Source organism: Drosophila obscura, unplaced genomic scaffold (genome assembly GCF_018151105.1).
Source record: "Drosophila obscura isolate BZ-5 IFL unplaced genomic scaffold, ASM1815110v1 contig_25, whole genome shotgun sequence".
NCBI classification, from domain to species: domain Eukaryota; kingdom Metazoa; phylum Arthropoda; class Insecta; order Diptera; family Drosophilidae; genus Drosophila; species Drosophila obscura.
In genome coordinates this window covers 2286981-2429613 of record NW_024542812.1, presented here as the reverse complement: position 1 = coordinate 2429613, position 142633 = coordinate 2286981, and the positions used below count along the sequence as shown (strand labels likewise).

The window sequence follows — 142633 nt, the reverse complement described above, 5'->3', positions numbered from 1 at the left end:
TTTTAAAATTAATCTTTCATAACAGGTTTGCTACTACAAATATTATGTGCACAATGAACATATATATTTTCTTTCCATAATCCCCTGTAACGCATCCACAGGCGACAGCAAACCCTCCGCTGATCTCAAGATACCCTAAGAATGCCCTACTGCCAGCACAGGTTGGAAAGGCGACCCTTGGGTCTCTTCTCCTTGGGTATCCCTGCAGTTCCAGACAATACTTTGTAGGGCAACTGCCGTGGAGCGGCTCGCAGTTCGCTGCTCGATCGGGTCTCGCTCATCTAATCTGTTTGGTGTTAAGTCCAGGGGAGCATGTGTAATTCGATTTTTTACATGCGAGTGGCTTCAAAACGCTTGGCAAAACGTCAGCAGAAGGAGGAATGGAGGATCTGCGTCAGTGGAATCGGCAGGGGAATCGAATATACATACATATTAAATGGAAGCCAAAGTGGCATGTTGGCGGTTTATTGAAGCGAGTTGCAGCAGGCTCCGCCTCGAAGTGCAAAGAGTGGAGTGCGTCCAAGTGGAGGGGGAATTGGGGGAGTTTCTTGTGCAGCGTCGGGGGCAGCGCCGACCTGTCTCGCTCCCCTGTCAATCTATTATTTCATTAAACACTGCCCACTCTTCTCCCTGCCGCTCCCCGCCCTGTGGCTTTCCTCTCGTTTGTCCATCTCCGTCGCCGTCGCCGTCTCGGAGAGACGTTGGAACGGTTCGCGGTCATGGGGATGGATGATGAAGGCGTCGTCTTGGTTGTCCTGGAAGATGCGTTTCACTCATATCCGGTTAAATATTCACACCTCAACTCAACTCAGCTCAGCCCGAAAACCCGATCACGATGGGAATCAAAATAATGTGGATGGAGATGGAGATGGAGAAGAGGACCCGGACCAGTCGTATGCTAAATTGCAATCCTCTCGCCCCACCAAACCCTTCCACTCCATTTTGTTGTTGGTGTCGTATTAAGTTTCAAGCCGCACAGCGTCGGGGGAGCAGACACAACCAAATGCCAGAAATCATGCAGATTTGCGGCGTAAAATTATGAAAATTATGTCTGACACATCCTGCTGTCTGCTTAAGGTCTTTGTTTATCCTGGCTGAGCGGCAAAAAAGGAAGCGCCTCCAACACTCCAAACATGCCACAGACAGGTAATGGCGACAACAACAGCTACAACAACAACAACAACACCGAAACCGGTGTTATTTGCATAAGTTGCTCGTGTCCGATTCCTTTGTGCGACAAAGTTCGCTGCTTGAAAAAGTTCCTGCGCACTTTATGGATTTGTTGTGGGGTTCATCCATCCACGGGTTCCTTCGGAGATATTTATCGTCGGTTATTCAAAGGGAAAAGCAGAACTAGCTGCCAGGGGCCTATTTAGTTGCACTAGACTGTATATATTTAGCGTAAAAGCGAATTCAAAATTCTGATTCATATAAAGGATATCTATTGATATTGCTTGTTCTTTTATAATATATACGTTGGAAAAAGTCTTTGGTGATCAGTGATTTGTTTTCGAAATCTTTGCAGTCTAAATAAATACGTACATATGTATATATATACAGATGTAATAGGATTATCCGATAGCTATATGCCCCTATGTTTCAAGCATTCTCTGAGCTTAAAAACTATCCCAAGGAACTGTTGAGATTTCATTTTGTGACTTGCATCTATCCATATGTATAAACAAAGTGTTATAAATGTTTTTTAATATAATCACCCTATTTATCTACCTATTTAGCTTGGCCAGTACGATTACCAGCTGGCAATTGAAGAAATCATTTTTTGCGCATCACAAATTCAAATCATCTTCATCTCAACGAGGTCCATGGAGCCTCCCTGTTCATTTCAGGGCCATCATCGACTGCGCCCAGTTTTTTGTTGGCCTTGGCTGGATCGCCACAGCTAATTGAGTCATAGACTTCGAGCCGAGTCTGACTTCGAATCCAAATCCGCGCCAGAGCCAGAGTCAGCGGGAGGAACAGCAAACACAAATTAACCATAATAAAAGATTCGCATTAGCGAGGGACAGGGACCGGGACCGGGACAGTCCACCCAACCACTCAGACGGAACGAAGAGCTATACCCGGCCCCAACGAGCAGTAAAAGAGCAGGGCACAAATAAAAGCCATTAGGTGGCAGGTACCACAACAGAGAGTAGAGTCTCCACCAAAATGCGATCTGGTGACTGCAGCGATGTCGTGAGAGCCTGATTCGACTGCCTACTTTGGGGTCTGGGACTGCGTCTGCCCCATCACGGTCTGGGAATCTGGCTGAGCCTCGGTTCAGATTTGTCATTGTTAGACGGGCTTTCGGGTATTCAAAGGTTTTGCTGCGTTCAGAGTTTGGCATCTCCCTCACCTCACTCGGGGACTCTACGCGTATCTGTGTGTGTGCGTGTGTGGGTGTCTTGTGGCCAGAGTGTCGCTAATTCCTGGAATGCGACTCAAGGTTAAGCCCATTCATAAACGACTGCCAAAGCTGGCGAATTGCTCGCACGCGGATGCGGATCACGGATCAAAGCATTGGATCTCGCATTTAAGGCAGACGTGCGGCGAAATGCTCATCAAACAGACAGACCGACCAGCCTCGGACCAGCTTCGGACCAGCCTCGGACCACCCACTGACTGGGCCTTGCTCGAACCGATCCTAAGTTGCAGTTGCAGCTGCAATCGGCATCAAAAGTGTTGCAATGAGGCATTTACAATAGCAAACGAGTTAATTACCACTGCGAGCGGCTCCAACCGCTCAAACACATGCCCCGACCTTATAGAGGAGGCACTGGCACTGGCACTGCCTGACAGCCAGACCAGGCTGACATCTCCAGCCAGTGGAGCAGGAAGCAGGGAGTGGGGAGCGCACGGACCAGAGCGGAGCGAGGTGGAGTGGAGTGCAACTTTGCCAATCTGCCGCATTGATCGAGCAACCGATCTGCGATTGCGATTGGTCTTCGACTGAGCCTGCTCCTCTGCAGCAGCTTGTGGCAGCTTTGCCTTTGCCTTCCTTGCCATGCACATCCACATCCACATTCCCCCTCTTCTTTCATGCTTTACTTTTTCGTTGTTTTCTTGCGCCTGCGCGTGTTCAAATTGTCCAAAGCGTAACAATTTAATATCGTTGCTGGTGCCATGCCAGTGCCAGTGCCAGAGCCAGTGCCTGTGCCAGAGTCAAGTCAGCCGGCAAGCAGCGTCCAGCATCTGCATCTGCATAGTTTGCCACAGACAGCCAGAAGATCATGCACTGAGAGAAATGCTCTATGTCACAAAAGCTAAATTAGAATCTTGCATCGACACAGTTTCGAAATTTAGACTTCCCAGACTTCCCAGAATAATTTCACATGGTCAGCGATCGAAATACTTCATTCGATTCCATCACAATGCAACGACAAACGAGCCTCACTGTTCATTGTAATCATTAAATTTATTACTTCATCCAGCATATTGATCCACAGACCTGACACATAATAATTAATTATTCCAGCTCTGTTCCTCCGGGTAAATATAATGAAGTGACTCAGTAAATAATATTTTATGCTACTGGCCCCATAATGCAGTCACCAAATGTTTCCACTGTGTAGTCCCACATCAAGTGGCGGCTGCAACTTGTTGCTGCCGTTGCCGGTGCTGTTGCCACTTTCCCGGCCTTGGTGCCCTCCTCCTCCTCTTCCTCTGTGGCAGCATTGCTTACGTATTCGTATTCGTATTCGATTCGTATACGTATTCCGTATTTTATTTAATTGATTTTTCTGCACCGCACATGCATCGGCCATTAATTCATTTATTTATTTAGCGCTCGCCATCGACACTGCTCCTTCCCTTCCCATGGATTAGGCGTGGGGCGCAATGGGTACTGGATGGGTATGGGGATGGGTATGGGTATGTGTGTGGTAGTGTGTGGTGGTGGGGTGGTGAGGTACGCCTGCGACTCCAAGAGGATTGCAGATGAATTAATCGTGCTTAACACCATTCTTGGCATTTTGTGGCAATGCCACAGCTCCTAGAGAAGATAACTACACAGCGACAGGGGAGCGGGAGCAGCGGAAGCACTTAGCATTTGTGTACTCGTATTGTGAGCCATGTGGCAGCCAGTGGCATGATCTTGTATGCATGCGTCATTATCTCGCCTGCATCATTAATAAAGCCACGAGAGAGGCAAAACAAAGGTCCCACCGAAACCGCAAAAATAAATGTGAATTCGGCCAGCAAAAGCAAAATGTTTCGCCACTCCTCCGCCACTCCACCATGTCCCAGCTCATTTTGGGATCGTCGCGAAATCTTTCGTCAAGGTCAAGGCTGCCTCCGATACCGATACCGATTCGCGGTCGAATCCGATGCCGCTCCGAGCGAAGGTGATAAATGAAGTGTCTCCGCGCAAAATACCCACAAATCACATGGAAGTCACAGTCCAGTCCAGTCTTCATCCCAGTTTCAGTCCCCGTTGCTCACGCCCAAGTTCAAGTTCGTCTTGAATGCAAAACACACACGAAATATTGAATATCAGGTAAAGGCATTCCAATACTCCCAGTGCCAGCTCGTACAGATTGGGTTAAGAGTGCAAATTTGGGGAAAAAAGTGAATAGGTATGAGTCTATATACAAATACGTTAACGATATAATCCCTTGGTTTGGCCAATATTTAAAGTTGGACTTTTTATTACTGGTACGAAATCTTGTATACAATTATTGGAAAAAGGAAAGCTTAGTTATACGAGCATATTTAGTCTTTGAACTCAAACTCCAAACTCCAAACTGAAAAAGTCCATTTAAGGTATTTCAAATTCCAAAAGTATCGCTTCATTTGCTAATAAGAAACCTTCCGCAGTCTATGTTTCCTTTGTCAACTTGGGCAAATAATATATATACCAATATGTATGTAGGGCTAGAGAGAGGAATACAGGGCAACGGAGAGACAGAAGGACAGGCAGCAAAAAAAACCAAGAGAGAAAGAGAGAGAGACACAGAGACGAAAAAAATTCCGACTTAAGTGCTTTTAATTATCCAAAAGAATTCCTTGGTATTCTGAGTTTGGTATCCTTGTTTGTCATCATCGTCATACTTGGGCTGTCTTGGGTTGGGGCTTGGCCTGGTCTGTGCTCCTCTGGTCGCCGATCTCTGGTCTCTGGTCTCCGGTCTACGGTCTTGGGTCTTAAAATTACAGGCGCGTTTGTATGTCGGCGATTCAGAGTTTTTGCTGTCTGTCTCTCCTCCTCCCTGTCCGGGACCCTCTGATCGGCTGAGGTTCGGGGTTCCAGGCAGCCATAAAAGGGTAATAGCAAAGCGATATCTCCGGGCAGGGGAACAGCTCACATTCGTGTATGAGGGATGGGATACACACGAGAATATTCATATTGGAACTGAAAGGGAAAGTCGGAGGTGCTTTCTGTGTCGGTTCCCCCACAAAGGCAGACGACTCCCACGCACGCAAGCCCCTCTGACGCATCGACGCATCCATCTGTTAGAGCCACGGCGATGCCTTGGGGAATTTGCTGATTCGCTGCCTCCTGCCTGCCCCAATGGCTGCTGCTCCTTCAGTTGCCAGCGACATCAGCCGGCGGCATCAGTAGCGGCAGGCACACAGTACACAGTGCGTACTTCCTGGAAACCTATCTCAGACGCACACACTCGCAGACCTGGACAATTATGATCCGCCGTTAGAGGCAAGTTCACCTCCTCTTGCCACCATCCATGTCACAGAAGCATGCAGCAGGCGGCTGCTGCTTCTGCTGTTTCTGCTGTTTCTGCTGCCTCTGCTGCCGCTTATCGGTTTTTGATTCGAGTTTGGAGCTTTCTCAAGAGAAATGCCAGTGGAAGATGTCGGTCCGCTGTTGGTGCCGCACCAGGAGATCAAGTTGATTGAAGTGCCTTTCGAAACGGAACACAAACACAGAACCCCGAAAGAGGGGCTAGGCTTCGCTCTGAGTCTCCGTCTTATGGGAAGATCAAACACAATGTGAAGGGATGCAACGAAAATATTGTCTTTGAGCCTAGACTGAGGGGCAACAGTGTCCTTGCAGCGCCCTAAAACTGTGCAAGACGCAAAACTTCATTGGCCCGCAGCCGCAGGCCACAAGGAGCAGTGCGCAGGCAGAGACACAGTCGAAGCCACAGCAAGAGCACACACTGCCAAGTGGCGATGCTCGACACGAGGATGTTGGTTGTGGTTGGATGTGGAGGATGCTAGACGGAGGACTGAGCGTCGAGGACGGAGGACTGAGGATGGATTGGATGGCCCCCAGCCAAGTTGTGCCAAGTCAGCGTGATCTGCGCAAAGTGACGAGTTTTTAATGAATTTGTTTAACTCAGGTCAGGCCCTGGCACCTAGTATGAGCCATCCATGCCACAGACAGTGTCTCAGTCTCACTGTCTCTGGCTCTGACATTTCACAGTGGTACACAGATCAATATCTCCGCTTCGCTGGAAAATTCCGTACAGAACATTTCAAAATAAGTACAAAGCAGAGATGGACATGGAATTAATTATATCCAAAGCATTATTTTACTCGATTTCTTTAGTCGGATACACCGATGACATTTATGCATAAGTACATATATTCGAACAATAAAATCCATGGTCCACAGGAGCTAAGAAAAGTGTAAAGAAATATCTTCGCAGATTTAAGTCATATGATTTTAGATTCGAAAAGCGAGTTCTTGGATCTTTTTCCTCAGCTAGGAGGACCACTGTGCGGGGCTGGCTGTCTCTTGTTATGTTTGAGTAGAAGTAGACCCCCATCCATGTTGATGGCGCGACGGCAGTTGGCAGTCGCCGCCGTCGAGGTCGCTGCTGCAGTCCCTGGTCCCGGTCCCGGTCCCTGTCCCGGCAAGTGCCAGTGCCTGGCAGTGGCGTTGATGTGGATATGGATGTGGATGTGGATTTGGATGTGGATGTGGATGATGGTGTGGTGCTCAAGTGCTGCGTGGACTAGGATCTGTGTGGAAGCGCTGACGGCCCGTGACGATGTCTCAGAGTGCACTCCTTGCTCCGTTGCTGGGTGCCCTGTGCTGGGTGCAGTCAGTGAGTTCCTGCCTCTTGAGGTCGTCCCAGTCGTAGTCATCAGCTACGACGCCAGCGTCTGGGTCTAGGATGAGTGGTCTGGAATCCAGCAGAGCAAACAAAGGCAGTGAACACTTGAGATCCCTCCAGTTTTTGACTGTCCAGCCTGAGTCGAGCTGTGAGTGGTTTTGGTGTTGTTGTTGTTTTTGGTGTTGGTGTTATAGCGGGGGAACAGTAGGAAAGGGAGAGGGTCTCATGTCCTTCACCGTTCACTTTCGTTGACCAGCGGCAACGTCCACAGATACATTTGCCGCGTTTTTGCCTTCTGCTCTCCGTGTGCTCTGCTCTGCTCTGCTCTGCTCTGCGCTGCTCCCTTATGTCCGACAAAATGTTCCAAATTGTTGCGCACTGCAGGCATGCCAGGAATTTGCGCTTAACAAACTTCGCGAAATGTTTGCAGCGTAGTGGTTTGGTTTGCTTTTCGGTGGTTGCTGCCTGTTGGTTTTTGTCTGAAATTTATACGCGGCCGGCAAATAATTAAAACGAGAGCTGAGCCGACGGAAAGTGTCTCTTTCACTTCCCACATTTGGACAACGAACTCTCCTAACATCAACGAACGGCAAATCAGCAGCAGCTCTAGCTCTGGGGTGCACCATAATAGATCATTTTTCAACGGCTCAACTTTCTGTCAGATATTTGTTTAATTCGATTAGCCTCTGGGGCTGGCGCTGTCCGAACTATAACACGTTGCGACCGCCATCAGTCTGGTCTGGCCTGGCCTGGCCTGGCTCCACCACGTTCCCACCATATAGTATATTGGCAACAGTTCGAGTATATATCTATCTACATATGTACATATCTATGTATGTGTGTATGTATGCATATGAAGTAGAGCCCCGTTCGAAGTGGAGTGGAAGACAAAGCCACAAAAACTTCCAATTTATCATCAAAGCAGACATTAGTTTTACACAAATCCAAACGAAAGCATCACAAAGACAGAGCCACCCGGCTGATTTCATGCCCGAAACGAGCCACAAAAATTAATGTTAATTAATTTGACTTAAACTGACGATTTCAACAGGCACATTACTGCTGGGCATATGGCAAAAAGCAAAAAGCAACAACGACATCGCCATCTCGACATCGACAACGGCCACAGCTCAGCAAATAAATAATACAAAATGAATGAGAGCTGGCCAACTCCGAAGAGCGAAATCCCCAAGCGATGGCGATTGGCAGGGAGGGGAGGGAGACACTCTGTACTCTGTTTCCAATCAAAACCGAATCCGACCTAAAAGCTTTTCAAACACACATCAAACTCTGTGGTTGGTTCGCATAATCAACCTGACAATTGTGCGAGTCTGGCGGAATGGACTCGAATTGATTGAAACACACAAATTGTATGTTTATTTATTGGCAGACAAAAGAGTCGTAACCCATAACCCATAACCACCAAACACCAACTTCAGGCCCCAGCGCCAATACCGATCCATTCCTTTTTGATCTCCGCGTACAGACGCTGGGTATTAATGCTGCAAATTCAATTAGGCTCGAACATGCTCTCACTTTATTAAATTTAACTGCACCCGAAAAATCGTGAGTCAAACCTGGTTACTCTCTCAGTCTCTCTCTCTCTCTCTCCTGATCGCTCTCTCACGCATACACAGAAGAATGCAGCAGCAGCCTCAAGTTGATGTGGCTCCATGCTCCAGCTACAGCTCCAGCTTCAAGTCCGACTCGAACGACTCCAGCGACGCGACGCTACCCATTCCGTTTGCAACGCACATTCGAGCGAGCCTCTGTCCTGTCCTCGAGCCCCAGTAAAAATTCTCTAAGCATGCTGTCAAGTTATGTCTACATTCCTTGATCATATTTTTTCCGACTGTTTTCGTAGCCGCTGCTCCTCACAGCAAGGGGTATATTCTTTTCAAGTGGATTCAGGCTGATCTGATGCTGCGTGGTGCAAAAGAGCAGCCTGAACCCCAAAATTAGGGATCTTTTCAATGCTTAGAATTTCTTCTCCACGATTCACCTTATTTCCACCTTTCAGCAGCTGCTGAGAAATCTGAGTAGCGGGTATTACATAGTCGATCCTTTCAACTTTCGCGTCCTGACTTGTTTTTCCTCTCCTTTCTGGCTTCATTCGTTCACTTCGTTCGCTGCTCGCTCGTTCGTTGGTTCGTTTGTTCCTGCGGGTCTCCTCTGGGCTCCACCAGGCAATGATGATGATGATGATGATAATCCTGATGAGCCATGGTTTTCTATGTCAACTCTGTCTATCTTACAGAATTAGTCAAAACATTTCAGGCCAACAGTTTCTTCACTTGAACTTAAACTGGAGAAAGAAACAAGACGAGATCCTATTTGTGTAATAGAGAAGTTCTAAAATTTTGGATCCAGCGACGGGGACTCTCCACCTACCACTACCTGGATGGATGCCCTGAAAGCGCCTTCTCGGCTTCCCCACTGCCTTATCGTTTGCCTTGCCTCCTCCCTGCCTCCCAGATACCAGATACTCGTTTCCTAATGTGGCGCAGCAAATGTGACGCGTTGAGCATAAAGACAACAACAGCTATGTGCATAGTCTCTCCACCAATTTTTCTCTTTCTCTCAGTGGCAGGCAGCTCGCTCTCGATGCGCTCTCTCTGGCAAATTGAGTGGAACGTGCTCTTAAAACTCACTCTCTTATGAGACCAGGTAATTCTACACGTCCATCCACCTGATCATGTATTTATACATGGTCGCAAGTACATACTTAAATTGTTTTACAGATTTATTTAAATATAGTGAATTTATCTGGTGGATCAGTCATGGAAAGTGGACCATTTAAGTATACTATTCCAGGGGACTCTTTTGATAGCTCGTTCCACCGTTCCAGATCGGTCTCGATTACTGTCGCGCAAATGTGTCGAAAGTATTGCCCCATCTGGGCATTGGCTCTGTATGTGGTGGATGTGGTGTGCTGCACCCATTTCCGGACAGGCTAAGAATGTTTCAAATGGTTCAAATGCTTTCCAAATGCCACTGTTTCATCCCGATTCTTTCCAATTTCTGCAAATCCTGTTCAATTCAATGAAGTGGTCCCCTAGGAGACAAGTGTTTGCGACCGTCGAGTGCCGTCGGGAGACCCGGAAGGCCCTCAGTATGATCCCACACCCACACCCACCCAACGTTGTGGCCAGCTGAAGACAGCTACACAGCTGTGCCAGCTACGGGCACAGAGAGTAAAGAGATATTCTACAAGGGCCTGCGGCGAGCCAATAACAACCTACCGGACCAGTGTCCCTTCCTCAGGGTGAGCTCTAAGTCCTACCTGGTCCATCCAAGACAGCTCTCCGAAACTCATCCTTTAGAACACCATGAAGTAGTCATGCGCCACTTGGAGTTGGACGCGTGCGAGCTGCCACCCTACCTGTACCGAGTACAACGTACAACCTTCACGGGCTGGCTCAACGCGAACAACATCCTCGCTTTTTACATCCTGATCACGGTGGGCTACTGCGAGGCCGAGCAGGATTGCACGGGGCAGAGGGAGCTCTGAAGACTCATCAAATAAAAGAAAAGAGCACACACGCCTCTGACTCAAAGAGCAAGCGCCCCTTACATACCGTTTTACTCACTCAAAACCGGCATTGGAACTGCAAGAGCGGGCGGAGAGCGGGACGCGAAAGAGAGAGAGAGGGAGAGTGACTCTCTGAGCCAGTAAGCGAATGAGCGGCTGGAAATGGTCTTTAACTAAGCCCGGCGAGAGCCCGCCAGCCGTCATTCCTAAAACTCAAAGCGAGCGGTACGCATGCGCGCAGTTCGCAGATCCGTTAGAAGCACTTGCCACCGAACACAGTTGCGATTTATAGAGGTCCCAGTGGCGACACACGGGAACGAGCGCGTCTAAAAATACTACGCGAGAAAGACACATACTGATAAACACCAAAGTGAAGTAAATGAACAGAAAACAGAGAACAGAAAAGAACGAAGCACGGACAAGGAATAAAATATAAAACAAAAAGCAAATAAAGCAGAGGCATAAAAATTCCTCACATCGTTCGGCGCGCACCAACGACAACGGCAACGACGGGGCAGGATCGAATGTGGCGGACAAAAAGCCCGCAAGAGAATACAACGAAATAAAATAAAATAAAAAAGAAAACAAAATAAAGCAAAGTCCAGCGAAGGTGCGAGACAAGAAATTAAATTGATAAAACCTAAGAGCAGACAGGGCCCAGGCCTAGGACTCCGCTCGAGGTAGCCGCAGAGGTAGACGCAGACGCAGACTTGTCGCTGCTGTTTGCTGCAATTATCGGGGCAGCGCATCGCGTCGGGAATGCGCCCTGCGAGAGCGCGCGTGTGTGAGTGAGTGTCCGCGTACGTGACAGTGACCGCCTGAGTGTGTGTGGCAAATAGCTCAAAGCCACGAAATTGCTTCTATCGGTGCGCCGAAATCGCCAATTGGAAAAATTAAACAAAAAGAGAAACTGTTAAACGAGAAGCTGAGAAGAAGGGCAAATCCATCCCACAGAAATATTGACCCCCGGGCCTACATACATACTTACAACTGCTCCCCGCAGCACACACACACACACACACACACAAAGTCAAAGCCATAGTCACAGACTCAAAGACAAACCAAGAAACAGGGAAAATGTACAATAAAAAATTACAGCAAGTGATCGTGCAGAAAATAGATCGATAAACCCGAAAAACGGGGGGAAACCAGCGAAAAATATAAAAATAAATAAGCGAAAGACGATCGCGAGCGATCAAGGAGCCAAGGAGTCACAGCCCAGCCAGATCCAGAGGAGGAGCCGAGAGGAGGAGAGAGTCAGGACAGAGAGTGCTGCTTGAGTTTGCGTTTGCGGCACGTTTTTGTGTTTTTGTTTCAATTTCAATTGTGGAAATCGTAGAGGAAAAATTCGCAATAACCGAACCGGTCCATCTACAGTCCAGAGGGACTCCACAACCAAGCCAAGCCAAGACACAGAACCAGACCCATACCCAGACCCAGAACCGAGAAGAGAAGAGAACCGATATTTATTAAACAAAGACAGAAATTAATTTCACGACTTTGTCGATTGCCACCCGCACTCAACCCATCCTCATCCTCGTCCTCGTCTTCAGAGCAGAACAAGCATCCAGCACTCCGCACCGCCTCCTGCGGACGGCTTCTTTATGCCCATCTTGAACTTTGGGCCAGCTTGTGTTTGAGCGTAGGAGAGCATAGCAGAGAAGGGAAATCGGCGGACAGCAAAATGTACGACATCAAGCACCTGGAAGCCGGACAACATCAGCCACAACCACAGCACCATCCACAGCACCACCCACAGCACCCACTGAGCGACCGCCTGAGCCCAGCACTGAGCGGCTCTGCCACAGTCGAGCAGCAGCTCACCTGCAGCGTCATCGCAGCGCCCTCGACACGCTGCCAGGGCAGGGGGACCAGCAGCCGCAGCCCCATCGAAGCCACCCACATGACGCTACTGACACTGCGGCGTCGTCGCGCCTTCCAGCGCCGTGCCTGCCTCCTGAGCATTCTCGCCGCCTTCGTCTTCGGCATGGCGCTGGGCGTGGTGGTGCCCATGTTCGGCCTTCCGGACTACTTCGCCGGTGGCAGCCACACGCCCGCTTCCCCGCCAGCAGTGCAGCAGCAGCAGCAGCAGCAGCAAGGGGAGATCGAGCGAGTGCAGCGTCCACCCTCGGATTTCCCAAGCATCTACGAGAGCGCAGCTCTGCCGCCCTACAGCGTAGCCTTCATCAAGGGGTCAGGCAAGGGGGCCAGTGCAGAGCTGAGTGCCGAGCAGGTCTTCCGGAACGTGTTCCACCTGGAGCAGGACAAGAACGCACCGGACTCGATGATCGTGAAGAAACTGGATACGAACGACGGCAGCATCAAGGAGTTCCACGTGCAGCGCACATCCAGCGGCCGCTACCGCAAGGGTCCCGAGCGGAGACTGTCAAAAAAGGAGGAGAGGACGCAGTCTGCTCCTGCAACGACGCCCAGCCCCAAGCACTCGCAGGCGGAGAGGGCGGGTCTCATCGAAGCAGACGTCTACTGGGGCTCTGAGGTGGAGCGAGCTCTGCCCAAGGGCTTCGCGGCCGAGGATCAGCGCACCTGGGAGCACTACGTGTCTGGCCAGGGCCAGGTCGTGCGACTAGAGCACGGCTGCGGGCGCATGCAAAACCGCATGGTGGTGTTCGCGGATGGGACACGGGCCTGCGCGCGCTACCGCCAGAACACAGACCAGATCCAGGGCGAGATCTTCAGCTACTATCTCGGCCAACTGCTGAACATCAGCAATCTGGCGCCGAGTGCTGCCACCGTGATCGACACGACGACTCCGGGCTGGGCCGCTGCTCTGGGGGACATCACGCAGGCGCAGTGGAAGGAACGCAGGCCGGTGGTGTTGACGCGCTGGTTAGCGGATCTCGAGCCAGCAGGAATTCCGCAACCCTTTCAGCCGCTCGAGCGGCACCTGAACAAGTACGACGTCTGGAACCTGACGCGGCATCTGCAGCAGACGCGGCCATCCAATTTGGAGCCAGAGTCGGAGTCAAAGTTGGACGCAGTGCCGGGATTACTCAAGCGGCTGGGTGCTGCCACCTCGCAGGGTCCCGCTCATCAATCAAGCATGCTTGAGGAGACGCAATGGCAGGCCCAGTCCCAGTCCCAGTCGGAGTTGCAGCTGGAGTTGGAGTCTGAATCGGAGTCAAAGTCGGCGCTGGTGCAGCGACTAATTGAATTGGCACAATGGTCCGATTTAATCGTCTTCGATTACCTGATCGCGAACCTCGATCGTGTTGTTAATAACTTGTACAACTTTCAATGGAATGCCGACATCATGGCCGCGCCGGCCCACAACCTGGCCCGCCAAGCCAGCTCGCAGCTGCTCGTGTTCCTGGACAACGAGAGCGGGCTGCTGCACGGCTATCGCCTGCTGAAGAAGTACGAGGCATATCACAGCCTCCTGCTGGACAACCTGTGCGTCTTTCGGCGTCCCACCATCGAGGCCCTGCGGCGGCTGCGAGCGGAGGGCGCGGGACGGCCGCTGCGCGAGATCTTCGAGCGCGCAACCAGCGACGGCGTGCGTGACGTGCTGCCCTCGCTGCCGGATAAATCAATCAAGATACTCATGGAGCGCATCGATCGCGTGCTGGGCCAAGTGCACAAGTGCCGGGAGGATCTTAACAAGGGCAGCTAATGAAGGCGACAATCTGGGATCGTCTGGAGTATGGATCGAGATTGAGATAGGGATTGGGATTCGGATTCGGATAGGGATAGGGTTATGTCACGACTGATAAGTTGTAAATATATCCAGCATATAGGAGTGTAGGATGCAGACTCGACCGACCAATCCCATAGTCACAGGAGGATAGAAAGTGCATCCCTGCATCACTGGACACACTGCCTGCTGCCTGAGTATTAGAAGGTGAACACTGCTTTCCACCCATGTAAATGTCCGACTCCTGCGATGAGTATTACGCATATCCATAGATACATACATATGTACATGTATATAGTATGCATGTAGCTATCTGTATAGCATATAGAGTATACATACCTAGCCTTTACAATCGTGTGATATTTGTCTAAGAACTTAGTGGAAACTAATTCAAGATTAAGTAGATTTCATTTTATGTTTACATCGAATAAACCACAAAAAATACAAAACCGAAGGAACCACAGTCTAAATGTCACTTTGAAATATGAAAATGCAATCCCACAGATTCAGATGCGGCCGATACAGCCGTTGCAAATGCAGATTCAGATGGAGATGCAGATGCAGATGCAGATACATGGATACCTGAGCACGCCTGCGCCTTGTGAGAACTTACATAGTCATGACAATAAATTGTCATTGATCTTTTTTGCAGGTGAGATGGAGCTGCCTGCTGCATGCTGCCTGCCCCCACACTTGTCCCCCCCCCTTCGTCTAAGCATTTGTCAACTTGCCGCTGCCTCGCGATGGAACTTGCCACATAATGCAAGCTCCAGCTTCAAATACACACACACACACTGCCACTGCCACTGCCACAGACAGGCAGAATCTTCTTTTGGTTTTCATAATATCTTCATAAGCATTTGAGAAGTGGTCTCCCCCTCTCTCTGTCTCTTTCTCCCACTGTCTCTGTCTCTGGCTCCATCTCTGTCTCGACTCTCTTGAAGCTCAAGTGCAGCCAGCCAGCTACAGAGAAGAATGATGAACACAGAGCCAGAGCCAGAGCCGGAGCCGGAATGAGGCAGAGCCCAGTTCAAGATACTTTCACACAAGCATACGCACACACACACACACTCGCACACACATGGATACACCAATGGATACGAGCACCAGCCAGCCAGCGACTGAGGCCGAGTCTGAGCCAACGTCTCCATCTCTCCGTCCCATGACTGTAATCCCTCTCGATCCCCCTAGCCACCTATCCCACTATCCACCGGCGGCTGTCGCTGTCCCCCTCCCCCTCTGTCCGTGTGTCTGACTTTAAGATTTAAGATCGCTGCTCATTAAGTGCGTCCGCGTGTTCCAGCGACAACGGAGATGCTGAGAATCTTCTTTTCTCTCTCTCTCTTGCTCTTGCTCTTGCCCAGTGTCGGAGTGGTGCCTGCCCCGCTCTCGTATGGCCTTCCCTGTCGCACGATTTGCATCTGATTTCGTTGCGTATATTTTATTGGACACCAGAGTAGTTCACGTAAATAAAAATGAAATGAAGCAAACCAAACCAAAGGCGAGAGTGGCACTGGAAAGGAGCTGGAAGAGAGACGCTGGAGCTGGAGTTCCGCTGTTAGAATGTGGATAGTGAGGCCGCTGCGCTAACTACCAAAAAATGTATCTCGACGGAAAGTTAATCAACTCACGCCTGAGCAGAGCACAGATATTTTGAGAACCCGTTTCGACTCGGCAGATAAAGTATCTCCGACTCTCCGGAGCGAGTCGCGGGGCACAGAGAGTACGCTGCAGGAAAAATCGTTCAGCTAGTTTAATAAATATATCAAATAACCTAAAGACGTGTTAGGGAACTTGTGACTTTAACACGTCTCGTCCTCAGACTTTGCTGCAAAACTCATTTTCGAATATCATTTTACCTTTTCGGTTCACCCTGGGCCCATCCATCCACGCCGCAGCCGTACAATGTATCTTGCAGTAACCTGGCCATGGGCATGGGCCCCATGTTACTCTTGGGGCTCTGCTCTGTTCTGATCTCTCACAAATCACAAAATGAAACCATACGAGTAATAAAACAATATAATTCAGTTGGAGAGATGGAGGAAGAACATAAAATCTAAGAGAGCAACCGGAGACCACTTACAATATGCCTAGTATATGTATCTGCTGCCCACCAACCGAGTCTTTGTTGACTGTTTACAGTTTACAGTTTACACGGTTAACGGCCCAAAACTGCAAACGCCGAGCACCCAAGGGGAATCTTTATGAACTTATTAATAAAATCGAATGAAACGAAAGCACATGGTTTACGACCAGGCAATAAACGACCGAGGGCCACACGGTATTCCCCCACTTACGAGCTATTTCCAACAAATAGTTCATACAATGGATACGAATTTTATGGATTTCTCATATTTCAAAGAGTCATATCCAATGTTCTACGAGTAGAAGGAAGAGAGTTGTTCTTCTTGCCAATTTACTCGTATTTATTGTACATAGCTTCAAAACTATATTTACAAAGGTAAAAGCTGGTAAAAGCTGGTAAAAGCTATCAATTCCATATGTCGCTTTTATGATCTATTTCCAATTGTGTTTGTAACACGCAGCAGGAAGCATTTTTTGACCAGCATCAAAACTCCTGTGAAATCACACTAAATATAGTTTGTATCAAAATGTTGCCACGCCTCTTACCGAACTCACAAAAGGCGAAAATTCTTTTTTGAAGATTTGATTTTGAGACAAATTATAGAGAATTACCATATCTACCAAATTGCTGAACTTCATATAAAATAATATTTGTATGAATTAAAAACATCCATATGTACTAACTGTGTATCGGGTATAAAAGTAGAGCCGCGGCCTTGCCACGTCTCACCACGTTCCCACTCGTTGGACATCAATTAGTGTATTAACTTATTATTTCAGAAAAACTTCTCGATATCGGAATCAATATGTACTCGAGTACACCACAAATCAAGAATATCGGCCAAAGTTTCCTGATGGAATACCGAATACCGAATTCGGCTAATGAAGAAAAAAAAGACATTAAATATATTGTTTAGTCCATAAGTGAAGAACCTTTAGAGTATTTCTCTTTCTCCGCACTGATTTCGACCCCATCTAAATTTCAAGTTCAAATATTTGCAAACTCGTACATGTTTCAGCTTTCTGTTAGCTCCGGCCTAGCCTGGCCTGCCCAATATATCCTTAGCTAGTTTCGAAGCGATCAAGTCGCTTGCTTCAGTTTTTCTGCGCGTTGCTCGCTGTCCGCTGTCCGTGAGCTCTTGGCTCTTGGCTGTTGACTGTTTGTTGGTGGTTGTTGGCATGGTCGCTGTGTGCACAATAATTTGCATATTTGTGTCCAGACACACACATGCACCACACTCAGGCACGGTGGTGCGGGTCTGTAGGGCCCACGTTGTTGCATGCAATATTTTCTCGTGCTGTGTGTTTACTCTTTTCGCTTTTATTTAATGTCCGTGCTGGACTCTGCCTCTCAGCAACTTGTGGCAGTTGGAGAGGTTGCAGCTCTTTCTGTTGCTGCTGTTCCTGCGTTTATAGCAAAAATTCTAAACAAATTGCTTCCGCACCTGCAGCTACGTAAGAAATACTTATGTATGTACGTATGTATGTATGTATAAAAATCAATGCACAATCGACCTGGGATCACGTGGAGATGCACACATAGCCGTATGGATGTTCCCCTTTGTAGGGAATATAATAGAACGCATTGTGCTATGGAGAGGAGCAGCACCTATCCAATATCCACCATCCAGTGTCCACTATCCAGTATCATGATCAAAATAAAACATTTCCCACTCGTGAAAAGAAAGCGCCCAAACCCATGAACAAGCAAGTCGAATCAAACAGAATCATATCAAATCATAATCCTGACAATGGTCAATGCAGCATTCCCAGCTGAAAGGAAGAGTTCTTCCAAACGCATTTCCCCATCGAACCTTACCTTACCTTTTTCCCCTCTATGAAGTGCAACCCTTGGGGCATGAGGGAAATTATCTGGAAAGAGAAAAGAAACAGAAATTTATGGTCGGCACTTTTGGGATCTTATGAAAAAACTTCTTTCATTTTACACCTGAAAAACAGCCAATGACCAGTGGATGGGGAGGGAGGGGGTGAGGGCGAGGAGGTTGAGCGGAGTGGAGAGTGATGCTTAACTGCTTTTCTTGGGAGTCTCTTCTTGTTAACACTGGCTCGGAAAAGAAGAAAGAGATGAAAGGCAAGCCAAGGCTGATACATAGTTCGATAGGCAAACGAGGGCCAGACAGACTCCTCCTCAGACTCAGACTCAGACCTCGGCTCAGATATGATAAGGACGGAACCATTTCCAGCTAAAACATAGCTTTTGATTTTAGTGGCAGTCGCTATCCGAGTCAGGCATTGGGATCGCTCCAAGCTCCAAGCATTTGGATTTGGAAATCATTTAACGATTTTGCTGATTAATTTAACAAAACTGCTCAATGGTTCTGTCGTTTTGACATTGACGAAGTGCCGAAATTTGTCTGGGTCTGTTCTGATCGATCTAACATGGGACTTGTCCATAAAATACTCTCCCTCTCTCTCTCTCTCTATCTCTATCTCTTTCAGGGCCCTCTATCTATTCGAATCTTCTTCGCCAACCTGTTTTCGTTTGTTTGGAATCTTTGTGTCGAGATTCTCTCCTCTCACTCCCTCTCTCGCTCTGGCCCTTGGCCGAATCAGGTGAAGTGAGTTGATTGATTGCGCTAATTTATAACGACAATGGGTCAGATCGCACATGGGACCTTTGAGCTTCATCCGAGAGAGGTACACCAGCAGCAGACCGGCGGACGGACTGGGAGTCGGACCTGGGCTGTTGGAATCCATTAAACATGGCTTTGGTCCAGCTTCTGAGTGTCTGCCTGTCTGCCTGCCTGCCTGGCTGCCTGCCTGCCTGTCTTGCCAGCCCTGATGATGATGATGCCAGCGAGCCGCTGATGAATGAATCTTTTCAATTTTGAAATTTTCAAACAAATTTGTCAAAAACGCACACCAGAGAGCAAGAGAGACAAGCAGATGAACATAGAGGCAGCCAGAGAGAGATGGAGATGCAGCGAGAGTTATGCAAACTAATGAAAGTTCAAAATTGTTGCCCAAGTCTTTTGTTCTTCGGACGTGTTCGGCTATGTTTCAAAAATGTTCCTAGTTAATTGCCCATGATTGAATTATAAATGCACAGACCGCAGAGGGAAAGAGCGAACCGGGGCGACCCTCGCCGAGCTAATGTGCAACATACTCGTAGTACGAAGCCTCGGCTGCCTCGGCTAACCAAATCAGACATGCCTGGCCCCAAATCTAAAGCAATCTTTTGGCTCCACACACAATTTCATAGAAGCGATTCGAATACAATAAATTATGAGCCCTACAAGCTACAAGCTGAACTAGGCTAGGATGGAAAGCGATTCTCGAAACAGAGGGAACCTCCGACCAGGGGCAGGGGAGGGGAGAAGAGATGAGCGCAGAGCTCAGCGTATAGAGAACAGGGAAACGGGAACAGGTAAAAAGGGGAGTCCGGGGAACGGAGACAAGCTTTAACACCTTGGCTCAAGTCAGGCGTTTGTTGTTAAACAGAGGAGAAGAGGGTCAACTGCAGGCGCAGACGAGTTTAAGTCAGTCGCAACGGGGGTAGACATGTGTGCAGGGGAGTGGGGGCCTTGGGGGAGGGGGAAACAAATTAACAGACACCTGAAAATGGTCTCGAGACACCAACACAACGGAACGTTTAAGATATGCGGGCTCTCATCTCGGCCAGGGAACGAAGGTTCGGTTTGGTTCGGTTCAGTTCGGTTCAGTTCGTCTTGGGACTGGGATTGGGAGTGGGATTGGGATACAGCTTGAATTGTTTTGGAAAACCATTTCTCGAATAATTAAAACCTGAAGCCATCAAATGAAGACAAAGAGTCGATTAGTAATCTGTGCAAATGCATGTATGACGGCAGCATGGGGCGTGGCCAACCCATAAACCCAGGTTGGAATAGACACAGGGGAAAACTGCTTTCCACAGTGATTCCTGCGCGCGACTACTCACAAAACCCAATCGAAAAACCATGCTCCGAAGACCTCCCGTGGATCTGGGCTGCTCTCCGGTGTCTGTTCTGTGCTGTGCTATTCTGTTCAGTTCAGTTCTGTTCTGTTTCTGTTTCTCTTTCAATTACAATCAGTAATCATGGATCTGTTTAATTAGTTGTTTGGGTCGCACCCCAATCCATGTAATTGACTTTGTAGTGGCTGACCTTCAGAGCTGCGGCGGTCCGAGCTGCAAGAGCAGTTGCCAGCACCCAATCTGCATACTTAAAATTTATAGATTGCTTATGATATTTTTCAGCTGTAGATACATAGATACCATTAGATAGATACCCGTACGTTCTGGGGTAATTACCCTCCTCCCCTGCTGGCGTTTTTGAAGCCGAGGCCCGCGGTGGCGCTGGCGCTGGCGATGGCGGCGACAAAAGCTTCGTAATTGCATTGGGCAATAGCCGATCTCAGCTTTAATGTTCGCCTTTACGTCTTTTATTGCATGTCAGTTGACTTTGGTCTCTAAAATACTTCACACGGCAACTACAGTAGGGCCTGGCCTGGCCCAGACATTTATTGGGATTAACGAGTTTTATATTCTGTCTAAAGTTTAAATCGGACTAGGACTTTATAAATGAAACAAATCATTTTGTTCTTCTGCCATTTAAATACCATAAAATCATAAAACAAAGAACCAAGAACCAAGTACCCGACTTGGAATGCTCTACATTTGTGATGGTTTGTTGTTGGATGTGAATGCGAGTGCGAGCATTCCTGAAACTAGAGGCTCTACTGTGGTGAAGCTATATTCTGTTTTCAGCTTGGATTTTCTCACATGCCTCTGGCGCCGCTTGGCCCGTCGACAACTCGCGACGTTTTTGAGTTGCAGTTGCCGTTCCAGTTCCAGTGTCTCGCCTGGCTGCGATCCGAGATTCGCGTGGGCGATCGCTGTGTGCAGTCAGTACCCGCAATGCGCAGTCCAGTGCCCCGTGCTCCGTGCCACCTCCCCATCCCCGGCCAGACAATGTGTTCTAATTGAGTCGCACAACAAGCGGCGGAGGCAGTGGCGGGGGCAAATGCAAATATCGCATGCAAAGCGCCCCAAAGTGGCTTGGAGTAACCTTCAACAGTGCTACGATCAATTTATCACCCAGATCCAAAATCCAAAATCGAATAATACCAAACCGTTCGGCGGGGTCCCCACACACACGCACACACGCACACACGCCCAGATGTATAAAAGATATAATCACGGTAGGTGTATGTGTATGTGTGTGTGTGTGGGGGACCCGAACGTGTGTGCTCGTGTGGATATTTCTTTGTTATTTTGTCTGTTCTGTGGCCAACTTTCATTAGCTTTCTAATGTTTGTCACTGTGGCAACATCAGCATCAGTCCCTGCCCCTGCCCCTGCCCACATCCCATACCATACCATACCCCGTTCCCTCCTGTCATTCCATTTTACTGTCACTCAAATCTTTATAAGATTTCCCTCTTCGAGTTCTGCTTAGCGGTTCTTTCGACTCTGCCCATTGTAAATATATTTTTCCATTATTTTCCATTAGTTTTCACTCGTTTGTTACATTCCCCTCCGATTGTTTCTCCTTTCCCATTTCCATCCCCATCCCCATCCCCGTGCCCTGCCCTCCCCCCATCTTCGCTTGGGCCTGTTTTGTGTGTTTGGTGTTTGGTGTTGGCGTGGTCGTTACACAGGTTGCCTTTGCTCTTGCTCTTGCTGTTGCTGTTGTTGGTAGTAGGAATGATGGTGCTGTGCTGCGCTGTGCTGGTGGTGCGGTGCGGTGCATATTGGTTATTATCTTTGAAGCGCATCGCTTCGGTGCGTTTGCCGATGCCGATGCCGCAGTTGCAGTCGCCGTCGCAGTCATCGTCTGCCTGCCTTGTGCGTCTTGTGCGTATTTGGCCAGAATGCACCGATCTGTGGCTGTGGCTGCGGCTGTGGCCGAGACGCAGTCCGAGGCTGATGCCTGTGCCTGACTGACGGAATGATGTTAACGCGAAACCAGTTTCATTGACAATACATGGATGATGGGGCTGCATCTACGAGCATAGTAGAGGGGTCCCCGTCCCCTGCCACTTTTTTCGGTGTTTTCGCTGACTTTTTGATGGATGGTTGACAAAAGGCAGAGCGCAGTGCCCAGTGCCCACTGCCCAGGGCCTCTTTGCTGGTTTATTTGTCTTGTTTGATTTGAGTACACACACGGACACCGACACTGTCATTGTCGCTGTCAAATCGCGTTAATATCACTGAGCTGTCAAATTACAGAGGCCGCAGAGTCCAAATGTTTGCCCCTGCCCCACCTTGGGCCTGTCCACTCTGTCGGAGCTTGGCAACTCAATTAAACTGCTATTCATGAGGCGGAAGATGTGCCACCCGTTCGCCTGGAGAGGCGCCACTCCATGCAGATCCGCCTCACGCCTCTTGGGCGGCTCTGGTTGGGCTATTTGTCAAACCGTTTCGATTCCGTTTGGATTCAACGATTTGGCCATCTTTTGCCAGCCCTGATTGGCTCTCTCCGAAAAAGCGGACAGTTCCGGGACAGTTCTTGGCTTAATTGCTTCATTAAAGTCAGAGCAGAAGAGTCGCGCACTCTGCCACATTCTGTCGCTCTCACCGCTCTCCCCGTGGCTGTGGCAAATGCATTTGGCGTGCCTGAATGGCCTTCGGGGCCATTACTATCGGTAACTATAGAGGCTAGACGGGCTCCGACGGGTTCACGTTCACGGGTCGTTCTTAGCAATTAAAATCGAGAAGAAATAAATAAAGGCAAAACCAATTCAGAACACACACAAAGCTCAGAGAGTAAGCACATATCTTCACAGTTCGGACGGGCCTCGAGAGGTGTCGAAAGTTCAAGACTCATTGTGGATGCTGTGGCTGCTCCTCTGATCTGCATTTTTATGGCCCGTTCCCGGTCCCGGTCCCGGTCACGAGGCCCTCAGTGGGCTCAGTGGGCTGGAGAGCTATTGGTAGGTGAAGGGCAGAAGGAGCAAGAATGCCGAGTGCAATAAATATTTTAACGACAGTCGATCATCTGTCCCACTCTGTCTGACACTCTCTTCGGGCCCGCACTTGACTTAGTGGCAGAGGCACACAGAGAATGGATAATCTTGAGCAGTGAAATCGTTTCCCAGTCCCCCAACTCTCTCGCTCTCTCACTCATCTATCTATTACTCTTTTAGGTCGTCCCCATCCCCGTGCCACTCCCCCTGCTCCCATTGGTTTGTTTGTTTGTTCATAAAATTATGTAAATCAGATGGGATCATTCGGTTGGCTGTGATTAATTGCAGGTCTCCGCTGTCTCTTGGCCTGGCTTAGGCGTCGGTCCCTGGCCAGAGATAACGATTCGTTTATTTACGATATTGGTTTATTTATTTGCCCCTTTTTCCCTCTCTTGTTAGCATTTTGTTTCGCCCCAGAAGTGGAGAATGATACTGCGACGGAGGTGTGAGTGGAGGGCGATAAGCTAATTCTAATTCTAATTCCCTGCCCAGCCTAATGCGTTTATAATTAACGCAGTTCCCTCCTCTCTATCTCTGTGGACATGGCCCTCTGCATCGCCTAGCGAACATACACATGGCCAGTGATGGGGCGTGCCAAGGCATCAACAACACACGCCCCGCAACAACTGCAACAACTGCAACAGGCAAAACCAACAACGGCAACATGCACCGCAATCGCCTAGTCAAACAGTAGCGCTCGCTGCTCTCCGTGCCAGTTGTTTGGTGTTTGATTACAGACTGCCTTCGCGAAGAGTGTGCTGGCGAAGATGCGAACACTCTACACATTCCCATACACATATCTAAATTTTATAAAACTCGCAGAGTTTTGAGACAATATTTGATTGGAATATATATATTAGAGTTCCGATAAAGATTCCAACTAGACTAACAACTTGATTTATTGACAAAGTAGACGAATCGAATGGAGCACTCCCTTAACTTTGCAGCTCAATACGAGATTAAACAAACTCCGAAATCTTTTTGAAGCCTCTCATTGAGCAGCGCATATCCCCCTTGCTGCACTGGTGCAGCTTGGTGCAGCTTGGTGCAGCCCTCGCCAACCCCTTCTTGAAGTCGTTGTACCGTCTTTGAGTGTATCCTAAATTTGCCACTATTTTGTTTTGCAAGCTCCCAGGCCAGAGCTTTGAGCGCTTGAGTTTGCGTTTGAGATATTTCTTCGCTGCTGTTCGTGGTTCTTATGGTCACGTCGTCTTGTCTTACTTGCGTGAACATGCCCCGACACCGACACCGACTCCACTCGCCTCCAGCCCATGCTCCGACCGTCCCCGAGTGCTGTGGAGCCCGTGTAAACGCAGTAGCCGATCAACTTGTTCGGGTGTTCGATTAACAATATTTGCGACGTGCACAGCTCGTACGAATCTCTTCCGATACGACTGGGAACCTCTGTGCTATCGATGCTATTGGTGCCATCAGTGGGGGTAATTTCTGGACATCATAAGTGTTTCGGGCCTCTCTTCTATCGGGGCTTGGATCTGGGAGATTTGCGTATTTGGAGCTGAAACTAATTCCAATTGCAAGCAGACCAAAGCATCCGCTTTGAACTCTGGCCCTAAGCATTAATGATCAATTAAATTAAATATTGTATAAATATAATTTTTCCCCTAGCCCTTCCCCTTTCCCATCGCCTACCAAATTAACTTTTGCCGCAGAAAAAATTCGCTGCTGTCCCCATAAATATGAAAAGTCACGAGTTGCAGAAGGAAAACAAAAGTAAAAAGGAAAAATATACAAAAATTTGACCCGCGGACCAAACCAGTTGCCACCGCTGCCACTGCTGCTCTTGGTGCAGAGGCTGGGGCAGGGGCAGGGGCAGACAGCAGAGATTGCCTGGGCTTATTAAGCAATGAAATATAATGCATGGCACACAGATTTATCATACGTACGAGTGAGTACGAGTATCCAACAGATCCAGCTGCCGCGGAGGCTGCTGCCTTTGTTTCTGCCATCGTCGCAGCAGCCCACGCAGTTGGAGATTGCAAATATTCGATTTGCGAGCCAAAATGGTAATGGGGAAACCGCCAGTCGGCAGTCGATGGAGTTGTAAGCCGCGGAGTACGAATCTGCAGTCTGCCGGCTGGAACAGGGGGCGGAGAAAGAAAGCTCCCCCAGAGCAGTTGACATTTGTGGCCGGCAGTCGTAATTGAGCGAAAGAGAAACTCTAGGAGCCAAAGGAGATCCTCGGGTAGATTTCCATCCATTAACACCCGAATGCGGCTGTCTGTCGTAACTTATTTGGCTCGAAGGGGCTGGATGGAGGTCTCTAGAGGGCAGCCTCTACGCCACTATGGAAAATAAAGAAAAGCTCATTTGGATGTGACTTGTAACCAGGAACACGATCTGATTCAGCCCGGGCCTCAGATATCTCAGCATCGATTCTACTGTTGTGCCAGATATGAAATGGGCTCTATGGAGTTTATGACAATTTCTTCTTTCTCTGCGCTGCAAGCTGAAATGATGGCTGAAATGGCATTTGCCTCTGCCTCTGCCATGGCACGTATGCAATGGCCCCCTCCTTCTGGCTTAAGCTAGAGTTATGAGCTCCAAGGCGATGTGGAGTGGACCAGCTCCAGGCAAACCCCACAATTGTTAACAACTGCGTAATGCCTGTCCTCAAGTCCATGATTTGCATATGCAAAAGGCAGCCCAGACTCGACTCTGACTCGAGCTCCGAAAGTGACTCACGGCCTGTGAGTTCTCCTCACCGACCTCACCCACCTCACCCACTTCCTCCTCCTCATCCTCCTACGGGGAATACGGCCAGCACTCAGTCTTTTGTCTTGGCCTGGCTCTGTGTCACTGTGACAGATCTCTGCCTCCCCCGGCGGCCCTTCCCTCGGGCCAGACTTACGCACTTCATAATTCAATCAAGCCCGAATGTTTCGCAATCCCACACAGAAGGAATTTATTGTACAACTCACAATTTTTCAATTGCATTTTGGGAGACCAGAGGAGAACTGGACTGGAGTCCGGAGTCCGGAGTCCGGTGTCCGCAGTCCGGACTGACTGTCAGTCTGCCCCGACTTGTCTGTCTCCTCGGCCTTTATGCATTTCCTCACTGACGCAGCCAGTCAGCAGTCGGCCAGCTGCATGGGATTGTAGTCGAAGCTCGAAGCTTGGACTGCAGCTCGCAGCTCGCAGCTTGCCAATGTTTCTATTTCATGCACATTGACAGTTGTTCGAGTTGTTGCTGTCGTTGTCGTTGTTGCTGTTGCTGTTGCTCTTGCCAGCATGAAATTGTTAACAACATTTGTTAGCTGCCCCGACCACACTGCGTGCAGTCGTCGAATCTGAGGCCTAGGCTGAGTCCGAGTCCGTGTCCGAGTCCCAGTCGAAGTCAGAGACGGAGACGGAGACAGAGACGGAGTCGCCTGCTGCCTGACTTCACTTCATATTGACAATGAAAGCTTTTGCTACCTCAAATGCCGCATTTTGTTTCTGCTGCAGTTACTGTTTGTTGGTGTTGCTGGTGGCTGGTTGCTGGCTGCTTGCCCCGTGTGTTTGATAGTTGGCCACACTGACAGGTTAGTACACAGAAAATAAGAGCAAGCTAAACTTTGATTTGATGAAAATTCCAGCGCCAAGGCAATAAACATTTTTCGCTTACTTTTTCTGCTGGCCGTTTGGGACATTTTCTGTAATTGATTTTCGGCTTCAATTGTGTTTGTGTGTTTCTTTTCGTTCGATTTTGTGTGTTAGCGTTCAGCTCTTTTATGACTTTTTATGGCTCCGGTTATGGCACTGCACTGATTTATTCGTGTGCATTTCGATCGAGTTTAGTTCCGCAACTTGACCAAAATCACATTTCCAGCTCAAATGCCGCTCATGTCGCCCGGCCGCGGTGTTTAAGCAGAATGCTCAAGTCCTGTTTGACATTCCCTTGAGCCCCTGATTGCTCCTCCTCTCAGCTCAGTCCTCTCATTTTGACTTGTCATCGCGGTACGGAACTCACTTTTGTGGGAACATATCTCTCGCTGGGCCACATCGACACTGCTCCTTCCTTTGGAGATCCATCCCCCTCCCCCCTCCCCCCCCATCGCCACGCTCAAGCTTTGACTAAGCAAACATTTGCCGAGCAATTTGTTACCCCAAATTGAGACTGCGTACCGCCGGCCGAGACCACGACCACGACCACTAGCACGGGCACGAGCACGACCAATTGCAGTTGCACCAGACGAAATATTTTGAAAAGACTGTTAAACGCCGTCAACAAGGCACCTAACAAGCCACATGTCTGGCCGAGCCGCAGATTTGCATAGGGGCTTGCGTATGTTTGCTTCTGCTGCAGCCTGCGCGTTGTGGCTGCAACTGAGACGCATCAATCAATCAATCAACACAGCTTTGGGAAAGTGGCAACCTGTTGCGTGGCTTGGGTCACCAGACGAACTCCAGGCCAACACCAGCAAGCGAGCATATTCTCATAGAAATATAATTTCCAGCCCACAATTGAATAAATTATTAATTTCTTGAATTTTCCGATACGAATAGGAAAGACTTGTCTGCCTCCAATTGGCACCGATCGACTCAGCTGTTCTTGAGCCTCTTCCCATTTGCATTAACATTTCGAAAGATGTCTGTCCACATTTTACTCATTCACACAATTCTGGCCTCGCAATTACTTATTGCTGTTGATGTTCCTTTGCTGCAAATAATACTTAGACCGCTAACAAGTTCTCGCTTTTCGCTTTTCGGGGAGACTTTGTCTAGCTGGAATAATTTGTTGCACCGCCTAGACTCCAAGATTAAATTCTGCACCGATTTCGTTGCTTTTCGTTATGAGCCTCAAACTTTCACCTGAATGTTTCTCCTCGCGGATGAAATGGGAGACCTTGCCTATTGATTGCTCTGAGTGCCGTCGGTGCATTCATTTCGGCTGCCATTGCTCATGGAGCATGTGCCCCGGGCGCTGACAATATCTCAGTCCAAGCTGGTCGCCGTGGACCACGACCACGCGAGTGAGTATTCATTACGATGAAAATTACTGGAAATGGAGGGAAAATCGCAGACCCGGCAAAGCGAAATTGTCTGGCACGTTGTGTCACCGTGGCTGATCCACGCATGCGTGCGATGGCCGTTTGGGAAAGTGGGTTAGCCTGTCATTCTCCCAAGTGCCCCGCCCCCCCGGTACTTCCCTCTGACGCTACGCACGTTGAGTTGCGCGAGAATTTGGCCAAAAGGCCTTGACTTGGTTGCAATTCCAGGCGCCTCGTGGCGACGGCTGGCCAAATTAAACCGAAAATGTCTTACGATTAGATAAGCCCGCTGCCGAAAGCGTTGCCTCGAGTGCAGCACAGCGGTCCGACAGCAGAGTGAGGGAGCCACAGCCACAGCCACAGCCACTGCCACTTCCACAGCCACCGCTCCTCTGCGTAGACGATAGCGAGCCAAGCTGACAGGGCCGGTTCTCTCTGTGCGATTTTATTGCCATTTCCAGGTAACTCACTCGCTCACTTGCCCACCCCCCATCCCACACGCACTGTTCCCGTCCCGCATCCCGGCTATATATCTGGGCCTCGTGTGATTAGTGGCCAACACAAAAACGTCAATGCCCAGCCACACAAATTAGGTTAAGCCAATATTTTTCCAACCGGGGCCCCGTTCTCTTCCAGCCACCGGCCACCGGCCACCTGCCACCCTTCGCAGGACACGCCCACGCAACCGCCTGGGAACGAGAATCTGACTGCCGGATCCGGCCGAGTTTCAGTTCCTCACAGTGAGGGGAAGAAACAGAAATACATATTTCTGTAGGGCCTTGGAAGAGTACTATGCACCACCAGACCGCTTAAAATATTCGAGGAGAGCTCAACGAATTCCAAATCGAACTGTTCAATGCCCTACGATGTAAAGTAAGCAAACAAACAATTGTAAATGGAGCCGAAATAACTCTGTATGTGAGATATCGAAATGATAGCAGTCCCAGCACTGCGAGCCCATTCTTGATTAGCCAAAACCATCGGCGAATTATCATAGAACCTCATATACCCGGACTTGAGTACGGGGTATGGTTCAACTGGCAGAGAGTTCAAAATCATAAATCTCAGACAATATTAGGTTAGCCGCAGCGGCAGTGGCAGCACCGCTCAGTGGATCGCTAGTGCGTAGTCTCCCCTGTCCCACAGCCTCCCACATCCCCGCGAGGAGCGCATGCTGCAGATTTTCTTTTGTTGTGCGAATGGCGAATGGCGAGTGGAGTGGATTTATTGATTTTGGTCAAAAGTCATGCTTAAGCGTAAATTATGTGCTGGCTTAAGCGCTCCTCGGCTCTGACTCTGGCTCTGGCTCCGAATGTGGCTCGGACTTTGGCGCTCACTGCGGCAAGTGTTGCCATGGCCGCTGTTGGCGGCGATGAAAGCCACTGATTTGTGTGCCAGTCTAGGGAATGGCCATAAATCCGTTCAATTTCATAACCAAACAGCAATTTATCAGCTGCCTCTGCCCTGTCCACCCCTCCCATACGCCTTCAATCTAATTAAGCCGCACCGACAAATCTGCGGCCCAAAGTGTGAAAATGAAAATGAAAACTATGCGAATAAAAATCCTGCAAAACTGTGTCAAAACCCGGGCATGCGACATGTGACTGATATCGCATAAAGCAACGATTTAATTAGGCTCTGATAATTACAGTACAACTTGTTCTGGCCAGGCCCAGACCCGTTCGCGAGCCCAGTCCTAGACCCAGTCCCAGACCCAGACTCAGGTGCTGTTGAGGTAGGCGCAACCGACGATAGTCGGCGGCATAGCGACTTGGCTTTGGCTATCGTGCAAGTTAGATTTGGCTAATTTACGAAATTGGTATTGCCCGATATCGCTGCGGCTTGGCTAATTCAATCACTTGCTGCCGGCGTCCGACATTAGCGCATGATTTATGGGAACATATTGGAGCCGTACATCAGCCCAGCCGAGCTCAGCTCTCTGGCCTTGCTAATGCTTATGTTGGAACAGAATTTAGGCTATGGAAATATTCCTCCATTCCTCCTTTCCGCCATTCTGGTGAAGTGGATCTTCAATATACGAGCATGGATGGAGGATGTTACAATTAATATTAATATTAAATATTATTCAGGTATTTTATTTATTTTAATTAATTACAGCTCAGGTTCAGTGGGAAAACTTTGAGCAAACTGTGAGCAAATATGATTTGCTACCGCTGTTCAGTTGTTCAGTCGATTCTTGATCGAAGCTTAACCCAATTGATCCTACATATCGAATGCCATGTTGAACACCCTGCAGTCGTGTAATTTGTGTCCGAATTGAAATAAATTTATGAACATCGATTGCAGAATTGATTAGACGAAAGTCGCCGCCACCACCGCTGTTGGCTTGGACGTGGACATGGAGCGGACATGGACCCGGAGACATGGGTTTGGGCAGGGGACAAGTAGGCCCCCGAAAACCTGTTTCCCGCAGTGCAGCTCTGCTTAGCGGACACTTGTAATATTTTTTGTTGAACTTCTCTTAATTGCGATTGTATGTTTCAGTTTCGCTCGTGGAAATGAAGTTGTATGGAACATTTCTCAGGGGGGGTGGGGGGTCGGCGTGCCACACATTTTCCGAGGCGCACTTAGCGGCAGCGTGTGAAAAGACGAGGCTGCTGCGCCCCGCCGCTCCTTCCACTGGTCAGTGGCCAGCAAATGTTTTTATGTCGAGGTGCGAAGCGTCTCTATAGAGGGGAAACCTCCGTTCAAAAGACGCCGGCCAAGTGCGTGTTCGTTAGAGGCAGTGTCAGTGTCGCCTGCGCCCTTTCCTTGCCATATACCGCCTTATATTCCCTGTGCTAATTGATTGGTGTTAAAGTTGTATAAGAATTGGATCAGACTTCTGCAGGGTGAAGAGCCGGAGCAGCCAGCCAGCCAGCCTGCCAGCCAGCCAGCCAGCCAGCCAGTATCGACGTTGGCATCGGCTACGCCTTGATTACGATCGAAACCGTTTAAATTAGTTTGTTGTATTTGCGCATTCATTAGCATGCGGAACCGCTTTGTTGTTTGATCTCATCCCCGCTAAGGCCCGCCCCTCGCCCACTCCCCACAACACAACAAAACAGAGCACAGACCACAGACCACATACCACAAAAACCTCGTATGTAATAAAGTGGAAATATTTAAGTTGCCAGCAATCTCGGAGATGGGAGATGGCAGCAGGCAGCAGGCAGCAGGGAACAGACAGCAGCCAGCAATCCATCCCCCAACCCCATCCATCCATCCATCCATCCATCCGCAGCAGCAGGATGGTTTTCTTGTATGCCCCCAAAAGTCACGATATCCCAGCGAGCACAAAAAAGAAGGCACAAAATAAAAGCAGCCAAAAAAAGTGATTGATGGAAATTGCTCAAACTGTCATGTTTATGAACGTCCGCAGGATATGATCACCGGACCAGGCCAGGCCAGGCCAAGTCGGGTAGGATCACTGGTCCAGGCCAGATCGCTGTGGGTAGAATTCATTGCACGCAATGCGACCAGGCGACCAGGCGACAGGGGGAGGACGAGGATGGGAATGGAAATGAACATGAACATGCAAAAAATAAAGGAAGAGAAAGTCGCTTTAGGAACTGAATGGAAGATGGAAACACCCTAGCAGGTGTGAGAGCCTATACGAGTACTACTTTTGGATGAGACCAGAGGGTCCCACAAAGGAGAATTGCAATTGAAAATTATAGAAAAGTCATAAGGTGGACACGTAGGTACCATTGAAGGACACAATAGTTCCAATAGCTGCACAGCCAAAAGGAGTTCTTCAGATCTAAACGCATTCAACATTCATTTGAAACCCCAAGGAAACCTCCAAAACGAAACTTTCATTTGTTTATTATTGTACGTATGAATTATTATGGTTAACCCTAACTCTATGAATTGGACTGTGTCTCAAAGTATCATATCAAGGCATGCCACGTGCGTCCCCACGAGTGTGGCAGGGTATCCGAAGAGCCGAGGAGTCGAGGAGCCAAGGAGGAGGTTGAAAATCTCATTCACCGCTTTATATGGCTGGCAGCTCTTAAAGGTTTTCACTCATTTTCACTCACTTTGCTTACAAGTTGTCAAGCAGAGTTCCTCTTTTTGGAGATGGGGCTGTGGTGCCGGTGGTGCCGGTGGTGCCAACGCCGCTGGGGCTGATGCTGATTGCTCTGAGCCCGAACCACACACAGCGACAGGAGATACAGGGAAGGATGATGCGACTGAGGCGACGGGGAAGTAAATTTGGGAATCGGAGATTGCGTGCCCGTGTCAAGGTGTTGGAACAGTTATCGAAATTGGCAACTGTGATATGCCGACTGGCGACTGCTGGCGGCTTTTCTCTCTTTTCTTTTATTTTCTTGTTACTGCCTCAGCTGCGGCAAATTGCCGGCAAAAGTCATTGAACAATGCAACTTACCCCCTGCCACATGGCATGCAACGAATCGGGAGAGAGTTGCAACCGTCCGGAAAGAAAAGTGGAGCCAAAATCATGGCTCTGGAATGCGGCAGAGCAAGTGCAATGATCTATGAGCTTGACCGCGACGCCAGTGGCTGGCAGCCCGGCCAACTCGGTGCGGACGGCAGCAGGCACCAATCACGGCAGCCAATCGCTGCTCAAGTGTGCAAAATCGCGGCCATGCAAAACACGCTGGCGGAAGGCTTAATTATGCACTTGCCACAGCTCTGCCCGCACCCCCCGGCAGCAGCTGGCAGAACTTTCAGCCAACCAACGATCCGACACATGGCCGGCCTTAATCCATCGCCAGGCGGCCATTTTCCCATCCTCATCCACATCCACATCCATGTTACCTCCCATAATTTTATGCTTCATCAATGACAGTGCGGCAAAAACATTGCAGACATCTGCTGGCTAGACAACAGCAGCAACAGCAACAGCAACTGCAACAACAGCAGAAGCAACCGCAGCCAACAGAAGCTGCAGCGACAATCAGAATGCATTGCTCTGCCGCCTGCCGCCTGCCGCTCTGTTCCCCCTCTGCCTGCTCATCTTGATCTTCATCCTCAATCCTTTTTGACGCATGCTTTCAACAGGCAAACCTTATCCTGGAAATCTGCCACTGCCCCTGTAGTTGCTGCTGCCATTTTCTAGGCCCAGTTGCAGGGACAGCAGAAATTGTTTTCGTGGTAATTTGCACCCGAGGCTCTGAAAATTCCTCGCCGCCTGACTGGCCTGCCATGGTCTGTTGGCTATGTTCTGGTCTGGTCTCTAGCCGATCGTCGGGCGGCACATCGTCATCGTCGTCATTGTCGTCAGCGCTGAGCCCTGCCTCCATGATTTCCCCCTCCTCTGCCCGGCCTGTTGCTGCTCATCATCCTCATCTTTCGGGCTTTGACAGCTGTTGTTATGGCCGTCATCCGGATGTGTGTCCCTGTCCCTGTCCCTGTTCCTGTGCCTGTTCTGCCGCCTTCTCCCTGCTCAGTGGATACTTTTATGTACTTCGCTTGTACTCGCCATGGCTGATTATTGTTATTAACCAGTATAGATATGCCAGATATCCCCTGCCGAAGCTTGAGTCGGGTGGACGGCATGGACGGACTGGACTGTTTCGCTTGCAGCACTCTGCTAATCTCGCATCAAAATCGATTCCCTTTGCCTGGGAAGGTGCATCTTCTGGAGCACTCCAGTCTCACCTGCGGTGACGTGGCTCACCAATCGATCTGCATTCTTGATGGCTTCCACACATTTCGGCACCACAAAAACGAAATTGCTCCACGGACTGAGCGATTGCGTTTCCAAACCGAAACGACTGGAAAATAGCTTGAACCTTGGTGGTCCATCATGTCATATCGACTGGTCTGGGATGTCTGATGTGAAACAGCAATGGAGATCAACTAAATGCAATGCATAAATATGCATGTCTTGTACTACTAGCAGAAAACTTACTCAATTTATTAGCCCATGTTGTTATTAATCCAAAACAAATTCATTTTAATTGGATTGTTCTGCTCAACGGGTAGCAATAGGCATTGGTCTCTTTTTGGAAATCGGCTGGGAGCTGACTCCGGCCATATTCAGAGCAGTATTCAGAGATATTCACATATCTCTTGTGGGAATCTCAGATGCAAATTAGTAACGAACCCTAAAAGCGGCGAAGGAGAACTTTTTGGGCTTTCTCATCGAGTTAATCGAGGCATACAACGGCGCAAATGACCGAAGATTGATCTGGTGCTGCGACAGCTGCCTCTTGCACTTGATTGGCTACCATACCCCCATCTGGGTTCGTGCCTCTGGGGGATGAGGTGGATCGACCGTTTGCCCTGGCCTGGATGCCTGGATGCTTGGATGCTTCCCTGCTATACATACTGCAGAGCCGCTCTGCATCACGGTCATGTGTATGCCTTTCGGAAGTGGCCGCCCCTTTCATGCACCGCTCAGAGTGCAATTTCGCTCATCATCTTAATTTTATTATCGACATAAATATCAAACGAAAATTGTGGCATATAAAATGCGATACAAATCTGTTACATGCTGCCACTCTGCGGCTCTCCCATCCCTATCCGCTGCGCTGCCCCTGCCTCTGCCACTGCCATTGCCACTGCCGCTGCCTGTCCAGGTCCAGGTCCAGGTGAACGCCTTGCTGCATAGTTCACCAGCTCTGCGAAGAGTGCACCTGAAAGGGAGCTGGCCTGCCCTGTGAAGGACATTATGGAAATGATGTCCGCGGGCACTTGACTGCCATTACTCAGGCGCTGCCACAGTCACCGGCGCAGTTTCAGTCGCAGTCGCACTGTGGCAACGCCCTATTGATCAATTCTGGACGATAGAGGCCCGGGCTCAGTGCTGAGCCACAAGAGGAAGATGAAACCCAGAGAGCATTCCGATGTCCGTCCGGTTGACTATCTGGCACATGTACATATATTTTATGTACGACTTGGCGGAGATTCAATTGCGTGGAGGCCGGAATCGCACTCTGCTTAGCTGAGCGGCAGCGCCAAATAGCTTGCAATGCCGTCTCACGTGTGCCACGCCTATTTCTTACACTATCAGTCATAAAAATGAGAAATTTATGCAATTGTTGCGAATGCTGTACATACAGCACTCACTGCCCGCGAACGGCTGATGGCGTGCAGAGCCTCTCGAGAATCTATCCGCACACCCACCGAGTGAGGTGGAACACCACACCTTCCAGGCCAGCACTCAGAGAAAGTATCTAGTTCAGGCTCAGGCTCAGGCTCAGTATCTGCTGCCTGAGTTTCTCTGTGACAGAATTCGAAAGAGGCTATACGCATATGAGTCGATAGATACATTAAAATACATTAAAAACGGATAACGCAGAATCATAGAGAATGCCCATACCTACCAGATTGCTGAATCTGGATCAGGCTAAAATAAACAAGGGTAGCTAGATATAACTGCTGGTGTTGGTGTGAGAAGAGCGACAGAGGGAAGCGAAGAGTGGAAAGAGATAGAATATTCCAAAATTCTAATCAAATCATTGGGTGTAAAAACCACTAAAACCTAACTACCAACAAAAAAATTCGTCCTTCTTGTTTACAGCGATACCAAAAGACTGAGAGAGAGAGCATGCGGCAGTCCTGGGTTTTGATGCCACTTTGAGCGCTTACTTATTAAATAATTACGTCCAGCGGACTTATTCTGTTCTTTGCTGGTTAATAAAATTATACAAATTTTTTTTTAATTTTTATTTAAAAAATACACAAATTTTTGCTAACACGAAAAGAAAATACCCCTTTTTTTGGTTAAATATACAAAAAATAATTCGTCGGTTTTTTTTTAAAAATATTGAAATATTGAAATAAATATGAATATTGAAAGTAGTTTCGGTTCATATTGATAGAAAAGGTTTTTTTCCTTTTTTTTAGATACTGTTAAAAAATTAACTATTGGTGAAAATAATAAAGTTCAGCTGAGGTTGATATATTAAGTTAACTTGTTCGGAAAAACTTGTGCAGGTTTTTACTGCCAATAACTTATTAATGACGATATTAATAGTATCAATATACATATATGCAATAGATTTCACCTGAAGAACTTTACATTAGAATAAATTTCTCTCAGTGTGGAGCATTCTTCCCCGCCTACACCCGTCCGAAACCCGACCGAGATGTGCTTTGGTATTGACTTCTTTGCGCATGCGTTTTCCGCGTAAATTTGACCACGCCCCTCCTTCACCCGCCGCCCCCTTCCCCATGGCTGGCAATAAACATTCATTTAACAGAGAGTTTCAGGTTAGGTTTGGTCCGAAAATGTCCGCGTACAAATTGATTTGGTGGTGTCGCCGCCGCCCGAGCCATGAGAGGTTAGCGGGTGAGCGGGTGAGTGGTGTTCCATATGCCATGTGCCGTGTGTCGTGTGTGGCAATCGTAGATTTGATTCCCCTGGAGTCCGTTAAGGCTAAACGGGTAAACGGTTATTTATGCGATAGTAATTGTTAGCCCCGGCTGGCTTATCGGATGACACGGGTGTGCATTGGAAATGCGTCTGGCGACGAATAAATAAAACGTTGGGTCCCCTGACACGCAAATGGAGCTGCTTCTGGGATAGGCAAAACGTGGCAACAGGATGAGGAGCTAGATCAGGAGCAGGGGATCAGGGGATCAGGGGAGCAAACAAACAGCAAATTGACATAACCAGATTGACAAGTTAAGGCTTGTCATTGGCCCTGCTCCCCTTCGTCCTCGTCCTCGTTTTCGTTTTCTTCTTCGCCATTGCCATTGCCATTGGCATTGCCATCGTCAGCGTCAGCGTCTCCATGTTCTTCTCCCCATCGTCATCGTCATCATCAGTCAACCAATTTGTTTCGATGAATGACTGAATGAATTTGTTCACCCCTTGGTCATCTTGATAGCTGGGACGGACCTGCCCCAGCCAACGGCAGCCAGAAGACAACAGGTTCTGGCGGAGAACCATCCACCAGAGGTGCAGCAGCCGAGGAGCGGAGCCCCAGTGGATGCAGTGGATCGGAGGCACTTTGCATAGAAACGTTTGGCAGCCTTCGCGATTGCGATCAGCGTTCAATCGCGCTGTCTGTATGTGTATGTGTGTGTGTTTGTGTGTGTTTGTGGAAATTGCTGGAAGCAAGACGGGGCACAACACAAAGTAGGCTGGACAACGATTCAGCTGGAATGGATCGGAGATAGAGACGGAGACGGAGATGGAGACGGAGTGGAGCAGGCGATAAGAGCTGCTGCGACAATGTCCCCAGCATCGATTTGCTCGTTAACTGTCGGACGGTGGCAGCATCGTCTCGCCTCTCCTCGCACCAGCAAGTCGAGACGATCCGTCAGGGAGAGTAGTCGAGTGGAAAGTTCTGCGCCAAATACCGACGGCAAAGTGAGCCACGAACCACAAACAGAACGACAACGAGAAGGAGCAACCGGGCTGGCTGGGAGAGAAGTAATCGCCATTTTGCCAGAGCCCCGCCTCAGACCCATACACACACACACACACACACACACACACATTTGTTCGCATGTAATTGAAGTCGTTTAGGGGACGGGTGGGGGAAAACAGCTGCAGCAGGGGAAAGGGGCCTGGTGGCAGGGAGAAGCAACCGCAGCCGGCAGCCGGCTGCCGGTTCGGCCATCATCAGCATTCAGCATTGGATGGGATGGGATGGGATGGGATCGGGAAGGGGGAAGGCCAAGCCGCCAATGAAAAGCATGTGGCAACATCATTAACTTCTACTGCTTCTGCTTTTGCTGGTGCGGCTGCTGCTGCTGCTGCTGTTTTACCCCCCGAAATTGCCCATAGTGAAAGTAATTGCCACTTGTTGGCCGAACCTCTCGCTCGCACATACAGAAAATGGCGCCAGGGCAACCATTTTGGAAATCCCATGGCGTTTCATCATTTAACTGTTACTCCGGTGCCATTATGACACATGACACTTTGTTTTATACGAAATACGAAAGCACAGCGGATGGAGCCCCTCTGGCTCTGGCTCTGGCGTCCCTTCCCCACCGTCACCACGGCCCTACTCGACATTAACCAAAAGAGCTCTCCCCTGGAGGCGACAGCCCGTTCGATTCTTTTCGCATAAGTTCACAGCAGGAGTTCCCTGTGGAACCGAAAAACGAATTGAATTCCGTTCGCTGTCCCTCCGAAAATTCAGTCATTTGTTGTGATGGGTGAAAAATTTCATACCTGAATTCGGGGAGTCGGAATTCTATACAATATTTGGTCGACCGCACCCCCACCCCACCAGACACCCGACCATGGGTGATGGCTTAATCTGTGGCCATTAATACAGCGACTGGCCGACTGGCTGACTGGCTAACTGACTGATAAATAAACTGTATTAATTTATGCGCATTTCGGGAAAGTTTCTACAGATCCAATGAAGACGACGATGATTCTGGTTATGAGTATGTGATTTAGATAAATGCAAATGAATTTCTTTTCTAGTCACTGCCCGCTCCACCTCCGTCATCAGAGGGGCTTGGGACTGGGCTTGGAAATTTGATGACTCTGCTGGCCGAATGTGAAACCCAACACCATGGGGCAAGGAAGCGGCAACGGCAACCCAAAAATACCAAGAAACAGCAGCGAACAACCCAAGAGCCGCTCCAGAGTCCTCACATCCTTTGAGTCAGCATGTGGTTGCGGTTGCTGTTGCTGTTATGGGGAGGGTACGGGGAACGGGAATGGGACTGCCGTGGGATAAGGTGTTGCCTTCGAGCAGGAGGCGATGCATTTGTCGCAACGTATCAGGCCGTGAATCAAGCCAAATGTAAACGCTTCTGACGCTATTCAATTGGACGCACTGCCACTGGCAGCATATAAAAGTGACTCGCATTTAATTAAAATTATCAAACCAAACACCAAACACCAGCCCCGCCCTTGCCCTCTATTGTGCCACTCCTCGGTGCCTCGCTGCCTCGCTGCCACGCTGCCACTCTGCACAATGGGGTTTAATTAAGGGGACTCTTGTACCAAAATATTTCCAAAACTCGCCTCATCATATTTCAGAGTAAGTCAAAAAATTCGAGCATTTCTGTAGGACCACTCTCGAGTGGCGGGTGCCGCTCCGTGCTGAGCTGTGCTGAGCTGAGCTGCCACACACCATGATGTCTGGTGCGCCTTGTCTATTTGTTCCACTTGTGGCAACAACGATCTCTACCACTTGACAAATGCCGCAACTTGAAAAGCGTTAAATTTGAATTTTGCCCCCAATTCTATGCATCGCTCAAGTGCAGCTCGGAGTGCGCAGTGGAAAGTGATTTCTCTGTCGGGTGGGTCCGGCCCAATCCCTCGGACATTGTCAACGGTAGCCGCAGCCGATAAGTCGTGAAATTTATGTAGCTTGAAGATGGTCCTCCGGCCACTCTCGCCGATCAGCTCGTAAAACGGGGCAAAACTATGCGATCTGATGAGCATTTTATGACATTTATGGAGGCAGCTTTTAATGGTCGACAGAACCTTTTATGTGGGCCGACCCCCGTATCCACAGAAATATCCATATACATATCCATATCCATACAGCATATAGCTGTATAGCTGGTCAGGTTACACGATTTTTCGGACTAGTTTTTATGTTCTTTTTATGACTTAATCCACACCGAAAGGTCCCCATATTCATATACAACACAAAAACTGTTTGAGCATAGCGATCCGGACTGAGACAGAAACAGAGACAGAAACAGAGACAGCGACAGAAAAGCCTCATAAACAATCTTTTTCGTATAGTCATTCATATTTTTCGGTTTGATCGCTTTTTACATAACAATGCCATTTGGATTTGACTCGGAATCTATCTCAGATATATACACACATATACATACATATGTATGTGGAGAAAAATAGTTTAAAATAAATAAACAATTTACATTTTTAATCAATTGTGGATTGTTGGCTACCCACCCTACCACACCGTCTGAGACCCCTTAACCACATCTCTGCCACCGCCGAAAAAGAAGGCGAAAAAGCAAAGATTTACAGACGTGATAAATAGAGGAAAGACAGCTGTCCGGGAGAGCAGGGGTAAGTGGTGTGTCTACAGCATGCCCCAACAAAGGCGCCTGGGAGTGTCCAGCAAATCAATAAAATCACAAATCCAATAAAAATTAAATTATAAAGTAATTTTGCATAAGAATTTCACATTCATATTTGGTCAACTCATTGTTTGTCTTGGACATTAGCGCTCAAGTCAAACCACAATCAAATGATTCAGCAGCTCCATCTGGAGCTGTCCCACCCCCTATTATTGGGTATACTTGATTTCTAGTTGAGCCTGCCACTGCCACAGGACTGTCATTCCACAAATTTATAATTTATCACACATAGCAGAAAAATATCCCAGCGCCTAAGTCAAACCTTTGCTTTATAAAATATTAATATTTAAACTGAAAAATGGTTGAAATTTGTGTGGTAAAATAATAATAAAAATAATAATAAAATTAATAATAATAATAGTTTTAAGAATATTATAAAAATAGATAAATTTAAAGGGTATCCATGGATCGCCCTCGCCACACTAGAGTAGATATTTCTTCCTCTCTTCTTGGCAAACACAATTACAGGGCATTTATTTATCCAGTCGTCTGACTGCCACGCTTCGCTACAGGGTATCAAGCGTACCCTTCTCGATCGGCGTCTTTGGTGGGTGGAGCCGCATTACGAATAGATTGTCATAAAATAAATCATAAGGCGTTTCTATCCGGCCATCCGCGACTGGAAGGGCTTTTGTCAACGGCTCCTCTCGGCTTAATTGAGAGTCTTGGTGTGCGTATGCCCAACTTTTGACACTTTTTTCTTATCGTAACAAATTGCCATGTGTTTAGGCTGAGACATTCCAGGGGACCTATGTAGGACCATGGTGTCTGGCGATGAATAACATTCTTCAGGCCTTTAATTTGCATACTGGATGGCATCCATCCGCTCGCGCTCTCGGGGGGATGGGAATGGGAATGTGTCAACAAATGGAGCTTTTGTTCCGAGCGACTTCCGCAGTGGACTGGGCCAAGGCGATCTGAGTGTCTGTAACGTTAAGCTCCCTGCTCGCTTTCTGTATGGACACTAATCCAATAAATAATTCAATTGTGTCACAGAAATCAAATCAACTGCGTGGGCCAGACTGAAGTAACAATTCGAAGTGGAACCGAAACATGGAGCTATGCAGCGACATAGCAGATCAGAGAGGAGGAGGAGGGAGGACGGAGGTTTTACATAATCCCACAGATCCCTACCAAAGATACAGATACAGATACAGCCACAGAAACAACAACTATCGTATTCAGCTCGGGACACTGTGTGGAGGTCGGGTTATCGACCGAAATGCGAACAGGAACCATTTTCTATCCATATGGCACATACTCTGGATCCAGCTTCAGCTTCAGCACCAGCTCAGCTCTAACTCTGACTCTGACTCCGTTCTGAATGGTGATTGAGGCGCCCGATACGACCTGACCGTGCCGTCGCATGGCGTGAACAATTGCCAATTGGCAGAGACTTGAAATCAAAGTCGAGATCCAGATCCAGATCGAGCCCAGGCCTCTGTCCGAGTCTGGGCAAACAAATAAATGTTTGCCGGTGGGTTGGCAAATGGCTGGGCATAAAACACGGCCAGGCTAAATGGCCAGCAGAGGATTGACAGACAATTTATCGGAGCGCAATGCTAATCAAAGGCAAATCACGTTGAACCTGCGGCCCTGCCGCCAAATGACTTCATTAGCCGGGGCCAAATAAATTGCTGGGAGATTGCTCAACCGCTTCGAGGTTCTCGAGCCCGGGGAATTAAGTATGAATTCATGTTTTCAATTGCGGCCCCAGCTCAGACTCCCATTCCTTGTCCCTGTGCCCGTCCCTGTGCCCGTCTCTGCGTCTCTTTGTTGTTTCTGTCTAGAACATAATTAGTCCGAGACTTGTGAGAACCCGAGTATCTTTCATCATCTATTGACATTAGCAATCAATCTGGGTCTCAACTTGTACAACATTTACTGTTTGGAAGTGTCCGGACCAAGTTTGGTCTGCGATTGTAGTTGAAGTTGAAGCTTGTTCTTCTTGCTGTTTCTGTTTCTGTTGCTGTGGCCCCGTTTTAGAAGCTCCTTTGGCGATTGTTGGTGCTGAATTGTTAACAACTCTCGAGCAGATCGAGGGAAGCATCTCTCTCGTCGTTGGTAGTTTGCGGCTCCTCCAGATCTCCTCCCAGAGTGCGACCGGCTCATAAGTACGGAACTTCCCTGCGCGCAGCTGCGTCTCCCTCGGATCTCTAGGATATGCGCTGCTTTTTATTGACAACCTGTGATCACGATCAGTGCGTAATGAGTGTGCGTCGGCTGATCATCTGCGTCAGTCCCCCGACACGCAGCTCAGCCTCAGCTGGGTCAGCTGAGCTGCGTTTTGGCCATTTGAAGTGCCAAAAACCTGGCAGACGGCTGTCACAACAGGCGCTAAAACAAACAGGCCAAGCAAAAACGTTAACCAGGCCCGCCGTCACCACAGCCACTTCTTCAGGTTCAGTTTCAGCTTCAGCATCAGCTCAGCTCAGCATCAGCCTTGGCATTGGCGTTGGAGATGGAGTCGGCCCTTTCTCATTTCTCCAGTGAGTGGCAGGCAGCTGACAAGCGTGCATCATCGGTCCCATTGAGAGTTCCAGCCAGAGTCCAGAGTCAAAGACCATGTCCATGTCATGATGCCAAATTGTTGACTTTTGGGCCATTGCCATTGCCATTGCCATGGCTGTGGCCATTGGGCCAGGACGTCGAGCAAATGTACATAAATAATGCATTTTTCGTTCTCCTCCGCGACCACATAGGGAGTTGGCATGGATGGATGGATGGCTGGATGGCTGGCTGGACGGACGGACGGACGAGTTGGAGTGAAATGAAATAGGCTGGACGTGGGGAGTCCACATGGATTTGGGTCAGTGGTGCTGCCTGTTCGGGTGCGACTAACAAGTGGATGAACTGCAATCAAATGCGTTTCTCCTGCCACGATCGCCATCCCGAACCTGAACCTGAATCCGATTCCATTCCAGTTGCCGTTGCCATTCCGAATTGGGCTCTTTAAACGACTTCTGGCCGGGGGCAGTTCATTAAGGAGATTGTCGGCTCCAGATTGTTGGCTCATCTTATTCGGACGATAAGATGCTGACATTATTAAATAATAATAATCAATAAACTGCATTAGTTTTCATTAACAATCCCCGATCCGCGATCCTCGATCCGCGATCCCCGATCAATGAGCTGCAGTGTAGCGACAATGTCTTCATCTGCATCTCCACCTGGGCATGTATCTGTATCTGTATCTCCATTTCCCCTCCTGGCGACTGCATCGGAAGGGGCATGTGGTGAGGTGAGGAGAGGAGAGCAGGCAGTTCGAACATTTACAGCGCTTTGCTTGAAATTTATGTTAATCGCTTGTTTTACTTTTAATTTCGCACTTAAAATTGTCGCCATGCCGGGACCTGGGCTGGGGTCTAGTCCAGGGTCTTGGCTCTAGCTCCAGCTCTGTTTCTGTGTTCTGGGTTCGGGCTCGGCTCTGGGAACCTGTTCCCCCGACTAGTTCTCAGTATCTGTATCTCCTGCCTTGGTCTGGGCAACCAGCAACTTTGACCAGCATCTATAAATTTTATCGATTCTTGCCCTCGCTGGCACTCGGATTTTAAAGCACATCAAAAGACAATAAAATATATCCACGAAATACGCCGAGTACCCAAAGCAGAAAGATAGCTTAGAGCAGCCGGAGAACCTGTTTAACCCCCCCGCCCCCCACCCCAGCCGATACGTGCCAGGCGGCAGAATTTAACTGCACTTCTGAGCGGGCGGAGGAGCGGATCCAAACTCAAATCGGGACTCGGATTTCTTTGTCGCCTGCATTATCATTACCGTTGCAGTTCCTGTTGCTTCTGCTTCTGCTCCTGCTCCTGCTTTCTGCTCTCTGCTCTCAGCCAGGGGCCGCTATTGTAATTTCAGCATTTTATGTGGCAACGACGGACGGGTCGTTGTACTGGCGATTTGAAATGTTTCACCTAATTGGATAAGGCATAAGGCCTCCCATTCTCAGATTCTGTCTCACTCTGTCTCTGTCTATAATCCCTAGCCATAATCCATTGCTCGGCGACTCGGTTTCTTATACATAATCGTACAAGAAGGGCTGTGGACTCTTATGACCAAGCCCCTTCAAAATTAAAGCACAATTGAGAGAGCATTTGGCACCAGCGAGGGTCGCTCCATATAACCCTAAGAGAAAATTCCTACTCCAAAGACAAACGCATTTAATGCTTCACTAAATATAATACTTATTGTAGCTGCTCAATTTTACCCTTTTTACCCATTCCATCATTCATTCCTCATCCAGCGGACAACGCATCGAGCTGCCCTCGCTGTGCCTGCTCTGCATCAATGAGCCTCCAAAGCCCAGTCAAATAGATGTCAAGAGCGGGGCAAACTTTACACATAAGCCGCATGACAATTTGGGGCTTAAATATCTGCTATTCACAGCAATCGACCCGGAGTCAAGAGCGGCCCAGAGCAGCCCAGAGCTGGGCTGGTGTTGGAGTTGGAGTTGGAGTTGGAGAGGTTGGAGAGGATTGGGAGTCGAAGCTGTAGAGGGAGACAGTGTCAGCAATGGCTTAGCTTAGGCGTTGCCATGTGTGGCGGCTGTCCGTGTGTGTGTGTGTGTGTGTGCTAATCCGCCCACACAGTCGGACAGACATAACCTCAACTCATTTTAATTGAAAATTGTCAACGGCTTCGGCTGTGGCTGTGACTGCAACTGCGACGACTCCAAAAGGCCGCAACAACCAACAACAAGGGGCAGCAGCAACAGCAGCAGCACACACCACACACACACACACTTCTAATCAAGATCGAGCCCAGGCCGTAGCGGTTTTGGTGGGCGGTGCGGTGCGCGGTGCGCGCCTGGGTCCTGGGCCCCAAAAGTTGCAGCTGCAGAAATGCGGAAATGTGTTTTGCAAGTTGCAACTAGCACAACCTTGGAACAATTCTGTTGGGCAGCGTGTGGCTCCGACGCTGGTCCGGCTCTCCTGCCCAGGACCCCTGCACCCCCCTGTTCGCCCTGTTGTCCTGCCCACAGACGGGGCCAGGCCGGGGCCCGTGCACACGTAAATTAGCATAAATAGATTTCAATCACTTGGCAATAATTTCATTATGAGAAAGGCCGGATCGGCTGGATAGAAATAACACGCATGTGCCATCGCAGCTTGCGATCTTTTTATTGATTTTTCCCAAGTCAAATATGGCTTTGAACTTGGACTCTTGCGCCAATGCTCGTAATACACTCACCCAGCGGGGGCAAGCCACAGAAGGAGCAGGAGTACGATCCAGTACTCTGGAGACAGAGCGAGAGGGAGAGAGAGAGAGAGACGGACTAAGGCTGCCGGTCACACGACGGAGGCACACTCAGATAACAAACAAACGAAAAATGCAAAAGTGCATCCAGGGAGCGATACCAAGAGAGGGAGATGGCCAGTGACGGACAGACAGAGATGAAGCGAGTATGCTAACAAGATGCCAAACTGGCAACGGCTTCGGCTTCGACTCGGACTTGGACTTGGACTGCGTCATGAACTGGCAAAATATTAATCAGCCATGGGAGCTGAGAACTGAGAGCTGAGAGCTGGAGCTGAGAGCGGAGCAGCACTGGACAGCAAGTGAGTGGCCAAAGTCAGCATCGAAAACGATTAATTCGCAGCAGGAGACACCTCAGCAATGACCTGCACATGGCCAGATGGAGGAGATGGGAGCTATAGATGCGATGGTCGACGGATACGACTGATCAGTGATGGCACAACGGTGGCCAGATCACCAGTAGTATTCTGGTGATCACTGTGATCCCACGAGTGGGATCCCACAAACACTGCTCTGACTTGAAAAATACAAGTTTTTGCTTGATTATTATATTCCTATTCTAAAGAATACAAAAACACAGCTTGAAGCTGTAGAAAACAGCTGTTTTAATAGATAGTGGATATACATATCTGGGTGAGATCAAGTCAGACAGTTAGTATTATATTATTTTAAATGTACATTTAACTGATTTCATTTCATAATCTGGAATTTGCATTCACACACAAAGTGTCATCACTAGGTGCATAATGGTACGGGATTTTCGTTCTCTTTGGCGTTACATCTCTCATTGGGGGCACTTAAGCTGATCTTCTTTGGGAATTGAATTCTTCGCCCAACTAATTGCCATCGAAAATGCTGATTGACTTAAATCCCCGAAGACGGTTTCACAATTTACGCAAATCTCTCAAAATTAGAGTTACCCTATGCAAACAAACAAGCAAACAACAAAACACACACACACACACACACACATACACGAGCCGTGTGTTTTGGAATGAATGTGTATGGGTGTATGGGTTAAGCTTTCCTACATTTCTTCCTGCGACTGCTGCTGGCTGCTGCTGCTGTTGCTCATCATGGCAAATGGTAAAGTCATTTCTCATGTTGCCAAGATTTATGGCTTCCACCTTCTCGAGTCGCATGTGGAAGCCGCCGCCTCACAAACGCCTCAGAATGTGGCTGCTGCACGGCCACGTCCAGGGACAGGGCCAGCAGCAGCGGCAACAGCAGCAGCGGCAACAGCAGCAGCAGCAACAGCAGCAGCAGCAACAGCAGCAGCAGCAGAAGAACGAACTGCCATTCGCACTGAAATTGAATTCTGCTCCGTTGCGCGCATCCCGCTATGATTGATCACTAAATTGCACAAGCTTAAGCCCGACGCGAACCCCCATCATGGTGGGGGGAGCAAGCCCGGAGCCCACAAGCAGTGGTGGATGGAGGCAGGGGGTAGGGGGTAGGGCGGCTCACATTTTTGTTGCATGCTTACAATCAGATCTGTCAGATCAGTTTCCTCTTCTCGGCGGAGGATTTCTTGTTTCTGTTTTTTGAGCTCTTCTTCCATTTTCGGTTGCCTTTTTGGCAGTTTTGTTTTGTTTCGCTGATTCGGCGGCTCTCCTCTGGTCTGGTCTGGTCTGGTCTGCGCTGTTCAGTTCTGTTCTGGCATTCGTTTAATCCTACTCCCGCTTGGATGCTGAATGGTGGATGCGAGAGATCTGGCACCCGGCACCACCTCACAACTCCGAAGGCGTTCCATGGGGCGTTTTATTGTTATATCGACACCACACCAGTAGTTTCGGTGCACAGTTCCCGTCATTTGCATTAAGGTTGCCGCCATTTACCCAGTTACCATTACCAAGCCGGGATCGAGTGGACCACTGAATCGGACTGGCCGGACCACCACCAAAACGGCCATTAAAATCGCTCATTGAAAATATTTTAAGTGTTTTTTTATATGTAATTTTATTGCTGGATATGGGATTGGAATTGGGGATGGGAAATGGGAAATGGGAGATGAGAACGGAGTATGGGAATGGAGTATGGGATGGAGGATGGGATCTCTTTTATACAGCTGATGCTCGGTAGAATTTGTTTATCGTTAATGGCCCCATTTACGATGTAATTCTGTGATGAATGCCTAAGCATCCATTCCGGGCAGATCGGTTTCCTGCGCCGCCTTATCTGTGCCAGAGCTTCCGTTGGGCGCCCTGATCGAGTGGGGCGATTGATCCATAAAAATGCAAATGCAAATGCATTAATAATAGTTATAATATCGAATGTGTTAAGCCCCCTCCATATAGGGGCAAGCATTTTCACACCTCACCCAGACGCAGAATAGATAGTTGATGTGGCTGTGGCTGTGGCTGTGCCTGTGGATGTTGCAGCTTCATGTGGCTGCTGGTTGGTGCTGCTTATGGACTCGATTTCATTTATGGCAAACAAACCCAACAAACTTCCACCATAAAATGGTTAGAAAGCTCCACTCCACTCCACTCCACTTTGTACACTCCACAGTGTGTGTGTGTGTGTGTGAGTGCTTGTGTGTTTGTGTTTGTGTGCGTGTGTGAAATTAACTTATTGCCTTTTATTGGCAGTATAAACAACTTGGCAAACATTTGCCAGCCCGACCATTTGTTATGGAGCTACTTGTCCAACCGGAAATGTGACTCGCTCTGCGCCTTGGTATGGTAGGAGTTTCGATCTATGGCTGGTTTCTACGGACCCTCGCCCTTTCTGGCTGTCTGCTAACGCAGAGGAACAACACACAGATCGAAGCGCCAGAAAACGCCCTGCCAGGATTTGCATACCAGCAAGACGTCCCTGGCCGCTCCTGCCGCGGCTGACCTAACAACATGTTGCCGATGCACTCCTATCCGCAGGAGGAGCACACGGACACTGCCCGTCAGTGTATTGCGATGATATCTCTCTTAGCGCAGAGATGCTGCAGCAGCTCCACCATCGTACCACCATCAACAGCTTGTGGGTCACTAACAGCGCAAGATGTTGCAGCAATGCCTGTTTGCTGTTGCTGTTGCTGCTGCTGCTGCTGCTGCGCGCATTTTAATTGAATTAACATTTTTACTAGTGTAATGATTTCAATTAGTTTGCACCTCGCCATGTATTGTCAGGCTGCTTGGGTGCACACAATGTTGTGGCAGCCACTGGCAGACTGTGGTAGTTGCAGTTGCTGTTGCAGACTCTCCCAACATTCTCCCGGCATTCGTATACTCCTATATATATGTAGGTATATATGTATGTATGTATGGCTGCTGTCTTGATCTCGATGTACTGTGCTGTGCGGTGCTGTGCTGGTTCGGTGCCTGCCTCCTGCCGGCTTCGGGTCTCTACATTTGCATTAATTGCTTGTTGCTGTTGCAACTTCTTCGCTGGCTGCACGTGTTTGTTTTGTGGCATTGTACTCGTGTTTGGCTTACTAATGGCTTAATAGTTTTATTGCCGCATCGATTTGCATTCGAGTTTGGTCAGATGTTGAATACCTTGTGGCTTCGGTCGGTCCCTTCACTTGTCCGCAGTCCTGACCCGAGACTCGAGTCATTGAGGACCCATTTCTTGCACTCTCCTCCGTCGCCCGCGATTGTCAACTTGTCGTTTTGTGTCATTTCGCCGGCTTATCTTGCGAGTCGCATTCATTTTCGATTTTATTTCTGCCTTCTGACATCGCGGACCTTACCCTTACCCTTACTCTGGCCCTGGGCCATCCTTGGCCTCTGTCAGTGCCCGCGTCGGCGTGGCTAAAAGCCCAGGCCGGGGCATTGATAACAGCAACAACAACCACAACAACAGCAACAAGAGAAGCAAGAACAAGAGCCAGTCATCTCCCCTGGTTGGTCCTGGCGGGCATGCATTAACTTTAAGTGTAGGTTACTGATAAGCGTGCCTCGGCATTGGTGATGCATCGCCATCCTCATCGCCATCGCTGGTTGCCGTACACTCTCTCTGCCTCTGTCCCATCTGTCCGTCCACCCCTCCTGGTCCCTTTTTTGTGCTACTTTTTGGGGGCCGTACATCCTGAGCGCCTGCGCGCCTGCTCGCCTGCTCGCCTGCTCGACTGTCGCCGGCGAAACAAGTTTGTGTGTTGAGTCTTTTGTTTTATGCGCTGATTCTTCTTTTGGGACTGTGATTTTGGGGCCAAATCACTGCATATGCATAAATAAATGCGATAAGGCCAGTCGCTCCTCTCTCCCCACTGATGCCACTCTCTTTTGCATATTTGTCGATTTGTCGTTGTCCCTCATTTCGTCGTAGCTTCCATTCCATTCCATTCCACTCCACACTCCACTCTCGAGTCCTCTCGACTCGACTCGACTCCACTCCATTCCACTCCATGACATACGATGTGTTGGCGCTGCAATTCCCTGAGATGGGGAATACATTAAGAGGCCTGTGACTGCACTACGACCAGTGGACTGGTCCCCGGCAAACGGCACCGAAGCCTGTCCTGTCCCATCGGTCCGCTAAATTGATATTCTGGTTTCGGGGCCGGGCCCGTCCTTCCCTATTCCCTTGCCGCTCTTCCCGCCGCCAGAGCATGAGACTCGCACAAATCAGCGTTAAAAATTAATTGTCTGTTATTATCGTGGATTATTCATAATTTATTCTAAGCTCGAGTTCATGCTGAAGTCGAAGCCGAAGCCGAAGCTTGAGCCGAAGTTGGAGCTGGAGCTGGAGTTATGCATTCGTTATAAATTAAGTTCAACTCGTAATTATGGTCATTTGGCAAGTGTTTACTTAGCGCTTAGACCGGGCGTGCCCTCCATTCGTCTTCATAACAAAGCCAGCTCAAAGGGCAGCCTCTGTCTCTGCCTCTGCCCTGGGACTCATTTGCATAAGAGAGCTTCCCGTCCCGTCCCGGCAGCATCCGACGGCATCCGACAGCAGCCTCCGATCCGAAAATGTCAGAAACACATGTAATGCGCCTAATTACGAGTCTGCCCGCACTCGAGCAGCCGAAAGTGGCTCCGGATCGGTGCAGATTGAGGACAGAACCGCCAGCCAACTGGAGCCCAGGGTGGGATTCGTCTCTCCGGTCGTTATTCCCGTCAAATGATTGTATGCCCTGCCAGTTGGGCGCCAGCTGATCGAGTCCGCTCCTGAAGGGTGCTGCCTGCCAAGCCGCTGCTCAACCAACGATCAATAAAAAGCTGCCAGGCTGACTCATCCTCTGCCCTTCGCCGCACTCGCACTCGCTCTCCTGCGACTGCGGCTGCTGCTGCTGCAGCGGGCCACAAAATAAGAGCAAAGACATCCAAAAATGCAGAAATGTATATGGTAACAACTTCAAGGAATTTGTCAAGCCAGAAGATGCAGAAGAGATGCTACGGGAGCCGGGACTCGCATTGTCTTCATCTCGTTGCGTTGCGTTGCGTTTCTTTTCGCTTTGCCTTGGCTCGTTTCGGTTCGGTTTCGTTCCGTTTCGTTTCGTTCTTGGGGTCCATTAAATGCCCAACAATTTGTTTTGGGCAACTGTCACACGAGTTGGCACAATGTGCCTCAGACCTGCCAGCCTTGTCTCCGTCCCCGTTCCCGCCCCTTCTCATCCACTCTCCTGCAGCAGTCAAGAGGTTTCCCTTCGTTTTCACTGCGGATCTTAATTAACTCGTTGCTGTCCCATTTGGCCTGTCACATTTGGAGCTGCCTTTCTCCGGCAAACCGCAATGCGATGATCATTTGAATGCGTTTTGTCATCTCTGCAAAAGTTTCAACTACTCAAATTACCCCCTGACATGTGCCCACTGGGATGAGTGTCCGGGCCGTGGGTGGCAGGGAAATGAATGAAAGTTGGCGGCGCAGAAACCGCTCAAGCGCAAAAGCAACCCACTGAGCTTTCTTGTCTTCTGCCCTTCCAATGCGGCTGCATCGCATTTCCACTCGGGCCAGGCCCTTGTAGGGCCAATACTTTGCACTCACTTTGCACTAACAAAATTGTAAATTATTTGCAATTTCTCAATTTGCAAATTGCTTAAATTAGCCCTCAGTTACAGTGGACAGTGGAGAGTGGAGAGTAGCAGGAGCAAGAACAGGGGACTGCCATTGGCACAGGCACAGGCACCCACCCAGGTGATGGTCATGACATTGGTCGCAACATTTTGATGGCGCATGAGGCATTTATGCTGATTATGTTGCATATAAATTCTTTCCTTCTGCCTTCGCTCTTCTGCTCTGCTGCAAACAGCCGCAATGGAAAATGTTTACATGCGAAAGCATGCCCCAACTCCGACTCCGACTCCGAATCTTGCTCTGCTCTTGCTCTGCGGTTCATAAATTTTGCCACAGCTTCGACTTGAACTCGTTCAACGCACTGCACTACAGGCAAAAAGGCGACCAAGAGCCAAGAGACCAACAAGGAGGGTACTGGAAATCTCAAGAGGGCATTCAACAAGGCGGCAAAAACCAGGAGGGAGAACCTTCGCAAACTCTGGATACCCTTGGGGCATCCACGGCAGTAGGAGCAGGAGCCCTATCCGAGAGTGTGCGAGCACCTTGCCATAGTCGGCGGTCACTCGGTTAGGGTAAGGCGAGTAAACATAAAGTTGCATACAAATTGTTGCCTCGTCTCTTGGCCACTTGGTGGAGCCAAGTCGAGGCCTTCGTCTCCGTCTTCGTCTTCGTCTTTGTGTCCGTCTTCAGCAAACACATTTTAGCCTTTTGAGCGCGCCTTGACGACAGATTTAGACGTTAAGCAGCCGCGTTAAGTGTCCCCTGGGAAACGCGGCTAAGCATGCTCCGTGTTGACAAAACGACTCCTCGTCTGGCTGGATGTTGTGGCTCATGTTGTTACCTCTTGCTCCCCAGTTGCTGTTGCCGTTGCCGTTGCAGTTGCTCTTGCTGTTGCAGTTGCTATTGCAGTTGTTGCCACTGCCATGTTGTTCGAGTGATTTTGTTGCTGTGGCAATTTGTATAGCCATAGATGCAATCGCGGTACCAAATTTTAACACCATTAACTGACCAGCGGCAAGTTTTTAGCTTTTAGTTCTCCGTTTCTTAGCAGCTCTCGACTCGCGCTTGTTTGTCTCACTTTGCTGCATATTTTCGCGCCTAATTTGCGGCGGATCGGGATCGGGATCGTGCGGCCCAGCCTGGCCCGGCCCCACCCTGAACCGTTCAAAGCGTTCCAAACGAAACGCAGCTGCACCGGATTGTGGGTGCCGGACTGGTGGGAGCTGGAGTCAGAGCCCCGATCTGGATAGGGGAAGGAGTTTATGTGGCGCACACACAGCTGCACACAGTGGGGCAAACGGAATGGCATGCCACAACCGCAAAACGCTTGAGCTTTGAATTGAGCGGAAAGATGATTGATTGATTGATTGATTGCAACCAAAACGTACCCCGGCTACAGCTTCGCCTGTCTTCTGCCTGTGGTCAGCGAAATTTGATCCACATCAGCGCATCAGCTGGGGGCAGTAGCCGGCAGCGGTGGCACAAGTGACAAAACAGCAACAAAATGTAATAATTGATAGCGACAGTGCCGACAGTGGCTTTAGCTGTAGCTGTGGCTGTGGCTGATGGTCCAGGTCCAGGTCCGGCTGTGAGCCCCTGTGCCCGACTCTGGACTGCTGGACTGCTGGAGTCAGAGTCAGTCTCCCCTTCTGTTGGATTAAGCACAAATTGTGTTTATGTTCCACACATAGAAATTGTGACAAGTTAATATACGAGAAGCAACAAATCCGATTATAGGCATGACTTGATTTCATTTGCATCTGGCCTCCTGTCCACAAATCGTTGCAGCCGAGGAGTTCCTCCCATCGCTCGTCTCCCCTCTTGCGAACCCCCTGTTTCTGTGCCTGCGCCAGGCCTTGACTTGTCCTGCCCTGTCCCTGCCCGCTGGCTCCTAATTGCATCCCCTGAACATAAAAATTAATTATAAATTCCATATTTGGCGGCGGAGAATGTCGCGAGTGTTGCTTATTTTATTGTTATGGTCAACCAGTTCTGCCACTGCAGCTGGGACGCTGTTCCAGGCTGCCCCCGAAACCCAGACAAAACCCAGACTGAGACAACGAGCTCGAATCGAAGCGATGCGATGCGAAGCCAAGCAAAGCAAAGCACAGCTTTTTCAATTTAATTTAAATGGGCTTATAATTTATTTGATGCCTGCTCCGATCGGAGGGACCACACAGCACCACTAACACCAGAGCCCCGCTCATATCGCATAGAGAGTATAACAAATTATCTCGTGGCCAATTTAAAATGTTTAATTCAACATAAAAATCAACCAGCAGAGTGGGAAGAGTCCACTAAAGAGCCACACATTATGTGGGGAAACAGAGAAAAGAAACTAAATCCAAATGAGACACGAAACGCGATAAATTTGTACAATAAAAAACAAAACTGATTTCCGTCTAATGCGATTGACACCTAAAACACACACAAAATGGAGGGGAAACCCTATACGAGTATATCCAGATAGACACTCTTACGTACTTCTGCGCCCATTTCTGTTCAAGTTTTGTTTCGCTTCATTCCCAATTCCAATTCCAATTCCAATTCCTGTGAAGTCAACCAAACCAAACAAAGCCAAACACACAAAGAACAGCAGAAACAAACAACCGAAATAAACTGAAATACAAGATACATAAATAATGTTATTAACATAGACACACCACACACTACCACCGGCAGTGTGCGACTCTGACTCTAACTCTGACTCTGACTGGGAGTCGGGGCCGTGCCAGGTCAGGTTGATTAGCTCATCACTTGGACCACTAAAAAATACACTTCCAGCTGACACTGATTGGTCGCTGTGGTCCACAACTGACAACGAGTAGTCGACAGCGAGAGAGAGACAGAGACAATTTTAGTTTCGAGTCTATCGACTACTTTGATACCCGTTTTGTTTCTATTTAATTCCATACAAATCAGAATCTTATTTTTAACTGCCGACAATATTCAGCAACATGAAACACGAGTATGCCCCCACAGTACATAAGTACTGGGTATCCGACCAGAAATAAATGAATTCTTATAGGCCTTAAAGAGTGGGATGACTCGGACTGTCTGTTTAGAGACAGACTGTCATTATTTACGGAATTAAAATGTCCAAGCTCCAATCCGAGTATGGGTATGGGACGTTCCGATGTACAGCTTGGATCAAAGAATATCTTTGCATAAAAACGTCATACCTCACGATTGATTATGCTGGGAAATACATACAACCATTCGATACATAATTCGATTAGGAATTCAAATGGATTCGACCAAGTTATACACTTGACTCTGATGGGAAGCATCCATCTGCTGCAAGTGTCCTTTTTGAACAGAGTTCACGCTCCCATGCAGGCACTCAGGCTCCGTCTATGTCTCCTCCAGTTGTCTCGTTGGCCAGCAACATCAACGAAATGAGCCTGGTCAAGTTGCAACAATTAGCCGACTGATTTATCTATCTGGAGCACACAGCCCGACAACGAATGCCTCGATCGCATGGCATGGCAGCAGTACGGAGTTGCCGCAGCTTCGTTTCAATTTGATTTGATTTGATGTGAGCGCCTACGAACGAATGTGGCGGCTGGCCGTGTTTCTTTTCGTGTTGCAACTTGCAGCCATCTGAGTCGGCAGCGGGCATTTGCTGCTGTGGCAAACGCATAATCGTAAAATTTGCAGTGGAATGTTGCAATATTTTTCGCGAGTCGCGAGCAATTTGCGCGTGAATTATTCCAAACGTTGCATTACAAATGATTTCAGCAGCATCCACGACGGCAGCGACTGCGACAACGTCTTTACGTCTTTAATTGGCTTTGAACGAGGAAGTCATCGGCCAGCACAGCACTCCCTATGACTCCTCCGATCCCCGTCGATCCCCTCCGACTCCGTTGGACACGCTCCACGTTCTCCTCGATAGGCGTACGTGACACGGACAAAAGTTCTGTTTTCGGCTGTAAAGTCATATTCAACCTTTTCCATGAATGTCACACTTGAGTTGCGGCGGAACTGAAGATGGGGAGCTCTTGGCGATGCCACGGCCCTTGGGTTTAACACCCAAGGCCTGGTCTGGGTCTGGTCAGTTGGGGGCTACGGCTCTATTAACTAGTCGAGTCTAGGGAAACTTTTTGCAGGCTTCCATTTAATTTCCATGGCCAATGGCATTTGCCCGTTGAATTTGCTTAAGCTGCCATTGTTGCCCCTGGGCTGCTGGCCATTGTTGTCCGGCCAGACGAGGCGACAGCCTCTGAAGTCTTCATGGCCGTCGTGGCCGTTGTCGTCTGCGTCGTTGCAGCCATGTAGGTAATTCCTGGAAGTTAATTTCATTAAGAGCAACTAGCAATGCGCGGCGTATTTATTAGCCACACGATATATTGTATGGGCCAGCCAGGCTTTGTTTTTCAAGGAATCTGCCGCCTGCTGCCTGCTGGCAACCTGGCGGCCTAGCCAACTGGCTGTTCCATGCATTTGTGGAATTCATCATCGGCGGCGACAGGCGGCTGCAACAGCCACCACAACTGCAACTGCACTGCTGCTCTGGCAGCTCTTCTCTGGCATTTCCCCTGAGCTGCTGCTGCTGCTGTTGCAATTTTCATAACTTATTGCTGGCATGCATGGGACAGAGACCCGGATCCGGTCCCGCTCACCGCCTCTAAATATGGCACGAAATTTCCTTAAGAAAATGAAGAAATACGCGCAAGTGCGATTTCCAGTTAATAGCATTCAACGGCCAACCCCAGCCCCAGCCCCAGCCCCAAGACGGGTCGGGTGTGTCCTGTCCCCCTCCAGTCCAGTATTGGGTTAGATTTAAAAATAACGCACATTCACAGCAAACTTGTAAAATTCTTATTAATTCTTATCGCAAAACAAAGATTTCTACTGGTAGCCGGACACCAAAAGAAGCAGAAGCAGCAGCGGCAACAGCAGCTCGAGAGGAAGAGAACGTACGGTCTAAAGGGGCCGCATGGGCAGGGAACTTGTCATTGCGCCTTCATTTGGTCACAGTCATGCCGACAAGTGTTGTACACGCATTCCAAATACTTTTCCATCATTAGTCGATCGTCTCATCGTGGTCCCTGCTGTCCGCTCTGCGCCGATCTCAACTGCTCTGGGCAAACACCTGCCAAGTGGAGTGCATCGAATGCCATTTGGAAAAACTTAAGTTGAAGCAATTCTTCTTTAAGTGGGCTTTATTGGAACACGGATAACATACAGCTTAATGCTAGACAATCTCACACCAAAATTAAATTGAAACAGAGCTAATTCATCGGCCGCGGATATTGACGTTAATCTTCACAAACAATTCAAACGTCAAAACAAACTTAAATTTGTAGGATAAGATTCATTCACAAGGCTAGGCTCTTGTCTAGTAGAAGACGCGATAGACGCCAATCAACAATACAACTACGAACAATATAAACATCTTAGACTTAAGATTGTAGGCTTCGTTCAAGCTATTGAGCCAGCGACGAAAGGCCACGGAGACATTGGCCTCTTCGGGGCGCAGGGAGCGGCGTGCTTGGGGCTCATAGCCCATAGTATCGGTGCTGGCTATGGTGCGCCTGCTGTAGGGACTGTTCCTGTCCCCGATCCGTTCGGAACGGAGACGGGCCAAGTTGCGAGCAAAGGTGCTCTCGTACTGGCCATCGTCCTCCTCGTTTTCGTCGCTCAGCTCGTTGGCAAACGGTTGACGTGGTGGGGAACGGCGGTAGCCTGAAGTGTAGGCCAGAGGGGGGGCCGGTGCCTCTGCGGTCACATAGCTCTGGGCTGGCGAGCGCACATAGCTGCTGTAGCGCCCGGTGGGGTTGCTGAGATAGTCGTATGAGGAGCTGCTCGTCTGTGTACGAGAAGCAATGATGGACGGAGCCATGTTAAGAACTGGAGCAGCAGAGGATTCGTACGCCTGTCTGCGTGGAGGGTCCACGGCCTTGCTACTGTAGGCCAGTGGGGCCATCGAGACAGCTGGCTTGCCGGCGTACTCGTATGTATTGGTTGTGGTAGCCGTCAGCTTCGATCTGGGTTTTGGGTTTTCCTTGGCCTTGTACTGTCGCTCGACAAGGTCAGCAGCCTGTGCCAACTGCTCGTCCTCCTCTTCGTCAGACTCCAGGACGATCATCGAGTTGACCTCCAAAGTGTTCTCATGGTAGTTGGTGCGCTTGGGCACAGCAGGCTCCTCGATGATAGGCTCTGGCTTCTTGACTGGACGCTCTAACACTACCTCCCGCTTTTCTGAGGAAGTGGAGATACGACGCGTCTGTGTGGGAGCCGGAACAGCTGGTTTCTTGGTCACCAGCTCCTCAGGGCGACGACGGTCAGCGGCTTTGTTGTCGTTCATTGTGGACGCAATTGTGCGCCGAGCTTTGGTAGATGCAGGGCCCGGCTTCACTCCATCTGGCTTGTCCACCGGAGTAGAAGCAGCAGCTGGAGCTGGAGCTGCGGCCGAAGGCACAGCCGGCGCAATGGTCTCACGCTTGTTGGTTTTCTTGGGACTGGCAGCGACTGCCGGCGACGCCTGGCCACCAAGGGAGGCGCGCAGACGCTTGACCAGAACTTTGCGGCTGCTGTTTGTAACTGGAATATTCGGCAGTCCCTGAGCAATCATCTTTGCCCGCAAGTCGGCATCGGACAAGGTGTCGAAATCGTCCACATCGCCCATTGTTCCAAGGTTTTTATTCAAATTTAGCAATTAGTTGAAATTGAAATCGGCGTCACTTTTACGCGGCGTGTGCTAAAATAGTGATGGGCCAGGTGCGCTATCGATAGCCCAAAAAGCGAAGTTTTACAACACTTGGCGAGCTGACTACACTCGATAGTCACTGCAAAATTATAGCGCAATATCGAAATAAACGCAAACAGGGTTTTCCAGCAAATTATACGAATATGGAATGACGAGATTTTGATTCTTATTCTTACTAACACGAAATATAAACATAGAAGCACAAATTCCGTGAAAGTTAGATCACGTTCACTGCGATATCAAAATTATCGATACGAAATACAAAACCATACCATCGATGGTTTTGCACTACTTTTGCAAAACAGAAAAAATATTTAACAATATTAATTAATCCAAACTACGTGCGTTTAAAAGCAACTACGATATTTTCTTGCACAACCGGTCGAGGACTAAGCAACGCCCACACACATACAAAATTTGCCATGGACTTCTCAAAGGCACCCAATCCACGAAAACTGCAACTGTGCCGTACATACTTCTATGGTAGGCCCAGTTTTGACTCACTGGTCTTTTACAAATAACAAAAAACTCCATGAATCCTCTACTTCAAGCTGGATTTGCCCTTCTGCCCTTCGTGTGGGCCATCAATGTTTGCTGGTGCTTTGAGGAGGCCTTCCGCAAACCCCCATTCCCGGAACAGAGCCAATTAAAACGATGTTAGTACCGATGAAGTTATCCAAACACTTAACGATATGCACTATAATGTCCCAACCCGATCTATCTATCTATCTATCAGTTGTAATATACTCTGCTGTGGGAACTTTTTTGTGGCTCGTTGCGATCATTGCTTGGATCATCACATTCCAGACGAATCGCACCGCCTGGGGCGCAACCGCTGACTACATGAGCTTCATGATTCCGCTTGGCAGTGCATGAGAAAATGGCCAAGAACTTTAGGCATAAGTAACTTATGATATTATAAAAGACTTAACCCAACGCAGAAACCATAAGCTTCGTTCATTTTCGGGAAGACACAGAGAAGTTAGCTGTAACCTTGTAATAGAGAAGGAGGAATAACTAGTAGTATTACACCATGGTTTAATTACATATTTTTTTATTCACATCTAAAGCTGTTTTTATAATTTCTGTATACTTTAAATATGTGTACTATATTTTCTTGAAATTTCTTAGTCGCTAGTTATGTATTTTCTTCAAATTTGTTTGTAATATTTGTATGAATGATTTGCCAATGATTATTTAGCTGTTTGTTGATTCCACCTCCGTTTTGAGGCTGCTCACATGGCCATCACATCCCAATACGCCACTCCCTCCGATGGGGTGGGGGGGGCTTCATTCGCTTAGATACAATTTCATTGTTTCGAATTCAATTCAATGCGTTATCATCTTTGTTTTCGTTTCTCTTCTAAAATACATTCACTGTATAAAACTACTTGTACCATTCGATAAGCAGTGATGGTAATGTTTGTTAATGCTCATTAAATTATTACGTTGCGTATGTGTATCCGTGAATTGATTCTTGTTAAGGATTGGGTTACAAATTGCACTGTGAATGTCAAACACCTAGAGACTTTAAAGTGGTTTCGAATTATTTTTAGGGACAACAATTGCATAACTGATCTACACATGAAGACATTGATCAAATTTTAATATACGATAAATGGCTCTCGCGCATAGTTTGTTTGTGGTTACGTTTCGAGGTTACTTCACTGCTGCAGCAGCGGTTGCACATACCTATACATACGTAGTACATCACATATGTACATGTATGATGCTTTAATGTTTATAACATGAACATGCGATGGCAATGCAGCAATGCAATAATATCTCCTCTCCACTGGCCATCAAATCAATCAGTGGAACTAATTTACAATACAAAAGACTCGCAGTATGGTATATTTACAATCAATACTTGTTTTATTCGTAAATTCTATAGAAGAATTGTTGGGAAAAGGATTCTTGTGGGGGGCTAGGTTAGTTTAGGTTCCTTTGTCTGGGAGCTTAGGCTAAAGAACATTAAGTGCCATAAATCACGCGTGTAGAAACTATGAAGCGGCTGATGAACTACTACACGCCGACATTCACAAAGATAAATATGTACATATGTATGTTATTACACATACATATGTATGTACGTCGCTATTATCGCTATCATCGTCATCATCATATCATATATGCATATGCGTATATATGTACGTATATTTAAAGTACAAATTGATGCTTAGAAACAATTTAAATCAGTGTGACGTGACGGCTCTGCTGGCCCCAAAAATGTCGAATCATTTTCATTCATAGAGAACTTATATCAAGAAGCTACGGACACGAGTAGTACACACATACAATAGATATAGATACACACATAGTAGATACATACATATATTTAGTATACTATAAAGAATGAATGGGCGGCGCGCCCAATTTGTCTTTTAGATGCAAATCTCGCGCAGCTCCCTCCATCCGCAACACAGATAGGGATAATTAATACAAACTCTAAATGCTAAACTTGTACGGTCTACTTGCATAATTTAATCGTTAAACAATATTAATTCGTTTATATTTCTTATCTCTGGTTAGTTTTCGTTTAATGGTTATTTTTACAAAGAAATCAACACACTACAGTTTTGGGGTTTGTTTGTTTGTTTGTTTGCTTGCTTGTTGCAGCATGTTCTTCTGTTCTTCTGTCTGTCTGTTTGTTTGTTCATGTTCGATTACGCCTCTCTCGTATGATATACATTAATATATATAAATATAGATATCTATATGTATGTATATGCAAATACACTTAGGAAAAAACCGCTATAGTAGTTATGCTATATATATTTATATATGTATATGTATGTATATGTTGTGTATGTGCTAATAGTAGTGATACCTTAGGATAGCTATAGTTAACCACGTTGAACGAAACATACAAAAAATACTTATGCATATAAATAGTCGATTCCTCATTTACTCGATTGTATGCATCAGCATCCGAAGGACTGTGCAGAAGCATAGAAGACCTGGACAGGATTCGACGGGAAGAAGTTGGCGAGCCCAAGGAGAGTGTCTGTCGGTGTGGTGTGTCTGTCTGGCCTTGGGGATCTTGGGATAATCAGTTTTATCAAAAACGGCAATCGCATTCGCCATTCCGTCATTCCTATTCCCATTCCGATCCACGCTAGTTGTTCTTCACGTTATACACCTTCTTCTCGTTGCTCCCATTCATTGGTTCTCATTTCGACGGTCCCGGCGGAAACGGATTTATCACAGCTACAGCAGCCGCCTGCTGGCTAGCCAAGACAGCCGCTAAATACGAAAAAGACAGGGTAGATTAGATTAGATACCTTTTTGGTTGTTCATTCGCTTGGCGCTTCGAATGAACTGCACTACTCACCTCCATAGGGCGCCGGATACATGGGATACCCAAGGCCTACGTGCGTGTGGTGATGAGTGTGGACGTGCCTTTGGGGTGGCGGACTGCGAGAGTCAGCGGCACCTGCGCCACCTCCGCCCGCAGGACCATTCACAGCGGCTCCTCCGACTCCTCCCACACCGACGTTGCCGGGTGGTCCGCTGGGTGGTGGACCGCCAGGCATCGTCTGTTTGTGCGCGTCTAGCGCTGAGCCAGGCGGCACTCCGTGCGGCTTCTGGCTGGCCAGGTCGGATTTGTTACCGGGCGTCGAGCCCAATCCTCCTGATGGTGGCTGTAGGTTCAGCGGCACACCGCCCGCAGACCCAGGACCCGAGCCGGGCTGGCTGGGCCCGTTGCCGCCGAGGACATTGGGACCGGAGCCCGGACCGCTGTTTGATGGGCCACCCGACTGGGGTGGTCCGATGCTGGGACTGCTGACGCTCACCTTGACGGGGCCGCTGCCGCTGGTGGGCGACTTGAGGGCACGTTCGCTGAGCTCATGGATCTTGTGCGTGGTGTAGTACTGACTGGCTGCATGATGCAGTGCATCCAGTGCCTTGGTACCCGTATTGCGGGAGAGATCTTCTGGCGCATGATAGCGGGGTATTGGAAGATGGTAAGGTGCCGTGTTGTATGGGCCGGCTGCAGACATCAGTACGTTGCGGTACATGGGATGGTTGGGATCGAAGCCGAACGGATTCGGCGATATATACGAGGGGTGGAGGAAGTACTGCGACGTAGGCGGTGGCGGTGGTCCCTGTGTTTCCATTGTCGGCTTTTGACCCTCCTGCTTCACCTTCATCTGCTGCTGTTGTTGCTCATCCTCGCCGGAGTTGTTCTTTTGCTTGGGGGAGTCCTTTGTCAGATTTGTGGCCTTGTTGTTTCCCACTGAGGACGCCTGAGCCTGCGATTGCTTTAACTTCTGTTGTTGTTGTTGCTGTTGTTGCTGTTGCTGCTGTTGTTGCTGTTGTTGCTGCTGTTGCTGCTGCTGTTGTTGCTGTTGTTGCTGCTGTTGTTGTTGATGCTGCTGCTGTGCCTGCTGTTGCTGTTGTTGCTGTTGCTGGGCCGCCTGCTGCTGCTGCTGTTGTTGCTGTTGCTGGGCCGCCTGCTGCTGCTGTTGATGATGATGTTGCTGCTGGAGGTGCTGGTGATGCTGTTGGATCGCCTGCTGCTGATGCTGGGCCAGAGTCATGTGCTGCTGTTGCTGCTGCTGCAGACTTAAATTGGAATCATCCTTGTGCATCATACCGGGATGAGGCGGAAGCCCTCCAGGGCCCCCGCCACTGGCAGCGTTCTGAGCGGCCGCAGCAGCAGCAGCAGCGGCGGCTGCCTGGTTTTGTCGACCAGTAAACATGTAATACCTGAGGAGAGGGCAGAACGAAGTCAGTATGGATGGCACGGGATTCGTAATGCAATTCGTAATGAATCTCTCTTACCGTCGCAGCTCTTCGTCGCGGGCCTGTTGCACCGCCGCCAAGCTCATCGAGTGACGCTGGTAGATGGTTGGATACGCGCCCAGGGCCTGCAGATCCTTGGGATGCAGGGCGTGAGGCTGCTGGGGCTGCGTGGGTGGGGGCTGCTGCTGAGGTTGCGGTGCCTGGGCCTGAGATTGCGGCGGGTGTTGCTGGCCAGGATTTGAGTTCGGCTCCTGCTTGATCTCCTGCTTCGTCATCGGCTCCTGCTTGATCAGCTTGTTCGCCAGCAGCTGAAAGAACGAGAACGAAATCCATTATTCCATGCGCAATGGGAAGCTTTGCCGCATAACGCACCTGCTGCTGGGGCGCCATGTGCTTGGGGTTCTCGTGCGGACTGGGACTCTCCTTGAGCCGCTCCTCCTTGATGCTGATCCCTGATAGCTGCTGGGCTTGTGACCCGGGCAGGCCTGGATGGCCGCCCAGCTTCGCCGCCTCCTCGGAGGAGCCCACAATGGAAACGGGTCCAAAGTTCGGGTCGACATTGTACGGATACGCAGGCGGAATAAAGCTGTAACAGAAATATAAATAGAAACGGTTGAGTTGGCACATTTTCAATGGATGGCATGCATTCGGCATTCGGCTCTACTTACTTGAAGGGATAGAAGTGGGGCATGCCTTTTCCCGGCGTTGGACCGCCCAAGCCGGCGGCACCTAGAGCTGAGAGACCTCCCAGGCCAGGAGGCAGGACTCCAGGCGGCGGGCCAGCCACGGCACTCAGATTCACAGGTGGCGGCTGGATTCCCACTTGGGATGAGGGTGGGGCACCGCCATCTTTTCCAATGTTTTCCCCCTGGCCGTGGGGTGGTCCCTGCTGCAGCGGCTGATGATTTGCCTGCTGCCCGGGCTGAGGCTTGGTCATCAGATCCAGTGGCGGATCCTTGTTTTTGTTGCTGTAATCGGCCAGGTGGGCACTAACCGCCTGCTGGGAGGGTGGCACAAGCAGATGAGACTGCGGCTGTGAGGTAGGTGGAGGCGGACCCGTCTGCAGTTGCTGCTGCTGAACCTGTGCTTGAGCCTGTGCCAGCGTCGGTGGCATTCCGGTTGCCTTCCCGGGCTGCATGCCATCGGGCCCCGTCTGCACCATGTACTGCTGCTGCTGTTGTTGTGGAGGCGGCGGCGCCTGCTGCTGGGCTGGGTAGAACTGGTACATCCCATAGCCGCCCAGGGAAGGCATGCTGGGTGTGGGAGCTGCCGGCACCACGCCCACCTCGGGGGGCTTCTTGCCGAGCAGCTCGATGTGCTTGCCCGGCTGTCCAACTGCCGACTTTTCCAGCAGCTCCTGCTCGGCCACTGGCGTGGAGTCGTCCGAAATATCACTGTAGGCCGGACTCTGCACATCCTCGCGGGACACCCGACCATCGAAGTCGCCTGGCCCGGGCGACTTCCTGTTCTTCTTCTGCTTGCTGTTAGAACTCACGCCCACAGACCCGAATCCTGGAGAGGTCTTTAGCCCCGCCTGCTGTGCGTAGACAGCTGGTGTCTGCTGCGCATCCTGAGCGTGGTTGGGTGGTCTCGGCGGCGACTGCTGCTGCGTCTGTGGATTGACCTGAACCTGGCCTGGTTGCTGCTGCTGCTGCTGCTGTTGCAGGGAAGTGGCATCGGGCGGGCCAAAGCGCAGGACTCCCGCTTTCACTGGAGGGAGGAAGAGAAGGGGATTAGTCGACGAAGAATCGTGGTTGGCACGGGCCGAATACTCACAGGCTCCCTGCTGAAGCAACGCCTGCTGCTGCTGCTCCGTCAGCATGGCCGGGAGACCACCCATCAGCTGTTGCTGGTGCTGGGAGAGAGCCTGGCCAGAGATGCCAGCCGTGATGCTGCCCCCGGCCACAGGCTGGTTGATTCCCGAGCTACTGCCTGGAGTAAGCAGCTGCTGCTGCTGCTGTTGTTGCTGCTGCGGCGGCGGAGGCTGTGATGGTGGAGGCACTGACGACGACGCCGTCGATGCAGTTGCAGGGACTGCCAGCGGAAGATTGGGTGCTATAGGCACAACAGAGATGGGTGTAGCCTCTGTTGTTGCTCCACCAATTGCCGTTGCTGTTGCTGCTGAGCAGATGGGTGTCGGAGTTGGAGGAGTGACTGCTGGTGGAGCGGGTATAGCTGGTGTCTCTGCGTTTCCAGAGGATGTGGTAGCTATCGGGGCGACTGAAGCTGCTGCTGCTGCTCCGGTTGCGGTTGCGGTTGCTGTTGCGCCTGTCGCTGAAGGAGCACTTCCGTTGACAACAGAAACGTTGGAGGTGGAAGTGGAGGGTGCCACTGTTCCTCCTGCTACTGTTGTCGCTGCTGCAGCTGTAGCTCCGGCTGGAGAGGGCGGCGTGCCCGGCTCATCCGGTGCCTGCATCGAGTCCTCGTCCATCGAGCTGGCGCCTCCGCCAGCCCCATGGGCGTGCGACTGGTGGTAGCGCAGCCCATTGGCGTGCTTGTACTTCTTGCTACAGTCCTGCTCGGGACACTCGAGCAGCACCGGGGAGATCGCGCAGGGCGAGGCAGTCTTACATTTCTTTGTGTTGATTTGCACGTTGAGTCCGGTGACTGGGTTAAGCAGGCTCTGCGGCTGTGTGGCCAGGCCACCGCCGCTTGCCGATATTGGAATGCCGCTGGCGTTCGCCATGCTCCGGTCCGAGCCCCCGTCCGTGTCGCCGTTGAGCGGGGACGGTGCCTCGTCCTTCGACTTGCGCTTCTCCGGACGCGGCGGCAGAAATGCTGTGGGTGATGTGCTGGGCGTGGCCCCGCCCCCATTTCCAGACGATCCACTGTTGCTGTTCGTGGCCGCATTCCCCGAGGCACTGCGCGTGGCCCCTCGTCCCTTGGTGGTGCCGTTGCGCAGCTTCGAGTGCACTTGGGCATGGGAGAAGTAAATCTGCAAGAGAATGTCGCACGGAATGTTAGCCTCAGCATGTCCAGCATCTAATTGCGATGATCATACATACCGAACTTCTGGTTTCGGTGAAGTTACTCAGGTCGGGCGTAAGGCCGGCGCTGCGTCCGCGCTTGCCGCGGCCCTTTGGAGTTCGAGAATCTAATTCTTCAGTTGGTGAATCACAGAATCTGAAATGGATTTTAAAAATGGTTAAATGAGTATACCAACAAAATATGAAAGCTCCCCCCACCACACCATAGTAGGAAGATGGGAAGGTTCCTATCAATCTACCCGTTGGAATCGATCAGACATGAACACGAACTCTTGGGAGCTCAGTTTGCAATTTCGGAATATAGTGGGCTGGCTGACTAACTGGCTGTTTTCAAACAACCAATTGGACAAAGGAAAAACGAACAAAAAACCGGAAAATAATATTGAAAGGCATCTTTATTCAAGTACGGATCTAGACTCTATAAAATAGTTTGGGAATCAGTGTGAGCTATCCCAGCCTGTCCCACTGCCACTGTCACTGTCACTGCCACTGCCAGTCGCAGTCGCAATCTAAGTCTCACACACTCACCTTGGAGGAGCCCAGTCGTGTCGGGTGCAGTCTAGCAGGGTGCCCACATAGGTCTTGCCACGCCACGTCACGTTCACAACGAGGACGCCGCCCTCGGTCTCGTGCCACACGATGCCCTCGAGGGTGACCGAGGTGCCCGGCTCGCAGGGCCCCAGGCAGTCCGGCTCGGTGATGGTCCCCACCGAAGTACCGATGCAGATGTCGACCATCTCCTTGCCGCTGTTGCTGGAGCTGTTTGCCTCGTGCTTGGCCCGCTTGGCTGGCGGGGATTTGGTGTCCTCGTCGCCAACACTGCCAGCCGGCACGGAAATCGTGTGGTGCACTGTCGCTGAGATCATCCCCGGAGCCATCATTTTGGCCTGGGCCGCAGCCGATGCCTTGCTGTCTGCACTGCTGCTCGAGCTGCTTTGACTGCTGTTGGAGTTGGAGCCGCTTCCGCTCCCGCCCTGACCCGGAGCAGGACCCTGACCGGTGTAACTGTTAGATGCTGCTGCGGCTGCCAGCTGTGCGGCGATGTGCGAGGATATCTTGATACTGCTGCCGGAGGTTTCCTTGCCTGGGGGCCCCGGTGCATTCGGTCCTCCAGAACCGCCTACAACGCCACCGCTCCCGCCCACACCGCTGCTGGACAGCTGCGAGGCGGAGGAGGAGACGGCCGTTGTGGCTGCCAGCAAAGAGGCAGCTGCTGGGACGACGGCCGATGGGGATCCCGCCGAAGGCGAGCCGGCCGAGGGTGTGAACACGCCTGGCGGCACAGCAGACATGGAGGAGGCAGCGGCAGCAACAGGAACGTTGGCTGAACTGCTCCCTCCGCTGGAATTGGAATTGGAGTTTGAGTTGGACATGTGCGCGGCACGCCGGATGCAGGCGTGATGAGAGCAGGGCGTGCCCACGTCACCGCTGCAGGAGCAGGATGGTGCGCCCGACCCCGACGCCGATCCCGTTCCAGATCCAGAGTTCTTCTCTGGCGTGTCCTTCTCCCCAGCCGCCGATGCGGCAGCGGCCGACTTGTCCACGGACATGCGATTGGAATGTGCGTTCTTATCCTTGGTCTTCTCGCGTCTGTGTCCCGAGCTGCCCCTCTTGGTGCCCTGAGGCGTGGACTGGCTGCTGCTCGAAGAGGTGCTGGCCGAGCTGCTGTGGCCCGCACTGTTCTGGGCGCCACTGGATGAGGATCCGCTGCCAGCACTGGAGTTGTTCATGTGTTTCTTGCTGCTACTGGAGGAGTTACCCCCGCTGCTGCTCCCGCTACTGGAGGAGTTGCCGCTGCTGGCGCTGCTCGAAGAGTTGCTGGATGAGAGGGAAGACGCGTTGTTGGCGCCCGTGCTCCCATCGTCGTTTGAGTTGGCCGCCGAGTTGGCGCCCAGGGCTCCGTTCTGCTGGTCGGTGGCCTTGACTATCTCGTGCTTGGCCTCCGAGCTCTTGGTGCCCGGCTTGGTGCGCTTGATCTTCATTTTGAGTCCTTTGTCGAGCGTGGCTTGATGATCAATGGACATTTTTGTCGATTTACCGCTGGAGCTGCTGCCGCCTTGCGAACTCTGGCCACCAACTGGGCCGGTGAGGCTGCCTCCACTGTTGGTGACGCTGTTTCCGGTACTGTTGGCGTTGCCGCCTCCTCCTCCGCTCCCACTGATGCTGCTGCTTCCGCTGTTGTTGCTTGTGTTGCTGCCGCTGCCGCTGCCCGTTTGCGAGGACATGCCGCCAGCGGAAACTTTGGAGGCCTGCTGACCAGTGCCAGTTGCGGATGAGGCTGTGCCTGTGGCTGTAACTGTAGCTGTAGCTGAAGCTGTGGTTGACGCTGTAGAAGAGGAGACTAGGCTACCTCCCTTCGAGAAGCCGGCAAATGTCGAGGATGACAATGTGCTGCCGGCTCCGATTCCGGCTCCTGCGCTTGCTCCAGCAGCTGTGCCGCTTGCGCTAGGTGCTTTGGAGTGACTCCCGCTGCTGTGACTATTTCCGAGTGTACTCGGACTGTTCAGTTGCGCCACCAAAGCGGATTTGTAGCCCTTGGAGCCGCCGCTGTGGCTCGACGAGGTAGAGGAGGAAGATGTCGAGTGATGATGGTGGTGGTGATGATGCTTGCCCGAAGAGGAGCCCTTGCTAGCCACCACGTTTGTGTTGCTTCCGTTCCCGTTCCCGTTTCCGTTCCCGTTCGACGAAGTCGATGACGCAGATGATGCACTACTACTGCTCCCGGTGCCACTGGGGAGGGGCTGGCGTGTGAACTTAATTGTGGTTGGCGATGTGGCCGACAAATTGCTATGCAATGTGGTCTTGTGTGACTTGTGATGCACTGCAGCCGCTGACGATCCTGATCCTGATGCTGATGCTGACGCTGACGCTCCTGATGATGATGATGACCCCCCACTCGCTTTGGCTGGCGCCGATGCAGAAGTGGATGTGGATGTGGAGGATGAGCTGGTTGCCTGCTTGGCATTTATCGAGGTAGCCTGGTTGCCACCACCCGAATGCGCCGCAGACTTTTCGATGTCCGCGTCTAGATCGTCCAACAGCTCTGGGATCCCCCCGATGTTCCACTCGTCCTCGTACTCGAAGTTCGTGTCCTTCGACTCGCTCGAGTTGGAGCTGCTCGACGATGACAGCGCCGAAGAGTGGGAAGAGGCTGTTGTCTTTCCAGCTCCAGCTACCTCTGCGAGAACAGAAGAGAAGAGAGCGTGAGTGAGGAGCGACAGACGGGTGAAAAGGTTGATAGTCCACTTGCAAGTTATGTATATCAAATAATATGGATGCAAGGTAAGCTGCTCTTACAAGGAGCTGCACCCAAAGGGAGAAAGAGAGGACCGAGGACAACAAAATAGGCTGCCCGGAGAGCGGGACTAAGCATCAATAAAATAGACCTGGGGAATTGCATTTGCAGTACTTTCGCTCTTTTACTTACTCGTGTGCTTTTTGCTGCTGCTGCTGTTGTTGTTGTTATTGTGATTGCTCCTCTGATTATTCGCTGCCACTGCTGTCACCTTGCCTTTGTTATTGTAATTCAACGTTTGATTCGTTGTTGTCGCTGCCGTCGCGTTTCCCGTTGTTGCCGTCGCTGTTCCTGCTGCTGCTGCTGCTGCTGTCTGGATTGTTGCTGCGTTCGCTCCACTTAAATTAGCTAACAATTTGTTACTCTTAATATTGCTTTCCGTTGCTACGTTGCTGCTATTCAGGGCCACCTGCGAACACACGAAAAGGAATCCAAAGAATCAGTTGCAGCTGTATTAGTCCGTGTGGGTGTGTGCGTGCGTTCTGCTCTTGTGCGGGAACGACGGAATAGGACGCACTAATGGAAAAACTCGAAGCACTTCACTTTTGTTCCCCTTTACCTTGGAAAACTTCCTTTCCATTCCATTTCACAAGCCCCAATTACAGACATACGTATGTATGTATATCCTAAATGTTTAAACTAAACCAAAAAACAATAAAAACGAACAATTTCTCTAGAATATTTTGCGCGAGCCTTCTGCGGCGTCCTTTTTCGTTTGGCAGAGCAGCGACGCTGCCGATGGAACTGAACGGAAAAACAAAAAAAAATAATATAAAAGAGCCAGAGAGCAACCACCGAAAACTGCACATACACAAACACACACGCACACTTTGGACTATGGAGAAGAAGCACGGCACACACACACACTCAAGAGCGGGAGAGGGTGAGTAAAGCGAGGAAGAGCTGCCAGAGGGCAGAGGCAAGTAAACAAAACGGACTCAGTGTTGGTAAACGCTCTACGGGCGGCAAACGGCGTCAAGCTACTCACGTGTATACTAGCTGCTAATAAATAAATAACTATGCGCGACAACTTTAAGTGATTTCGATTGTATTCCCCGCCACGCCGCCTTAAACAATAAATCAGACAATGCTAAACGCTACTGCTGTCATAAACCAATGACATCAACACACACAAAACGTAGTTGAATTCTCGCCAGCTTTGCTTTCGTTTAACTTCGCCTCTTTCTCGTCTCCGAGCTATCACCGCTCGCGCTTATCACACACTGCAAAAGTCTAGTGGCCACTTGAGAAAGCAGGCAAAGCAGCTGGAACGCCTAAGAGCACTTGAGTAACCCGAAATGATGACAATAAAATAATTACGGTCTTATCGCCCACTAGTGCAGAGTGGAATGAGTGTCGACCGGAGGAGGGGGCCAGGCCAGGCAACGCAACGAATGTTCTCACCTTATTCGGGTGGTGGCTAGTGTTCGCCTCGTTACGTCTCATTGACTCCATGCAGACGCAAACGATCGGGCGGCCGCACTGCGCGGGCGGCCCAAAGTACTTCCAATAGTGCCTGGTAACGTGCAGGCAGCGGTGTTGTTTCTGCTGATTTTGTTGCTGTTGCTGTCGCGGACGTTACTGGGATGGGGTTGTTGCTGCCGTTTAGTCGAGCTTTCCAGGCAACCACACAGGGAGACGCAGGGCCTCGGCCCTCGGGCCAAACTGTTCATTTTCAAAACTGCAAAGAGAGCGGAGAGACAAAATTAATATGGAATGCAATGCAATGTAAATAATATGCATCTGACTTAATATATTTATGTAAGTGAAGATGTACATATACATATATACATATGTATGTGGAGGCGGTCACTCCGGAGGCCACGGCTACGGCTACTCTTATCACGTCGCTGCCTCTCATCAGTTCGTTTAAAATTGAAAGGTTAACTACTTATGTACATATACTGTTTACATAAGGGGATACTATAATTTACAAGGGGTATGCGAAGAAAAGGGGCATAGAGATGGAGCAGCACCTTAACGACTCGGTAATTAAAGCACTTTGGCACAATTTACTGATAAGCGGCCTCACTGGCAGGCATCTGGGTGGGTCGCCGCTATCAAGAAGTGAAGTGCCCCGAATCATGATTTAACATGCGTTCTCGAGCACAGTAGCAGCTGCGATTTTGATTGCTGATAAGATACAACTCGCTGGGAATTCTAGAAGTCACAGGCAGTCAGTCTCTCCGTTCTCCGTTGCCACCACGCTCAAAGCCATGACGTCATCGCTGGCACCTTCTCCCTTGTTGGTTTTATTGCAGATAAACACTTATTCCAGTCAAGTGCCCAAAACTTGTCCGAAAATGGGCTTAGAGTGGTTTGCCATTTATTGGCCTAATCCCCCCGCCTCTGGTGACCTCCAAAACCAGTATCATCTGCGAAACTACACGAACACAAGACGTTTTTATATAAGGTGAAGCATTCCCAAGAGCTCTCCCTCTGTGTCACCAAGCAACAAAAAGCAAAACATGGGACTCGGAGAGCGAAAATGCCTCACCTTGTATAAAAACACCTTAGTAGGCATCCACACACACACACATCCATACATACATATACACGAGAGTTCGAGTGCGAGTGTGTGCGGACGCTAATTGCCAGAGAGTACTATTGCCATCCTCCTTCAGCAACGATCGCGTCGGCAGAGTCTACACTTTTGTGCTCTGCTCCCCTTTGTTTCTATTTAATTGATTGATAGGTTTGCCAGAATCTCCGTTGATGTCTCTTCTTTTTTTTTGTTTGCTGTGCTGCGCGGGTTTTTTGTTCAACAGCAACAACAATTAAATTTGCATGTGCTTAACATTTTATGATAATTAAGTGGCAGCCCCAGACGACAGAAAAACAAGATTTACGTGCGTGCGTGTGGGCCGCACTGGCGGAGATCTGACTGATTTTTGTTTGTTCTGCTCATAATTAATTGAGTTGTTGACTGTTCTCAGAGCCCACACATTGCGTGTTTTTATACATAACTGTGTATAAATGCGAATATCAATCAAATTTCCATGACAATAGCGGATGACATACTTATGTAAAAATGCACATACAAATGTACATATGTACATTGTATTTATACTCGCATTTACATAATATATGAATGTACATGTAATCTCCCTCTCTGCACTCCACCATTTAATCGCAATTTAATCACTTATTACACACTCCGCAGAAGAGAAAATGGCACGTTTGGCGCACCTCGCCATGCCATGTGGGTGGCAAAGAGTTTTGTGGTATGTGGCATGTGGCACTAACGCGCCGACAACGGTTCGGTTCGGGGCCCCAAAAACACAACGAGCCAAGATGTCGATATGGAAGCACGTTGGGTGCTTGTGCTGGAAGCGGCAACACCGCATACAACAAACAACAAGATTGAAACACACCATAATTTAGACAAATCAATAAATTACTAATAGCCGCCGTGGCCGTTGCCGTGCCCCCCCTCCCTACGATCCATCGAACCCTGCTGCTGTCGTTCAACATTCCAATGAATCCCCGAGACCCGAGACCGATGCCCAGTCCTAACTAGGGAGTGGAGTTACAAGCAACCGCAGGCAGGTAACCGAACCAGAAGAGAGAGAGAGAGTCAGCAAGTAGAAAAGAGTGAGAGAGAGGAAGGCGAAGCACGGCCATAGAAAGGCACAAAGACAGCGCCGGTCATCGTTCAAGTCGTGTTTTAAATTGGGTCTGCGGCCAGCAACATATTGTATGTATATTTCCCCCAGCCCCTTGCTTTACCATATAACAGAGTGAAGAGAGAGAGAGTGAGGTAGTGGAAGGCGGGGAGGCATGCAACGTATTCTCGTTATGGCCCCAGTCCCTGTCCGCACGTACTAAACATCAAGAACAACAACCAAGCCAAAAGACGAGACAGCAACAGCATCCAGCCAGCAGCAGCAGCAGCAGAGCAGGGGGAGAGCGCATGGTGAAGTTAAAGATTTACGGCAACATCGTTGTCGGATCGGTCGGACTCATCGTCGTCGTCATCGTCATCATCTCTGCTGCTGCTGCTTCTGCTGTTGCTGTTGTACACGATTGATCCTCTGCGGTTGCTAAATGAACGCCTCCGGGGAGTTTCCAGTGCGCTTTTATTAGCGTCTCTCAGCCCTGTCCATAAAGAGAGGATCCCAACATACACTCACTTTGTACCAGCGCATAAACACACAACCACACACACACACACTCCTATTCTGTTTTGATTCGTTCGATTCGCGATAATTTGATTTTGTACAAGATCACACTCACATCCATACATATGTATCTATAGATACATACATACACATTCGATTATTCGATTGCGTTGGTGGGGTGGCGGCTCCTTAGGCTCCAGATGCCCAGGGCCTGGGGCGGCGATCCATCGTATCGCAGCGTTCAATTAAATTAAGTGCAGCAGCAGATCCCTTTCCACTGTTTGTGGCATGCGCACCACCACGAAGCGACACGACGCCCCGAAGTGTAGGCAGCTCAAGTGCCGATCATGCCACTTAGACGAGGGTCTGAAAAAGAGCAAGAGAGCCTGGGATCGGGACGGAACGGGGCGGAGACGCAGACGGAGACTTCAAGGGGGTAGTTCCACATTCAATTGCTCTCTTCAATATATTGATCACTTGAGTGTCTCTGTAGCCCTGTGCACTTGTATTTGTGACCGACCCCTTCCATGCATTGATAATGCCAGCCACCAGCATTTATGACTTTATTCATCCGAAAGATCTTTTGCTCGCGTCGCCAAGCCATCGAGTAATTTGTTGCCTCCACTTATGAGAGCTCTCTCTGTGGTGACGTTACGCAACTCTGATATCGAGAGATCCCGTTTTTGTTCCCATGGCACTCATCCAGCACTGCAGAGAAATTAATGGGCATTCTCTCCATGCTCTCCTATCGGAGAATGGGGTGATCACTGATCAAAGATAGTAGGAACCTAATTTGACTTATAGTTTCGTGTTTTGTGTGATAATTAAAATATGTATTGCCTTTGTCCAGCTCTAATATTTATCCGATAATCCCATCATGTAATCCAGAGGCTTCGGAATCCCCCCAATTGTATTATTATGCAATATTCGTACGTACGTATGTACATCCTGAATCCAGATATAAAACCTATGACACGAAGATTGCGTGCATATCGTGATGATATAGAGATGAGTTACACATGAAGCTGGTCGGGCAGTACAAGCAATAAACAGTTGGTGGACCAGATTGTTGACAGGTGAGCGCTATAAAAGCCACAGAGTTCTGTCAATATATCACAATACTTGGGCAAAATGTTGCCCCTTTCGTTCCGCTCGTTCTCTGGACTTTGGGTGCTACTTCTGATCGCGCAGAGCTGCAACAGCGCGGTAAATATCTCCATATCATATCCCCCGTGGATGTTGGCATCTTGCATACAAAATTAAACGTTATCCGAGTGTTTAAAAGACCAAATGACTAATCCCATCGAACAGCGCAAATGGGACTACGAGCCAATGTCCATCACCGGCCACTCCTCGGACGAGAGCATGCTTAAAATCGAGCCCAAAATCGACCGGATCAAGCGCGGCGAGTTCGCCATTTCGGCCACAATCTATTTCAACTACCTTCTCGATGATAAGGTCATGGTAGGTATAACTGAGAGGGTCCTTTGATTGATGCATCTTCTTCTTCTTCCACAATCAGGTTGAGGCTCTCTGCTATCGCAGTTCGACGGGACAGGAGAGTGACTACAAGTTGACCCCATTTAACATTCCCAAGCAGCCTTACGAGGAGTTTCTAAACACCCACTACAAGGACATGGTGATCAAGAATCTTGGAAACTGCTCGAACCTGCCCCAATTCAAGGACAAGTTCGTCCCGCCGTGGCCACAGAAGACCTACAAATTGGAAAATTGCGTAGCCGATAGCGACGGTTTCCCGGAAGTTCTGCCTTTGGGTTTCTATAAAATAATGCTCACGTTTACGGGACACGTTGATTGGGGACTAACAATTATTACGAAATTGACAAACAAACTGATGTGAAGGAATCCGAACGGACAAATCCCATTTACCAATATAGAAATTTTGTAGAGTTGTACATATAGACACAGAACATATTAAAAAAGAAGGTCTCAAATTTCTTATCTGTTTATTTAGCATGGGATCCGACGACCGATCCGGATCAGAACAGTCTAAAATAATTCGGATAATGATCGCGCATCGACATCATGTCCACTGAATGACATAGTTCCTGCAAATCAATTGAAGGCAAACGCGATAATTCCGTGTGATTGCAGAGCCAAAAGATTGATGGATAAAGGGTATAAATACTCAATACACTCCTCATGACCTCGGGACCCAATCAGCCTAAATGGGGTAGACAATCCTCAGTTGGAAAACTGAATATAACGACATATAACGATACGATACTGTGTTTTTAGTTGTATCGTATCCATAAAATTGTGCCTGCCACAGATTTTCGTCCTTTGTGGGGGCGGGGCAAAATTTTGAAATACACTTGTAGCAGTGTGATATCTCAGCAGTCTGGATACAAAATTTGGTTGCTCTAGCTCTTATAGTCTCTGAGATCTAGGCGCTCATCGAGACAGACAAACAGACATGGCTATGTCGACTCGGCTATTGATGCTGATCATGAATATGGGGTCGGAAACTTTTCCTTATCTGCGATACACACATCCACTTTTACCACAAATAAAATATAAAAATTTTCAACACGAAACACGATAATTCCGTGTGATTGCAGAGCCAAAAGATGGATGGATAAAGGGTATAAATACTCCGACCCACAATCATATTGTTCCAGATCCAACTCCAAGTGGAGCCCGCAATGCTTTTCAAAGCCATCAAAATCTGTCTGCTACTCGTGCTACTCCAGGGCACTGTGGGTGAGGTATGTACAGGCAGGCAATCCTCGCAGCACACAATACAACAAATTATCTGTTGGATTCTAGAAAAAATGGGAATACGAGCCCATGTCCGTTGACACCTACAGCACAGATGAGAGCCAGCTGAAGATCGAGTCTAAAATCGATCGTATTAACCGCGGAGAGTTTGGCCTTACGTTCACTTTGGATTGGAAATACGATGTGGACGAGACCACAATGGTGGGTGACCCACTGAAATCAATTAAATCTACCCAACATCAATCCAATCGTCTAATACCTCCGAATACCCGCAGGTCGAGGCCACTGCTTACAGCAGCAATTCTGGGGCGGAGAGCGATTACAAGCTGCTGCCGTGGTCCATCCCAAAGCAGCCCTACTTTGATTATCTCGACACGTACTACAAGGATGTGCTAATTAAGAACCTGGGCCACTGCTCGAATCTGCCGCAGTTCAAGGAAAAGTTCCAGCCGCCGTGGCCGAAGAAAACCTACAAACTCGAAAAATGCATCTTTAATGGCGACGGGCTTCCGGAAGTAGTTCCGCCCAGTTTCTACAAGGTTATCTTCAAGATCTCGGGACCCAATCAGCCTGAATGGGGGGTTACTATAGTCGTTAAGATAAAAACTAAATTGTTTTAGAAAATCCTCAGTTTTAAACTGAATATAAATTCCATCAATTTGGGAGCCCAATTCAAACACAACGAACATATCGCCTCGAATGTTATTCGAGTACAATTCGATAGAAATTCATGTCGCGCAGCATTCGACTTGAACACCAACCGATCGTTGACTTTTCTATCAGATCTGCAATCAGTTTCAATTCGGAACTTTGGATGGGGGTACATGGTAGAACACATTCATGAAATTTCGGATATTGTTGGTATGTCCCGATAGATTGACCTTTTAAGTTAAGAAAAAAAAACTAAACATTTCCAACCCATAAAATAAGTTGCAAGGAAACACGATACTTTCGTGTAAATGCAGAGCACAAAGATAGAAACAATGGGTATAAATACTCTACGCTCAATCGCATTGTCACAGAGCAAACTTCAAGATTGAACGCAATGCGTTTAACCATTATCAGAAGAGCTCGAAAAGGAAAAGTTTCAGTCGCCGTGGCCGAAGAAAACCTGCGACAAATCTCGACGAATGAATCTTCAAAGACTTTCACTGTATTCCTAAGGTAGCCGCTAAATATATTTGACCACCATTGAAAAATTCACAATAGAGCAACGATTGAAACAGTGCGAAGCCTGGAGCCTCCAAAATATTGTTCTTGTTTTGGACACGCAAGATGTCGTTGTTGTAAATTAAAATGTAAACCATTCCACACGAAATTGCGAGTATATAATTAATTTGATAATTACTGCAGCCTCGTGCAGCCAGCATCCGTCTAGAATATCCACCGATCGTTGGCTATATAAGTGCCTATTCGATGAGATCTGCAATCAGTCGCAATTTGGAAAGATGGTCTCCCGCTGCTCGGTGCCGTTTTCGTTCGCCGGCATTTGGATGGGGATTTTGATGGTCCCTAGTACCATGGGAGAGGTAGGTGATCCATATCGTGTCCCAGAATAATACTCAAACCATATCCGTAACGACCCAAAAACAGCGTAACTGGGAATATGAGCCCGTGTCAATCGCTGCCTTCAGTTCGGACGAGAGCCTGTTGAAAATTGGAGCGACGATCGATCGGCTAAATCGCGCCGAGTTTGCCTTCTCCATGACCCTCGCATGGAACTACGATGCGGATGATAATACAATGGTAGGTGGAGCGACCTCAGCGGGCTTTAATGGACTGCGATGGCTATTGACTAAACTAAACCTCTCTCGGATTAGGTCGAGGCTGATGCGTATCGCAGCACCACGGGCGATGAGAGTGACTATAAGATCCTGCCCTGGTCTATTCCCTAAACAGCCCTTCTATGAGTACCTGAACGGCTTTTACAAGGACGCCTTCATCAAGAACGTCGGCCACTGCTCCAATTTGGTGCAGTCGGAGGGCGACTACGCGCCGCCCTGGCCCAGGAACATCTACAAGCTCGACAAGTGCGTGGCCAACGGCGAGGGGCTGCCAGAAATAGCCCCCGAGGGGTTCTACAAGATCGTCTACACGACCAGCGGCCAGGTGGAATGGGGATTCACCCTCATTGTCAAGGTCACCACAAAAGTTCTCTAATAAATCTGAAAATCTATCCACTTGGTAAAAAATATATTCAACAAGCAGCGAGATCTCCCGTTAATCCATTTTAAGTTTATACTTGTATTTTTTTTTTTTTGTATAATGAAACCCTTTTAAGCAATGGCCAAATTTTGTCTTCTAACTGACCAAAACTTGCTGTTCATCGCTTTTGAAGGTAACATTCTTTACCATCTTCACCTTTTAAGAAATAAACGAGAAGGAACGTGTGGGGGACGCGACTCTACTTTTATACACGTACTCAGTGTGTATATACATTTTTCAGCTTATCGTTTAGGTGGCGGGGCGAAATTTTTAAATACACTTGTAGCAGTGTGATATCCCATGAGTCTGGAAACAAATTTTGGTTGCTCTAGCACTTATAGTCTCTGAGATCCAGGCGACAAACAAGACGGAACGTTTCCTTCTCTGCGTTGCACACATCCACTTTTACCACAAATCTAATATACCCCTTAACTCTTTTTTGAGTACAGGTATAATTACGATGATTATGAACCTTTTATTTTTCGGTCCTGGTTGACAATTCGGCGGAAATGCCCATATACGATTTATCTAAAATCTTAGATAATCGATCGTGAGGCAATGATCTGGCACGTAGCTAATGATACGGAAATACGGGAAAATAAATAGCTTGATTCATTTTGGGAATAACACCTTTCCCATGAAGTTCTCAGTGATATCGGTGCTCCTTGCAAGTGCTGTAATGGCTTTCGGTGATATCAGTACACGGCATACAAACATAAAATGCGAAATATTTGATCCTTTGTATGCAGAGACGCGTGTCTGCCGCCTGAATGTGCTGGGGCGTGGCATTATCGGAGCCAATGTCCACATTCAAATCCACAAACTACCGATTCGGAAGGTGAAAATAAACTACAGTGTGTGGAAGAAATTATCCGGCTACCATCCGTTCCTATTTAACGTCACCGTGGACCTTTGCCACCACATGAAGCACCCGAATCCGTTGACCGTCTTCTACTACTTCTACGGTGCCTTGTTGCCCTTTATCAACGTGAATCACACGTGCCCCATCAATGTGAGTGGCCCGATTAACCTCTCCACAATATTGACTCTCATTTTGCTTCTCGCAGCATGACCTTATTCTGAAGAATTTCGTTTTGGATAACCAAATGTTTAGCAAAGTGCCCATACCCAAAGGCAGCTATATGTTCATGATCAAAATAATCGCAGATGGAGAATGGAGGAGCACTATCTACGACTACTTGGACGTTAATGTGGATGATGGTCCCAGAACAATGTCTGGATAGGATTAAAGATGTGTCATTTCGCTTCTACGAGATCCTCTCTGAGCGAGTCTCTCATCCTATATGTCACGAGCACACTAATGTATATATATTCTGCAAAATAAATATACCATTTGCAATTAATAAATGTACATCAAATTGTTGGGCAAAATCTGAGGCAAATGGAGAATAGAATAGAACGCAGTTCCGTTCGAATCTCCTTCAATAAACCAACTAAAATTAATATCTTCATTCTGGCTATAATTATGATCCGATCTGATTCAGATTCGGCAATCTGGTAGATATGGGCATTCTCTACGATACTGCGTTTTCAGTTTGAACGTATCTTTAAAATTGTGCCTGCCACCCAAAATCATAGAAGCTGGGCTGAGCCCTATGTGGCCCAGCTCATTTGAGCTAATATCTTATAGTCTGGCGTTGGAGTATTGAACAAAAATGTGTATGCAGATATACTTGAGAATACTTTACAATATTGTTCCAGCTAAAAATTGTTTTTTAAAAGCATCTTCCAACAGTATAATGACATGAAACCCTCACAAAAGCTCGCTGGGAATTGGTTTTTAGCGAAAAGACCGATGCGTTTTGCCTCACTGGATCTTATTGTCATCAAAATCTTATGGGGTAATGTCAACCAGAGCAAAAACTTTTGAAGCGTTGTCAGGACCTAATGACTAAACTCGAGGCCTTATAAAAAGGTATCACTTTTTCAATTCGAAAGACTGGAAGTGTTATTGTTTCATTGTTATGCAGCTTATTGGGGCTCCTTTCTTCACGGACATTTCGGAGTACCAAGCATAAAATGAGAGCCGCGACTCACAACGTTCCCGCTCGTATTTTGGTTTAGTATTCAACTTCAAAAAGAGAGACGTTTACGTCGGAGAAATCTGGATATCTGGGTTTTATTTAGCCCAAATATAGACCCTTTTTACTTGTGTACCATGTCGACATTGATAGTATGTACATATGTATATATGTATGTATTTCGGAGGAGAAAACTCCCTCGAATCCCTTAGATGGGTTGCTCAGTGGACGGGACTGGCTAAGAATGGTTTGTGCTCTTTTCATAGGCTGCCAAAGATATACTCAGTTAAATTCTTTATCTTTATGAAGATCTGGTTTCCTTGCCCGGCGCTAACACAAGAATACTGTATCTGTAAGACACCGATATGCATACATATGTATGTGTAAATTTAACTTAATTTCATTCTTATTAAACATGTTACGAATATCAAAGAACGGATATCCCCTGTAATATTTGGAGCTTGCGCTCTAAGTATCGCTGAATAAAAGATTCGTATAGCTGGAATGCATTGAACTAGCATGAGAATAGATGCAGCTGGGAACCATGTAGACGGAAGTACGTTGTTAAATGCGCCATAATCCAGTTCTAATCCAGATTCCGTACAAAAAATGCTTGTGGATTGAATTTATGAAATATTGAAACATGATTAGTTCGTGTTTGTAATTGCCAGGAAAATTGGATCCGCTAATTACTCCACAATGTAGAGTCCACATATAAATGTGTATATAAGGCAAAAGCCAGCGTAAACTATCAAACTGATTGTGGGTTGTGGGAGATGTTTTCGTACTTCATTCTGTTGCTGATCATTTCGGCCTTGTCCGATGACTGTGCTGCAAAGGTAAGCTAAAGAAATATACTCTCTGTGAATGCAAATACGTAGTCCGGTTCAATAAAATATTCTACAGACAAGATGGGAATGTGAACCGCAATCGGTTAGTGCCTTCTCCACCAACGAGAGCCTCATGAAGTTTGACTTGCGAACGCAGCGGGTGGGACGCACTGATTTTTTCTTCTCGGGAACAGCGTTCTGGAACATCGATCTGGATGAGAGCGTCATGGTGAGTGTCTATTATTATTATAAATCATTGCAAAACTGTGAAAAGTAACGAGACGCATTGACGAGTATGTTATAGATAGAGCTGGAACTCTACCGGAGTACAACCGGTGCCGAAAGTGACTACAAGTTGACCCCCATGTCTATTCCTAGGCAGACATTCATAGAGTACATAGACACGTACTACAAGGACATGGTGATCAAGAACTTGGGCGAGTGCTCCGATCTACCGAGGTACGAGGACAAGTATGTGCCGCCCTGGCCAAAGAAAACCTTCACCCTGACGCGCTGCAGCGTCAATGGCGTAGGGATGCCAGAAGTCCTTCTCGCAGGGTTCTACAAGATTAAGGCCAACGTCAGTCACCCGGCAGTGATCCAACATGTGGAAGCCATTATTAAAGTTACGACAAAGATGTTCTGAAGAGTCGCACCTCTCCGTTCAAATAAAGATAAATAACAACCTCCCAGAAATGTGACCCAAGTCCTGATCTCGGTTCCAGCGTCCCAGAGTCCCAGTGTCCCAGTTTTTCAGCCGAAGTCCAGCTGCGAGTGTCGTTATTTCCTGTCCCAAAATGGCTTGCGGATGAGTCGAGTTGGCCAGGTAGAAGAAGAAGAAACCGACATCCAGTGGTCGAGGAGGCAACTGGAGTGTGAAATTGGCAAGACATGTTTGGAAATTGTTGTGGCACAAAGTGTTAGGAGCAGTGTCAGGGTGCCGCGGGGACCGGGGAGCGCAAGGGGCACGTTGGCGAAAAAGTGTCAATGTGTCGCCGTCGCCCCGCGTCCAAATACGATTCGAGTTGCATTTCAGGGGGAAAACTCTGCACAGTTGCAGCGGCTAATTTATTGCAAATGGTTAAAAGCAGCAACCACGATGGCGACCCCGAAGCCCATTTTGCTGCCTCTGCTCCTGCTGGCTGTCAACTGATGACAGCCGCATCCACCCCCCTCCCAATTTCAGCTAGCTCCAAAATGTATGCTGCCGTTAAGCAAGATTTGCATGGGAACTGTTTGGCAAGGGCAGCAGAGTAATGAAGTCCGCTATGGGGATCGAGAATTGAAAACAGCTGGGGAATAACCCGCCGGCTCCACTGGGCCTGATTTCTGTACCGGATCCGAATTTTAAGATGGGACATTGCTGCACCATCAAGTGGCCCAAGCGACACCAAGCCATAGCTTGTAACGCGGGGATCGCAACCAACGCGCAACCAACCGAGGGGCGCTACCGCACACGCGGCACTTGCTATAACATGTACAGATAGCTACTTAAAAGCCGTAACTGCGAGTTATTTTTGTAACTGAACTTGACGGCAAGAGAAAGTTGGGATGTAACTAATCAGCTATAAAACAGCAGAAAAGTATTTAATTGGTAAATCCCTTCTAGAACTTTGGAAAACATCTATGGAAACAGAGAGAATCCCATATCTCTTCTCCCTCGACTATCGATGAAATATTTCTAAACATAAAACATCTTTCCATCCAATTGATGTCTTACTCAGTGTGGAACATTGATTGCCCTGATCTGATAAATAGTATTAGCTGCAGGACACCTGAAGCACCTGAACCTAAGCAGCCTGCGAGCATCTGCACCGTTTGTGGTTGATCTCCCACTGGATTAAGTTTTTTCTTTTCTCCTGTCAATACTATAAATTAATATTAATGCTTGTTTTTTATTTGTAGTAATTTAAGTACTACTAAGTTAGTTGAGCCAATTAAGAAGTTTGAAATCCATTGGCGAATAGATAAACAAAGCCAGTCAGAACCAGTTGCGAATGGGTTACACTGCCGTTACACTGCATATGTGGCGGCAGTGGGCAGAAATATTCCCCTCAATTGTAATAAATTGAACAAAAATGAATAACCACCAGAAGCATGTACAGCGACTTGGTGCACCCTGATTAGCATATGCAAAATTTATAATTTAAGCACTAACCAGCTCCGCATACCTCATTCCTCCTGCCACTCCCACTGCTACTGCTACTGCCCCTGCCACTGTCATTGTCATTGTCCCCCGTGAACATTTCACGGGCCTGTGACAATATGTTATCTGGCATAAAATAATTACAACGTTTTCAGCCAGACAAAATCGTTGTCGTCGCCATAGTTGTCGTTGTTGTTGTTGTTGTTGTTGTTGCTGTAGTTGTCGCTAGATGCACTGATATTATCATCGTTGTTGTAGTTTTTGCATTTGTTGTATTTGTTGCTGCTGTTGACGGCTGGCTGCTGCCAAAGTTTAGCCGCCAATTTGAGTGCCAATAAAGCGCGTGTGTGCGACAGAAAAGAGATTTCATTTTCAGACCTGCCGACTGCTCGGCCCGGTGGACGGCGAGCGTTGGCCAGGGATTGAGTTTTGTTGCTGTCTCTGCTTTGCGCTAATTAACCAAAAACGCAGCCAATTAGTTCGACCAACACGGAAAAGTGGCAGCGCAATGGAAACGGTGGAAATGGAGGTTGCGGATAGAGTAGAGGTGGAAATCGAAATGGAAATGGCTGGATGGACACATGGGAAAACTAGTTTTGATTTGCTTTGGAATTCGATTTTGCGATTGCACTTTGAATGGAACCTGTTCGCGGATTTCCATTGGATCTGGATCGTGCCACTTGGATAATCCGAAACATGGGAAATTTCTAGCTGGAACCCGAATTAGAGGGCCAGTATTCAATCACTCAATCAGTTCGGGGCTCTCACATTAGCCCTGTTCCTCTGTGGGAATTACTTAGTTTAATAGTTGCACTTGGAACGCGAGCTGCCAATAATTGCAGTGTTCAGGGCTCATTAAAACTATTCCGATTCGGTGGCATTGGGTATGCAGGTAATTAATGTACTCCTCCCCGGCCAAAGCAAGCAGACCAGGAGACTGCGTTCGGGGTGGGGTAATTCATTGATTGAAAATTTGCAAAATTAAAAGCATTAAGATGGGGAACAGGGCGGGCAAAGGTTAAATTATGTCTGCATTCGACGGGATGCGGCTACAATAAACAAACATCGGCATGGGGACTTTTGTTTGCCCCTCTGTGGCAGCAGTGGCAGGGCCGCAGAGAGCGTGGCGTGGGGGCATGCAGCGGCGGATGGTCAGTCAGAATGCAAAGCTTGTTAAAATTCATGTAATGCATTAACAGAGAACAACAACCACAAATTACACACACAGACAGGAGGATCCAGGGACTCAGGGAAACGGAGACGCGGCACAGAGGCAAAAGGCCGACGGGCTGCAATGAAAAGGCAATTAAAGCGCAGCAGGATCGGATGTACAGTGGAGAGGTCTCAGGGGGGAGACTGCAGTGGAGGTTGCTGCTGCTGCTGCTGCCGCTGCCGCTGCTGCTGCTGCTGCTGTGGCCGTTGCAGCAATCAATTGCATGCTTCAATGGACAAATATACGAGCATAGACAAGTGGAGAGCCCGGCCAGATAGACATGGCCGATACGAACGCCGGAGCAAATGCGTTCGCCCAGCAATCCCCATGTGTGTGTGTCTGCCACAGTATGGGGCGTATGTGTCTGTGCATGGGTGTGTGTGTGTCAAGCATTCGTCGCTTTAGCCTCTGTCTCCGTCTCTGACTCTGTCGTTGTCCGTGGCAGACAACGGCGGGACGGACGGCAAGCGGCTAGATGGACTCAACTAGATAAAACCTTAGTTGGCATGGACCCCAGACAGGGGTCTCTAGTAGAGGAGTAGCAGCAATGAGGGAATGCAGGGAGAGAAGCATGGAGCATGGAGCATGGAGCATGGAGCTGTGGCTTTGCTTTCAGTTTGGGCTTGGGTTGGGTGCTCCATCCAATGTCTGCATCTTCATCGGCAGCAACGACGGCAACCACGTCGCAGAAGCAGCAGCAGCAGCAGCAGTATAAGTGGAACGGCAAAAACTTGTTAACTTTTTGCTACAAAAGGTTCGAAGAGTGCCAAGTTGAGTCAATCAACTTGCAGCAGTGTTGCCTGCCCCATACCCTGCCCCAGCCTGATGTCTGTTGCCTGCCAATGTGGCTCGTCCACTCGTCCTCTCACTTGGCAGCAATTAATCAAAAGCCCAGCTCCAAATCGGTGCCCAGACTGGGAGCTTTATTATTGCAATCAAGTCATTTACCTGCCCCAAGTTGTGCTTGCAGCAGTGGCGGCTGGTGCCCCTGCTGCTGTTTTGGGACAGCCGTTTAATTATCACTTTTGGCAGCAATTAACAGACAGAAATTTAGCAGACACTCAGCGGGCCACGCCCTTGCCGCTGTTCAGGCGACGGCGACTCTCCGCCACCTCCGCGTAGAGCGGACTGATCGCGGCAAGCAGGCGGTGGGCGGACACGTAGACCCAGTCGCAGTTGCTGACTTCGTCCTCGATGAGGTCAAAGTCGTAGCCCACGATCCGGAAGCCGGCATAGCTCAGCTCGACGCAGTAGATCTCCTGCTCCAGGGTGCGCAGGTTGAGGTACGCCACCCGATCGTTGTGGGGCAGGAACTCGGCCACAATCAGGTGGTCAGCGAACTCGTTGAACGCTGCGGCCATCCGCGAGGCCTCACTGTACGCATCGAACTTGCTTTCCCCGGACATGTTTGCGAGTGGAAATTCTCAACTGGAATACGACAACTGAGAACTGGGAACTGGGATACGTCACCAAGGGACAAAATCGATTGCTTTCTACGATATTCGATGCTCGATACGCCAGACAAGGTAATGGTATTCCCGAAAGCGACTTAGCTTTGCATAATCTTCCATGGATCAGCGTGCAGCATGCAGCATGGGGGAAGGGTGTGATGTGACGCCCTTTCATGCCACCCAAAAGGGAGTTTTGATCAATAGACTTTGAGTGCACACTCCGGATAATTTCACACTGCCCTCCCCGACGACCTAATTGCATTTCGCATTGCATTTTGTCACACTGTGCAGCTGAGACAGCGCACAATGGAAGGACAATGGAGATGGGCAGGGGCGGAGAGAACCATAAAGAACAAATAATGTAGCGAGCAGCTTGAGATTCTCTCCTCCATCTCACTCCATCCATCCATCTATGTCTCTTTCCCTCTCTCTCTCTCTCTCTCACTCTTAAAGACATTTTTCCGTATTATGCATCCGCTTAACTCCGCCTCCTGCCCCATCTCCCCATCTCTTCGCAAACCCAAACCCAAGCTCAAGTGCTCCGTGTCCTCGGGGTCTTTTGCTGCTGCAGCGAAAGAAAACAAAAAGGACAAGAGAGCAAAGACTCGGCTCAGACTCATGACATTCGGAGCAGGAGTGGCAGAAGGGGAAGAGGCAGCCTGTCTTGGTGTGATTTGGCAGCACACACACACACACACACACAAACAGCAGCGGCAGCATCTTTTTTTTCTTTTTTTTTTCTGTTGATGAAGTTGAACAATTTCAGATACGAGCGAGCGGAGCAGTGCAGGAGAGGAGCGGAGAAGAAAGGGAAGGTAAGCGAACGGAACAGCCAGAGAGGGGGACTCGAGGGTGATGAGAGGTGAAGATAGGTTAGCAGACGGACAGAGAAGACAGTCAGGGACGGACAGGACAGTGGTGGTACGCCTGTGGAACGTTCATTTGGATGGTGCCCGTGCCCGTGCCCGAGCCCGAGCCCGTGCCCATGGCAGGCAAGCAGTCAGACAACGTTGTGGGCCCGGCTACTAGGCAGAGGAGTTCTTCCTTCCACCTCCTGCTCCCGCTGCCGCTACTGCTTTGCCTTCCCCCCCGTTGCCCAACCCCTCCTCCCGCTCACAAACAATCAAGATGCTAAAAATGAAAAACTTTTTCTGACGACGCGACGGCACACACGCAAATTTTTCTTAAATTTTCCCTTATTCCTTCCTCTCAGACCCCCTCGAAATATTGTAGTTGATGAATTATGCGACAGCTGCCCAGGAAAACTGTTATTCGGAGCCACGAACCGTAGAGAAAAGTTCAGTTTCAATTTATTTTAATTGCGCCGACAGTTTACGGAAAGGTAAATGCCGCGCCCGGCCCGCGCTTTCTTTGTGCTCTCTGGTGATGGGCGGCCTGCAATCAAGGGAATAAAACGAGTAAGAGAGCCCGAGAGTATGGCCATAATCCGACTGCAACTCTTTTCTTTCACTTTGCACAAACCCAAACCCAAAGTCGACTCTGACTCTGACTGCTGACTCCTGAGTCAATGGCCCTCTGCCTGCCTGCCTGCCAGCATTCAGCTGCCTTTCTCCATTACCCTTTCCACGTCGTGGAATATCCACCGATTGTTTATTCATCTGTGATGCCTTCCCCTCTACGTTGCAAAAAGTTGTTCGATATCGAGATACTCTCTGCAAGGGTATACCAATTGTCGGCGATTTATGAGCGCCTTTTGCGCTTTAAATTGAATTCAATATTTTCCAAGAGCTTCAGGCAAAGCAACAGCAACAACAACAACAGCAAATTGTTAACAACCAACTCTTTTGTTGTGTTTGTTGACAGTTGCACTTTTTTCTGTACGGCCAGGCCATTGCACATTTCATGGCTTTCTTTTTTCGCGCATTTTGTGTGTTTGCCGCTTGCCTGCCTTGCTCCGCTGAGAATTGATTTTTCCTTTCCTCCTTGCTTATTGTGTGAGTGCGGTGTGTGTGTGTGTGTGTGGGCAGAGCGAGGTGTGAAAGGCGTCGAGTGGGAGTGCCTTGAATTGAGCTGTTTTTTGTAATTTCTCCTCCTCCCGACCAGTTACAGTTACAGACCCACGCGACGCGGAAACAAAACAAAGTGTACGGTGAGGTGAGGGAGAGCGGCAAACGCGGAATCGGTGGAAAATTGCCGAGTTTTCGTTTGGTTTAATGATCTTTAACTATTTAAGCCATTTGTGGGTATTTATCGGTGCTCAAAGTGGTTTTACAATAAAACTTTTGTAGTACTGTAAATACCGCTTGAATCGTGAACGCATTCGTGATATTGTAATTTTTATGTATGTAGCTACATTTAACCGATGTCCATACATTGTTTTAATTACTAGTTAAATAAAAATGTTCGTTAGAATATAAATCCTCAACCAACTGAAGAACCAAAAACAAACTTTATCCATGAACATATCTTATTTGTGAAGCATCATCTACTGTTTGTTACGTATAAGCATTGGGGGGTACTAAAATTCACTATGAATATTTCCAACATGAAAATTAAGGCTACATTTTCACTGAACTTTACCCATGGGTAAAGAGCTCTTTCTGCCGTCAAGTATCTGGGTAATTTTCGCCTCACAGCTTTAGTCCATTATTACAGTTTTCGGAGTTCAGCCTAATGACAGGGGGGAGGGGGAGAGGCCACAGGCCCACAAAGGTGCCTGTCAAGATGAATGTGCTCTTTTCTCGATCTTTGTGCCGCTTCCTCAAGCCACAATCTCTCCATCCCACATCCCAGTTCCCCTCACTCAATCCATCCATAAGTACACCCCGGCAAAACAGTCGAGTCTAGTGTAGTAGCAGCAACAACAGTGCAACAGCCCCACAAGATGCCCCCACGCTGAATATTCAAAATGTTTTCGTTTGAGTGAACACAACAGCAACAAAAACAGCAACAACAATGATAGCTGTCGACATGAGGCATCGTTTTAGCTGCTTTTGTCGTTGTTGTTGTTGTTGTTGGCGTTTCGCTGCCAGGGCGCTACATTTTGTATTTTGTTTTTGTTTCGCTTTTTTTTGTATTTTTCTTCACATACAATTTTTTTTTCTCCTCTTCTGCGCCAGTCAATTCAATTTGAAGCCATTTAGCATCAATTTGCAGTAATTTGACGTATAAATTATGTCAAATTGCCGAGCAGCTTGTCATTGGGTGTATTTCGTTGTTGTTGTTGTTGTTGCTGTTCTCACTCCGTCACTCGGTCGGTTGGTCGGTCGGGTCGCTCGTTTCGGTTTCGGTACGACTTTGTGTTGTTGTTGCTGCTTTTGCACCTTTTTTTCTTCGACGATGCTGCTGCTGCTGCTGGTGCTGCTGCTGTTGTGAGAGATTGTGCCCGCCAGGTAGAGGCGAAGCGAACAAGCAGAGCAAGCCGTCCGTCGTCTCCCCCCTACCCACTGCCCAACTCAACACAAAATCCCAGTTCCATTGTTCCCTCTCTTCCTCTCACCCGCTTCTCGCACACACTGAACCATGGGGCACGTTCGGCAGTGTGTGAATTTTATTTTCGCTTCTCGGGGCACAAAAGAATTTCACTTAACACACACACACACACACACACAAAGAGACAAACACACAGACACATGGCAGAACGTTCGGGGTACGTACAAACGAAAAAAGGGTCCAGGTCCAGTCCCCAGCAGTGAGGTTCAACAGTAAAAAGTGCCTCATAAAGCCGATATAGAAACTAATACCGATGGAGGGAGGGGAGCGAATGGAAGAGCAAAGAGCGAAGAGCGCAGAGCGTAGAGGGGAAACAATTTTTACGCTTTTGTGAATGTTAACATTCAAAGATATCATCAAAAAATTCACTGGAAATGCCTTGTACAATAAAAACCAGAAAAAAATAACCAAAGAGAACGAAACGAACGTGAGGAGGGGTGGGGAGGGGCTGCCGCCGACAGGGCAGAAGCAAGATCGCTTCCCTTCTCGTTAGTAAAGGGGGAGGAAATGGGCGATGGGGGGACGGGACTCTTAAATTTTGTCGCCTCTGCTCTGCGGATGAGTTGCTGTTGCCGTTCACGCGTCGTAAACTCGGTAGCAGCAACAAACAGTGGAAACTTGCTCGAGGGACGTCCGTGCAGGAGGAGGAGGATGATCAAGGTATAATAAACAGAAGGTAGGGCAGTCCAAGGGAGCGACTAACCCAGCTTGGCATCCAAACAAGTTCGAAACACAATTCACAATTAAAGTTAAGAGATTAACGGAACTGCTATACCCTCCGTTGAATATGCCTCGTAAGGAAGCCAGAAACGAAATGAACATGGAAAAGGGAAAAGGGAAACCCTGTCATCATCATCAGCAGACATGAAATATGCATGTCGCCCGCTCCGAGTCGCCCCCCTTTACCAATGTCGCCAGCCAACAGCTAGAATCTGAAGTATTTTCCATTTGCATTTTAATTAAGTGAATGGACAAATGGCAAGGGCAGGTGGGGGGGAGGTCAGGCGAGGGTGGCCACTGGCTGGCATCTGGGGTCTTGTCCGGACAGAGGAAAACTTTATTATCTGTACAAGCAATTATGCATATCATAAAACACTTGAAACATTAATGAGGACCGGGAACGGCAACGAGCGCAGACAGTTGACTAAGTGACAGCAGAGGGAAGGGACCGGACCTGGTGCAGTCATCTTTTTGGACTCCGTGGACAGAGTCGCTTATCCACTTTGGTGGCAGGGGAATAGCGCCTCAGACACAGAGGCAGGCATCGTTGGCCATAGTAGTTACATATACATATGTAAATATGTATGTAAATTCATTAGTATTATTTTTCCTGTGATATTATTTTCACTTAATGTTCTTCTGTTGACCACCTAACGGCCAGGCCCGTGTTACAATCTGTTACATATCATACTTACAGTTTCCACAAGAATACATATGTACATACATAAGTAACATAAATATTCAGCGAATATGCTATCACTTTTCTGAATACTCTCTAGGGATTTGTTGTTTTGCTATTCTGCTATTCATGAACGCAAACCAAAATCAAAGCAACGCAAAAACTGTTTCATCAAGACCACTAATGAATATTCATTCGAGGTTCTCCCTCCCCTCATTTATTTGCACATTTCGGTTTGTCCCATAGTTTGGGGGCCGACACGGCCACACACAAATCATAAATCATGGGTCGATTTGCATATCGGCATATCGCCTGCACTTCCATCTCTAAATAGACAGCAACAACAGCAGAAACGCCCGCCCCAAACGGTTTCAGTTTTGTTTATGGCCAAAGTCAGCGTGTTGCCACTTTATTGCCTGCTTTACATTTCTGTTAGTTCAAGTCCGCGCCCCAAGCCACACATCCATGCATATACATACATACACAGTATATGTACAGTGTACACACTAGTGTGGTTACTGCGAGTGTATCTGTCCGTGTGTAAGTCTGTCCGCGATCTGTGTGTGGATGTGGAGCCGCCGCCGTGTTATGCTTTGCGGCCAAATTAAAATTCGACTTAATCGTTTAAACATTTAAAAGGCAAACTAAAAGCCAGCAGGCGTTGCCAACAACCATTCCTCTTGCCTCCTCCACTCCTCCACTGCTCCACTCCACTCCCTCTGCCTTTTGCACTCCGTCTTCCCACTCTTCCAGCAGCAGACTCCTCTGCTCTCTGCTGCTCTTTCCTTTTCTTTCTTTTTGCATGCGCAGCACAACATGCGCCGAAAGTTGTAGCAGCAGCATGCGGCTATCTCGCTCACCCAGCCAGGCTTTAATGAGAGAGCGCCATACAACAAACATGGCTGCCGACGACGGCCCAAGAGCGAGAGAGCTGCAGAGAGCGAGATGGAGATAGAGAGCGATAGCATGCTGAATGGCAAGGAGATTTTTTTGCGGGATGAGTGCCCAAGAGGATTGGAGCAGGAGCAGCTCCGCTTCGTTTGCTTTGTTCGTGTTTCACCGTTGCGTTGCTGCTCTCTTTGCACATTTTGCAGGAGCAGAACAGAGGCTGCCGCCACAGCCACAGCCGCCCCCAGGGCCCATGCAATTCAAATGTTAATTAAAATTTAAATACTTTAACCTTCCAATTGAACTGTCTCTCTTTCTCACTCTCGCTCTCGCTCTCTCTGTGCTTTTGAAAGAGAATTACAATTGGATTATTTCGTCAGCGAGTCGTCCTGTCCACCAACCAGATTCCCCACTTGTCCCAGCTGTCCACTGTTCAATAATTGTTTGCGCATCAACAGGACAACAGAAGGAGGGGGGAGTCATATGCTGTTTGGGAGAGTTTCCCCCTCCCCCCAGACAGCACTGCGGTTTCAATTACCATGGAATAACTGAACTGCCGCCAGGCACTAAACCCAAATGATCCGGAAAATGTATGCCCCCGCCATCGCCTTAATGTGTATATTACGAGTAAAACACAGAACCCATCGACTCGAGCTCGTCGCTGAGCAGTGAGCGGGGAGAAGCGGCACTATGCCAGATAATAAACGGCATTTATGGACCGTAATATTTTCCCCAAAATTATGAAATGAAACGACTTGGGGGGGTGAAACCAAATTAAAATGTTAGCAGTCTGCGTACCAATTTCAGTTTATGGCCGACGACAGACGATATAAAGAGGCGGCCTGCCTCTCTGGCTAAAGGACCTGTGGCCAAACTCCGCTTCGTAGAGCTGCTACAATCTCTCACCTAGGGGTAAGACGCTATAGTTTACACTTGACTTGGAAGGCATTACATATATTCCAAATATCAAAGTCAACTCATTTTTATTTATTACTCTGAATCGTCAACCTTTGCTGGGTTTCCTCGTGAGGATTTTCCCACATGATTTCCCCATGATTTAAATATCGGAGAGTGCGATGGGTGTGTGTGTGTGGGGGGGCCGTTTCGATTTAGTTGCTACTCAAGTACAATTTAGTAATGCTAATTTTTTATTTGGCCAAAATTGCTCTTGATGCGGCTTTGACATGCAATCAAAAGTTTTCGTTTTCTTTCGCTTTTCGAAAGGGGTCACCGCCAACTCCACCCCTCCCCTACCCAACCCGCAAAAGAAGTAGTCAACAGAAGTGGCAGGGGCAGAGGAAGAGGCAGCATGCGAGGTAGCAGCAATGTTGTTGATAGCAATCAACATCAATTAAAGCAGCTGTCTCTCTCTTTGTCTCTCTACCTCTGCCACCACCTATACCTGTCCCACTCTTTCGCTCTCTCTCTCTTTCCCTCTATCTCTCACTGCTTTTGCCGTGTAATTATATTTGTTGTTGCGCCTCTTGCCATCGTCATCGTAATCGTCTTCGCCTTCGTCTTCGCTAGCAAGGCGCATCATGTGCTGTGGCACTGCAATTGCATCTAGCAAAATGTTGCCTCCAAGTGCAGACTGAGTGAAGTGACTGACTGACTGACTGACTGTCCCTGTCCCCTCTCCCTGGTGCCACTAGTACGTGTGTGTCTGCCTGTATGTGTGTGTGGGTCTGTGCCACCGATGGCAACTGTTGATAATTATAATCCGCTTGTGGTTAAAATGGTGTTGCCTACCTTACTGGCGATAAGCGGGCATGAATAATTATGTTGCCGCTGCTGTCGCTGTAGTTGCTGCCACTGCCGCTGCCACTGCCACTGCTGCTTCTGATGCTGCTGCTGCTGCTGTTGTGGTGGCCGCTGTCTGTGTCGCCTGCGTGCCTGCCTCGGCGACAACTCATGAATAATTAATGCACTGCCTGGCCCCAGACTTGCCGCGGATTCATTCGCTTTGCTTTCAGCAAAATGTTGCTCTGCCCCAGCGGAGGCAGCAACTTGTCTTGGCTACTCTTTGCGAATATCTTTTCAATTACTGCAGGAAATCGTGAATTACAGTGGACACTGGAGAGCCGGGAGCCCAGGAGCCCGGCACTGGGTTGGCCATGCACCGGGAGAAAAAACTATGCATATATCTTTGTACTATGATTCATTGGAAGGGGATTTCAGACTGAGCCACCATCTCGAAGTTGAATTAATCCTTGCTTTTCCTTCGAGTGTAGAAGAGCTTGGCTACTAAGCTGCAGCCCTGCTCCGTCGCTCTGCAGTTATTATTTTGATTAAAGCGGACAATTGCTGCTGCCGCAGTGCAAATATTTACGAGTAGGAGACACACGGGACGGACAGGACAGGACAGCCTCTAAGGGTGCCGACAACAATTAACACTTGAACAGCAGTAGCGGCAGCAGCAGAGGCAGCAGCAGCAGCAGCAAGAACCACTATCAAGCAAGTGGCAACCATTATCAACTCAATTTGAATGAAATTTATGCAGTCTCCGCTACCGCTAGCGCTAGCGCTGCCACAGGGGGAAGGCAAACACTGGAATTCCCACCTTAAACTAAATAAGCAATGAGTTTGTCTAGAAAAAGGTTTTGGGGCGGTCGCACAATTGGCACTTGAAAGGCATCAAGATACAATGGCAATAACTGCAGTGGCAGTGGCAGTGGCAGTGTCAGTGGCAGGGGCAGCAGGCAGCAGCAGCAGGAAGCAGGAGGGGAGGAGGCAGCAACAAACAAGCTAAACAAGTATTGCCGCTGAGGCAGATACGAATACGAGTACGAGTACGAGTATAAGGCCGCAGAAGCAGACAAAAGACACGAACGGAAAGACGGAAAGATGGGAAGGGTGGAAAGATGGTAAGGGGGGGGCTGCTGATGCTGCTGCTGCAGCATGGGAATTGAATTCCATTCAAAAGACGGCAGCAGGCTGTTTGTCATACTTGCAACAGCAGCAGCACCACCACCACCACCACCAGCAACAGAAGAAAGGAGAAGACCAAGTGAAATGGCTTACATGCATTTCTCTGCACTGCACTGCTCTGCTCTGCTCTCTCCGTGCCGTGCCGTGCCGTGCCCCCCGGTGGCAGCAGGCGTGTTGAGGTGTGTTGAGATAGCATCTTGCATAAAATTACTGCCAGGAGAAGAAGCTGCCACAGCACAAGCAGCAGCAACAGCAAAAGCAGTAGCAGCAGCAGTCGCAGAAGGAGCAGCAGGAACAGCAGCCACCAGCGACGTGGCTGCCCGATGCTATGCCACTGATAGCCTCGAAATTGTTGGCAGTTGCAATTTGCTGTTTGGAATTTTAAGCGAGCCAACAATGAAGCTCAACCCGAAGCGAACGAAGCAGCAAAAAGAGAGACCCAACGGCACGGGCAACGAGGGTAGGGTGGTGAACGGGGAAGAGACAGACACAGACAGAAGGACAGTGAGACAGACAACAACATCATTCTCATGCTCGTCATCAACAGCAGCAGCAGCAGCAGAAGCAGCAGCATCAACGAGGAGCATCGCATCCAAAGCGCTTAACCCATTCGAGGCATCGATTGAGTTTTGCATCAGTTCCGTTGGGACTCGAGGCTGAAGGGAAGCCAGCCACAAAAGGGTAAGCGCACTCAACACTATCCTCTTCATAACTCTACAGGCAAAGGGGATTTAAACAATCTCAATCAAAATATCAGGAGTGAAGTTCGACAACAGAACAGTCTGAATAGTAAAAGAAATTATGATACCAGAGATCAAAAATCGATCAAGGCATCAACTAAATATTGGAGCTGTCATAGAAAATATCGAAATGTTTCACTATTTTAATTTAATTTTCAACCAAAATTCTTTAAAGTGCAGATTATATAAAATTTGGTGATATTTCATCTATCTATTCTGATTCCAAGTTATTTTTGGGTTTTTCGGTGATTCCATAAAATTTGCCTTTTTTCAGTTTATGTTCAACAGATTTGTGTGCCATAATTCACCCCGTTCGGCACGAAGTGGGTTAAATTTCCCCCCTCCCCCCCCTTTTGGAAGTGGGATCTGAGCGCTCTGCGACTCCAATAAAAGTCTGCAGTCAGGCAGGCACTGATGTGTTTGCAGCTTTCCCCCCGTCATCCCGTCACCCCGTACAGCTCGTGCTCCTGCCAGTACTTCCTCTGTCACCCCTGTTCCTTCTCCATCTCCTTCTGCTCCTCGATATCCTTCTTTTGCTTCTTGCTGAAGTTTTATTTCAGTTTGCCTTTCGTTTTTATTTATTTATTTTTCTTGTTCATTTCCATTCAATTTCTGTTGCCGTTTCTCTGACTCTTGAGTGTATGTATGTATTTATGTACGAATGGGTGTTTGTGTGAGTGTGTAGCTTTTGCATAAGCCGTAGAGTTTATTCGAGTGAAGCGAAACAAAGGCACAAATCGAAATAAGATATAGTCGGCGGGCAGCAGCAGCAGCAGCAGCCAGACACGATTTATGTTAATCAGACAAGAGGGCGGCAGGGCAGGCAGTGAATTGGTTGGACGGTGAGGAGGACGCGGTGGGCTGGATCCAAAGACAGTGCCACAGATCCAACGGCAACGGCAACGGCAGCGCCAGCGCCAAAGCCAAAGCCAGTTGCATTCAATCATCTTTTATCTGGCAGGCATCGACGGAGCTTGCAACGAAGTGGGGCGGGCGGCAACGGAGTTGCACGGCGGTTATTATGTATCGCTTAGTTGCAGCATTTGGCGCACTTTCGGATTTTCCCGTTCCGATTCGTTTGTGAAGCATCGCCAGAGTCAAAGTTTGATTCGTGTTGCAAAGACGTTTTGTTTGGCTCGCTGAGATTTCAATTTGATTCGTTATCGATTTGATTTCAATTTGCCAAATGCCTCGGCCATTTACCCTCTTTTTCGCTCTCTCTTTCTCTCTCCCTCTCTTTCTCTATATATGTACATCTATATATTGGTCTATCTGTCTGCCTCTCTTTCGGTGCATTATTCAGGGTGAAAGTCCAATTTAAATGCCACATTCGGGGAGCAGGGAAATTAAAGAGCCAGAGTCGCCATCGAGCATTGGGAGCAATCCGAACTGTTATTATTTGGCCAAGAGCGGTGGATGGGACTTGCAAATATTTCCTTTTCATCAAGCAACAGCACAACCCTTTTGCTGCTTTCGCTATAATATTCAGGATTATTGCGCATGGGAATGTCCGCCTTTCAGAGATTATCATAGGAATTTAATGAGGTTGAGAAATTAATTTGTATAATTACAACAATATTTGTGCGGCTCATTTCCATGGCAAATGTATTCCACAGGGAGAGGGGGCCAGCCAACGCGGTCAATGGGTGTGGTCGAATACAAACCTGCAATGAAAGAGATGATAATAATAGAAATGGTTAATAAATTTCAATTGGCAGAGGAATTCATTGCAAATACATATGTATGGCAAATATCTGAATATATTTGTGAATAAACGAGAAATAACACTAAAGGTTAGAGCGAAGGACAGACAGAGAAAGATAGATGAAAGCAGATTGCGGCAGGTAGAGTTCTGCTTCAAATTCCTTCGTAGATTGGATTTTAAGGGCCCCTTCCATTCCCTTTCCTAGCGCACGCCTTTCTTTGAATTCACTTCAAATATTTTACAAACATTTTCAGCCAAAACGAGAAAAACTGTAAATTTGAAATTAGGGTGGACTAGAAATTCCCAAAAAAATAACACAGAAAAGAACAGAGCAATGAATGAAAATCCATCCGCATCTGCCTTCTGTAGAAAGCATCCTGCAGAGCAGGATAGGGTATGTTCATCGTATCGTGTCCATAAGTAACGTGGGATGAACGCTGAAACAGGGTCAGTGACTTCCCCTCTGACAGACCTAACTTTGATAATAGCTTTGTGCTAAAGGAATCGACTTATGTACGATCTACGAGCTTTGCTGCTCCCACTATTCCTTTCTCAGCAACAACAATCAATGCGCTGGTGACTCTCTCATCAAGAACGGATCCATCCTCTCTCGCGGGAAGCTGTGCAGTGTCTCCTTATTTCTTAGCCACTACATACACCCTGCATTCTACAAAAGTATCTCTGACAAGTAATGAATGGGGTGCCGTACCAACAAAAAATCACTTTGACTGTTGTCTAGAAATCTGTCGTTGCTTTCTGTATGCATTTATTTCGGAGTGTTTTTTGGATCAGCATAATGAAGTGGATGGGATGCCACGCGAATGACTCGCTGACTGGCTAACTCTCTAACTGACTTTTCTGCTTCTGTCTCTGCCACTGCCAACTGCCACTGGTTCAGCCCCTTCCACTGATTCTCTCTCACTCGTTCTGTGCATTCCCCCAACAGAAGTGGAAGCAAAAAGAAGGAGGAAAAAGATATATATGGACATAGTAGTAGTTGTGCCATTTTTGCGCTTTTTCATGCACTTTTTGCGCCGGATGTGCAGCATGAGGAAAAATAAAATGCAACAGAAAGTTGGGGAAAGGGGAGACGGAGCAACGGCGGGGGCGACTGGACTGCCAAAAAGAGAGCAGAGCGAAAGAAAATTGTAATTTCAACAAAGAAACGAAGAAAATGGCACAAAACCTCACCCACCCCCTCTCCCACACACCCGTTTGCTATTTTTTCTATACATTCATTTTTGTGGAGGCAAACACTTTTTGGGCAGCGCAAGCTGTTGAGATGAGGCAAGGGAGGCCTGGGCGGAAGGGTGGGGGAATAAATGAGTTTTTGATGCTGCTGCTGTTGCTTTGGGCAGCTGTGGGTGGTTCCGGGGCGTGGCATGGCAGGCACGCGGGTGGTTGTGGGTGCATTTCAGATTTGGTTTTAGCCACCGGCACTTGCCAAGTTGCAGCATTAAGCTTACGCCAATTATGCATTGTTGGCCGGGTCTTTCTTTATTCCTCTACTCTAAGTATTTCCCCCTCCCTGCAAAAGTCACACAAGAAAGGTATATTCAATTGCAGGTACGTCTGGCAGTCTGGCAGTCCGGCAGTCTGGGAGTGCGACGAGTGACTGGTTCTTACGTACATGTGTTATGTGGCACCTTCTATTTAATACACCTTGCGCATAAAATACGATTGTTAACCCTCTTCCCTCCACTCCACCCGTGGAGCTGCTGCTGTTGAGCAAAAATTGAAACAACTTTTGCAATTACTTTCCGTAAACAAAACAAATGTGCTCCAGTCACGCAATCCCTACCTCTCTCTCTCTCTTTCGGTCTGTCCCCAAAACAATAATTACCCATGCATTGTTCAGGCACATATACATACATACATACATACATACATACATACATATATATGTACATGTGTGCGTATGTATCCAAACAATATACGAGTATAATGGTAATGGGCAAGGGTAATGACAATAACGAGGTGGAGCGAACCCAAAGGGATGGGGCGGGCGCTCGGGCGCACGCAGGCCGGTAAGGTTCTACCGTCTTGAAACAAGTTGTTAAATTGTTATTTTAGCGCTTCGTTTTCCCCCTCTTTCCACCACTAGCCGAGAGAGATTGAGAGTGGAGAGTGAAGAGTGAATAACGAGTCGTCCCAGGTACGGTGAACGCCCACAAATAAGGAGCCCTAATTGAAGTGATGCCCATGCCCCTTCAATCACACTGAAGTGAGCAGAGCAGAGCAGAGAGGAGCAGAGAGGGCAAACAATGCACACAGCAAATAACACACATTGGCCCTTTAATATGTACGTGTATATCCCATACATACCCGTACATATGTAAATAAATACCTACTCTACTCCACTCATGCTCATACATACTCGTACTCCAGCACTCCAGCACTATGTGTCTGAACCGAGTACGAATGAGCCCATAGTAGCACACACTGAGGACAGCTGGGCACACCAAACGACACATAAAACCATCCTAAACATTGTAGGATGTTTATAGGATCTCTTCTCATAATACTTATTTTCCTACTGCAAAATGGAACTCGTCTTCGATCACACTCTAAATGGTGTTTGCTCTCGATTCGAGGTCATACACTTGCCCGTTTTTTTTTTCCAGTGTATGACATCCCTCTCCCTTGCTGCTTTTATGCGTTGTGGTGTATAACGGGAGACCCTTGTGGCATGCAACAATTTTATTATTACGTTTATTTGACTTGCATATGTGCATACGTAAGCAGTTTGCCAGGATTGAGTGGGGACTGCTGCGACTGCCAGAGCACTTCCAGGACAATGCAATTTCCATTGTCGGTGGCTGCTGCTGCTGCTCTGAATGGCTCGTAAATCCTCCCATCCCACCCCACCCTACCCACACACACATTGCACACATTGTCGTGTGTCGTGTGTCTGGCATTCTATTACATTTCCAACCGCCCTCTCCCTCCCACCCTAATGGCTCTTCCCCTATTAAATTATCCAATGAAATCGACATGCTGTCCACAAGAGAGGAAGATACGAGAGAGTGGCAGGCAAAGAGAGACATTTACCGTTTGCAAACACCTTCCATTCCGATCATTGTTATCTCTGTCTCCCAATGCGGTCGCTCTCGCTGTCGCTGTCCCTTTCACCCACTCAATAATTCAATTATGCATTCCATTTAATGTGTCACATTGGCCTCGCATCTGTGCATCTGCGTTTGTGTGGGTGTGGCCACTGTAAACTAATTTCAATATTCCATAAACCGAGTGCATTGTCCACCGAAAGCAAACCAAGCCAAAACCCCAATCCAATCTAATCAATTTTGCATATACTGCACAAATTATATGTACAAGCAAACACACTCGTGGTTGTGTGTGTGTGTGTGTGTGTGTCTGACTGTCTGTCTACTCCATTTTGCAATTCAAATTTCATGTGTGTGAGTGTGTGTGTGTGTGTGTTCTCCCCTCCTCCTCCTGCCACTGCTCCAGGACAAACCCCAGTCACGTACCCAAGTGGGGAATGTCTTTTTATGGAGAATTCCTCGCGATTCTTTTCGCCTTCCAGAGGAGTCGGGGAGGGGATTCTTCTGTGATTTGTTTTGATTTGATTCGAGATCATTTGTATGTAATCCGACTGGCAGGTGAAGGGGAAGCTTCTCCGATTACCATTGTTCACAGGTTGAAAAAAAAAAAGACCCCCTACGTACATATATGTAGGCCCACACCCACACCGTACCGTATCCGTACATCAACAGAAATTCGTAAATAAATAAATGCCTGCCTCGCACTCTTTCGAGTTCAATGTCTTCTGCCGGAGATAAAAACAAATAAATATAAAAGCAGAGTCAGCCGGGCCACCACCGAAAATAACATTCTGTGGATTGTGTCAACTTTTGAATGAACTCCAAAATTAATTAAATGCAAATTCCCACAATTTAAATTTTGCGCATGCAATGCAGTTTTCTGTTTTCATTCATCCAATTAGTTTCCCCCCCGAGAATTGAACCGATTCGCAACTACTTACTTAATACCTACGGCAATATGTACATATGTATATTCCTACCTACAAATTTAAAACATAACTTTATTCCAGTGTGAATCGCGTGGCGGCGGGTAGTGGTTGGTTGGTGGGTGGCTGCATTTCCAAACCAATAAATAATGCAAATTAATTAGCGGACTTTCATTTCGCTCTCACGGCGCACACACTCATAGATAGGCTTTCGGTTAGGCGGCCCCCGTGGAGAGCTACAGGAGGAGGGTGGAGGGAGAAGGGACCCAAAATTTCCGCCAAATGCCAATGCCTGGCAATTTAATTGAAAATGGCAGCTCCGGGGGCAGCCCAGACAAAGGCCCCGCCGATACTGTACGAGTATCTGAATCCGGCAGGCGGATCAAGTTTCTGTCCGTCGTCCCCAGTACGGCACTTGGCACGTTCCGTGCCAGCGAAAAAATTCTCATAATAATTAAACGAAAAACGCGTTGATTGCATGCAATTTGCATTTTACGACTGGCGACGACGTGGGCAAACATGGCAATGACTGGGCAGCCGCCACACGGACGGACGGACACATGGGCAGGCAGAGGCAGAGGCAGGTGGCTGTTGCTATTGCTGCTGCTGTGCATCCAACACAGACATCAGATATGCAATGAGAATTTATACTACCTGTGCTGGGTGCTGGGGATGGGTGCGTGACTGCGACCCACACGTGGGGCGGACCGGGGGATCGATTGGCAGGGATGCCGCTTTGGGGGTGGAACATCGACAAATTAATTAAAATTGTGGGAGTCAAAGGATCAAATGAATGATTAATTTGATGGGGAGTGACGGGATTTGTTACATTCGACAGGGAAAAACACTCATTGGCCGTGAGTCACGCGACCATCGCCAGGGGCTGCTCTACATGAGCGTGTGGCCAGGGAGGGGGAGGGGCTGCAATTGTTAGGGCAGGTCTGAGTCGACCGGGAAGCCGCGGCTGTAATTGAAACTCAATAAGCCAGAGCTATTATTATCGACTTGGAGACTCCACACCTCCGTAGGGGGAAGCTCCCCGCCAGACATGCCCCACCAGAAGCAGCAGCAGCTGATGATTGACAAACGATTCTGACCGATTAGGTCGATTAGGCTAATGGGCAAATGGGAAATACCGTGAATGCAGAGAATGTCGAGAATGTCGAGAATGCTGAGAATGAGGGGAGTGCGTGGGTGGGTGTAGACAATGTCCCACAATTCATTCTGAATATGAAATAATACTTTCGATATTTTATTTAGAGGAGGGGACTAGATTGAATGCTTCCGTTTCTGATTTGAAATACTCGTAAATAACTCGCGTGGTCTCGTGAATCAAATAATTTTCACTTGCTTTTTTCTATGCCTCTAGATCACAGCCAATGGCAACATGATTTTCCATTTTTGTTGGGGAGAAAACGATCGCAGAGAAGATCAAACGCATTTCACAGTCCGAATTTTATAGGAGGGAATTCCATCACGCAAGTAGTCCAGTCCCCAGTCACAGCCAAGAAACAAAATTCAAAATTTAGAGATTTTGAGATCATCAAAATCAGATATCAGAATCAGATCTCAATCAAATTGTATATAGAACCCGAACAATAGAGGAGGAGTAAATGTTTAAAATGAATAATTTATTTAATGCAATTTCCGCAACATAATCTTGATCTCTTCGATTCAAAGGAAATGGGCACAGCAAATGTTGGCTTTATCCGAACACACTACCCACAAGGGGTATCCGCTGTTCCTATATGAACCACTTGGAACGTTGCCAATTTCCCACCGAACACAAAAAATGTATAGCCAAAAGAGGAATCGGGGACCTGTAGCAGGGAAAGAGGTAAGGGGGGAGGCAGTGCTGATGGCCAAAATGCATATTATACATATGTATGTGTATATATTTTTTTGGCAAAGCAGATCGCTATGAGGATGAATGATAAATGATTATCATCTGGATGATGCCTGCCTGATGGAGTGCACATCATTTGCATGGTGAATTCTGGGCGTGGCTCTTTATTTATTTGCTGTTAATTAATGTCGAGCATTTCAATGAACAATCCACAAAGGAAAAGCGGCACAATTGAAATTCATGAATGCCTCTGGGGCGCCTTTTCTCTCCCTCTAATCCCTCTCTCTCTCTCTCTGTGCCTCACTGTCTCACTCGCTCTGCTACTACCGTTGTTGGCGGGCAGTTTTATGCTTCATGGTGCATGAAATGCAACAACAGAAACAGTCTGAATAAATTTGTTAAATGAATTTTCCCGTTTCTGTAAATCATCAATGCAAATGTCGCCCCTACCAACTATGGCGCCAATGCGGGAGATTTTCAGTTTCAGATTTTCCATTTTCCATTTTCATTTTATTTATTTCATTTTGTTCGCTTTAATGAATGTTTGTATGGAGGCTGTAGCTGTGGCTGGTAGGTGGTGGCTGTGGCTGTGGCTCCTTCTCACCTCAATTTGTGGGCACCACACAGTGCCAAGCCACGCCACGCCACGCCCTGTCCTATTCTGTCCTGGCCATCTCCTGTGGCCGGGACATTGCGTGCCAGAATTGGTGGCCCCATGCGTTGCAACCCTGTGCAGAAAGACATAGAGAGAGGGAAGGGGGGGAAAAAACTTTCCCATTAAAGTTTGCTTTTTGTGCAATTGTCGAGGGCAGCAGAAGCGGGGGGCGGGGTGAAAACAACAAATGAAATATGCACGAAAACAATAATCAATGCAAATGCCTGATGGGCAGAATGGGGGAATGGGGCTGACCATATCAGTACATTTGTGCACACATATGAATATAATATACATACACACTCGATACTCGATACTTGAACATTCGGGCACTCGAATGTATGGCCGGGCAGTGCCGGTACCGGTGCCGGTTGCTCGATTAAATTTTAAGTGCCGTGTCATTAAAATCGCGTGCGAGGTCCACGCTCACGCTGCTCACTTATGAGGGGGGAGGGGACAGTGGGGAGGCGTGTTCGGCAGGCGATTTGCGAAAAGCGATTGCGGAAAGCAGACAACCAAAAAGGCAGCGACAGCAAGCCGCCAATTGGCAAGGGAGGCCAAAAGAGAAACCAAGGAAATGTACAAAATATTCACACCGTTTATGCGGCACCAATTGCCCCGATTGCGATCAGAGCACCCAAATATCGGTACTTTGGTCATTCAGGTTTGGAAGTACTACGTAATCTTATCTTGGCATGGACTCGTCTTCCTTCATTTGGATGGGTAATCGGTAGTCGAGTTGTGTGTCGTTTCACAATTGGTTTTACCTAGTGTTATGTTACTCGGAAATGTGTCCAAAGTGCCTTGCTTCCCCTTCGGCAAAATAATTTAATTTAACCCTTAAACGAGGTTTTAGTTACGCAGTTCAAGTTCAAGTCAATTTGATGTACATATGTATGTACAAGGCAGCGGAGGGAGTTCCGTCGGACGGTTCGGGTCTGTAATTAGCGGGTAAACACAGGTTGCAACAGCAACCGACACAGCCACAGCCACACCCACAAGCCTCGTCACTGCGACGATGGCCATATCATCATTATGGTCAATGACATTATACACAACATCATTATTATCATTATCATTATCCTTATTATCATTATCGCGCATATGTCAATTAGCAGAGGGCAGTGTGGAAATGGAAAGAAAATCCAAAGAAATTATTTCGGTTCTTCCATTAGGAAAACGAGAGGGGGAGGATACAAAGAGAGAGGGAAAACGAAATGAGCAAAACGGAGCACTAATTAAAAAAGCAGCAACAAGAGGGAAAGAGAGAGAAAGGAGAGGAGAGAGAGAGTGCGAGAAAGTGGATAAGTAATAAAAGCAAAAGCGACAGCAACAACGAAATTAATTGAGTTGGAAAACAAGAGCAGAAAGGGAATCCCCCATCCCAGACAACATCCCCAATTTACGCTGACACCATCCACCACCCCCCACCATCGAACGGCGAACTAGGACCAAGGGAGCAACAGTGAGGGGCCGAACTGGACAGGATAGGACAGGACAGGACAGAACAGGTCAGGGCGTGGCCGTGGGGAGGCGTTTTCAATTAATGAAGAGTTTCCCCTTTGAACCGCGCCCGTGGCGTGGGAGAATTGAAATTAAAAAAAAAAATGTTTATTGTTAATTTGCAATATGCACATGATTAAAGCCAGGCCCAAAGCAGCGTCCCATTAAAGCTGATTTGCCACTTGGCTGGGCACACACATCCATACAAAACAGACACACACACACACACACATACACATGCACAAACAGGACTTTTATTCGCGCATTTCGCATTTTATCAGGCATTACGTATACGCTCCCTGCACGCGACAGGGAGGGAAACAGAGAAAGAGAGCGAGATGGAGAACGGCAAACCACAGCCGGGGCATATCCTGTGTGCATAGCCCTGCCCTGCCCACACCACCACGCTCCATATCCTGCCACTGCTCCGGGTCATACATACATACATATGTACATTACGGTGTGTGTGTGTGTGTACATATACCACTTTTTTTTCCCCCTACTGCTACTGCTGCTGGTCCGTGCATGGCACATCCGTTTGGCAAGTCCGGGGCGGAGAAGAACAGGGGTCGAAACGTGCAACGAACAACGAACGGCAGCTGGAATTTACAATGGCTGTGCCCTGCCTACACACACACACACACCACACCGCACAAATATAAAATATCCTGCCAGCTTGTGTGACGCTTCCTGTATGGCGGGGGAGGACGAGGGACCCACCAAATCCAAAGACCAAAACCAAACCCACAGCCCTAACTGAAACCACACCGAGCGCCAGGGTACATTAAAGAGAAGGTACGGCATGTGCACATATGCATATACATATATATGGGTTTCGGAAAAGTCTCCACCCTCCATTTAATATACCTTGCACCCACACATAACCAAACCCCCCACCGACCGTTTATTTTGTCGCAGTGACAACAACAATTCCTCGTCCTCCTCTTTCTCGTTCCCGTTCCCGTTACTCCTTTGCCCGTTCCCGTTATCGTAGTTGTCGCTTTTTGCTTTGTTGCTGCTTTTTGTTGCCGTTGTTTTGTCCACAGGCAGGAGCAGCAGGAGCCGCAGGAGCCACAGGGCGTGGAGTGGCAAAGACCAGAAGCTTTTGTTTAGGTGGCGGGTGGGGGGGCGTGTGCGCTTATTCGTCGTTTCATTACATTCCGTGCTCCACTCCACCCCCTCTTCCTGCGCTGTGCTGTGCCGTGCCGTGCTATTCATTCTCTTTCTCTCTCTCTCTCTCTTTCGATTTGTGGACCAATGTCCCACGCCCTGTGACATGTGACAAATTTTTTGTTTGGCTTTCGCGGGGGGAAACACCCCCGCTACAGGACAAAGACAAAGCTAACTTTAAATTTCAACTGCCAACTTTTAGAGGGAAAAGCAGTTACATTCCTGGCCAGATATTTCACTGTGGAAATTCCATTATCCATCCCCCACCCACCCTGCCACCACCACGCACGCGGCAACGCACTGAATGAAACGTGACGAGTGCCGACAATTGCTATTCCCCTTAACCTTCCCCTTCCCCTTCCCAGGACGAGTGCAGGGCAAACCGTAGCACGTAGCACGTGCCTGGCTTCCGCCTCCAGTTCAGTTTGATCCCGAAACAAATGTTATTTTTATTGTTATTTGCAGTTATAACTTACTTCCATTCCTCTGGCTACCAACACCCCTTAATTTAACCCTTTCCTGTGGCTTCCATAACTCGGCTTCCATGCAGATGCGAGCGAGTGCCAAACAACCCTCTGGAGCAGATGGAACCCAAATGGATTGGATCGCATGCTCAACTCAAATTAGCTGAAAATAAACTCAAGGGGGGCAGTAAACAGTGAAGAGAGCGGTCGGAAAGGAATGGATTCGGAATAGAAACGTAGGCATACGGAAGCAGAATAATACACAGAACGAGAACAGGCGATAGAATGAAGGAGAGGAAATGAGATGAGATGCGGAGGCAGAGGCAGAGGCAGAGGAGAGACTTCGTAGATAAGGATTGCTCTTTTCGCACTCGTTTCACCATCTCAGAGCCTCTATCTGAAAAGTTTCGTCTTACTTCAGGTCTCCCGGCTATGTGGAATTAGCATTTTGTTAATTAAAATCAAACGGAACAAAGCGGAATAATTCCAACAGGGACAGAAAACACACACACACACAAGCACAGAGTCAGCGAAGAGAAACGTAGAAGCAAATACATATGTATGTATGTACATACATACGTATGTACAGTACGAGTAAATGTAAGATTACCAGACACGAGACGACACTTGAGGGGCGTGGGGGTCTCTTCCCCAAAAGTCCTATGGATAATGCGTGAAAATCTTTCCTCTTTGTGTGGGTTATTTATGGGGCGTGTGTCGTGTTCTTTTCATGGGATTGCAATGCCATAAAAGTAGATTTTGAATACACTTTCTGCAGCTTCTGCTCGTGTGGCATGCACAGCCAAGCAGCAACAGACACCAAGCTGGAAACTCTTCTCCTAAAACCCTTCCGTCTACGATTTGGGAATCTTTTCCCTCTGTCAAAAAGTGGCACGAAAAAATATTCCCAAAGTGAGTTCCGCAAGTGCTTGCAACAAAACTATTTTACAGATACATAAATTTCCCTGCATTCCTCCACTTCTGTCTGCCCCAAGACGTTGCCAGAGAGAGAGAGAGAAGAAGAAGGAGAGGCAGGGCGGATGCTAGTCAAAGTTTTACGAGCATTCTCCTCCGTCCCCCCTGTAAGGAAGGGCCTCATCAGCAGCAGCAGCAACAGCAGCAGCAGCAGCAGCAGTGGCAGTGGCATTTGCCTCTTACTTTTGCCACTGCCACTTTCAAATCAGTTGACGCCCACAAGCGACGAGACGACTCCTTTTGCTGCAGCACATTTCAGCCACGATTAAATATATGTAAATCAAGCAGCAGTGTGGCAGCAACAACAATTGTCGTTGGCAACTTGTGAAAATCAAATTAAGAAGCGCGGGGGCACGGGGAGCAGCACCAAGGAAAGAGGGAGCAAGACGAGAAGAAGAACTGAGTTGAGTTGAGACTTTGTAGTCGGCTGCACGTTGTTGGCTTGGGGCGCGTGGGCGTTGCATGAAAGTGTTGCATGTTGCAGTCCCTGTCGCTGATGCTGATGTCGCTTCTGCTGCTGCTGCGGCTGCTACACTGCGACAAATGCAACGACAGAGTCAACAATGTCATCCTGTGTTGGGCTCTGTGCCAACGTTTGGATAACTTGGCCGAAACGGGCTCCGAAAAGGGAAGCGCCGCCAAGTGAAGGAATTGCTGGTTGCACCATCACCCCCGCCCCACACACCCACCACCCCACACAAAAAGGGCAACTGTAAAACACAAGAGAGAAGAAAACTGAAAATTTTCCAGCACCGTCGCCCACTCCACTCCATTCCACTCCACTCCACTCTTTCGGGTAGTTTTGCACTGATTTAACTCGAGAAAGCTGAAGAAAAGGGTACATCAGAGGAGTGTTGTGGGGGGTGGCAGGGGCTGAGGCTGAGGTTGTGGCTGGGGCTGGGGCAGAAGCATCATCCAGTCCAAGTTGGCATACGAAATTGAATTGAAGTGAGCTTCAGTTTGTGTTGCCAGGCAGAAGGAAGTAGTTAAGTGTACTCAAGGGAAAAGTTTTTCCTTCGCACGAGAAAACGAGGAAAATAAAAACGAAAACAAGGAAGCTAAAGGCAAGGAAAATACGAAGAGAAAGGGGATGGGAGACGGAATCAACGCAGAAAGAACGAGTGAGTCTAGGACAGCAGGCGTAAGCTTTCAAAAAAAAATGTTCAGATATAGCCAGAATGGGCCAACACTGCTCCCCAAGCCAGGGGCGGTACTCCCTCCCACATTCCCACATGCACAGTTGAAAATTTACCGAGGTCATACGGCTGCAGGGTGCAGCCCTGTCACACCATAAAAGTATTCTACAGCTGCACATTTTCCTCCTGATCAGACACGTCTGTTCCGAAAGCATTCCTCTGATTAGCAATCCCTGTGTTCCGTGCTGGTGACTGTTCAAATATCAATGATAGTCCTTTACGAGGTTGCCAGCATTCCTCTGCTGAAGCAGCAGAGAGAGAGAGATGCCATCGGCACCGGGAAAGTGCAAAAGTTAAGTGAGACTCTGATGGAAAGCAAATGGATGGGAAATATCACACGAATTGGGAAGCTTATCATTTGCTACTGTTGCGTAAGGGGACATCACGGGCAGGATAGAAGGATTCCCTTCGTTAAGGACCAGCACTCCCTTGAGAATGTCAACCGAAGGTCAGTTCTGGGTTTCCTGCCACCAAAATCAAAATCAAATTCAAGCAAATTTTGTTTGGCATTGATAAATGCTGGGCCTGTCAAAGTTTGTCCGGAGAAACTTTTTCTCCATTTTCATTGCACTATGAACTGCGGGTGCGCCACGGCCGCCACGGCCATGGAAGTGGAAGTGAACAGCAGTTGCGGCTGTCAAGTGTGGTATGCAAAAGTGGCACTGTCCAAAAAATACTCGAAATTTGGTTCAAGGAAAGGGGAAGGGAAGGAGAACGAGACAGAGCACAGTTTCTGTGATTTTAATTTATTGTTCGACTTTGTTTCTCACTTTTTTGGCATCTTCCTCTGACCGAGCGAGAAATAAATAAAACATAAACCAAAGAACAACAATATAAATAAATAAAAATATAAACGCTTTTTTTATAGCAACCGGCAGAGGTGGAGACAGTCCCGAAATAGGTTTTAATTTAAATAAATTGAAAGGCCAACAAACAGCAGACAGGTGTGGGGAGGGAGGCCTCGGGGCAATTTGTAGCAAACCACAAAAATTTCTCGCCGCATTTTATAGTAATAAAAATTATATTTTAATTTGCAAATATTTTTCCTTCTTTCGTTCGTGTTTCGTGTGCCCCTACTCTTCAAAATAGATGTACAAATTAACACGTATGGAAATATGTACATATGTAGTGCTATCTACATACATACATATGTACATACATATACTCGTACGTACACACACAATAGATCTTCCTTTGTTTAATATACTCGTATGTATATTTGCCTATGATAAATTCAACAAAACAGAAAACATTTATTGCCCCGAAGCGCCTTCGGTGTATTTTTATTCTTTATTTGCCACACAACGAAATATTGCGCATACGCCGCACTGAACATGTCAGCGGATAAAGATTACCCAGTGCCAAAACACGCAGAACGATGCCTGGCCAGCTCTGGTGAATAATTGAGAATAAATTTATTGTTGCGCAACGTAAAGAGGTCTCACGGCAGCTTTCTTTCAATAATTTCTCATCCAATTTGCGATTCACGCGGCATCACAAATATCTTTAATAAGATAAATCTGTACAGATTTTCTAGTTGCACTGTACCGGCCCTCAGTGTACAAGTTTGCCATAAGCGAGCGGCCACATTCGATGGGAGTGGGGGAATGGAAAATTGCTTTGCAGGGTAGCCCCGCTGTTCAGACTATTCCATGTGCCATAAGGAGCTTCTGCTAGGAAAGTATTTAAAACCTATTTCTATAAGTATATCTGCTATTTATAGAAATTGTTCATGTGGCCGCTGTCGACGCATGTAGTTGGGTTTTGGGGGCCATTAATTATATATGCGGCAGATGGAGCGGGGGACGGGACGGGACGGTGCACAGGCAGGATGGGGTCTCCCTCATTCGAAGCCCAAGAGCTAAATCGATTTTCAAGTGCTCGAGAATCTCTTGAGGCACTCTCGCTCTCGTGCCTTTCCATTCGAAGTAATAAAACAAATTAACTTGTTTGTTTATTAATTAAAAGTGTGTGTTCTCATTCAGTGTGTATTCAGAGGCCAAGCATGCGGGGTGGGGCGCTGTTTGGCATTGACTTGCCCCACCCACACACACACACACACACACACACGCAAAGAGATACATACATGTTTCCATTGAAATTACGCGCTGCCTGATTTTTTACGATTTTTATTTTGACTTTGTTTTTATATTTTGTTGTTGTTTTTGTTTCTTTTGTGTGTTTTTGGACACATTTCTCACACGTAACTCTGACAGCTGTGTGCCGCTCTGTGCGTGCGGAGTCGTGTCGCTCTTTTCGGAGTGTATTTCATTTTCGTATGCCAAATGTGCGAACTGTCATAAATTTTTATGGCCCAAGAAAAAAGAAAGCAACAAATGCCGCAGGCGGAGAGTGCAGAGTGGAGGGCGCATAGCGGGTGGAAGTGTTGGTGATGTGAAACTGCCCCCCAAATTTCGTATTCAGTTTATTTTCCTTTTATTCGGGTTTTTATTACTTCTGCTTTCAGAGCTCCACGCAAGAGATATACATATTATATATATATACATATATGTATACATATGTATGTATGTATGCTAATGCCCCATCCAGAACTGTACGGGTGAGGCCTTGCCCATTTTGTGCTACCATTGGAGTCCCATCCCCCGCCCGTTCACATGGTACACCAGCTAGAAAGTCCCAATAATAAATTAGTCTGGGCCAAGAAATGATGGAGAACGTATGGAAACAGCATCAGGCGAACCGAATACAGTCCTAAAGATAATTCTATATTTCGCAGGAGACTTTCAGAGACTCTGCTTGGACTCCCGCCCATTAGTCGAACGGGGAAAGCGGAAAGCCGGAAACTGTTTCCATCAGTTGCCTTCTTCATTTGTTACAATTTGTTGTTGTTAGAAAGAAAGCGTCACTATCTTTTGAAATTCTACTCAGGGGACTCAGACCCGGGCTATATTTATAGCCCACGAGTCTTCAAAATATTGTTGACAAACCGAACAATGATTTGGCATAAAATACAACAATTTGTTTGCAGAACCAAAGCAACTAACAAAAAGAAAACACTATCTCAATTTGTACGCTGACGTTTGCTATCCACAATATTTGTTGGTGAAAATAAGCAAACAAACACCAACCAACGAACAGTTCTTTGGAAAAGGAAAATGGAAAATGGCCAAATGAAATGCAAAAATGCTATTACAAATTCTCTGGAATGGAAATGACCGCAAATTCCAGCAGAAGCAATATTTTCAGTTTATTTTATTTTTATGTTCGTTTTGGTTTCGGTTTCGGCAGAGTTCTGCGGTCCTGAGGATGTGTGTGTGTCTCTGTGTCTGTGTGTATCCATCCATCCATCCACCGTTGGAGCCATGTGGCAGCCCAAGCGTCGTGCGGGGGTGTCTTTGGGTTTTGGGTTTGTGTTTTGTGGTTTTGAAAGTTTTATGTTTTGACGGATGGTGGGGGAGACGACCCACCGAGTGGTGGCCATAGGTTGGTTTGCCTTCGTTAATGCCAAACATAAACCCAAAACCGTGTGGCAACACGCTCATGCGACAGCTAGATACTCTCCCCCACTTGTACTCGGACAGGTTGAAGGAACATAAGTACATGGATATGAATGTATACGATGGAGACTCCTCAGGAATGAATGCGTAAATGAACTAATTTTATGCCAAGTGCCTAAACAGTAAAACTCAGCAATTGCAAGGCTGTTTTCACTGTTTTCCCAACTTTTGTGGATATGTATCACCATGGATATGGATCCACAACACTCTACAATATCAACTATACACACACACAAATCCCCATATCCCCCATAGAAATGTTTCCACACGATAATTGTGCATATAAGTTGTTGTAAAATTTAAAAATTGTAATTCCTTCTCTCCTCATCGCTTTGCTTCGCTCTGCTCGGGTCGGGTCGGGTAGGGTCTCGTTGTCTCCCTCTAAACTCCTCGAGCAAAGTTTTACGAGCGAAAATCATTTTAATTGCAAAAGTTTTTTAATTAAAAATTTTCCTTACTCCAGCAACTCCAACAACAACGAGAATGACAGACTGCACTACTGGGCACTGCGGCAGCATCTAGCATCTAGTGCGTAAGAGAGGGACGAGGGACTCTCCGCGCGACTTTTACATCTTAACTTTGATCTGGCAACGCTTTTCGGACTAATTGGCTCACTCACCTGCAAGAGAAAGAGAGAAAAGAGTATTAGAGTAAGATCCAAATATGAATAGATGTTCGGGTCTTGTAAATGCGCAATTTAAAACAATAAAATTCAATTTAAATGCTACAAAATATTCACAGAGAAAAATGGGAAGAGAGATACACACACACACACACACACCACTACCACTACCACTGAGGCAATTAATGTGACGCATAAATAATTTATTGACATTCGCAATGACAATTGAATGGGGTGGAGTGTCCGTCCGTCCAGTGGGCAAAGAGTGGCAGGGAAAGGGGCATAATGGATTATGCGACAAATGTGCAGCAGCAACAAGAAAAACAACAACAACCACGACGACGACAATCTGTGATTGGCAACACAATTGCAAATCTGTCAAGACAAAATCGTATAGTAGATGCAGGCAGACAGCTAGAGATGAGTAAAAAAAAAAGAGGAGAGGAAGAGAAAGAGGGAGAGCTCTTTCAATGCAACTCAATCTGCCACAAAACACACACACACACAACACGCACACACTCTTAAGCTAACAATAACAAAACAAAACAAAAAAAACTAAATTTCTTCCCCATAAATCGTTATAAAAACTGATTTAGTAGCTACTAAAAATGTTTTACAAAACTGGTTTCTGTCGGAGGTTTCGGTGGAGCTTCTGGTTTTCGATTCTCGCGAATATGAATAAACTATGTCGATCGAGGAGGGGACGGAGCCAGAGAGAGACGCGAAAGAGCAACGAACCAGTTCTGCACTACAGTTGGGGAGTCCTCAGAATTAATTACATTTGCCGACATTTAATTATTGATAAGAATACCCCATCGGGGTTTTCATACAAATTTCATCGGGGTTCTTCACACCTTATGGCACTCCTTGCGCTCCCCCTTAGAAAACTTTCACTATACATTGTATTTACAAATTGCTTACCAAATCCATATTTACCCTTTTATTCAATTGAACCCGTTTACAAGACAGAGACAGAGAGAGAGAGAGAGAGAGATAAAGAGATATCTGCCCGAAAAGGTTGACCACCATGGCCCACAGAAGTGTGGAACTTTCTAATTACATTTTCCGTGCCACAGAATGCCAACACTTGTCTCTGGCCCTTGCTCCGGGCCATCTGTGTAACTGTTTCCACCTCTCGGCCATCGGCTATCGGCCATCAGCCATCAATCAGAGAGCAACGAGCAACGAACAACTGCCAGTCATGTACATATGGGGCTGTTATGGGGCTGCGATGATGGGCCCAGCGAAGATGGGGAGCTTAGTGGTGGCAAACAGCTCCGAATAACTTAATTAAATGGAACGCTGTTAGGCGCCTTGCCACTCATTTTCCCCCTACCACCCACCGCCACTCGGCGCACCATCCATTCCACTCCTTCCGCGTCCCCCCTGCCCGCCCGCTGCCCACTCAAGTAGCTTCAATTAGCCGCACTGAAAGCGGCGACAATGTCATTTGCGAGACCCTCTCGAGATTGACTTTTAATGACCGGAAATAAAATAAGAACGAAGCTGAAAAAAATAGTCGAGAAAAGAGCAGCAACGAGAAGAGTGAAGCATAGTGAAGTGCAGAGAGGAGAGGAGAGGAGCAGCGTCAGAAGCAGAAGCACGGCCAGAAGCAGAAAATATTCAAGCGACGAAGAAGAGAAAAATAATAATAAAACTTGCGGTTCATCCATTGTCAGCGCACGAAAGAGCAAAAGAGAGGAGGGAGGAGGAGGAGGATGGAGGAGAGACCCCGGCAGAGGCAGCAGCCAAATGAAAAATGTTTCAAACTGCCGCCCCATTTTGCTGTCCCCCACTCCCCACTCTCCACTCTCCACTCCGCTGTCCAACCCTTCAGCAACGAAGATGATGATGGCAGGCAGCGAAAGGCAACGCAAAAGAGCCGCGCGCACAAGCCTGTCCAGAATTGAAGTTCGAGTCGGAGTTGGAGTCGTAGCTGGAGTCGTAGCTGGAGTCAGTCTCTGTCCCACAGAGTTCAGACAAGACAAAAACAAAAACGCAAGTATGCGAGGTAATGGAGAGAGCCCAACGGATCGACTGTTTGAGTTCCCTTTACCGTGTTTTACCTCTAACTCTTCTGTTGGGTAATGAAAAAGTATACCAATATATTTGCTGTTGTTTTTTTTGTTTACCTTTTCACACCATAAGATACTACAGAGATGACTCCTTGGAGATTTAAGCCCACTAATAATAATATCTTCCCCAGCCACTAATCTGAAATTTAAGTGGTATTTGAAGTGCCTAATTACTGGGCTAATCGAGTGGAGAGAAACAGAGACCGAGCCCGAAACAGAGAAAATGAGAGATTTCAGGCTTTAGCTGTTCCACAGTCTTACTGCTCTCCCCCCGTCTGCCCGCAAGGCAGAGAGATTCATCTTCTTCTGGGTCTTCTTCCCTCCCTTGATGAGTTTCGCCTCAAATGAGTTCAAAAGGTTAATAAACGTGCCTCATAGCTGGCTGTTCTGAGTCGAGCCGACTCACTCATTTGAATTGCTTCGGAATAAAGCAATTTATCTAATTGTTTGTACTATTTGACAGCGGGGCCACGCCCGAATATTTGCCCTGGGAAAGACCCAAGATACACAAAACACAAACATTGTGCCTGGAAAGCTATGCCAATTGCAGTTGACAATAATTGCGGGCGGTGAGTGGGTTTGCTGTCCAATTGTTGTTGCTAAATTGAGCTGCACCAAGTGCCAAAAAAATATATATATAAATAATAATAAAAAGAGACCTAAAAATGCCGCCAGCACTTTTGCAATTTAATTATAGAGCGACGACGACTAGAGGCAGGACAGAGGCACTTGAATCGGGGTCCCCCAGAAAAGCTACCACACAAATGCACAGAAAACCCTCGTCCCTCTACAGATGTACTCGTATGTGCATATACATATACGTACATATGTATGTATATCTACTACTCAGAAATTTAGTTGCTCTCTCAAGTTGATTTGGCAATTGGAAGCCACTTGAGACCCAGCGGAGACTTGGGACTGGGGCCAAACTTTTGGCTCTGCCCAGGCTGGTGGTCGAGTGGGGGGAGAGGGCAGTTTCTGGCACCATTCGCTATGCAAAATGCTACAGTGAAGGTTCATGTGTGGGGAAAACGCTACTTGGAACAATTTACTACCGAATTCGAATCGGTATATCGGTACAAATAAATCTAAATCGAATCCATTTTTCCATTCGCCTTCATGAATAGGTCTAATATCTCTATAGTGCATAAATATCTGTGGCTAGATTCTCTGCCAAATTGAGACATTTTCCCCCTTAGGCACTGAACACTGTGAATACGATTTGGCACAGGCAAAAACGCCTTGGCCAGGTGGGGTCTATGGTCTATGGTCCGTCGTCTGATGTCTATTGCTGGCAGTTCTATTGATAGAGGGGGAGGAGTGGGTGACGGGCACGGGGACGGGGACGGGGAATGGCTCTGTTGGTTCTGTTAATTTATGCAAATTGTACGGTGACCAAATGTCTGGGGAGTGAACAAAGTACCCGTCATTAAGTAGTCTAAGCAGCGAGCGCAACAACTCATACTATTATTGATTAAGTGCCGCCATTACTCGCTGCAATTAAAATAATTAATTAAGTATGCAGGCGAACAAGTGTGTGTCCAAGACACAGGGGCGTGGCGTAGCCCACTTGATAGTGCCTCAGATCAGCTCTCAGGCGAACGAACGTTCAGTTCAGCCTCAGACTCAGTTGTCAGTTGTCAGTTCTCAGCTGTGTTGTGACTCCTAGACAAAGTTGTGGACGGGGACGGGGACGGTGTGCGGAAGGGAAAAATCAATTTGAATATGCAAATTAGCTGACATAACAATGGCCGACGCCTGTTGTCGCTGGCCTGGCCAAAGTGTTAATAAATATATGTAGTACTGGAAGGCAGCAGAGACAGACACTGTTAACCGTTAACCGTTAACAAGCAGACAGACAATGGGCCGAAAAAGACGGCTACTACTTCAAGACTCGATCGATTTGTTCGCACTGTTGGTAGTAAATCGGGGGGTCTCTCTCTCTCTCCCTCTCTGTCTTTCTTCCTCTGGTCTGTTCATGGGGGCACTCTTGTCCGGGCGTTTTTTCCCGCCTGATTTATGCACTCCCTGCCGACATCGCTCATACGCCATGTTGCACGCCGTGCGCCACCGCTGGAAATTAATTATGCAAATAACACGTTCACCCCCTTCCCGACCCTTTCCAACGTTTATTATTTATGCACAATATTGGCTAGACATTTAGTTGGTTGGCAAATTGCAAATTGTCTGCCGGCGAAACATATTCGCTCAGCATTAATTAAAATTCTCTTTTTGCCCACTTTTTGAATCGATAAACGATTAATTTACAATTTACAGAACTCTGAAGAGCACACAGACTACGGAAATAATTCAATTTTTGTGAAACATACATATATGGCCAATTAATTTATGTACTCGAACATGTAGGATGTTATGACTATTCTCAGTGCACAATAACATGAAAAATGATAATAGAAACTTGACAGAGAAAAAATTACATTCTTTGAGCAATTGGTTTTTTTTTTTATCCTGAACTTCAATTACGTTCAACCACACAATCAGAAATTGTGTGAAACATTTCAACGAAGCGATTGAAATCATAATGTTATTATTATAGGTTTTTATTGTTAAGTTCTACACTTGACATTTCCCATGGAAGAGTTCAGTTCCACAAAAATTGCAAATCAAAAGGCTTTTTTGGAAGTTTCAATGGGGTTTTTCGCAATGAAAAACAAGCAATTAAATAAAGCTTTTTTACGACTGCATAGATGAAAGTTAATTAATAAAAATGTCCATCCGAAAGGGAAACAAAGCTTAAAATATTAATTACATTTTAATTCATTTGAAAATCAAATAAATGAAAATTCAGCGAAATAAAAAAGGTGGAAAAGCATGTAGAATTATTATGTATAAATGATACTTGTACACAGGGCGAGCTAAAAGCACTTTTGGCATCATCCTCTTGCCCCAAGGCCCATTTGTGCCGCAACCACCCGATGTGTGATAGCAAGGGGAAGAGAGAAACGAAGAGAGAAATATGCTATTTGGGGCGCAGTGAACCCATTTCCCCTAAAAACAAGAGGCAAGCCATGGGCTCTGCTACCGAAGCTTTTAATACCCTTACAGGTTTATCCATATATTGTGGCTGAAAATGTGTATTGTATCTTTGTTGCAAAATAAGAGTAACCTTTCGCAAGGGTAAAGGGTATTCACATAAAAATTCGAACCAAAAGTGATTTTGTATTTGTTTGTGCGGCTTTTAATGTGCCACACGTCCGTTTTTGGCTGTACTGCTCTTCCCTGCCCACGAGCTACGTTTCTGCCATGCTTTGCGGGTGGTCTTTGTCACACACACACACACACATGCCTTTCTTTCTCCCTGCCCCACTCTGTTGTTTGCTCTTGTTAACTTGTTCGCTTGTCGTTTCATGTCGCTTCATGTCGTTCCATTCGTCTCGTTTCATGACGTGCTTTCATGTCGCTAAATTTGATTTTGTGTCGCAGACAGCACGGCAGCCACAGCAACGAAATTATGGCCATTAAATTGGCTTTTTCGATTGTGGGGCATGCCCCACCACCCCCACCTCTCTCATGTGTGTGTGTGTGTGTGCGTGTGTGTGGACTACAAATAGAGTGGGCAGCGCCGCAGGTTGTATCTGCTGTATCTGCTCGTTCATTTATTATTGATATTAGCCACGCATTCATTATAAATGACAAATTTTCCATTTGCTTTTGTGTTGCTCTTTGGACGGTTTAATCTCATTTTCCCCGCTATTTCTCTTCCCAACCCTCTGTGCCCCTCTATCACGCACCGTCTCTTGTTTATTAGCCGCACATTTACTAAACTTTTTGTAATTTCACACTCGAGTGCCTTAAATGCTTAATAATATGTCACTTCGCGGCGAAAGGCTTGCGGGCAGCGAGACAAAGCGACAGAGAGCTTTATGACTGTGGCGCCACAGCGTCACACGCTCGACTGCCGCCGAGAGGGGCAAAGCCATATCCATATGTAGAGTGTGACTTAATTGATAGATTCGGAACAGAGCGGAACAGAGGAGTCAATTTGTGTTTGAAACAATTGCGAGCTGATTGATAAATTTGTGGCTACGATAACGACCCTTTGGTCGTTCAATGAGAGTACACTTTCTTTTTTTTAGCCACAATTTTCGATAATTTAGATTTCATTTAGCACCGATTATTCCTCCGTTTCTCTTGAAAACAACGAGAATAACGGACAGTTTGCTGTCCGTTATGGTCTCGTTATAAACTGAGAATAATCTTATATTTGAATGGTGATTAAAATGCTCTTCCGACTGGGCTGTAGACATTTTCCAATGTGCCACATTTTTAATCTTTCCTTTTCGTTCAACAGCAATTTTCCTTTGGTTTTCCTTGCCCTTTCGATTCAATCGTCTTTGATTAACGCGTTAAAAGGAAAACTATTCCAATAATTTCCATCAACTGGCAAAAAGGAGCACTTGAGTCCTCTGTCTATGTGGACATTGTGCGTCATGTCCACGCTATTGCCACCACCCCACTGCACTTCACTGAACCACCATCATCACATCACTCCACTCCACTCCGTTCCCCTTGCTGGCACCATCACCATCACCATCCTCCCCAAAACCCCTCAGCGGTAGCCAGCAGCAGCAACGGCAGACAGAGGGCGACCTTTTATGGCATTGGGATATGGACCCCTGCGGTCGTTTGCATTGCAAAGCGTGCACAGAGTGGGGGGAGGGGTTGGGGGAGGGGGAGAGAGTGTGCACGGCAGGGGCTGGATGATGGAGAGATGATGAGGGGGCTCGGGCAGCCGTGGCTATGGCAGTGGCAGTGGCAGGGCGGGGCAGGGGCTAACATGATTTGCACGCTTCGTTGCTTCGGTTGCATTTAACATGCCCCGCGGAGGGTGCTCGGACACAGGGAACAGAAGGTGAGGTGAGCAGGGGAACTGATGGCGTGTGGTTTTTGCCGCCGTTGCGGTTTCAATTCAACTGACCGTCCGTCCCCTTGCCCGTCCCATCCCGTCCAGTCCGGCCCAGTCGCAGTCGTAGTCCCGTCCCGTCCACATCCACTACAGTCATGTCCATTCCTTTGCCTCTGCCTCTGCCCCTGCCCCCTCCATTCCACTTCGTCAGAGTCCGTGCAACGGTCCGCATTTGGTTACAATTTGGTTTTTGTGCTGCGGCGCCGCAAAACGCGTTTCGTTCTTGCGGCTGCGGCTGCTGCTGCAATTTTCGTTTCGTTTTCAGTTTTCGTGTTGTGCATGTTGCAGCGCCATAAAGTGCCCCGGTGCCGGTGCCGGTGCCCGTGCCTGTGCAACAGCAGCGGGGCAGGCAATGGCAACTGGCAACTGGCAGGCCAAAAGTAAACTGCAAACTCAATATGGAAATAAATTATGACACTAATGCCACAAACGAACGAGACAAGATCGAATTTTCCTCGTTGTTTTTCGCTGTTGCTGGTGTTGCATGTGCTCTGCTCTCTGTTGTGTCGCATAAATTATTTAGCGGCGCCTAATGGCAATTAGTTGCAAGTGACACGCGGCAAATCCACCGAAATACGGCATGGGGTGGATGCTCGAATCATAGCATACCCTGTGGCATGGGGCACTCAAGAGTAGGGGTAGGGGAATTCTGCGGATAAACAGTTTTGAATAGCGAATACTACAACTAAAGCAAGGGAGAGAGAGAGAGTCATCACAGGGACTACTGATACTATGATATTCCACATTTTACCATTAGAAATAATATTTCCAGAGACAAACGGACCCCCATTCGAGGATATTTATGTTTGTACTCGAAGATCTTTAAATACGATTTACTTTCCTTGTGGGGGGCACTTCTGTCTATCCATTAGAATGGATGAGAATCCATTCCTCGTTCCCCCCACAGGCCAGCACTGTGGCATATGCAACCCAAAACTCTTGCGCCAATTGGGGCGTGGCTCTGCGTGTCGTAAATGCTTCATTTGGAATGCACATAAATTATAAAACAAACAGAGAGCGACACACACACACGCACGCATCGGAGAGCAAACACAACTTGTCTCCCCTTTTTTTTTTACAAGACAAGTTATCGATAAATGTTTAATAGCTCGATAGGCACTTTTCCAGATAGCGCGATAGAGAGAACGTGTGCAGAGAGGGGAAGAGGGGGGCGAACGAATGCGCATAAATAAATAAATGGAAACATAAATAAATAAACGAGCAGAAGACGAGAGCAGCAGAGTGTGGAAAGAACGTAAACCAAACAGAACACACACACACACATCCACACATACACTCGAGTCCAAGTCGAAGTAGATGGCATTCCCTTTCCCTTGCCCCGTCCCGTCCCGTTCCGACCACTCTATCTGCGCACTCTATACGAACGAACAGCTCTCCTGCGGAATTGGAGGGAGGGGTGGAGCTGTATTTAATATGAACAAACATGCGACGAGCGTGTAAATATTTACTAATGAACAATATTTACTTTGTTATTAAAGTAGTCGGAGTAAGGGAGATGGGTGGGAGGTGAGGTGAGTGCTGGAAGGAGAGGGGCAGAGAGAGATACTACGCTCTGCTCTGCGTGGATGAGCAGAGAGTTGGGGGATTAGCGAGAGCCTTTTGCGTGTTAATGGCTGTGCAAGAGGTGTCTCTGTCTCCGTCTCCGTCTCTGCTTCACTCTCCCTCTCACTCCACTCGATGATGTTGTGATTTGTGGCGTGAACTCAGGCCGAAACCAGAGAAGACCTACCCGAGTGGAGGAAGAGGTACACAGAGAAGAAGGTAGCGCTCCCAAAGGCATCCTGAATGGAAGGTAGGGCGGTACAAGGGTAGCTGCCATACGGTCATAAACAACTTGATTGCAGGTCCTACTTCTACTCCACTCCTCCTCCTCTCCACACACTCTGTCCGTCTCTTTCCACATTCGCTTCGCACTTCACACGAACACGGCCGCGGGGAGTGGGAGAGTGAAGGTGAAGGTGAAGGAGCGTGAGCGTGAGCGAGAGATGGGGGAGAGATAATTGCCCTGAAGGGCAAACCCAATAGTGACAAAAGTGGCATTACTTTTCAATTTCAAGCAAACAGCATTCGACAGTAGCTCCCCCACCCCTCGCGGCACTCTGTCTACGCCGTGCAACGGTATAATCAAAGCATGGCAATCGTTTAAAATTTATTTTAATTATGCCAAATCCTGTTCGTCACGTCACCCCACCCCGCCCACTACCCACTACACCATACCATACCCATATAACCCACGAAACATGGAAGAAGCGAACGACGAAGCAGCGTGCGAAAGGGCGAGCATCGGGTCCCCAATTTTGCATTTTAAGTATCAGAGGACGAAGGAGAGTAACAGAAGCAGAATGCGAGGGTTAATGCTGCACAGTGAGAGGGGGGAGAGGGAGAGAGAGAGAGAGAGAGAGCATGAATCATGCATTATACGACGTTCCCCCTACTGCAAGACCCCCCTCCCGCAAAAGTGTTGAGACAAGGGATCGCATCACTACGAAACGGAACGGAACGGAACAGAACGAAGCGGAGATGGGGGGAAAAAAACAACCCATGGCACGAACGGGGCTCGGGCGGTCGGGGTGAGGTTTGTCTGTGTGCAAGACCTGTTCCATTATAATTATGACCCTCATCAAAAATATTTGACTCAAGCGGTTTGTTTCCCTTTCCCATTCCCCACCCCACCACACCATCCACTCCGCCCCATCCCTCAATCATCTTTTGGCCGGGCCGGGCCGGGCCGAGCCGAACCGGGGACAGACAGAGACAGACCCTTTTTTGCTTTCATAATTTCATTGAGGATAATTTGAAAATGCGCTACGCCAGAAATGGACCCTGGGACCCTGGAAATATCTTCCTTAGATTTTTATGGCGAAAAGCGATTACGCAGCAGCAAAGGACGGACGGATGGCAGGGGTGGGCAGTAGCGGAGTGCCAAAATAACGATTAACATGGGAGGAAGAGAGGTAGAGAGGGAGAGGGATAAGGATAAGGGGAGCTTAAGGGTTGCTGTTGCTTTTGCTGCACTTCTCCCTTTCACGAGGGTTGCTTTTACCCCCCCTCCTGAACGACTGTCTACGCATAAGTAATGAATGGCAAATGCCGGAATAGCAGGCAAATTTGACTTTCCCCCTTGGGATATTTGCGCACGCTTTTGATTGACTGGATTTTCGGTCTAAATGCAAGAGGGGCGAATCCGAATGGAATACATAGTATATGTAGTTGGGCAGGGAAGGGGATCCTTTCGAGGGCACAGACAGCTGCACGCACCAAAGAGAGAGGGGGACAGGGGTGGGAGGGAGATGCGGTTACCGTAATCAACGGCAACACAACAACAGATTTGTAGCATTCTCCCGGAATTAAGAGTAAAACCTCTCTTCTCCTCTCCTCACATCCAAAACACTCTGAATGCGACGCGTGTTGCCGCCGCCTTTCATTGTTGTTTGCCTGCTTGCTGCCTTGCCTTTCTGTGCAAATATTTGGCCCAGGGGGAAGGCAGAAATTTGCAAATTAAATGATCCCCTGGCCAAAGGAGTGGCACGGCTTATCCCAAAGCTTCGTCCCTGCGATAGACAAATATTTATCCAGGATACAGAACGAGCAGAAGGAGCACCAGGCGGCCGCCGAGCAGGAAAGTAGAATTCTTTTTACAAATTTGCAAACTGAACGGAGCAAAGACGTCCTAGGAACCTCAATGTCAGCAAAAACGGAAAAAAAACACTGCAAATCAACAAACTTATTTACTTTCTCACAGAGTAGCTTAGCAGCAAAGGCTGAATTTTCAAAGAGAAAGCCACCCACTCTCACTCTCTTTCTGGCTCTTGTCCGATTGTCCGAATAATTATGGAATCTTAAAGAATTTAACTATTTCTTCCAGTGTAGTGGACTCTTTCCCTTTCCTTCCTATCCTTCCACGTTCGCTTTCCATACAAAAATATGGATGAAAAAAAACTCGACATGTGAACAACAACATTATCCACCCCTCTCCTCTGCCGACTCTTGCAACGCTCCTCTGTTTTTCTGTCGCTCTGTTTTCCCCCTCGGGGGATTCCGAGCTGTAATGTATGCTTCTCATGTGTGTGTTTTTGTGTGTGTTTTTCCTCTCATTGTTTAGCACAGAGTTTCGTTTCGTCCCTTTTCCGGAATCTCACCACGGGAGGGGATCATTTAGGGGCATCAACTGCGACAAACTGACGACATGTCCTGGCCATGCAAAACTTTTTGGCACTACGACTCCCCGGACTGGAAGTGGGACAGAGACTCTGTTCATTTTATTTTCTTTCTCTCTCTGCCGTACTCCCGTACGCTTCCCGCTCTTTTCTCTGTTTTTTTCTGTATATTTTTATGATGTAAAAGCCAGCGGGTCGGGGCGGAGGAGCTGCCACGGAGCACACCAGCAAAGAGGCTGGGCTGTACGTGGAGGATAAGAATGTGGGGGAATGTGGGGGAACGTGGGCCACTTAATTAGATTATGCGCCATCCTGCCACCTGCCACAAGCTCGGTCCCTGTCCCTTCACCTCCTCCGCCGACACGACTTAAGCCACTTGGATAATTAACCGCGATAGGTGAGCGGTGCGGAGAGGGGGAAAAGGTGGAAAAATGTTGATTAATGTGTCGCTGGGATTAATTACTGATAATTGTTGTAAATATCAGTGCCCAGGCAGGGGGAAGGAGACGGCGAGCCAGGGCGAAAGCGAAAGGACATTCTGCACCTAATTTAGGTTTGCAACAACGAAAAGGAATATGGAAAATCTCGGGTGAAGTGAAACGGGATGAAGAGAAAATGTGCGCAGCTGTCACGGAAAGAAAAAGCCACAAAGGAGCGGCGGCAAAGCAGAGCAGCACCAGGGGGAACAAGGACAAATATGCTTAATAAGTAAACAAGGGGAGGCATGCGGCAGAGGAGAGGGAAGCAGATTGGAGAGACAGGACAATGCGGCACGTATAATTACATAGACGACACCTTTTGTCAGGCAGCAGCAGCAGCAGCAAGGGGAATAAGGAATGAGGATGCGGATAAGGAGGGTTTGTCCAAATTCTGAAACTGCAATCAATTTCCGTTTCCTCCCCTCTCTCGCTGAAACCTCCTTACCCAAAGATGGAAGGGGGAAACATACGAGAACAGGCAACAGGGGACAAGGAGGTTTGGATTGGCCGCAAGAGGGTTGCGTTGCTCGAGTCCCAAGGGACGGCCTTCCCCCTCTTCGTGTTTCGCACTCACCCTCTCCACCATCCCCTGGCTTTTGGCGTATTAAATGCTAATTTCCATTTGATTGAGTGCGTGGCGTGGTTCGGGTAACAGGGCGGACGAGGAACCGGACTAGACCAGTCCGCACCAGGACCTTCCACTCGCCACCCAGCGATGCCCAGCGAAGCGTAGTGCAACAAAAAATGCCAAGTGGCATGAAAATTAATTGATTTGCAGATTAATTCCATCAACAATGTGCGAAGCACAGGGCAACAGTGGAGTGGAGTGGAGCAGCTGCTGAGAGTCAATCTGCGCGACCCGGAACCTTTTTTAGTGCCTGGCCGGAGTACCACTCGAGTAAAATATCGAATCGACTTGAGCCCCTTGACTTTTCCCACTGTGTCTGCTCTACGCTCAATTCTGGTATCCGGATTTGGCTTCGGTTTTGGCATTTGTTCCCTCTCAAGTTTCCACAAATGCCAAGCTCAGCATCCAGATCCCCATCCACACACATGCATACACACATACATATGTATGTATGTATGTGTGTTTGTTTGCACTTGTATCATTTGATATTGAATAAGAGAAACGGCAGCCGAGAACATGAATAAGTAAAATGGCAATTGGCAGTTGAATTTTCTTCATGCCTGCATCAGGGGGAGATACGAGTTTGTACCTAGAGATGGCATCGTGAATCTGCTAAGCATTAATCGATTTAGTTTGAGAGAAAGGGATAAATCCATTGGGGCAGACAGTTCCCGAGCATCTGTCTCTCTCTCTCTCTATCTCTTTCCAATTTAATGCTGAATACACGAAACCTTCTCTTTAAATCACGAATCACGCTCGCATCATCCGTTTCGCGTTCAGAACGGCGAACGCGCTGGGAAAAGGTGGAAAGAAGGGAGCCCGTGGAGCCAAGTGGCAGCAATGCTCGACCAGCAACGGGGATTGGATTGGATTGGATTGGGACTGGTCGAAGGCCAGTCCAGAGCAGACGAGGGGTACTGGAGCTGTGGCCCGGGCTCCTACTACATACATACATACATACATACATGTATGTATGTACAGATATTCTGTATGCTGTTTGGCATGCAAATTGTGTGCTGCGCCGTTCTGGCTAGCCCAGTCATGTTTCGGAGTGGGGAGTGGGGAGGGGGGTGTGGGGCGAGTCTCTGGCGCGTTTCCAGTTCAATGCACAAATACTCGTACATACACAAACTGGCAGGCAAAGAGGCAGCAACAAACAGCAAGAGCGTAGAGAGGAGCGGCAAGAGGGAAGAAGTGACAACAACGACGATGTTGGCAACGTCTTCAGTTGCACACACATACACACACACACACACTGTGGCACACAGCAATATGGCTGATGCATATCTAAAAGCATATTAAGAGTCTGCAACAACAGCAACTGCAACAGCAACTACAACAACTGTGGTAAGTGTGTAAAATGATCAGCAAGTTGCAAAATGCAACACGAGACGAAGGGCGAGCCTGAGGGGGGCCCGCCCGTGCCGTGCCATGGATGATGTGAATGCTTGGATGGATGCATGGTGCATTAAGCAGAAGGTAAGGCAGCCCCATTGAATTCCAGCCTTTGCTGCAAGCCAATAGAGAGAGGAAAGAACTGTCTTGGTCTTACCTCATATTTAATACAACTTGGATGGATGGTAGGATGACGTTGGTGGAGGGAGCGGGACAGGACAGTTAGTTTGTTGTGTGGTTAGGCGAGCGCGAGACAAAGCGCCAGCAACAGAGTGAGAGAGAGAGAGAGAGGGAGAGATGCAGGCAGGAGGCGCATTAAACCTTCACAATGCGAGCAATGGCTGAGAGAGGAGCAAAGACGAACCAAGGCGTGGAAATATGGCGGAATGCCCACATTGGCGGTCCAACTAATAGCTTCTCCATCTCCGACTCCAAGTAAGTAAGTATTCCAGCTTCCTATTTGCAAAGATCTCGGAAAACTGTATCCCGATTCCACAAACTTATTGGATTTGAAGTTTTTGAAGTACATAAATATGTAATGCCCCCTGACCACAGGAGTCACGTTCACTTCCAGCTGACACATCTCTCTACATAAAACACTGATATGTAGATACATACATATGTATGTATCGATATGTAGATGTAGATACGTATGGGCCACAGTGTGATGGCAGGGAGGGAGGTGGCACACGTATACCCACTCGTGCATTCAATTCGAAATGCCTGAAGGCAATAATAAAACAATTCCACACACCCTCTACCCCCAACCCACACTACACAACCACTACACACCCTCCACCTCCCCCTCACCCATCACGCCACTCATTCAACTCGGAACGGCAACTGTTGGCTGGATAACCATTTTGGTCTGTGCCAGAAATAAAATCTATTGTCTGCCAAAAAGTTAACGCACTTTATTGCCATTGTTCGCTCCCGGCGGCAGAGCACGGACAGAGCACGGACAGAGTACGGACAGAGCACGGGGAAAGGGGATCCGGATCCCATGCTCTACTGAAGTTCTACTCCAGTCATTTGTCAAGTGAGCTCTCTCCCTCGCTCGCTCTCTCGTTGTCTTCGTAAACTTTGCGGCTGAGCAAAATAAAAATAAGAAAAAATGTTACCCTTTCACAAACAGATTTGCCAGCTACTATATGCTTTGGTTTGGTTTGGTTTGGTTGGGTTATCTTGCCTGAAGGTTACGTATTGGTAATGGAGAATTGCCCTTCTTATATGTATGCACTGCACTGCAGTCACCTTGTGAAAAAATCAGAATACCCTCCGCAAGGGTATAAAAGCACAAGCAAGCAAAGAGAAGCCGAAGATGCGGACGAAGCAGGGGAAAAGGAGCAAGGAGAAGAAAAATGTTGGCAATACAATATTTTGCCATTATGTCGAACAATAACAAGTCGACATAAGTAGATGCCGGAGACGGTTGAAAGGGAGGAGAGACCCAAGACAGCAAGAAACGAGAATCGAAGCAAAGGCAACGGCAACGACAACGGCTGAAGCAGAAGAGCCAGGCAGAGCGAATAGCTGCCAATTTCAGGCTTAAGTGTTCTTTTCTGGCTCTCATCCTCATCTGCCGTTTCCCCCCCTCTGCCCATTCACCATTCACCGTCCGTACACAACCGACTGACGGACCGAGCGACGAACCGACCGACACTCCTCATCAGATAATGGGCTACAAGACATTGAGCCAAAGAGCAACGACGCATATGAAATTTAATACCACTTCACCTTTATTCTCTTTTTTTTTTGCTCTCTTCTCTGCTTTGTGCGGCATCCGCTCCTTCCTCCATCTCCCTCCCGCGCGCTATGTGCGCTTTGCACTCTTCGCACTCTTGACCAGAGACGACAGCAGGAGCAGCAGCAGCAGCAGTAGCAGCGCTTGAGCGCTTTATTAAGCGCGTATTTACAGCAAGGAAAATGATTTTTGTGTATTTTAATGAATATACCACCATCACCGTTGTGCTGTGGAAAAGCCAACGAGGGAAATGCGGTCACTTCGTGGAGAGTAGATGGAAGGGAGGGAGCGGTGGTCTAGGGTGGGTAAAATAATGAATTAACAAACACAATTCGCATTTTATGCCCCCACGAAAATGAGGCAAGAATTAAACAAAGAAGAAGAAGAACGCGCATACACACACACACACACACAGACACACACACACAACGCATACATTTCGCATGAGCAAGCACAAACAATTCGAAAAGGGAAGATGGTTGAGGGGTAGACGGGGGAAAGAGCGCCAGGGGAGTTGAATTGAAAAAGAAACTCAACAAGAAAAAGGAGGGAGACAAAACACAGCCAAGAACCAGAGAACTTCTTCTGCCTCTCTCTTTCTCTCTCTCTCACTGCCTGCGCCAGAGGGGAAGCAGAGGGAAGCGCACAAGAAACACAACAAAAGGAAAACAACTGAAAAGAAGGCAAGACGAGAAGGAAGGGGAGATGGGGGGGACACACATTAATATTAAACAAAAAGTGGATGCAACAGAAGCGCCAGATGGGGTACGGGGGGGGGGGAGGACTGCCAAATGGGAAGCGAAATATAAACGACAAAGTTCGCTCTCTCTCTCCTTAGCTCCCTCTCCCGTTGCTCCACAAGGAGATGATGATAAGGAGGAGGAGGAGGAGGAGGGGGAGTAGGGTGAAAAGAAGAAGAGAAGTTGCTCCTTGTGGAGTTGCAAAAGTTGTGTCTGCGCCTGTGTGTGTGTGAATGTGTGTGGTGGGGCAGGAGAGTCGTCGGCAGAGAAGGAAAAGGCAGAAAGAACCCTTGGCTCCTCTTTGGATTCCACTCCACACAACAACAACTTCAGTGGCAGCCACAACGGATCCACTGCTGTTAGCTGCTCGACGGGAGAGAGGCCAGGAGGGAAAACTTTGACAATGAAAGCTAGAGCCCAGAGCCAGAGGGAACATTTTGAATGTGGAACCCACATAGACGGACGGGATCCCACCCCACTCCTTACTCCTCACTCTAGGTATGTCTGTGTGTTCATATCTACGGTGGCTTTCATGGTTGCCCCTCCCAAGTAAAGCCGTCCTGGGATAGTTCTCGTAATTCATAAAGTATTCGACACAGAACACCATTCGGGGATATGATGGGTTAGATGGGGTTAAGATGGCACCCGTACTCCTCCCCATATGCCCATATGGATCGCGGCATGTGCCCCACAGTGTGCCTGGGACAAGTCGTTTCGTTTGGCTTAATTGAGCGTCGTAAACATCTGAGGTTGGCTGTTGGCTGGCGATCGAGGCGGAAACATTTGAATGCCATTAAAAGTGCATTAAAAGCCAAAGAAAAACTTCAGACAAACTGGAAGCATGCGATTGGGGATCGGATTGGATCGGATCGTATTGTGATTAATTGCTGGCGGACACACTCTCCACACTCTCCAACGGATCGGTCAGACAGACGGCTGGGACAGGGGAGGGGGCAACAAATTGTAATCCGATACCGAGGCGAGGGGGGGACGGACTCTGTGAAAGAAATCGATTCGAAAAAAACGAAATCCGAGACAAGTCACATTTGCTGTTAACTGGTTTGCTCGGGCCACAAAACTTCCACGCGGCATCTGAAGAATGTGCAATTGAAACTAATTCGGTTAAGTGATGTGGATGTGGCTGTAGCTGTAGCTGCGGAGGGGGAGGGGCCCCACTTGGGCATAAATTCACGACTCTGCCTCGCGTCCGTGGATGGTGGATAGAGGATAGGGGACAGGGGGTCGGTCTATGCTGGCATGCTGTGAAACAAGTTGCAAGTTTGGCTGGCTAGTCGAGCTGCACGCACACAGCATGCAACAAATTTCTCAGCATTTTTATGGAGCTGCTGCCTGCTGCTGCTGTCTGAGCAAACAGTTGCAGTTGCCACAACAGCAACAACAGTGGAAGCAGCCACAAAAAATGAACACAAAAAATTAACACCGAATCAGCTGCTGCGCCGAGTGGTCATTTTCATTAGCTTTAATCTCGTTTACACAAAGATACTTTTCGCAGCGCAGGCACACAGCAAGCACACAGCTGCCGCCGCACAGCTTCAGTTGCTGCTGCTCCCATTTGTGGCAACAATTTGCCGTTTGCCGTTTCTCGTTTGCCACAACTATTGTGTGTATGTGGCAGCCTCGAAATTTATTGGTGCGAAAGGAGATAGCGAGAGTATGCACAGGCAGGTCTCTCTCTGTCTGATGTTTGTGTGTGCATCCGAATCGAATTTGAGGCATCAATGTAGCAAGGACGCCTCCTTATAGGCTCCCGATGGAAAAACCCTCCTATTGAATATACCCTGGCAAGTGCAACAGTAGCAGAAGTTGGGTGTAGAAAAGAAGGAGGAGTGTGGAAGGGGGTGGGGGGGGGGGGTCTGTTTTCGCAGCCTTTGTTTTCTTTTCTGTTTTCGATCTTTTTTTCAATCTTTTAGCTGTTTTATTTTGTTTGTTTTTGCCTCAAGTGTTTTTTGTCTTGTTTTGTTTTCTCACTTGGCAGAAACACAAAAAGGAACACACAAAAAAACGTTGCAGCTAATTTGCTTTTGCGGCAAGAGTGCAGAGGGGTGGGTTGGTGGGGAGCGGGGAGCGGGGGGGGTTGGGGGCTAACCTCTTATAGGTGGCGGCTGCACAAAGCGAAAAACAAGCAAAAGCAAAAAGCCATTTCGCAATTTTCAATTGTTGCACGTCAAAGTGTTAAAACGGCACGCGATTTATGGCCAACAAACACACACGCAGACACAAACACGGATACCACATCAGTGTATTAGTGTGTGTGTCTGTGTGTATGTTTGTGTATGTCTGGCAGTAGCTGCAGCGTCTTAGATGCGCTTAATTAGGCAAAAGGCAGTCCACTCTCTCCGTCTCCGTCTCCCTGTCTCTGTCTCTCCTTTTATTGATTTACGGCCAGCAATCAAGTGTGAAATTGACATTCCCCCAGTCCACCGCCTGCCCCAGAGCACAGCACACCACAACACACCACAGCACACCCCTCCCTCCATCCCATCCATCTACCGAGGCGTGTAAATATTTGTTAAAATATTCAAAGTTTTCTGACCCGCTTGCCGCTTGCCCGAGCCAACCGACCGACCGCGTGTGTCTGCATTTCAATATACCCTTTGCTGATCAGCATCAACATCGGACAGAACTGGATGCATAGCTCCAACAAAAATTATTTGTGGGCAAACTAATGTGTGTGAGCAAGCGAAAGTTTCGTTTGACTCCATCATACGAGTATTAATAGAGCATAGGGTATCAAATACTTCGGGCTGGCGTTGCTGTTTTCCCATTCGTTTTTCGCATTTCCATGATTTATTCGAGGCTCATTAATCTAAGTTGGCGCGGGGCTGCAGTAGGGAGAAGTGCTGTCTATCTGTCCATCGTTTCTTACAGCTCCTCTGGCCTCAGCAGCAGCAGCGCAAAACTGGAAGTTGGAAAATGAAATCAAATTGCGTCCATTAATCCCCCAAGAGACCGCTCGACGCGTGTGTATCCATTCAGCGGATACCGTTTGTCAATCGCGACGATCAGGTCCACGGAATTCAGCCTGTTTCTGACGCTTACCCTCCGACAAACAGCTGCCGCTTGCCGATTGACTCTGTGCCAATTGAAATGCAACTAATTTGTTCTACCATCTCTCCCCCCTACACCCATCCTCCCATGGGTGATTGCTGTTGTTGTGGTTGTTGCATGCCGCAGTTTGTCCACACACATAAATTACGATAATTATTAAATGCAACCACAAAACGAAGGCAGGCGCAGCGACTATTGGAATACATAGCAAAATAAAGACAACTAAAACAAGAAATAATGATGGATAGATAAGCTACGGCACCATTGGATACCCATACTCACATTCCCTAGAGGAATCTTGAGGATTAGCAGGGCGATCCGTGATATATTCTTAGTTTTAAGCATCGGTAGTTCTTGTGACTTGGGACAAGAAATAACACGAACACAATATACCCGAGCTCTGTTCGATTACACAGGGTATTAAGCATCGAAAACACACACAATCAGAATTCATCGACAGGTCGCCTGCCATATTAAGCAATTTTCAGATAGAGGAAGGCCCCGTCTTCGTCTTCTTCAGAATGCACACAATTATCGCGCAAATGGCCATAATAATCATATGGATAATGACTATTATACGTTTACCTATCCGATATAAGTATACACGATAATCACGATAATTTACGTAAATTACAGAAACACAAAACAAAACAGCAGAAAAAACATCGCTGAAAATTAAACAATTCACAAAAGACAAGCCCCCACGCCCCATTAATAAACATGAAGTATTCTGCCTCGAAACTTTTTGTAATAAAATCCGAAAAGTATCGTAAGAAAAAAAATTAATTAATATATATATATGTACATATATGTATGTACGGATCCATAAAGAGTAACAAAATAAACGTGGGGCTCATAAAAAAAAATATTTATGTATAATAATGGTATAAACATATTACGAGCAGACAGCGGGGGGGTGAGGGCCTACACGCTGAGATTTGTGTATTTTTCTATCGGAAGGAAAGGGTATACGAACGGACAGAAGAACTTGAGCAGAAATTTGAAATTCACATTTTGGTAAGTTTTTGTTTCAAGTGGAATAATACAAACCGCCGCTACCGAAGCCATCAAACAAAAATATGGATGGAATTGGTTCCCAATGCAATATCTGGTAATTTTATGTTCTTTCAGTTAAAGCCCATAGTTTCCGGATCACATTTCCATACCATTCAAAGACGCCCCGATTTAAGTATCCGTATAAGCAAATTTCTTCATGTTTCCCCATTCCTTTGTGTATCCATCTGTCCGTCCGTCCGACTGCCCCACTCAACTATAAAGTTTCCCTCTATCTTGTGTTTGATTATATAACTACTCGACCAATCCGGAATATATTTGTTGAGTACTCAGTGCGTCGCAAACATCTGATGGAACCAATAATACTCTCGTGGCAAGGGTATACATTGTACACAGAGAAGCCTCGCTGCGAGTTTCATTTGCGTTGCGGGGAAGCCAAAGCCGCCAAATAAAGAATCATAAAATATATCAAAATAAATATGAAGGAGGGAGCAAAGAAGAAAAGAGAAGGGCCATGCAGGAGGGCGAGGGCTGGGGGCGGTTAGAGCAGTTAAAGCCTCGGTAGCATCGGACCCAGCAGGCGCTCTCATTCTTGTCGTTGTTTTTGTTGTTGTTGTTGGTGGTTGCAAATGCTTATCTGGTATTTAGAGAGACAGCAAGAGAGATACAGCGGGGAAGAAGTGGAAGAAGTCAAACAAACAAACTCGCCAAAACGAATACAGAGTGAGAGGAGTGAGAGAAGGAAGGGGGGGTGGGATCACGCTTTTTGCTGGTTCTGGTGCTTGATGGACTACGCCAACCTCGGAGACCTCGCCAGTCCAGTCCCCGTGCCCACGCCCCGGCCACTCCATGCCCCTTGCATTTGTATACTCTCCCACCACCAACTAACCGTAATTTTCATGACTGACAAACGCCGCAGCGCAGCCGAAGAACAGCCACAAAGAGAAGCAAAAATAGATTTACAATGTAGACAAAAAAGAGAAGCAAAAAGCGAGAAAAAAGACCCGACAAATCAGCCGCTAGGCAAATAAACAAAGTAAGTTTTCGGGACGGGACTCACGAAATATCCGAAGCCAATGCCCGTTCAATAGATACATTTTGTGGAACAGAATTCGATTTGGCAGTAAAGGCGATGGGCAGAGAGTACTACTAATTGGTAAAGCCCATCTACATATTATTATTATACACAGATTCCACAGATTATTGCCAGTTTTTGGCAGTTCACAATGCATTTTTAAGGCGGAAAAGATTCAGCCTTCCACCGATTGCTCAGATGCTATAAGTTCGGAATTTAATGCGCTGCAATCTTTGGGGGAAAGTGTAGAATCTCCAATCCAGTGCACATAAAACGAAATATTTCGCACAAAATATTACAATTTAGTACAAAAAATTCCACTGAGACTAATAAATGTAGCATTTAATCTACTTTGGTTTTTCGGACTAAATTTAGATTATTTCGTTCGCGTTTCGCTATTTTTGGCAGCAAAAATGTTCGGCGCGTGTAGCTGCAAAAAATAAGTTTAACAAAATGTCAACTCAGATAAGACATAAACAACTCAAAATCCACACGGGTTTTTTTTATATTATTTTTGTTGTTGTTGTTGTTTTTGCTGCTGCTGTTGCTGTAGTTGTTGTTGGTGGTGGGAATTCAAACTCGTTTATCAAATTGCAAGACACTTTTGAGTGGGGACACTCAATTAGCGGGCTATCTGTGGAGCTGTGGAAGCAATTGGAATACAAAAATTGAAATACTCGGTGCACAGTCTTGGAGTTGGAAGCCACAGGAACGCTTTATTTGAACTTAATTTAAACGTTGAAAACCTGGCTGTTATCTTGAAATGCTTTCAAAGACGATAATGATCAAATTTGATGAGTAAGTAAGTCTAATAGTTCCCGATCTGGATGCTACTACAAATGAAAACCTGACAAAAGATAATTAAATAATACATAAATATTTAGTAATTATAATATTTATGGTTCTTACATATGTACATATGTATTTCGGGAAATGTTTGCCTTTCGACACAAGAAATAAATATTAATTGCTATTATCGCAATTTGATATCGCTATATTTACATGCTATAATTAATTACGTTTTATTTATTCAGTTTTTACAACACACAATAATGAATTGCCTCCCTCGCCCTCCGTAGCCCCCCCGCCCGCTGTGCAAAACCATCCGTAAGGACCGTTTAAATTGAGTTATTTGCACAAAGTGGAATAAATACGAATGTGTGCATAAATTAAATTAAAACTTGTTTAAGCGACATTAAGTGTGGTTTTTTATAGAGCTTTCGTTTGTTTGCTGTGTTGATTCCTGCTCATCCACACGGGATACACACACACACAGATACGAGTAGATAAGTATGTATGTATGTATGTACAGTATGCAAATGGATGTATCTGTATAAATATCATTTATCCCTGTGGCAGGCAGCATAAATTAATTATCAAAAGCATTCATTTACACGGCTGACTGCGCGATCCGACACCCGCTGTCCCTCCCACAGAGACAGAGTCTGGGGCTGTATCTCGTATCTCACAGATGCCCGGCGAAGCGAAGTCAAAGTCGGATTCGAAAACATCATCACAATCAATTTGCCTCGTTTCTCGTGATGGGAATTGAGTTTTGTTTTTTTTTGTGTTTTTTGTTTTCGTATCTTCCCCCATTTTCTCGCTCGGCTCACTCGGCTGCTGGCCCACATTATCTAGTGAACGTGGAACGCTTTCGTGCCTCTGGTGCTTTTGTTTTCCCCTGCCCCTTCCCCTTCCCCTCACCAACTCACTCATTGTGCCACTCATGCCTTTGTTTTTTTGTGCCTCTGTTTGTTGCCATTGCCTGTATTGCCGTTGCCCCGTTGCTGTTCTCCTCCTCTACATGTGTTTAGCGTGTTCAGAAATTTGCTTTTTTAATGACGCTCTTGTTGATTGCCGGCTATTTGTTTTTGCACCCTTCCCACACCCCACCGCCTGTGGGCCCGCCTCTGCCCTCAGCGCTCGCTGCTACTCAGAAATTATATCTAGAGGAGCTCGATGCGAAATCTTTTATTTGGCAAATTTTATGCCATTTATTAATAGTTTGATTTGCTTATTTATAGCGAGTCTCATTTGATTTGCTGGTGGATGCATTTTCCGTGGATCATTTGATGTGGAACATAAATACATTTGTATCCTATTTGATTTGTACCGAATGAATACTACCCAATTATTATAACCACTCGAATGAAATTCACTCAGTCAAATGGGTGTTTACGCATTTGAAATGGGAGTGGATTTTCTCTGGCTCATCTCATACCATAAATAATAATATCTACATGGATACATACATTTGTACATATGTATGTATATGTTTGTTTATGTATGTATGTATATATTTTCAATTGAAATTGCAAACATGGAGCTCAGCTCTCTCGTTGCTAATTTGCATGGGCGGACGACAGACAGACAGACAGGCAGGCAGGCAGGCAGGCAGACAGTCGGAGGCGTGGGCGTGACCGTGGACGTGGACTGGTGGAAAGCGGGCGTTTGTCACTGTCAGCTGTTTCTATGAAAATTGAACAAATCAATTAGGTGTAATCGCATCGGGCCGTGTCCCTGTGTCCGCGCCGTGCCCCGGAACAGGGGTGGGGCTTCGGCTTCGGCTTCTCGGCACAGTAGCTGGCAGTGTATGTCCCCACCCCACCCCCATGACAAATGGACAAATAACCGTCTGCAGGCGGGCCAGGGGGCAGGGGTCGTGTCAGTTTGTGTGCCACACGATAGCCGAATAGCTCCAAGCCAAGCAGCCGGGAACAGCAGCCACCTCAACACATGCTACCAATTATGAGCGCTGCAATTATATTTGGATAATGTTTTGTCAGTCAATTCACACATTCGACGCCGTGTTCAAATTGCTGTGGTTGAGCAGCGGCAGGAGAGTGCGACAGTGGGCAGCGCGGGAGAGGAGAGGCCGATCTTTGGCCAAAAAAGCAGGGCAAAAAGCCAACCAGCGAATGCGCCAACCAAAGTCGGTTAACGTGGCTCTTGCCTGGTTGTGTGGCATCTGTGTCGCTTTCAGTCAGCTACAGTGATTCCAGGCTAAGGTGGCTTTCATAAGGTTAGCTCTCGGAGACTCTGAGTGCGAAAGAGCTTTGCTATCTACTGTTGGAAAGAAACCAAAATCATCAGAGTAGTGGGGGACTTGTGGCCAGGTCCCACTGTGTCAGGCGAGTGTGTCGCCTGACTCTGCCTGCTGCTATCGCATTGCTTGCTGGCAGCTTTTGCCAGCCAGCGCGCAGTGTGACAAATTGTTGTGTATGAATGTCTGTACATCTAGAGACATGCACACAGAGCGCGGTGCGGTGCGGTGCGGCTCAGCGCCATTCGCTGCTGCTGCTACCACAGCTCCCGGTGCTAATGACCGTAACTAAGTTGGCGTCACGATTGTGCGCGCCACTGGAAACACTGTTCCTCTATCCACTCCCCCCACCTGATTCAGCTCTTCACGCGGGGCTGTTGCTGCGGCCTGCCATGTCGCAGGCCCAGATCAGGCTGTCCCGGCCCGGCCCGACCCGTCCTGACCATTTGTGTGAAATATTTTAATGTTATGGCCCGACAGAGAGCTTTGCCTAATAGACTCTTAATTGTGCCTCAGTGTGTGTGTGTGCCTTTTATCTATATACATTTATGTGAATCTACATCTGTATCTGTATCTATATGACTTAAACAGTTGTTTAAATAAACAATTTTGGCATGTTTACAGTGGAACTGCACCTCAATGTTTATCCAATCGAAAGCGTATCTGTCGGATACAATTCACGCCCACGAGCCATAAGATGAGCGGTTGCTCGGGGGATTCTACTTCCGGAAGTAGTTGGGGAGCCTCCTGACGGAAGTACTAACACAGTTAAAAGAGTAATTCATAATTCAACAAAATGCAAAGAGAGAGCTGTAAAACAGATGGAGCGTCGGTACCATAAACCTAAAAAAAGGCCCATCCTACTGTCAATTCTGTAATCGTTCAGCAAAACAATAAAAACTCCATTTAATTGAAAATCAGCTTAAATTGAAACACCTTAATTGGCATTAGCTCGGAAGATGTTTGTGTGTGTGTGTGTGTGAGTAAAGAGTACGGACATGCCGCAACAGTAAGTGGCGTGCGGCAATTAATCAAACTGGAAATAATTTACTCTCTTTCTGGCTATCTCTCTCTCTCTCTCTCTCTCTCTGTGAGATAGCCATCTCCTTCACATCTGTATATCGGAGCCAGATAGGGAGGATGGGGACAGACTTATACAATAAATTGACTGCAAAAATATACATGTACGAGAATTTAGACATATCTGGAGGATGCTCACCTTTTTATAAATCCAAAATAATCGCAATTTCTGCTCTTGATATGCTCGTTCCTTTCTCATAGACAGCATCCAGTAGATGGAACGGACGTGGGGGGGTGGGTTTATGAGGAGGGGATTGGGCAGGTGATGAAGAGCTGTGTGGCGAGGCGAGGTGCGAACGAGGACTCTGGCAGCTTGCTGGCCTGTTCGCTCTCCTCCTCTTGGGTGAGTGTGAGTGTGAGTGAGTGGGGGAGAGAGAGTGTGCGAGAGGGCGTAATAATCCACAAAAGAAACGCCAGGCACACACACAAACACAACACACAAACACACACACACACACTTACACACACGCGCGCTCGCTCGCCCAGGAAGACGACGGAAAATGTAAATCCACAAAATTTTCCTCCGTTTCGAGTTTGCTGCTGGCTTGCTTGCTTTAGCTTGGCTTTGCTTGGCTTTGCCGAAAAGCAATCTCAAGAATTATTCTCCATTTATGTAAGCGGGGGCCAGAACGAGACAGCCAACCTCTTTGGCTCTTTGTGCGGCCTTTTTTCTTTCTCGTTCTGCCGTTGGTGAATTTCCTTCTTGTTGTTTTTCACTGCTTTGACACTTTTTTCATTCCTTTTGCGACAAATGTTTGAACTTTTTATGAGGTTTGTTGTTGTTTTTCTTATTTCTGTACAAATATTCGAGAAAACGGCACATTGATTAAGCGGGATAGGAAGTGGGAGGGAGTGAGATAGAGAGAGAGACAGCGACGCGTGTCCAAGCTCTGTTGCCTGCTCTGCAGAACAGAAGCTGCTCCACACACACACCCGTACGTAATGTACGTGTGTGTGGGCATAGGTATGGGTATCGAGTCGGTGAACAGAGCTTGGGGCACAAAAAATGCACGGGGGAGTTGTATGACAAAGCGACCGAACGAACAAACGAGCGACAGACCAACCGACCGACAGAGCGACCGACGCGACGAACCGACGACAATCCAGCGCTTCACCTTGCACACGCGCCCGCGCAGACGTCACAATCAGAAATTAGTGAGAGCGGCGAAACGACGAGTTCGGCAGCGGAGAGACGAACGTTTGTCGGCGTTCTTTTACCGCAATGTTTGTGCGAAACATAAAAAAAATCTCTTGCATACATACACACACACATTACATATATATATATATAAATGCGATATATATGTATATATATATGCACATGCGCCGCATTTACAAGCACTGACACAGCCCCCGCTACTGCCGATGAGAGAGTGAGAGAAACGGCAGGCACACTCATACACACACACACACACACACACACTTAAGCAAGTTTGGGGCCAAGTAAGTATAGTAATTTTATTCCGGTACTATTCCGACTGATGGGGCTTCTGCTTCTTGCTGCCAGCAGCAACATATTGCCAGTGCCACATTCTCGTTCCTCATCCTTTTTTTTGTTTTTTTTTTTACTACTATTGTGGCGGCTCTGGCTTACTACTTTTTACACCAGCGTTAGTGCATAGTATTTTTTCCTTTTCGACTGCTACCAGATGATGAAGAGCCGAGGCAATGAATGCGATTATTACGGTGCTCTTTTCATACCCATGCACATACACGCACGCACGCTCCAACACACACACACACACACACTCACACAAGTCAGACCCCAAGTGGGTAATTTGTTTTATGAGTAGCGGCAAATAGCACTTGTGTATGATTGTCGCTGTTGTTGCTGCTGCTTCTTGTGAATGACAGACGGCAACGAGTAATAATTTTTAATGCGTTTTTGGCATTTCTACGCCGCTTGGTTTAATTGCTGAAACCGCGACGCGACTACGTCAAACACACGCACGCACACGCACACACACATGCATATTGATCGCTCGCGATCGAGAAAGAGAGGATGAGAGAGAGCAATAACACTTTCTGTTGCTGCTGCTTTAAATTAAATTGAATTGAATGCACAAGTAAAACACATTTCCGTCGAGATAATTCGGTGATAATTGAACGATTTTGCATACTTGTTTGCACTGGGTAAATCTTTTGTTTAGCACGCAAAATGTGGGCTCAAAATGTTGAGTTGTAGGTGTTTTTCCACACAATTTTTTATGTTTTCCACAGCATTATAGTTTTGCGACAGCGTTGACCGTTGCTGTCGGAACGAAGCGAAGAAGAAAACAAACGCGCATAAATTGAGAGGCGAGAGTGGCTGGCAACGAGCAGGGTTGCCAGGTGTGTGCTTTTGACATTCGCGTGAAGCACACCAACTCTAGAGTCGCTTTTGCATTAATTCCAGCAATGCACAGTCGTTCGTTCATATTATTACTTAATGTTTGATACCAGACTCAAAGCCACAGATTTAAAGTATTGTAGTATTGCGAGTTTCACTGCTGGGTCAGCAGTCACGCTGACAACCCTGCGGCATTTCCAACACATACACATACTCAATAGTCCGCATACAAAAGCATTCCCATGCATATACACAACTCAGCCACGCTCTCTGAGCGAATGTTTATAAATGGCGGCTTTTTTTCTCTTCTCTCTGCGCAGCTGTAAAAGGTATACTAAAAGCAAGGTAAGGTTTTCCTCTCTATCTCTCTCACACACTCTCACAATTGAGTCGTATTATGACACTAAAAGAGGCTGCTCTCTTTGCTCTCCTCTCCTTATTATGGAAGTACCTTGGTTTCGTGACGCCATATTGCGCAGTTATGTATGTTCATCTCTTTCCAATTTGTTTACTGTGCCGTCGTGTGGTCTCACTTGTCGGCGTTGCTGCTGCTTCTTCTTTCTCCCAACTTTTTATTGCCTTCTCTGTTCTGGTAGTTGTTGTTTTTGGGCCCTTGCAAATTGTTTTTGGTGAGGTCCTCCGTTGTCAATGTGCGTGCGGGATTGATTACTGATTGGCATGTCGTTTGGCTGTGTAGCTGGTGGTTGCTCCTCTTGTTTCTCTGCTTCTCCTTGTCGGTTGTTTTAGGCAGCTTTTTACCTTTTCCAAAACACACCGCACACAGCACACCACACCACCCATACACGCAAACATATAGTCGTCCCACTGGCGGAAGGAGCCTTTCCTGTTGGGTTGCTGGCGCGGTAGGCGGTAGTATATAATGACATAATGAGATTTATTAGGCGCAAAATAAAGCCATAATGTTCCATTTGACCTTTGTATAACTTTGACAGTGGTAATTTTTGCTTTCCTGTGGGATATGCCGGGCGAGCTTATTATTCCGATGACACGGCAAGTGGGGTCAGAGGAGAGAAAAGGGAGAATTTTGAAAGTGGCAAAGCTGCTTTCGTAGTCATTGAAGTAAAAGGCAAGTAAGTGGTATCCTTTTGGGTGTCCTAGCCGGGAGGGATCAGAGGCAAACGAGAAGGAATTTGAAAAACTAAATGTTTGGCGCCTTTTCCAGTACTGGTTTATTTTCGGTGCATACTTTTCGGCTGGTCGCGTAAAGAATTACGCCCTGTGTAATGTACGGGGGGGCTCTGATTTCAACTTAAAATAACGGAGGAAGTGGAACCGTTTTGTAGCAAATCCGGTCCTGTGCCGGCTTGTTCATCCTCCCCCAACCTGGATGCCCCTCAATGTTGTCGAAAACTTGTTTTTGCCACTGAGCCAAATATTCAGGAGTATCCAAAGCCTTTCGGAAGTGTTTGCTTGCTGTTTTTCCTTCGGCATTCGTGCACGCTCCCTCAATTTTATTGCTATGATTTTGATTTCTTGTTGGATTTGACTCACTCATACATACACACATTTCAGGCATTCGGGGAATTGATATCCTTGTGCGCTTTTTGCCAAAGTTCAGATATTTTCCATTTTATTGCTTACACACAAACATACTTAGGCAGGGCGGAAGGGAAGGGCATGGGAATGGAAACGGGAATGTCCATGTCCTGCACCCAGGGGGGCTTGGGCAAACAGCATTTGTCAGGGCTGGCAATATTTCATTCCGGGATGGACCGCTGCCACTGGATGCCCTCGGCTTACGGCTCAACTGCTGGCCAAAGGACTTTGAAATCCCGGCTCTGCTTGTGTGTGTGTCTGTGTGTGTGAGTGCGTGTCCTGTCAAAATGAAAATAATCCCCCAGGAGGCCTTCGTTTGTGTGCGG

The 142633-nt window shown here is 47.8% G+C and overlaps 9 protein-coding genes and 1 pseudogene across 9 annotated transcripts; 7 read left to right on the top strand and 3 right to left on the bottom strand.

Moving 5' to 3' along the window:
* The first annotated feature begins 10760 nt into the window (after positions 1-10760).
* Positions 10761-14671, top strand: LOC111071419 (extracellular serine/threonine protein kinase four-jointed). Its single transcript, XM_022362745.2, has one exon. It carries the CDS (start codon positions 12233-12235, stop codon positions 14177-14179), a length of 1947 nt encoding a protein of 648 aa, XP_022218437.2. The 5' UTR covers positions 10761-12232; the 3' UTR covers positions 14180-14671.
* Positions 14672-56575: 41904 nt separating this feature from the next.
* Positions 56576-58280, bottom strand: LOC111071384 (otefin). The gene has a single exon (XM_022362688.2). The coding sequence runs from the start codon at positions 58057-58059 to the stop codon at positions 56770-56772; it is 1290 nt and encodes a 429-aa protein (XP_022218380.2). The 5' UTR covers positions 58060-58280; the 3' UTR covers positions 56576-56769.
* A 57-nt stretch (positions 58281-58337) lies between these two features.
* Positions 58338-59203, top strand: LOC111071392 (gamma-secretase subunit pen-2). Its single transcript, XM_022362696.2, has 3 exons — positions 58338-58623; positions 58692-58796; positions 58877-59203. Exons 1-3 carry the CDS (start codon positions 58563-58565, stop codon positions 59014-59016), a joined length of 306 nt encoding a protein of 101 aa, XP_022218388.1. The 5' UTR covers positions 58338-58562; the 3' UTR covers positions 59017-59203.
* LOC111071342 (pneumococcal serine-rich repeat protein) lies at positions 59204-140685 on the bottom strand. The gene is made up of 13 exons (XM_041594301.1): positions 140542-140685; positions 138561-139215; positions 70576-70852; positions 69304-69580; positions 66405-69054; positions 65895-66012; positions 64666-65824; positions 63558-64599; positions 63262-63475; positions 62929-63197; positions 62618-62853; positions 61475-62509; positions 59204-61386 (listed from the first exon to the last, which is right to left on the bottom strand). The coding sequence occupies exons 3-13, from the start codon at positions 70624-70626 to the stop codon at positions 61313-61315; spliced, it is 7125 nt and encodes a 2374-aa protein (XP_041450235.1). The 5' UTR covers positions 70627-70852; positions 138561-139215; positions 140542-140685; the 3' UTR covers positions 59204-61312.
* Positions 74401-75262, top strand: LOC111071388. Its single transcript, XM_022362691.2, has 3 exons — positions 74401-74498; positions 74604-74756; positions 74815-75262. The coding sequence occupies exons 1-3, from the start codon at positions 74424-74426 to the stop codon at positions 75151-75153; spliced, it is 567 nt and encodes a 188-aa protein (XP_022218383.1). The 5' UTR covers positions 74401-74423; the 3' UTR covers positions 75154-75262.
* LOC111071389 lies at positions 75947-76661 on the top strand. Its single transcript, XM_022362692.2, has 3 exons — positions 75947-76021; positions 76083-76235; positions 76310-76661. Exons 1-3 carry the CDS (start codon positions 75959-75961, stop codon positions 76652-76654), a joined length of 561 nt encoding a protein of 186 aa, XP_022218384.1. The 5' UTR covers positions 75947-75958; the 3' UTR covers positions 76655-76661.
* LOC111071385 lies at positions 77479-78419 on the top strand (annotated as a pseudogene).
* Positions 78919-79483, top strand: LOC111071343. The gene is made up of 2 exons (XM_022362628.1): positions 78919-79258; positions 79299-79483. Exons 1-2 carry the CDS (start codon positions 78919-78921, stop codon positions 79481-79483), a joined length of 525 nt encoding a protein of 174 aa, XP_022218320.1.
* LOC111071390 lies at positions 81042-81810 on the top strand. The gene is made up of 3 exons (XM_022362694.2): positions 81042-81120; positions 81188-81340; positions 81416-81810. Exons 1-3 carry the CDS (start codon positions 81058-81060, stop codon positions 81755-81757), a joined length of 558 nt encoding a protein of 185 aa, XP_022218386.1. The 5' UTR covers positions 81042-81057; the 3' UTR covers positions 81758-81810.
* On the bottom strand, positions 85365-85929 carry LOC111071391 (protein GSKIP homolog). Its single transcript, XM_022362695.2, has one exon. It carries the CDS (start codon positions 85874-85876, stop codon positions 85532-85534), a length of 345 nt encoding a protein of 114 aa, XP_022218387.2. The 5' UTR covers positions 85877-85929; the 3' UTR covers positions 85365-85531.
* Positions 140686-142633: the final 1948 nt, after the last annotated feature.

Bases quoted from the DNA above. Each gene is read 5' to 3' on its own strand.
- LOC111071389 (XM_022362692.2), top strand. From the start codon at position 75,959: ATGCTTTTCAAAGCCATCAAAATCTGTCTGCTACTCGTGCTACTCCAG. The intron at 76,022-76,082 runs GTATGTACAGGC...GTTGGATTCTAG, and splicing joins TCCAGGGCACTGTGGGTGAG to AAAAAATGGGAATACGAGCC. The intron at 76,236-76,309 runs GTGGGTGACCCA...GAATACCCGCAG, and splicing joins ATGTGGACGAGACCACAATG to GTCGAGGCCACTGCTTACAG.
- LOC111071342 (XM_041594301.1), bottom strand. From the start codon at position 70,626: ATGGAGTCAATGAGACGTAACGAGGCGAACACTAGCCACCACCCGAAT. The intron at 69,055-69,303 runs GTAAGTAAAAGA...CTGTTCTCGCAG, and splicing joins CAGCAGCAAAAAGCACACGA to AGGTAGCTGGAGCTGGAAAG. The intron at 66,013-66,404 runs GTGAGTGTGTGA...AATCCATTTCAG, and splicing joins CACGACTGGGCTCCTCCAAG to ATTCTGTGATTCACCAACTG.
- LOC111071392 (XM_022362696.2), top strand. From the start codon at position 58,563: ATGGACTTCTCAAAGGCACCCAATCCACGAAAACTGCAACTGTGCCGT. The intron at 58,624-58,691 runs GTAGGCCCAGTT...CTCTACTTCAAG, and splicing joins GTGCCGTACATACTTCTATG to CTGGATTTGCCCTTCTGCCC. The intron at 58,797-58,876 runs GTTAGTACCGAT...TCTATCTATCAG, and splicing joins ACAGAGCCAATTAAAACGAT to TTGTAATATACTCTGCTGTG.
- LOC111071390 (XM_022362694.2), top strand. From the start codon at position 81,058: ATGTTTTCGTACTTCATTCTGTTGCTGATCATTTCGGCCTTGTCCGAT. The intron at 81,121-81,187 runs GTAAGCTAAAGA...AATATTCTACAG, and splicing joins CCGATGACTGTGCTGCAAAG to ACAAGATGGGAATGTGAACC. The intron at 81,341-81,415 runs GTGAGTGTCTAT...AGTATGTTATAG, and splicing joins ATCTGGATGAGAGCGTCATG to ATAGAGCTGGAACTCTACCG.
- LOC111071384 (XM_022362688.2), bottom strand. From the start codon at position 58,059: ATGGGCGATGTGGACGATTTCGACACCTTGTCCGATGCCGACTTGCGG.
- LOC111071391 (XM_022362695.2), bottom strand. From the start codon at position 85,876: ATGTCCGGGGAAAGCAAGTTCGATGCGTACAGTGAGGCCTCGCGGATG.
- LOC111071343 (XM_022362628.1), top strand. From the start codon at position 78,919: ATGGCTTTCGGTGATATCAGTACACGGCATACAAACATAAAATGCGAA. The intron at 79,259-79,298 runs GCCCGATTAACC...TCTCATTTTGCT, and splicing joins GTGCCCCATCAATGTGAGTG to TCTCGCAGCATGACCTTATT.
- LOC111071419 (XM_022362745.2), top strand. From the start codon at position 12,233: ATGTACGACATCAAGCACCTGGAAGCCGGACAACATCAGCCACAACCA.
- LOC111071388 (XM_022362691.2), top strand. From the start codon at position 74,424: ATGTTGCCCCTTTCGTTCCGCTCGTTCTCTGGACTTTGGGTGCTACTT. The intron at 74,499-74,603 runs GTAAATATCTCC...CCCATCGAACAG, and splicing joins CGCAGAGCTGCAACAGCGCG to CGCAAATGGGACTACGAGCC. The intron at 74,757-74,814 runs GTAGGTATAACT...TTCCACAATCAG, and splicing joins TTCTCGATGATAAGGTCATG to GTTGAGGCTCTCTGCTATCG.